General features: G+C 57.0%; 8 protein-coding genes and 1 pseudogene across 12 annotated transcripts in view; 1 reads left to right on the top strand and 8 right to left on the bottom strand.

Annotated features, from left to right (window-relative positions):
• LOC311163993 (cilia- and flagella-associated protein 45-like) overlaps positions 1 to 643 on the bottom strand; it is a 15,018-nt pseudogene extending 14,375 nt beyond the window's left edge. The window contains exons 1-2 of the transcript in view: positions 631 to 643; positions 236 to 422 (exon numbers count right to left, since the gene is read on the bottom strand). The product of the transcript in view is annotated as a cilia- and flagella-associated protein 45-like (transcript). The remainder of the gene's footprint in view (positions 1 to 235; positions 423 to 630) is intronic.
• Positions 644 to 11,833: 11,190 nt separating this feature from the next.
• On the top strand, positions 11,834 to 13,272 carry LOC311163871 (uncharacterized protein). Its single transcript, XM_084223019.1, has 4 exons — positions 11,834 to 12,417; positions 12,498 to 12,581; positions 13,026 to 13,105; positions 13,191 to 13,272. The coding sequence occupies exons 1-4, from the start codon at positions 12,246 to 12,248 to the stop codon at positions 13,227 to 13,229; spliced, it is 375 nt and encodes a 124-aa protein (XP_084079145.1). The 5' UTR covers positions 11,834 to 12,245; the 3' UTR covers positions 13,230 to 13,272.
• Positions 13,273 to 35,771: 22,499 nt separating this feature from the next.
• TAGLN2 (transgelin 2) lies at positions 35,772 to 38,778 on the bottom strand. Its single transcript, XM_084223204.1, has 5 exons — positions 38,670 to 38,778; positions 36,701 to 36,909; positions 36,450 to 36,624; positions 36,260 to 36,362; positions 35,772 to 36,178 (listed from the first exon to the last, which is right to left on the bottom strand). Exons 2-5 carry the CDS (start codon positions 36,890 to 36,892, stop codon positions 36,037 to 36,039), a joined length of 612 nt encoding a protein of 203 aa, XP_084079330.1. The 5' UTR covers positions 36,893 to 36,909; positions 38,670 to 38,778; the 3' UTR covers positions 35,772 to 36,036.
• A 3,081-nt stretch (positions 38,779 to 41,859) lies between these two features.
• Positions 41,860 to 54,694, bottom strand: IGSF9 (immunoglobulin superfamily member 9). 2 transcript variants are annotated; one of them, XM_084223310.1, is made up of 20 exons: positions 54,408 to 54,694; positions 53,844 to 54,035; positions 50,581 to 50,733; positions 50,321 to 50,472; positions 50,059 to 50,176; positions 49,791 to 49,932; positions 49,485 to 49,630; positions 49,237 to 49,379; positions 48,224 to 48,364; positions 48,026 to 48,142; positions 47,505 to 47,655; positions 47,299 to 47,422; positions 47,051 to 47,226; positions 46,727 to 46,977; positions 46,570 to 46,654; positions 45,086 to 45,256; positions 44,900 to 44,945; positions 43,075 to 44,277; positions 42,278 to 42,423; positions 41,860 to 42,176 (listed from the first exon to the last, which is right to left on the bottom strand). In XM_084223310.1, exons 1-20 carry the CDS (start codon positions 54,457 to 54,459, stop codon positions 41,983 to 41,985), a joined length of 3,903 nt encoding a protein of 1,300 aa, XP_084079436.1. In that variant the 5' UTR covers positions 54,460 to 54,694; the 3' UTR covers positions 41,860 to 41,982. The 2 variants fall into 2 exon arrangements, with proteins under 2 accessions (XP_084079436.1, XP_084079437.1); XM_084223311.1 differs by lacking the exon at positions 45,086 to 45,256.
• A 2,932-nt stretch (positions 54,695 to 57,626) lies between these two features.
• On the bottom strand, positions 57,627 to 60,386 carry DUSP23 (dual specificity phosphatase 23). 2 transcript variants are annotated; one of them, XM_084223315.1, is made up of 4 exons: positions 60,261 to 60,386; positions 58,708 to 58,980; positions 57,832 to 58,013; positions 57,627 to 57,738 (listed from the first exon to the last, which is right to left on the bottom strand). In XM_084223315.1, exons 2-4 carry the CDS (start codon positions 58,975 to 58,977, stop codon positions 57,720 to 57,722), a joined length of 471 nt encoding a protein of 156 aa, XP_084079441.1. In that variant the 5' UTR covers positions 58,978 to 58,980; positions 60,261 to 60,386; the 3' UTR covers positions 57,627 to 57,719. The 2 variants fall into 2 exon arrangements, with proteins under 2 accessions (XP_084079441.1, XP_084079442.1); XM_084223316.1 differs by lacking the exon at positions 60,261 to 60,386 and adding an exon at positions 60,079 to 60,215.
• Positions 60,387 to 61,147: 761 nt separating this feature from the next.
• Positions 61,148 to 63,375, bottom strand: LOC311164052 (mucosal pentraxin-like). The gene is made up of 2 exons (XM_084223314.1): positions 63,048 to 63,375; positions 61,148 to 62,714 (listed from the first exon to the last, which is right to left on the bottom strand). Exons 1-2 carry the CDS (start codon positions 63,109 to 63,111, stop codon positions 62,089 to 62,091), a joined length of 690 nt encoding a protein of 229 aa, XP_084079440.1. The 5' UTR covers positions 63,112 to 63,375; the 3' UTR covers positions 61,148 to 62,088.
• A 169-nt stretch (positions 63,376 to 63,544) lies between these two features.
• LOC311163987 (serum amyloid P-component-like) lies at positions 63,545 to 64,672 on the bottom strand. The gene has a single exon (XM_084223210.1). It carries the CDS (start codon positions 64,364 to 64,366, stop codon positions 63,578 to 63,580), a length of 789 nt encoding a protein of 262 aa, XP_084079336.1. The 5' UTR covers positions 64,367 to 64,672; the 3' UTR covers positions 63,545 to 63,577.
• Positions 64,673 to 66,032: 1,360 nt separating this feature from the next.
• ACKR1 (atypical chemokine receptor 1 (Duffy blood group)) lies at positions 66,033 to 67,075 on the bottom strand (the record flags this gene model as incomplete). The annotated part of the gene is made up of 1 exon (XM_084223215.1): positions 66,033 to 67,075. The coding sequence occupies one exon, from the start codon at positions 67,073 to 67,075 to the stop codon at positions 66,101 to 66,103; it is 975 nt and encodes a 324-aa protein (XP_084079341.1). The 3' UTR covers positions 66,033 to 66,100.
• A 2,391-nt stretch (positions 67,076 to 69,466) lies between these two features.
• On the bottom strand, positions 69,467 to 105,847 carry CADM3 (cell adhesion molecule 3). 2 transcript variants are annotated; one of them, XM_084223312.1, is made up of 10 exons: positions 105,704 to 105,847; positions 90,666 to 90,806; positions 88,647 to 88,799; positions 87,538 to 87,675; positions 84,742 to 84,912; positions 82,451 to 82,541; positions 78,941 to 79,110; positions 76,322 to 76,432; positions 75,514 to 75,639; positions 69,467 to 73,582 (listed from the first exon to the last, which is right to left on the bottom strand). In XM_084223312.1, the coding sequence occupies exons 1-10, from the start codon at positions 105,777 to 105,779 to the stop codon at positions 73,464 to 73,466; spliced, it is 1,296 nt and encodes a 431-aa protein (XP_084079438.1). In that variant the 5' UTR covers positions 105,780 to 105,847; the 3' UTR covers positions 69,467 to 73,463. The 2 variants fall into 2 exon arrangements, with proteins under 2 accessions (XP_084079438.1, XP_084079439.1); XM_084223313.1 differs by lacking the exon at positions 76,322 to 76,432.
• Positions 105,848 to 138,270: the final 32,423 nt, after the last annotated feature.

Raw genomic sequence — 138,270 nt, 5'->3', positions numbered from 1 at the left:
CTGAGAGTCAGGGGGGACACCTCGGTGAGTTCGGTGGGACCCTCCAGCACAGGCACCAGGGAGAGCTCAGGGAAGGAGAGGGGAGGTGAGGACTGTGACTCTGAGTCCACTGGGAAGGGGCCTTGGGGTTGTCAAGAGATTGGAGTTCCAGACATGGGGGTGCTCACCATGCACTGCCACTGTCACTGCTGCTGACTGTGACATAAAGGACCTCACCAAGCCCCCGCAGCTGTACCGGCCGCTGAGGTGCAGTTGCAGAGGGGACAGGGACAGCTCGGTCCCATCGAGGGACTCCCCCAGATCCTTCTCGTGCTGGTAAAACCGAACCTCATTGACCGGGCTGTTCCTCTGGCCTCGGCAGCGCAGCGTCAACATGTCGCCCTCCAGCAGCGCCCATGCTGACACCTGCAGCACCAGCCGGTCTGTGGGACAGGAGGGTCCCATCTCACTGAGGGTCTTGAGACAGGGCCCGCGTGGCACTGGGGACATCTGGGTTCACTGGGATTTACTGGGATGTCCCTGTGCGCAGGGGACAGGCTCTCACCATTTGAGAGCTGTGAGGTCACCCACAGAGTGGAGCCCACCCAGACCCATCAGGGGCCCCCCAGATCATTTAAGGTTCCCCCTCACCATCTGAGACCATTATGGGTGAGCTGCGCCTGGTACCAGGTCTGTCACACTCGTAGGTGCCACTGTTGGTGACAGCGACGTTGTTACATCCCTCCTGCCCCCATTGCCGCCCATCCTTGTACCAGGTGGTGTCACCAGCAGCCCCCGAGCCCTGGCAGGTCAGTTTCACACGGTCCCAAAGCACCGCTGGCCTCCAGGGGGGTTCCATGAGGAGCTGGGTGGTCTGGGCACCTGTGGGTGACAGGGGACACCAGCCTGCCAGGGCCAGCGTGGGGCTGGGGACAGTGGGGTGGGGCGATGGCATCCCCCGAGGACTCACCTGCGAGGACGAGGGTCTGGGCTGGAAGGGAGAAGGGACAGGGCTGGGTGGGGCTGGCACTGCAGGGACAGCACCAGACAGAGTGCAGGGTGTGGGGGCCGCCCCCAACTGTCCCCGTGGGGACAGCAATTCTTCTGGGAAAGTTCCTGGGAGTGATTCCTAAAAGATTTGGTGAGGCAGAGGGACAAGTCTGTGTCACAGCCACCCATGCACCACATCCCTGTGGCACAGACACCTTGGGAACAGGGACAATGAGGCCACCCTGGGCTGAGGTAGAACATGGGGACACCCCGGGCACCTCGGACACAGCCCATGCTGGCCCAGGTCACCCCCACCAACTCATGATCCCATCCCCATGATCCCATCCCCATGGCCACATCCTCACCATTCTTGTCCCCTTCTGTCCCTGCATCCCAGTTCACTTGTCCCTATGCCCAGACCTACCTGAGCCCAAAGGTGCCAGTCCCGACATTCCTGTCCCCACTGCCCCATCCCCAAATTCCTGCCCCTGTTCCTGTCCCCAAAGCCACCCTACATCCCCAGTCCCACCAGGGTCCACTGTGGATGACACAGACTGGCACTGCTGGCATTGGGGACCTCAGGGGACCCCGCAGCCCCCCTCTGCCCCCTCCCCATCCCCGGGGTGTCAGGCCCGTGCCCAGGGCACTCACCCCACAGGAGCAGCGCCACCTTCCCGGCCACCCCGGTGTCCCCAGCCATGTGGACTGGCTGTCACTGGCTGCTGTGGCCACCACTCCCCTGGCTGGCGGCTCTTTGGATGAAGGGGAAGGAAGCGAGGTCACATCCATCCCCATGTGTGGGTGGCCCTTGATGGGGGCAGGGTGGCCACAAGCTGGGGACAGGATGGGGACAAGGCTAGGTGGGACAAAGTGGTACATGGGGCTTTCTGGAGTGGGGGCTTCAGAGGTTTGGAGACCCAGGGATGGGTGACCAGGAGAATGGCGGGTCCCAGATGTGGGGTCCCTGGGGAATGGAGGTCCTGAAGAGGGGGAGTCACTGGGAGTGGGGGTACCATGGGATTGGGGGTCACAGGGATGGTGTCCATGGGAATGGGCGTCTCAAGGGTTTGGGGGACTCAGGGATGGGAGTCCCAGGGGAATGTGGACTCCAGGGATTTGGGGTCATGGGATGGCAATTGTCAGGAGTAGGGTGCTAAGGGAACTGGGGTTCCTGAGAGAACCAAGGTCATGGGGGAAGGAGGATTTCAGGGGATGGAATGAACAGGAGAGGGTTCCTTGGGAATGGGGTGCTGGGCCATGGAGATCCTGGGGAATGTCAGTATTGGGATGGGGGTCCCAGGGATGGGGGGACAGAAGCAATGGGGGTGCCATGGTTTGGTTCCCAGTGGAAGAGGCGTGCCTGGGGTGGGCAGTAGCTGGATGGGCACAGGGGACCCAGCTCCATCACTGGGTGACTCAGATTTCTGGGTGATCTACAGCCCAGCAAAGTCTCCCTGGGGTGCTCGTTTCCGAGACAGGCATCACATGGGGGTAGCTCTGCCTCTGTGCCCTTCGCTGACCTTGACTTTTTTGGGTCTTTATTTCTCTTTTTTCCTTATTTTCCTCACTTTTGTTCAATGTTCCCTCAGCCCCAGTTCCTGGCTCAGCAATCCCAGGCAGCACCTGAGCAGGGAAGGGGTTGGGGAGACCCAGGGGAAAATTGGGAGAAGGGGGGGCAGGGAAGGCTGGGGTGGCTGTGGGGGCTGGAGGCGTTGGGCTGTGCTCCCTCAACACTTTCACTTTCACTTTGCCAGAAAAGAAGGAAGAGGCCATTTCTGCTCAGTTTCAGATGGGAAAGGGGGGCACTTCTGTCCTGGGGGGCACATCCAGGTGGGTTCTGTCCTGAGGGGATCCTGTCCCAGGGGTGGCACATCCTGGGGACCCCTGTCAGTGCAAGGGTGGGGCCCAGCCATGGCCCAGCCCCACTACACAGGGATGGCCATTGCCCAGCCCTGCTCTGGCCAGCCCCAGGTGGCAGCCAGCACCTCAGGGTCCCCCCTGCCCCCTTGCCTTTGATTCTGGCCGCTTTAGAGCTGCTGCAGAGGTGAGAATTCTGTGGGGGGAAAGGCCTGCCTGTGGTTTGCTCAGCCCTGCAAGAAGCACAAACCCCAAAGCGAGCCCAAGCAGTGGCTCTGGGAGGGCCTTTGATGGTTTTCAGAGCAGGGCTGGATAAAAACCGCCCTGCAGGTGCCTCTGTGAGGGAACCAGTGTGGAAATGCAGGAATTGATCATTTTGTCCCTTTGCCCAAGGGATTTAGAAAACCACAAAACTGCTGCAAATCCCACAACAATCTGCTCAACAACCGGAACTGGACCCTCCTTCTTGAACAAAACCTGCAGCCCTTTGGAACATTCCAGAAAGAATGTTTGGAATCTAGATGCACACAGAAGAAGAGAGGGAAAAGTGTGGAAATATTGAGCACACGATGGGCTGCGGAACAGGGCTGTCACAGCATGAGCAGGGAGTGCCCAGGCAGGGGAATTCAGGGCAGGCTGGGGTGGATTTACCAGGGAATCAGACCCTGAGGCACACAAAGACATTCCCACAGATTCCTGTGCACTGTCCCAAGGATGGACAGAGCTTCTCCCTTTCCTCCATGGGAAGTCAATCAAGTTTCAGGGTGGGAATGAGAAAAATGGGAACAGTTCCTAAATGTGGCCAATAAAAGGTTTCGTTAGGGCTGGGTTGGTGCCCAGCAGGCAGGGAACAATCCCATGGAGCAGTTGGACACTCAGGGAGATTCCAAAGTCTGTGTTAGCCACAAGAAAACGCTGGGCATCCCCATTCCCATGGCCCCCCACTCCCCTAGCACTCCCCCTCTTCAGGACCCCCATTTCCCATGGACCCAATCCCTGGGACCACCCATTTCCCTGGACACCCATCCCGGGCTCCCCAAACCCATGAAGCCCCCCCGCCTGTGAACCCCACGTCCCACCGTGCCCCACCCAGCCTTGTCCCCATCCTGTTCCCAGCTTGTGACCACCCTGCCCCCACCAAGGGCCATCCACATGTGGGGACAAGACGTGACCTCGCTTCCTTCCCCTTCATCCGAAGAGCCGCCAGCCAGGGGAGCGGTGGCCACAGCAGCCAGTGACAGCCAGTCCACATGGCTGGGGACACCGGGATGGCCGGGAAGGTGGTGCTGCTCCTGTGGGGTGAGTGCCCTGGGCACGGGCCTGACAGCCCGGGGATGGTGATGGGAGGGGGCACAGGGGGGCTGCAGGGTCCCATGAGGTCCCCAAGGCCAGCAGTGCCCATCCCTGTTACCCACAGTGGACCTTGGTGAGGCTGGGGATGTAGGGTGGCTTTGGGGACAGGAACAGGGGGGAGGAGTTTGGGGATGGGGCTGTGGGGACAGGAATGTGGGGAGTGGCACCTTTGGGCTCAGGTAGCTCTGGGCATAGGGACAAGGGACCTAGGATGCAGGGACAGGAAGGGACAAGAACGGTGAGGATGTGGCCATGGGGATGGGATCATGGGGATGGCACCATGAGCTGGTGGGGGTGACCTGGGCCAGCCTGGGCTGTATCCGTGGTGTCCTCGTGCCCAGGGTGTCCACAGTGTCCCCATGTTCTGCCTCAGCCCAGGGTGGCCTCAGTGTCCCTGTTCCCAAGGTGTCTGTGCCCCAGGGATGTGGTGCACGGGTGGCTGTGACACAGACATGTCCCCTGCCTTGCCAAATCTTTTGGGGACTACCCAGAAACACTTTCCCAGAAGAACTATGTCCCCACGTGGACAGTTTGGGGACAGCCCCTGTGCTGCTGTCCCTGCAGTGCCACCCCCACCCAGCCCTGTCCCTTCTCCCTTCCAGCCCAGACCCTCGGCCTCGCTGGTGAGTCCTCGGGGGATGCCATGGCCCCACCCTGCTGTCCCCAGCCCTGCTCTGGCCCTGGCAGGCTGGTGTCCCCTGTCACCCGCAGGTGCCCAGACCACCCAGCTCCTCGTGGAGCCCCCCTGGAGGCCAGCAGTGCTGTGGGACCGGGTGACACTGACCTGCCAGGGCTCGGGGACCGCCGGTGCCACCACCTGGTACAAGGACGGGTGGCAGCAACGGGGGCCGCAGGGACGTGACCGCCTCACTGTCACCGAGAGTGGCACCTACGAGTGTAACAGACCCGGAACTGGGCGCAGCCCCCCCGTGACAGTCTCAAATGGTGAGGGGGGTTTGGGTGTCCCCAGCCTGGCACCCACGGGGACCCCGAGGGCTCTGGGTGGGCTCTGCTCCATGGGTCATCTCTTGTGTGACCAGAGCCTGTCCCCTACTCTGGGGACATCCCAGAGCTTCCCAGTGTTGGGGGACCCCCGTGTTGGAACTGGGGAACCCTGTTGCGCTGGGTGTGACCCAATGGGGGGTCCTGGTGCCATCGGGTGTGACAGGATCCCTCTGTCCCCCAGACTGGCTGGTGCTGCAGGTGCCGGCCCGGGCACTGCTGGAGGGGGACACGATGACACTGCGCTGCCGGGGCTACTGGAACCAAACGGTCACCTTGGTGTCCTTCTACCGAGACGGGAAGAAACTGGGGGGCGTCCACAGTGGGACCGAGCTGTCCCTGTCCCCTCTGCAGCTGAACCACAGTGGCAGCTACAGCTGCAAAGGCAGCATGAGGTCCTGGGGAAAGGAGGAGTCCGCACCGGTGACAGTGACAGTGCACGGTGAGCACCCCCACAGCTGGAACTCCAATCTCCTGACACCCCGAAAGCCCCTTCCCAGCACACTCAGAGTCACAGTCTTCACCTCCCCTCTCCTTCCCAGAGCTCTTCTCGGTGCCAGTGCTGGAGGGTCCCCTCGAGCCCACCGAGGGGTCCCCCCTGAATCTCAGCTGCCTCAGCACCCCCAGCCCCCTGCGGCCCCCAGCCCCCCTCCTGCACGTGTTCTACCGGGACGGGCAGGTGGTGGGGGGCCCACAGGGGTCCCCACAGCTGCTGGTGCCCGCCGTGGGGGTCTCTCACTCGGGGAATTACAGCTGCCAGGTGCGCTCCGAGGGCGGGAATGTGTGGAAGAGCAGCGCGCGGCTCAGCGTCACGGTGCGCAGTGAGTGCGGGGATGGGACCGGGGAGCCCCCAGAGACTCCTCGGGTCCCCTGGCTGGAGATCTCTCATGATCCCCAGACACCTTTCTTAGGTGCCCCCACTACTCCCCTTGTCCCTTCAGCCCTCTGTGATGTGACCCCACACCCCATCGCACCCATCCCCCCATTCCCCTGCACCAGCTGCCAGCCCCTCTCTGTGCCTTCAGCCCCGTCTGTGTCCCCACAGTGCCCGTGGCCAATGCCACCATCACCCCCGGTCCCCTGTCACACCCGGTGCGTGCCGGTGACAACGTGACCCTGCACTGCTCAGTGCAGGTGGGCTCAGCCCCTGTCACCTTCACCTGGCTGCACAACGGGACAGAGGTGGCCCGGGGTCCCCTCCTGGAGCTCGGGGACATCGATGTGGGACATTCGGGCACCTACCAGTGCGTGGCCACTAACCAGCTCGGACAGGACGGGCACCGCGTGTTCCGGGCACTCAGCCCTGAGCTGGCACTGACAGTGACACCTGGCTCACCCTGGGTCACAGGTGGGGTCACACGGGGTCACCGGGGAGTGGAGGGCCCCCTGGAGTTCAGGGTGACCCCAGTGTGTCCCCTCTGTCCCCAGCAGTGGCTGTGAATGTCGTCAGGACCCTCCTGTTCCTGCTCCTGCTCCTGGCTGTCATCGGGGGCTGTCACTGGTGGCACCGCCAGGGTGGGTGACAATGGGGGGGATGGGGGTCCTGGAGTGAGGGGCAGCCCCCAGAGTGGGAGCAGTGATCAGGGATCCAGTGGGAATCGGGGCTGCAGGGGGGATTTGGGATTCCGTGGGTGTTTGGAGCTGCCAAGGCCCCAGGAAGGTTCAGGGGTCCCAGAGTCCCCTCGGTGAACCCCTCCCCTTTTCCTTGCAGCCACCAGGAAGCCCCAGGACAAGTGAGTGGGGGGCTTGGGCTGGGACTCCCCTTTCCCCCTCCCCAGACACCCCCTGAGCCCCCCTTATCCCCACAGGACCCCCCGGATGTGGGGCCTGTGCTCAACACCCACCTCGTGGAGACCGAGTGTGCAGGGGGTGAGTGCAGTGGGTTACACTGGGCCATGTCACCCACAGGTGTCACCGCCCAGACAGGTCCCCACAACCAGTGTCACTCTCAGGGCCCCCACAGGTTTCCCCCAGCCCTGCCCCACCTCGGGATCCACCGTGGAACTGTCAGGACCCTACGAGAGACAGCGGGACCCCCGTGACTATGATGACGTGCTGTGACACTGGGGACACTGGGGGGCACTGGGGGGCATCGGTTCCCATCATGGATCTCTTCTTCCTCTCCCCAGCACCCCACGGGGCTCCTCTTTCCCCCTCCCAGTGCTGGGGGTTCACATGAGGTTTTTCTCTCTTATTGTACCCAAAAATCAGTTTTTTGATCAAACTCTGTGACAAACAAGGCCCCCTCTTTAAAATTTTTATGTGTTTAATAACAAATAAAAGAGTCAGTGAACAGCGGGCTGGGTGCTTGGCAGCTGCCAGAGGCACACGGTTAACTACAACAATTCTTCCTGCACATCTTTTCATTGTTTTGGTTAAAGACACACTCAGGAGGGTTATACATTGTCAAACATTCTTTCCAGTTTACATGTTCCAGGAATTCTTTTGCTTGGTTTGCTCCTAGATTCATTTTCATAAAGTACACATCATACTGCAGATTAAATTTCTGTATTTTATGTGCTCACAAGCCCCGCCCTGTTCTGTGGTTTGACAGTTCTTGATGACCGAAGGGTCAGTGGCAAATCCCACTTGGCACTCTCTCTTTTGCTGTTTATTTACTTGCTACTTTTCAATGTGTTCTTCTCATACAGGTGAGATCCTCCACCAGTACATTAAATCAACATTAGCTATTTCACACAATTATCTGAGTTATTCTCACCATTGCCACTTGGTTACACAAATAAAGGCATTAGCTATTTCTGCAACAGTTAATGATGTAATACACAACACATTGTTGCTATCTTGATATTTTGGGAGAGCCTAAACTCTAATATATTTATCACACTGAAATATATATTCTACACAGGGATTAGGGTAAAAAAGCTGACAAATTGTAGTATATCAAAAGCAGTTAAGAAGTGATTACAAACTGAATTATACCAAAATAATTTGCAAAACCCAGTATAATTGTGAAAGCCAATGGCTGCATAGTCATTCATAACAGGGGGAAGATGCATTGAAGGGTTTATTTCACTTCTCCTTACCCTGCTCTGATTTTGTCAGCAATAAATTCAATTCATATCTCTAAATCCGAGGCAGTTTTACCTGTGACAGGACTGGATGAGGGAACTCTCCTGGTCCGTGTCTCAACCCAGGAAACCTTTGCTCATTTTTCTCTCCACATCCAGGTGTGGAGGGCAGTGAGAGAGCAGCTGTGGTGGGTGAGGGGCATCCGGCCTCTGTCCATCCAGGGCAAGGCAGGGAGGAGGAGGAGGGTCCAGGTCAGGCTGTTGAGCAGATTGTTGTGGGATTTGCAGTAGCTCTGGGACTCTCTCAGTCCCTTGGGCAAAGGGACAAAATGATCAATTCCTGCATTTCCGCACTGGTTCCCTCACAGCTGCCCCTGCAGGGGCGTTTCCAGCCAGTCCTGCTCTGAAAACCATCAAAGGCCATTGCAGAGCCACTGCTTGGGCTCCCTTTGGGGTTTGTGCTTCTTGCAGGGCTGAGCAAACCACAGGCAGGCCTTTTCCCCCACAGAATTCTCACCTCTGCAGCAGCTCTAAAGCTGCAGAATCAAAGGCAAGGGGGCAGGGGGGACCCTGAGGTGCTGGCTGCCACCTGGGGCTGGCCAGAGCAGGGCTGGGCAATGGCCATCCCTGTGCAGTGGGGCTGGGCCATGGCTGGGCCCCACCCTTGCACTGACAGGGGTCCCCAGGATGTGCCACCCCTGGGACAGGATCCTCCAGGACAGGACAGCCCTGGATGTGCCCCCAAGGACAGAAGTGCCCCCCTTTCCCATCTGACTGTCAGCACAAATGGCCACTTCCTTCTTGTCCAGGAAAAAGAAAGTGAAAGTGTTGACAGGGCACAACCTCACACCTCCATCCCCCACAGCCTCCCCTCCCTTCCCTGCACCCCCACACCTCATTCTCCCCCTCCCCTGAGTCCCCCCAACCCATTCCATGCTCAGGTGCTCCCCGGGATTGCAGAGCCAGGAAACGGGGTGGAGGGGACCTGGCAGAAAAGTGAGGAAAATAAGGAAAAAAAATAAATAAAGAAAGGAAAAAGTCAAGGGCAGGCAAGGGCACAGAAGAAGAGGCCCCCAGGACCCCCATTTGATGCCTGCACAGCAAACGAGCGCCCCAGAGGAGGTGTGCTGGGGCATGGGTCACCCCAAAATCTGAGGCACCCCAGGAAGGAGCTGCTAGCCCACTGCCCACCCAGCCACTCCCCACCACTGGCACCCCCATTCCCCTGGCACCCCAACCATGGCACCCCCATTGCCTTGGCCTCTCCTCCCTTGGACCCCCATCCCAGGGCTGCCAGTGCCCAGCACCACCATTGCCTTGATCCCATCCCATGGGCTGCTTCTTCCCCCAGAACCCCGATTCCCGAGGGTCCCCTTTTTCCCCCTGCAGCCCCAACCCTGGCACCCACATGCCATGACACCAAATCCCTGGGGACCATCTTCCCACAGCACCCCCATCCCTGAATCCCCCCAGGCACAGAGACCACAATTCCCCTGGAACTCCATTCTCCTGGACACCCTTTCTTGGTTCCGCACATCCCCTGAGCCCCCCACTCTTGGTAACACCATCCCCCACCCTGTCCCCAGACCATCCGATCATTTCCCCAGCCTGTCCCCAGCTTGTGGCCACCCAGCCCCCACCAAGGGCCACCTACACATGGGGACAAGATGTGACCTCGCTTCCTTCCCCTTTATCCGAAGAGCCGCCAGCCAGGGGAGCGGTGGCCACAGCAGCCAGTGACAGCCAGTCCACATGGCTGGGGAAACCAGGATGGCCGGGAAGGTGGCAGTGCTCCTGTAGGGTGAGTGCCCTGGGCACGGGCCTGACACACCAGGGGTGGGAGGGGAGGGGGCACAGGGGGGCTGTGGGGTCTCCTGAGGTCCCCAAGGCCAGCAGTGCCAGTCCCTTTTACCCACAATGGACCTTGGTGGGACTGGGGATGTAGGGTGGCTTTGGGACAGGAACAGGGGGTAGGAATTTGGGGATGGGGCTGTGGGGACAGGAATGTGGGGACTGGCACCTTTGGGCTCAGGTAGCTCTGGGCATAGGGACAAGGGAACTGGGATGCAGGGACAGAAAGGGACAAGAACGGTGAGGATGTGGCCATGGGGATGGGATCATGGGGATGGCACCATGAACTGGTGTGGGTGACCTGGGCCAGCCTGGGCTGTGTCTGGGGTGTCCTCGTGCCCGGGCTGTCCACAGCGTTCCCATGTTCTGCCTCAGCCCAGGGTGGCCTGGGTGTCCCTGTTTCCAAGGTCCCTGTGCCCCAGGGATGTGGTGCACGGGTGGCTGTGACACAGACATGTCCCCCTGCCTTGACAAATCTTTTGGGGACCACCCAGAAACACTTTCTCTAAAGAACTGTGTTCCCACGTGGACAGTTTGGGGACAGCCTCCACACCCTGTGCCCTCCTACTGCTGTCCCCACGGTGCCACCCCCACCCAGCCCTGTCCCTTCTCCCTTCCAGCCCAGACCCTCAGCCTCGCTGGTGAGTCCTCAGGAGATGCCATGGCCCCACCCCGCTGTCCCCAGCCCTGCGCTGGCCCTGGCAGGCTGGTGTCCCCTGTCACCCACAGGTGCCCAGACCACCTAGCTCCTCGTGCAGCCCCCCTGGACGCCACCGGTGCTGTGGGACCGAGTGACACTGACCTGCCAGGGCTCAGGGACCGCCAGCGCCACCACCTGGTACAAGGACGGGCAGCCGTGGGGGCAGCAGGGACGTGACCACTTCACTGTCACCGAGAGTGGCACCTACATGTGTCACAGACCCAAGAGTGGGCTAAGCCCCCCCGTGAGAGTCTCAGATGGTGAGGGGGGATCTTAAATGATCTGGGTGGCCTCTGACAGGTCTGGGTGGGCTCCACTCCTTGAGTGGCCTCCCACCCCTGAAGTGGTGAGAGCATGTGCCCTGCACGCAGAGACATCCCAATGCATCCCAGAGAATCCCAGATGTCCCCGGTGCCATGGGCACCCACCTTGGAGCTTCCTCGAGCCCCTCAATGAGATGGGACCCTCCCGTCCCACAGATGATCTGGTGCTGCAGGTGCCAGCACGGGCGCTGCTGGAGGGGGACTGGGTGACACTGCGCTGCCGGGGCTGGCAGAACCGCACGGTCAAGGAGCTGCGATTTTACCAGGACAAGAACGATCTCGGGGGGTCCCTCAGGGGGACCGAGCTGTCCCTTTCCCCTCTGCTGCTGCACCACAGCAGCCGCTACAGCTGCGGGGGCATGGTGAGGTCCTTTATTTAACGGTCAGCAGCAGTGACAGTGACAGTGCACGGTGAGCACCCCCACGGATGGAACTCCAATCTCCTGACACCCCCAAAGCCCCTTCCCAGCACGCTCAGAGCCACTGTCCTCACCTCCCCTCTCCTTCCCTGAACTCTCCACGATGCCGGTGCTGGAGGGTCCCCCCGAGCCCACTGAGGGGTCCCCCCTGACTCTCAGCTGCCTCAGCACTCCCAGCCCCCTGCGGCCCCCAGCCCCCCTCCTGCACGTGTTCTACTGGGATGGGCAGGTGGTGGGGTCGCACAGGTGTCCCCGCAGCTGCTGGTGCCCACCGTGGGGGTCTACCACTCGGGGAATTACAGGTGCCAGGTGCGCTCCGAGGGTGGGGCTTTGTGGAAGAACAGCGCCCAGCTCCACATCACGGTGCGCAGTGAGTGCGGGGATGGGACCAGGGAGCACCCACAGCCTCCTCGGTTCCCCTGCCTGGGCACATCCACATCCCCCAGACACCTTACCTTTGACCTCCAGCCTCTGCCCTGTGTCCCCTAACCTGTCCCTGATGTGACCCCGTCCACAACATTCCCCATCACACCCATTCCCCCCATCCCTATCGCCCCCACACCGGCTGCCAGCCCCACCCTGTCCCCTCAGCCCTGTCTGTGTCCCCACAGTGCCCATGGCCAATGCCACCATCACCCCCGGTCCCCTGTAACACCTGGTGCACACAGGTGACAATGTGACCCTGCACTGCTCGGTGCAGGTGGGCTCAGCCCCTGTCACATTCACCTGGCTGCACAACAGGATGGAGGTGGCCCAGGGCCCCCTCCTGGAGCTCAGGGACATCAATGTGAGACATTCGGGCACCTACCAGTGCGTGGCCACCAACCAGCTGGGACAGGACGGGCACCGCTTGTTCCCGGCACTCAGCCCTGAGCTGGCACTGGAGGTGACACCTGGCTCACCCTGGGTCACAGGTGAGGGTCACACGGGGTCACCATGGAGTGAAGGACCCCCAGGGCGATGGGGGTGATGTGTCCCCCTCTGTTCCTTGCAGTGGCTGCAGGCGTCGGTGGGGCCCTTTTGTTCCTGCTCCTGCTCGTGGGTGTCATTGTGGCCTGGCACTGGTGGCACCGCCAGGGTGGGTGACAATGGGGGGACCGGGGTCCCAGGAAGCTGTAGAGACCCCCAGAACTGTGACCCTGCAGGGTGTAGGGAGACACTGGAGGGTCCTGCAGGGATGCTGGGAGTTCTTTCAGGAGGCCTGGCGTGTTTGAGGAGTCTCTGTCCCTGGTGGGCTTTGGGTTCTGGAGGCTGAGTTGGTTGGGCCACTGGTGAGGTTCCTGAATTCTAGGGGCTTCAGGAATGCTTGGGGGTCCTGTGGGAAATTGAGGGTCTCATAGTGGTTCATGAATCCTGAGAGGGGTCCGGGCCCAGGGACCCCACAGTCACCCCTCCAATCTTTCCTCTGTAGCTGCCAGGAAGAACCAGGAAAGGGGAGTGGGGGGCTCAAACCACACTCTCCCCTTTTACCCCAACCCCCAAGATTTCCCATTCCCTCCCCACATCCCCTTTATTCCCTCAGGGCCCCCCCGGAACCACCGGCCCCCCCAGAGGAGGGGGAGGTGCTGTACACCCACATTGTGGCCACCAAGAGGGCAGGGGGTGAGTACGGGGGGGACACACGCAGAGGGACACGTCACCCACGAGTGTCACCCCACCCAGATCCCACAGCCCATGTCTCTCGCAGTGTCCCCCCATGCCACCACCCTCCAGGATCCCCAGGTGACCTACGCAGAGCTGCGGGGACCCCAGGGAAGACCGCAGGAACCCGGTGACATCTACGGGAATGTGCTGTGACACTGGGGGGAACTGGGGGGCACTGGGGGTCCCCACCCATGGGCACCCACTCGTGTGTGTGCTGCCACTAAAAACTGCCCCTACCCGTTTGGGCACAAAGATCCCAAAGGGGTGAGAGAAGAACAATTTCCTGAAACAGCAATGAGAGAGAATAAAACCAACAGCAACAGCAACAGGGTTCAGAGTCCAAATTGTCACACAAGGAACAATTTCCTGGGAAAGTCACCAAAAATGAACAAACCTCAGACATTTCCCAAACCTCACAGAGCGACCTTCAGAAGGCTCTGGATTCTCTTGTCCCCTGTCCCAAACCCCTCCTCTGCCCTGTTCCCCACACCAGGATGTCACAAAGGCCCTGTGGGGGTTCCGGAGCCTCCCCCTTTGCCAGGGCAGCAAGGATCAGGCCATGGCACAGGGTGGGGTGTCAGAGACAGGAAAGGTTTGATGTCTGGAGACATTTTGGAAGAGCTGTGTGTGGCAGGGGTGGGTCAGGCCTTGCTTTTGGTGAGACAGGGCCCCGTCTGTCCATCAGTCTGTCAGCCATGGCACACTGGGGACAGTGTGACGCTCTGCCAAAGCCAGCTCCTGAGTGGCCATGTGACCTGAAGTGCCACTTGGGGTGAGGGCACTTGGTGGCCCAACTTAAAAGGCTTAAAAGGCAGAGCATGAGGTGGCCAAGTCCCTGACCCTGTCTGCACTTGGTGTGTCTGTCCCATCAACACTGGAACCCAGAAGTTGGCAAGTTGTTCAAAATAAGAAATATCTGCCAAGGAAAGTGGGAACATGGAAAGAAGACCAATGTCTTAAATTTTTTTTAATATTAAAGATGATGGGACTTTCTGGTCAAGTGTAGGAAAAGGAATAACAGCTCTTTATCAGGAGATTTATAAACCAGAACAGAACAAACAACACAAACCCAGAACTTTCCCTCCCGCTCAGCGCTGTTTTTGTGGCAGTGATAACCGTGGCCAGCAGGGGGCGCTGCAGGGAGCACTCCCGGCCAGCAGGGGGCGCTGCAGGGAGCACTCCCGGCCAGCAGGGGGCGCCCTGGTCGAGCTCCATCCCCTCAGGGGCCATGGCGGCCTCGGGCGGGAAGCAGGAGGGGAAATCGCTCCTTTTGCAAACTCACGGGCACCAATCGCTCCCGGCACCACCACCGGCAGCGGGCAGGAGCCGCCAAGGCAGCAGGTTGGATCCCAGTGCCCACTGGCAGCGTAGCAGTGTCCCGGAGCCAGGCACACACCCTGAGGACCACCCGTGACTGCTCTCCATGGTCCCCAATGGAAGGAAGGCAGCGCCTGAGCCCAGGCAGGTCTCGGGTCCACAGCAGCCCCTCTGGTGGCTTTACGCCACAATTCCTGCAAACCCTCAGCCTTTCACTCAGGTGAGGAGAGCAGGGATGGAGCAGCTCTGGGGACACCTGGAATACAGCCAGGGTCAATCCCCTCAGCCCCAACATGGCTGCCAGCCGACCCCCTGCTCAATATTTCCGCACTTTTCCCTCCTGTCTCATGACCACGGCCTGAACCCAAACATTCTTTCCATGAAGTTCTAGAAGGCTGCAGGTTTTGTTCAAGAAGAAGTGTCCTAGGCAGGATGTTGAGCAGATTGTTGTGGGATTTGCAGTAGTTTTGTAGTTCTCTCAGACCCTTAGCAAGACGACAAAATGATCAATTCCTGCATTTCCACACTGGTTCCCTCACAGCTGCCCCAGCAGGGACGGTTTCCAGCCAGCCCTGCTCTGAAAACTATCAAAGGCCCTCAAAGAGCCACTGCTTGGGCTCCCTTTGGGGTTTGTGCTCCTTGCAGAGCTGAGCAAACCACAGGCAGGCCTTTTTCCCCACAGAATTCTCACCTCTGCAGCAGCTCTAAAGCTGCCAGAATCAAAGGCAAGGGGGCAGGGGGGACCCTGAGGTGCTGGCTGCCACCTGGGGCTGGCCAGAGCAGGGCTGGGCAATGGCCATCCCTGTGCAGTGGGGCTGGGCCATGGCTGGGCCCCACCCTTGGGTGGCCACTGGCTTCAAGGAGCAGGAGTTTGGGAACTCCTTCCTGCTCAGGGCTCCATTCCCCTGCTGCTCTTGCCAGCTCACATCCTGCAGGAAACGAGCAAGAATGGAGAAGTCTGGACCCCCCTGGAGCTGCCATGGCCCAGGACAGGACCCCCTTGTCCAGCATGTGTCCCTCCTGGGACAGCATCCCCCCAGGACAGGAGCCCCCCAGATGTGCCCGCCCAGGACAGAACCTGCCCCCCTCGTGTTACCAAGGTGTCAAATGGCCTCTTCCTTCTCCTGCAGGAGAGGGAAAGTGTTGGGGAGGGAAAGTGGACATCCCCATCTCCCACAGCCTCCCCAGCCCTCCCTGCAGACCCCTCAGCCCTGCTTCCCTCAGCCTGGGCTTCCCCCAACCCCTTCCCTGCTCAGGTGCCCTCCAGGATCATCAAGGCATGAACTGGGGGGGTTGTGAAATTGAGGAGTGAAATGATGGAAATGGAAATAAAGAGAGAAAAAAAGTCACAGGGGGTGTGGGGACAGAGACCCAGAGACCCTCAGAATCTGTCTGGGGTGACCCCCAGGCCACCAGAACCTTATGGGGACTGTGCTGGCTCTGGGTCTCCCCAAAATCTGAGGCACCCAGGGAAGGAGCTGAGACCCACGGGCTCACCCAGCCACTGCCCATCCCGGGCACTCTCATTTCCCTGGGAACCAAAACATGGGACCCCCATTGCTTATGTCACTCCCTCTCTGTAACCCCCAACCCAGTACTGACATTCCCCAGGATCTCCATGGCCCAGCACTCTTCATTCCCAAGGAACCCTCTCCTGTTCATTCCATCCCCTGCAATCCTCCTTTCCCCAGAACCATGATTCTCCCAGGAACACCCATACCCCCTGCACCCCATCCTTAGCAGGATGACCACATCCCATGAGCCCAAATCCCTGGAGCCCACCTTCCCCTGGGACTCCCAAACCTCAGTCTCCCCAGCCCTGGGACCCCCCATTCCCATGGCCCCATCGCTGGTGACTCCCCCTCCTCAGCACCCCCATTCCCAGGGACCCCATCCCTGGGACCCCCCATTCCCCTGGAAACCCATCCCTGGCTCCCCAAACCCCTGAGCCCCCCACTCCTGGGAACCCGTATCACACCGTGTCCCACGCAGCCTTGTCCCCATCCTGTCCCCACCCAGCCCACAGCTTGTGGCCACCCTGCCCCCACCAAGTGCCAGCTACGCACGACGGGCGAGACCTGACCTTGCTCCCTTCCCCTTTGGCCAAAGATCCACCAGTGAGGGGACAGCAACCCCCTGCAGTGAGTGACAGCCAGTCCACATGGCTGGGGACACCGGGATGGCCAGGAGGGTGGCACTGCTGCTGTGGGGTGAGTGTCCTGGGCACGGGCCTGACAACCCGGAGATGGGGAGGGGGCACAGGGGGGCTTCGGGGTCCCCTGAGGTCCCCAATGCCAGCAGTGCCAGTCCCTGTTACCCACAGTGGACCTTGGTGGGACTGGGGATGTAGGGTGGCTTTGGGACAGGAACAGGGGGCAGGAATTTGGGGCTGGGGCTGTGGGGACAGGAATGTGGGGACTGGTACCTTTGGGCTCAGGTAGCTCTGGGCATAGGGACAAGGGGACTGGGATGCAGGGAGAGAAGGGGACAAGAATGGTGAGGATGTGGCCATGGGGATGGGATCATGGGGATGGCACCATGAGCTGGTGAGGGTGACCTGGGCCAGCCTGGGCTGTGTCCGTGGTGTCCTCATGCCCGGGGTGTCCACAATGTCCCCATGTTCTGCCTCAGCCCAGCGTGGCGTCAGTGTCCCTGTTCCCAAGGTGTCTGTGCCACAGGGATGTGGTTCACAGACGGCTGTGACACAGACATGTCCACTGGGAGTATAAATCTTTGGGGACCACCCAGACACACTTTCTCACAAGAACTGCTGTCCCCATAAGGGCAGTGTGGACACAGCCCCCACACCCCGTGCCCCCCTGCTGCTGTCCCCACAGTGCCACCCCCACCCAGCCCTGTCCCTTCTCCCTTCCAGCCCAGACCCTCGGCCTCGCTGGTGAGTCCTTGGGGGATGCCATGGCCCCACCCTGCTGTCCCCAGCCCTGCTCTGGCCCTGGCAGGCTGGTGTCCCCTGTCACCCACAGGTGCCCAGACCACCCAGCTCCTCGTGCAGCCCCCCTGGAGGCCGGCGGTGCTGTGGGACCTGGTGACACTGACCTGCCAGGGCTCGGGGACCACCGGTGCCACCACCTGGTTCAAGGACGGGCAGATCTGGGGGCAGCAGGGACGTGACAACATCACTGTCACCGAGAGTGGCACCTACGAGTGTGACAGACCTGACACTGGGCGCAGCCCCCCTGTGACTGTCTCAGATGGTGAGGGGGTTTGGGTGTCCCTAGCCTGGCACCTGCAGGGACCCCGAGGGCTCTGGGTGGGCTCCACTCCATGGGTCACCTCCAGGTGTGACCAGAGCCTGTCCCCTGCACTGGTGACATCTCAGAGCATCCCTGTGTGAGGAGACTTCTCTCTCACAATGGGTGGCCCCTGGTGCCTCCTGATGGCCCCTATCATGACCCTCCTGATGGCCCAGGTGTGACAGGACCCCTCTGTCCCTCAGACTGGCTGGTGCTGCAGGTGCCAGCACGGGCGCTGCTGGAGGGGGACACGGTGACACTGCGCTGCCGGCGCAGGGACAACAAACGGCTCAGAAATGTGTACTTCTACCATGAAGAGACTTATGTGAAGTGGAGTTATGATGGGACCGAGCTGTCCCTGACGCCACTGCGGCCGAGCCTCAGTGGCAACTACTACTGTGCGGGCTCGGTGAGCGATGTCGTGGCGGAGTGGAGCAAGTCGAAGCCGGTGACAGTGACAGTGCACAGTGAGTGCAGGGATGGGGACAGGGAACGAAAAACATCCTCCAAGGCTTTCCCCACCACTGCCTGAATCCTTCATCCCTCCCTTTACTCCTCCCTAGCTCACCCAGAATTGCCCAAGTCCCTCTTGGTTTCCCCCATGACTGCCCAGTTTCCCCTGCACATCCCTCATCCCTCTCTTTGTCCTCCCCAGCCCTCCCTGGATTCCCCACCCCTTCCAAGGTCCCTGCTCCACCCTCTGCTCTCCCTTCCATCCCTGGGTCCTCCCTGGGCCCATCTCTAAACCCCAAATCATTCCCTGAGTCTCCTCAGCCTCCCTCGTGGTTCCCCATCCCTGCCTGGGTCTCTCCCCCTTTCCACGGGCTCTCGCCATTGTCCCCAGGTCCCACCATGCCTCCCAGGATCTCCTTCTGCTCACTGGGATCCTCGCTGCCCTCCTCCAATCCCCCCTTTCCCCTCCAGTGTGCCCAACCCCTCCTGTGTCCCCAATCCCTCCTGTGTCCCCCCGCAGGGGTCCCACCCTCGGGGGTGTCCCTGTGAGCACAGCCCCGGGGGGACAGGTGGCACTCGGGAACAGCCTGGTGCTGAGCTGCACGGTGGCCACAGGGACAGGTCCCCTGTCCTTCTCCTGGCACCGGGAGGGCTCGGGGGCACTGCTGGGCACCGGCCCCCGCCTGGAACTACGACACGTTGGGGACAATGACAGCGGCCAGTACAGGTGCCGGGTCAGCAACGGGGACAGCGTAGCCGAGAGTGACATCCTGAATGTCACCGTGCTGGGTGAGCGGGACCCTAGGGCTGGGGGTGACCCCACCCATGGCACCCCCATTCCACCTCACCCAGTGCCAGCCCCGTCTGTGTCCCCACAGTGCCCGTGGCCAATGCCACCATCACCCCCGGTCCCCTGTCACACCCGGTGCGTGCAGGTGACCCCGTGACCCTGCACTGCTTGGTGCAGGTGGGCTCAGCCCCTGTCACCTTCACCTGGCTGCACAACGGGCAGGAGGTGGCCCAGGGTCCCCTCCTGGAGCTCAGGGACATCGATGTGGGACATTCGGGCACCTACCAGTGCGTGGCCACCAACCAGCTGGGACAGAACGGGCACCGCGTGTTCCGGGCACTCAGCCCACAGGTGATCCTGTTGGAGACCCCTGCCTCACCCTGGATCACAGGTGGGGTCACACAGGGTCACCAGGGAGTGCAGGACCCCTGGGAAGATTGGTGACCCTGATGTGTCCCCCTGTGTTCCTTGCAGTGGCCTCAGGGGTCGGTGGGGCCCTTTTGTTCCTGCTCCTGCTCGTGGCTGTCATTGTGGCCTGGCACTGGTGGCACTGCCAGGGTGGGTGACAATGGGGGCACGGGGTTCCCAGGGAGCTGTAGGGACCCCCAGAGTTGGGGAACAATTGGGCAGCACCCACAGACCAAGAATTGTGACCTTGGCTGTGGGTCTGGTAGCCTTTGGGGAGGTGCTGGAGGGTCCTGCAGGGATGTTGGGATTTCTTCCAGGGGGGTCTCTGTCCCTGGTGGGTTTTGGGTTCTGGAGGCTGAGTTGATCAGAGGCAATTGGAAGGTTCCTGAATTCTAAGGGGCTTCAGGGATTCTTGGGGGTCCTGTGAGTACCTGAGGGTCCCGTGAGGGTTCAGGAATCCTGAGAGGGGTCCGGGTCCTGGGGACCCCGTAGTCACCCCTCAAATCTTTCCTCTGCAGCCACCAGAAAGAACCAGGAAAGGTGAGTGGGGGGCTAAAACCACACTCTCCCCTTTTACCCCAACCCCCAACACCTCCCATTCCCTCCCCACATCCCCTTTATTCCCTCAGGGCCCCCCTGGATCCCCCAGCCCCCCCAGAGGAGGGGGAGGTGCTGTACACCCACGTCGTGGTCACCAAGAGGGCAGGGGGTGAGTACGGGGGGGACACACGCAGAGGGACACATCACCCACGAGTGTCACCCCACCCAGATCCCACAGCCCATGTCTCTCGCAGTGTCCCCCCATGCCACCACCCTCCAGGATCCCCAGGTGACCTACGTGGAGCTGCGGGGACCCCAGGGGCGACCGCGGGAACCCGGTGACATCTACGGGAATGTGCTGTGACACTGGGGGGAACTGGGGGGGCACTGGGGGTCCCCACCCATGGGCACCCACTCGTGTGTGTGCTGCCACCAAAACTGCCCCTCTTCGTCCCTGTTTGGGCACAAAGATCCCAAAGGGGTGAGAGAATAACAATTTCCTGAAACAGCAATGAGAGAGAATAAAACCAACAGCAACAGCAACAAGGTTCAGAGTCCAAATTTTCACACAAGGAACGATTTCCTGGGAAAGCCACAACAAGAACCAAACCCCAGACATTTCCCCCAGCTTGTTTCCTCCACCTGAGGAACCTGCCAGGGCCCTGGACCTTCCTTGCTCTGATGGCCAATGTGGCCTTCAGGAGGCTCTGGATTCTCTTGTCCCCTGTCCCAAACCCCTCCTCTGCCCTGTTCCCCACACCAGGATGTCACAAAGGCCCTGTGGGGGTTCCGGAGCCTCCCCCTTTGCCAGGGCAGTCGGGATCAGGCCATGGCACAGGGTGGGGTGTCGGAGACAGGAAAAGTTTGATGTCTGGAGACATTTTGGAAGAGCTGTGTGTGGCAGGGGTGGGTCAGGCCTTGCTTTTGGTGAGACAGGGCCCCGTCTGTCCATCAATCTGTCAGCCATGGCACACTGGGGACAGTGTGACACTCTGCCAAAACCAGCTCCTGAGTGGCTGGGTGAACTGAAGTGCCACGTGGAGAAAGGGCCCTTGGTGGCCCAACTGGCTTAAAAGGCAGAGCATGAGGTGGCCAAGTCCCAGACCCTGTCTGCACTTGGTGTGTCTGTCCTATCCATGCTGGAACCCAGGAGTTGGCAACTCATTTAAATGAGAAATATCTGCCAAGGAGAATGGAAATATTCCTGGAATGGGAAAAAGACCAATGTCCTAAAATTTTTTTTAATTTTAAAGATGGGGCTTACAGACCAAAGTGTAGGAAAAGGAATAACAGCTCTTTATCAGGAGATTTATAAACCAGAACAGAACAAACAGCACAAACCCAGAACTTTCCCTCCCACTCAGCGCTGTTGGTGTTTGTGGCAGTGATAACCGCGGCCAGCAGGGGGCGCTGCAGGGAGCACTCCCGGCCAGCAGGGGGCGCCCCGGTCCAGCTCCATCCCCTCAGGGGCCATGGCGGCCTCGGACAGGAGGCAGGAGGGGAAATCGCTCCTTTTACAAACTCACAGGCACCAATCGCTCCCGGCACCACCACCGGCAGCAGGCAGGAGCCACCAAGGCAGCAGGTTGGATCCCAGTGCCCACTGGCAGCGTAGCAGTGTCCCGGGGCCAGGCACACACCCTGATCAACACCCGCGACCACTCTCCATGGTCCCGGATGAAAGGAAGGCAGCGCCTGAGCCCAGGCAGGTCTCGGGTCCACAGCAGCTCCTCTGGTGGCTTTACACCACAATTCCTGCAAACCTCAGCCTTTCACTCAGGTGAGGAGAGCAGGGATGGAGCAGCTCTGGGGACACCTGGAACCCAGACAGGGTCACTCCCCCTCAGCCCCAACATGGCTGCCAGCCGACCCCCTGCTCAATATTTCCGCACTTTTCCCTCCTGTCTCGTGACCACAGCCTGAACCCAAACATTCTTTCCTTGAAGTTCTAGAAGGCTGCAGGTTTTGTTCCATAAGAAGAGTACTAGGCAGGTTGTTGAGCAGATTGTTGTGGGATTTGCAGTAGTTTTGTGGTTCTCTCAGACCCGTACCAAGAGGAGCAAATGATCAATTGCTGCATTTCCGCACTGGTTCCCTCACAGCTGCCCCTGCAGGGATGGTTTCCAGCCAGCCCTGCTCTGAAAACCATCAAAGGCTCTCCCAGAGCCACTGCTTGGGCTCCCTTTGGGGTTTGTGCTTCTTGCAGGGCTGAGCAAACCACAGGCAGGGCCTTTTCCCCCACAGAATTCTCACCTCTGCAGCAGCTCTAAAGCTGCCAGAATCAAAGCCAAGGGGTCAGGGGGGACCCTGAGGTGCTGGCTGCCACCTGGGGCTGGCCAGAGCAGGGCTGGGCAATGGCCATCCCTGTGCAGTGGGGCTGGGCCATGGCTGGGCCCCACCCTTGGATGGGCCCTGGCTTCAAGGAGCAGGAGTTTGGGAGCTCCTTCCTGCTCAGGGCTCCATTCCCCTGCTGCTCTTGCCAGCTCAGATCCTGCAGGGAACGAGCAAGAATGGAGAAGTCTGGACCCCCCTGGAGCTGCCATGGCCCAGGACAGGACCCCCTTGTCCAGCATGTGTCCCCCCCTGGGACAGCATCCCCCCAGGACAGGAGCCCCCCAGATGTGCCCGCCCAGGACAGAACCTGCCCCCCTCGTGTGACCAAGGTGTCAAACAGCCTCTTCCTTCTTCTGCAGGAGAGAGAAAGTGAAAGTGTTGGGGAGGGAAAGTGGACATCCCCATCCCCCACAGCCTCCCCAGCCCTCCCTGCAGACCCCTCAGTCTTGCTACCCCCACCCTTGGCTTCCCTCAACCCCTTCCCTGCTCAGGTGCCCCCCAGGATCATTAAGGCATGAACTGGGGGGTTGTGAAATTGAGGAGTGAAATGATGGAAATGGAAATAAAGAGAGAAAAAAAGTCACAGGGGGTGTGGGGACAGAGACCCAGAGACCCTCAGAATCTGTCTGGGGTGACCCCCAGGCCACCGGCACCTTATGGAGGCTGTGCTGGCTCTGGGTCTCCCCAAAATCTGAGGCAGCCAGGGAAGGAGCTGAGACCCACGGGCTCACCCAGCCACTGCCCATCCCGGGCACTCTCATTTCACTGGGAACCAAAACATGGGACCCCCATTGCTTATGTCACTCCCTCTCTGTAACCCCCAACCCAGTACTGACAATCCCCAGGATCTCCATGGCCCAGCACCCCATTCCCAAGGAACCCTCTCCTGTTCATTCCATCCCCTGCAATCCTCCTTTCCCCAGAACCTTGGTTCTCCCAGGAACACCCATACCCCCTGCACCCCATCCTTAGCAGGATGACCACATCCCATGAGCCCAAATCCCTGGAGCCCACCTTCCCCTGGGACTCCCAACTCTCAGTCCCCTCAGCATTGGGACCCCCATTCCCATGGCCCCATCGCTGGTGACTCCCCCTCCTCAGCACCCCCACTCCCAGGGACCCCATCCCTGGGACCCCCCATTCCCCTGGACACCCATCCCAGGCTCCCCAAACCCCTGAGCCCCCCACTCCTGGGAACCCGTATCACACCATGTCCCACCCAGCCTTGTCCCCATCCTGTCCCCACCCAGCCCACAGCCTGTGGCCACCCTGCCCCCACCAAGTGCCAGCTACGCACGACGGGCGAGACCTGACCTTGCTTCCTTCCCCTTTGGCCAAAGATCCACCAGTGAGGGGACAGCAACCCCCTGCAGCCAGTGACAGCCAGTCCACATGGCTGGGGACACCGGGATGGCCGGGAAGGTGGTGCTGCTCCTGTGGGGTGAGTGGCCCGGGCACAGGCCTGAAACTCCAGGGATGGGGAGGGGGCACAGGGGGGCTGCGGGGTCCCCTGAGGTCCCCAGTGCCAGCAGTGCCAGTCCCTGTTACCCACAGTGGACCTTGGTGGGACTGGGGATGTAGGGTGGCTTTGGGGACAGGAACAGGGGGCAGGAATTTGGGGATGGGGCTGTGGGGACAGGAATGTGGGGACTGGCACCTTTGGGCTCAGGTAGCTCTGGGCACAGGGACAAGGGAACTGGGATGCAGGGACAGAAGGGGACAAGAACGGTGAGGATGTGGCCATGGGGATGGGATCATGGGGATGGCACCATGAGCTGGTGGGGGTGACCTGGGCCAGCCTGGGCTGTGTCCGTGGTGTCCTCGTGCCTTGGGTGTCCACAGTGTCCCCATGTTCTGCCTCAGCCCAGCGTGGCCTCAGTGTCCGTGTTCCCAAGGTGTCTGTGCCACAGGGATGTGGTGCACGGGTGGATGTGACACAGACTTGTCCCCCTGCCTCGACAAATCTTTTGGGAATCACCCAGAAACACTTTCTCTCAATAACTGCTGTCCCCACGGGGACAGTTTGGGAACAGCCCCTGTGCTGCTGTCCCTGCAGTGCCACCCCCACCCAGCCCTGTCCCTTCTCCCTTCCAGCCCAGACCCTCGGCCTCGCTGGTGAGTCCTCGGGGGATACCATGGCCCCATCCTGCTGTCCCCAGCCCTGCTCTGGCCCTGGCAGGCTGGTGTCCCCTGTCACCCACAGGTGCCCAGACCACCCAGCTCCTCGTGGAGCCCCCCTGGAGGCCGGCGGTGCTGTGGGACCCGGTGACACTGACCTGCCAGGGCTCGGGGACTGCCGGTGACACCACCTGGTACAAGGACGGGCGGCGCTGGTGGCCGCAGAAGCGCAACAACGTCACTGTCACCGTGAGTGGAGCCTACACATGTGACAGACCCGGCACTTTGCACAGCCCCACCTTGACAGTCTCAGACGGTGAGGGGGGTTTGGGTGTCCTCAGCCTGGCACCTGCAGGGGCCCCGAGGGCTCTGGGTGGGATCCTCTCCATGGGTCACCTCCATTGTGACCAGAGCCTGTCCCCTGCTCTGGGGACATCCCAGAGCATCCCAGTGTGGGGGAACTTGTGCTGGAACTGGGAACCCCTGGTGCACTGGGTGTGACCCAGTGGGTGTCCCAGTCCCATCGGGTGTGACAGGACACCACTGTCCCCCAGATTATCTGGTGCTACAGGTGCCAGCTCGGGAGCTGCTGGAGGGGGACACGGTGACACTGCGCTGCCGTGGCTACTGGAACAGCACGGTCACCCAGGTGTCCTTCTACCGTGAGGGGAAGGAACTGGAGGGACTCTACGGTGGCACTGAGCTGTCCCTGTCCCCTCTTAAGCTGCACCACAGTGGCCGCTACAGCTGCAAGGGCTGGGTGAGGTCCCAGGGGTTGCAGGAGTCAGCACTGGTGACAGTGACAGTGCACGGTGAGCACCCCCACGGATGGAACTCCAATCTCCTGACACCCCCAAAGCCCCTTCCCAGCACACTCAGAGTCACAGTCCTCACCTCCCCTCTCCTTCCCGGAGCTCTTCTCGGTGCCGGTGCTGGAGGGTCCCCCTGAGCCCATCGAGGGGTCCCCCCTGACTCTCAGCTGCCTCAGCACCCCCAGCACCCTGCGGCCCCCAGCCCCCCTCCTGCACGTGTTCTACCGGGACGGGCAGGTGCTGGGGGGCCCGCAGGGGTCCCCGCAGCTGCAGGTCCCTAACATGGGGGTCTCCCACTCGAGGAATTACAGCTGCCAGGTGCGCTCCGAGGGCGGGACCATGTGGAAGAGCAGCGCCCGGCTCCGCGTCACGGTGCGCATTGACTGCGGGGATGGCATGGGGAGCCCCCACATCCCCCTCGGGTCCCCTGCCTGGGCACCTCCACAACCCCCAGACATCTTTCTAATGTCTTTCCACCACTGCCCTGTTTCCCCTCACCCCTCCATGGTGTGACTCCATCCCCGACATCCCCCACCACAACCATCCCCCCCGTCCCTATCCCCCCACACCGGTTGCCAGCCCCTCCCTGTGCCTTCAGCCCCGTCTGTGTCCCCACAGTGCCCGTGGCCAATGCCACCATCACCCCCGGTCCCCTGTCACACCCGGTGCGTGCAGGTGACCCCGTGACCCTGCGCTGCTCGGTGCAGGTGGGCTCAGCCCCTGTCACTTTCACCTGGCTGCACAACGGGCAGGAGGTGGCCCAGGGTCCCCTCCTGGAGCTCGGGGACATCGATGTGGGACATTCAGGCACCTACCAGTGCGTGGCCAGCAACCAGCTGGGACAGGACGGGCACCGTGTGTTCCGGGCACTCAGCCCTGAGCTGGCCCTGGAGGTGACACCTGGCTCGCCCTGGGTCACAGGTGGGGTCACACAGCGTCACCGGGGTGTTCAGGGCCCCCGGGGTTCAGGGTGACCCCAGTGTGTCCCCTCTGTCCCCAGCAGTGGCTGTGAATGTCAGCAGGACCCTGCTGTTCCTGCTCCTGCTCCTGGCTGTCATCGGGGGCTGTCACTGGTGGCACCGCCGGGGTGGGTGACAATGGCAGTGGATGGGGGTCCTGGAGTAAGGAAAAGCCCCCAGAGTGGGGGCAGAGATCAGGGATCCAGTGGAAATTGGGGCTACAGGGGGGATTTTGGGGTCCATGGGTGGTTGGAGCTGTCGAGGCCCCAGGAAGCTTCAGGGGTCCCAGCGTCCCCTCGGTCACCCCCTCCCCTTTTCCTTGCAGCTGTAAGGAAGCCCCAGGACAGGTGAGTGGGGGGCTCGGGCTGGGACTCCCCTTTCCCCCTCCCCAGATACCCCCAGAGCCCCCCTTATCCCCACAGGACCCCCTGGAGGAGGGGGCTGTGCTCAACACCCACCTCGTGGAGACCAAGTGTGCAGGGGGTGAGTGCAGTGGGTTACACTGGGCCATGTCACCTACAGGTGTCACCGCCCAGCCAGGTCCCCACAACCAGTGTCACTCTCAGGGCCCCCACAGGTGTCCCCCAGCCCTGCCCCACCTCGGGATCCACAGGTGACCAACGTGGAGCTTTTGGGACCCTACGAGGGACAGCGGGACCCCCGTGACTACGATGACGTGCTGTGACACTGGGGGCACTGGGGACACTCGGGGGGCATTGGTTCCCATCATGGATCTCTTCTTCCTCTTCCCAGCACCCCACGGGGCTCCTCATTCCCCCTCCCAATGCTGGGGGGTTCACATGAGGTTTTTCTCTCTTATTGTACCCAAAATTCAGTTTTTTGGTCAAATTCTGTGACAAACAAGGCCCCCTCTTTAAAATTTTTAAGTGTTTAATAACAAATAAAAGGGTCATTAAAGAGTGGGCTGGGTGCTTGGCAGCTGCCAGAAGCACACAGTTGGCTACAACAATTCTTCCTACACATCTTTTCATTGTATTGGTTAAATACACACTCAGGAGGGTTATGCATATTCAAACATTCTTTCCTGTCTAAATTTTCTGGGAATTCCTTTGCTGTATTTGACCCTTGATTCATTTTCATAAAGTGCACACCATCCTGCAGATTAAATGTATATATTTTATGTGTTCACAAGCCCTGCCCTGTTCTGTGGTTTGACAGCTCTTGATAACCAAAGGGTCAGTGGCAAATCCCACTTTTCAGTATTTCTTTTGCTGTTTATTTACTTGCTACGTTTCAATGTGTTCTTCTCATACAGGTGAGATCCTCCACCAGTACATTAAATCAACATTAGCTATTTCACACAATTATCTGAGTTATTCTCACCATTGTCCCTTAGTTTCACAAGTAAAGGCATTAGATACTTCTGCAATGGTTAATGTTGTAATACACAGCACATTGTCTCTATCTTGATATTTTGGGAGAGCCTAAAATATAATTTATTTAGCACACTTAAATATATATGTAGAATCCCTGTGTAAACAGGGATTAGGGTAAAAAGGCTGGCAATTTGTAGTGTATCAAAAGCAGTTAAGAAGTGATTACAAACTGTATTACACCAAAATAATTTGCAAAACCCAGTATAATAGTGAAAGCCAAAAGCTGCATAGTCATTCATAACAGGGGGAAGGTGTATTGAAGGGTTTATTTGACTTCTCCTTACCCTGCTCTGATTTTGTCAGCAATAAATTCAATTCATATCTCTAAATCCCAGGCAGTTTTACCCGTGACAGGATTTGATGAGGGATCTCTCCTGCTCCTTGTCTCAACCCAGGAACCCTTTGCTCAATTTCCTCTCCCCATCCAGGTGTGGAGGGCAGTGAGAGAGTGACTGTGGTGGGTGAGGGGCATCCGGCCACTGTCCATCCAGGGCAAGGCAGGGAGGAGGAGGAGGAGGGTCCAGGTCAGGCTGTTGAGCAGATGGTTGTGGGATTTGCAGTAGCTCTGGGGCTCTCTCAGTCCCTTGGGCAAAGGGACAAAATTATCAATTCCTGCATTTCCGGACTGGTTCCCTCACAGCTGCCCCTGCAGGGGAATTTCCAGCCAGCCCTGCTCTGAAAACCATCAAAGGCCCTTGCAGAGCCACTGTGTCGGCTCCCTTTGGGGTTTGTGCTTCTTGCAGAGCTGAGCAAACCACAGGCAGGCCTTTTCCCCCACAGAATTCTCACCTCTGCAGCAGCTCTAAAGCTGCCAGAATCAAAGGCAAGGGGGCAGGGGGGACCCTGAGGTGCTGGCTGCCACCTGGGGCTGGCCAGAGCAGGGCTGGGCAATGGCCATCCCTGTGCAGTGGGGCTGGGCCATGGCTGGGCCCCACCCTTGCACTGACAGGGGTCCCCAGGATGTGCCACCGCTGGGACAGGATCCCCTCAGGACAGGACAGCCCTGGATGTGCCCCCCAGGACAGGACCCCCCCCTTTCCCATCTGACTCTCAGCACCAATGGCCTCTTCCTTCTTGTCCAGGAAAAAGAAAGTGTTGAGGGGGCACAGCCCCACACCTCCATCCCCTACAGCCACCCCTCCCTTCCCTGCACCCCCACACCCCATTCTCCCCCACCCCTGAGTCCCCCCAACCAATTCCCTGCTCAGGTGCTTCCCAGGATTGCTGTAGGAACAGAGGGAGAGGGGACATGGCAGAAAAGTGAGGAAAATAAGGAAAAAAGAGAAATAAAGAGAGGAAAACGTCAAGGGCAGGCAAGGGCACAGAAGGTGAGCCACCGAGGACCCCCATGTGATGCCTGCACAGCAAACGAGCGCCCCAGAGGAGGTGTGCTGGGCCCTGGGTCACTCCAAAATCTGAGGCACCCCAGGAAGGAGCTGCTAGCCCACTGCCCACCCAGCCACTCCCCACCACTGGCACCCCCATTCCCCTGGCACCCCAACCATGGCACCCCCATGGCCTTGGTCTCTCCTCCCTTGGACCCCCATCCCAGGGCTGCCATTGCCCAGCACCACCATTGCCTTGATCCCATCCCATCGGCTGCTTCTTCCCCCAGAACCCCAATTCCCGAGGGTCCCCTTTTTCCCCCTGCACTCCCAATCCTGGCACCCACATGCCATGACATCAAATCCCTGGGGACCATCTTCCCACAGCACCCCCATCCCTGAATCTCCCCAGGCATGGAGACCCCAATTCCCCTGGACACCCCATTCTCCTGGACACCCTTTCTTGGTTCCGCACATCCGCTGAGCCCCCCACTCTTGGTAACACCATCCCCCACCACGTCCCCTTCCTGTGCCCAGCTTGTGGCCACCCTGCCCCCACCAAGGGCCACCTACACTTGAGGACGGATGTGAACTCGCTTCCTTCCCCTTCATCCGAAGAGCCGCCAGCCAGGGGAGCGGTGGCCACAGCAGCCAGTGACAGCCAGTCCACATGGCTGGGGACACCGGGATGGCCGGGAAGGTGGCGCTGCTCCTGTGGGGTGAGTGCCCTAGGCACGGGCCTGACACCCTGGGGATGGGGAGGGGACACAGGGGAACTGCAGGGTCCCCTGAGGTCCCCAATGCCAGCAGTGCCAGTCCCTGTTACCCACAGTGCTGGGACTGGGGATATGGGGTGGCCTTGGGGACAGGAACAGGGGGCAGGAATTTGGGGATGGAGCTGTGGGGACAGGAATGTGGGGACTGGCACCTTTGGGCTCAGGTAGCTCTGGGCATAGGGACAAGGGAACTGGGATGCAGGGACAGAAGGGGACAAGAACGGTGAGGATGTGGCCATGGGGATGGGATCATGGGGATGGCACCATGAGCTGGTGGGGGTGACCTGGGCCAGCATGGGCCGGGTCCGTGGTGTACTTGTGCCTGCGGTGTCCACAGTGTCCCCATGTTCTGCCTCAGCCCAGGGTGGCCTTGGTGTCCCTGTTCCCAAGGTGTCTGTGCCACAGGGATGTGGTGCATGGGTGGCTGTGACACAGACATGTCCCCCTGCCTCAGCAAATCTTTTGGGGACCACCCTGAAACACTTTCTCTAAAGAACTGCTGTCCCCACGGGGACAGTTAGGGACAGTCCCCACACGGTGTGCCCCCATGCTGCTGTCCCTGCAGTGCCACCCCCACCCAGCCCTGTCCCTTCTCCCTTCCAGCCCAGACCCTCGTCCTCGCTGGTGAGTCCTCGGGGGATGCCATGGCCCCACCCTGCTGTCCCCAGCCCCGCGCTGGCCCTGGCAGGCTGGTGTCCCCTGTCACCCGCAGGTGCCCAGACCACCCAGCTCCTCGTGCAGCCGCCCTGGAGGCCGGCGGTGCTGTGGGACCGGGTGACACTGACCTGCCAGGGCTCGGGGACCGCTGCTGCCACCACCTGGTACAAGGACGGGCGGCGCTGGTGGCAGCAGGGACGCGACCACTTCACTGTCACCGAGAGTGGCACCTACGAGTGTGACAGACACGGAACTGGGCGCAGCCCCCCTGTGACTGTCTCAGATGGTGAGGGAGGATCTTAAATGATCTGGGTGGCCCCTGACAGGTCTCGGTGTGCTGCACTCCATGGGTGGCCTCACAGCTCTCAAGTGGCGAGAGCCTGTGCCCTGCACACAGAGACATCCCAGTGCATCCCAGTGCACGCAATTGTCCCCAGCACCATGGGCACCCACCTCAAAGCTGTCTCGAGCCCTTCAGTGAGATGGGACCCTCCTGTCCCACAGACCAGCTGGTGCTGCAGGTGCCAGCACGGGCGCTGCTGGAGGGGGACACGCTGACACTGCGCTGCCGGGGCCGGCAGGACCAGCCGGTCACCAGGGTGCGATTCTACCAGGACAGGAAGGATCTGGGGTGGTTCCTCAGGGGGACCGAGCTGTCCCTGTCCCCTCTGCAGCTGCACCACAGCGGCCGCTACAGCTGCGTGGGCTTGGTGGGGTCCTTAATGCCACGGTCAGCACCAGTGACAGTGACAGTGCATGGTGAGCACCCCCACGGATGGAACTCCAATCTCCTGACACCCCCAAAGCCCCTTCCCAGCACACTCAGAGTCACAGTCCTCACCTCCCCTCTCCTTCCCAGAGCTCTTCTCGGTGCCTGTGCTGGAGGGTCCCACCGAGCCCACCGAGGGGTCCCCCATGAATCTCAGCTGCCTCAGCACCCCCAGCCCCCTGCGGCCCCCAGCCCCCCTCCTGTATGTGTTCTACCGGGACAGGCAGGTGGTGGGGGGCCCGCAGGTGTCCCCGCAGCTGCAGGTGCCCGCCGTGGGGGTCTCCCACTCGGGCAATTACAGGTGCCAGGTGCGCTCTGAGGGCGGGACTGTGTGGAAGAGCAGTGCCCGGCTCCACGTCATGGTGCGCAGTGAGTGCGGGGATGGGACCGGGGAGCTCCCAGAGACCCCTTGGGTCTCCCAGCTCTGACTGGGGATCCCAAGTCCTTCCTGACACCAGCTCTGGGGCCCCCAACCTTTCCTGGATCCCTCCCTGGCTCCCACCCGCTCCTTTCTCAGGTCATTCACTGAATCCCCCAGCCCTACATGGGAACCCCCATCCTTCCCTGACACCTTTTCTGTGTCCTGCCATCCCTGCCCCAGGCCCCATCTTAGGTCCCCTATACCTGGCCTGTGTCCCTTATCCCTCACTGTGTCTTCTCACCCCTCTCCGCGTCCCCCCGCCCCTCTCTGAGCTCCCTGCACGTTCCCCAGGTCCCACCATCCCCTCCCTGGGTTCCTGGGTCCCCTTCCTTCTGTCAGCCCCCTCCCTCTCCAGGTGTCCCCTCCCTGAACTCCCCATCATCCCTCGGCTTTCCAAGCCCCCCCAATCTCTGCACCCCCTCTCTCTCTCTGGTGTCTCCCTGCCCCTCCCCGAGCTTCCAGGTCCCTCACTGTCGCCTGATGTCGCCCCCTCCCACAGGGGTCCCACTCTCGGGGGTGTCCCTGTCAGCACAGCCCCCCGCGGGACAGGTGGCACTCGGGGACAGCCTGGTGCTGAGCTGCACGGTGGCCACGGGGACAGGTCCCCTGTCCTTCTCCTGGCACCGGGAGGGCTCAGGGGCCCTGCTGGGCACCGGCCCCCGCCTGGAACTGCACCACGTTGGGGACAATGACAGCGGCCAGTACCGGTGCCGGGTCCGCGACGGGGACAGCGTGGCCGAGAGTGACGCCCTGAATGTCACCGTCCTGGGTGAGCGGGACCCTCGGGCTGGGGGTGACCCCACCTACGGCAGCCCCAACCCACCACACCCGGTGCCAGCCCTATCTGTGTCCCGGCAGTGCCGGTGGCCAATGCCACCATCACCCCCTGGCCCCTGTCACACCCGGTGCGTGCAGGTGACAACGTGACCCTGCGCTGCTCGGTGCACGTGGGCTCAGCCCCTGTCACCTTCACCTGGCTGCACAACGGGCAGGAGGTGGCCCAGGGTCCCCTCCTGGAGCTCAGGGACATCGATGTGGGACATTCGGGCACCTACCAGTGCGTGGCCACCAACCAGCTGGGACAGGACGGGCACCGCGTATTCCAGGCACTCAGCCCTGAGCTGACCCTGTTGGAGACCCCTGGCTCACCCTCGGTCACAGGTGGGGGTCACACGGGGTCACCAGGGTGTTCAGGGCCCCCAGGGTTCAGTGTGACCCCAGTGTGTCCCCTCTGTCCCCAGCAGTGGCTGTGAATGTCAGCAGGACCCTCCTGTTCCTGTTCCTGCTCCTGGCTGTCATCGGGGGCTGTCACTGGTGGCACCGCCGGGGTGGGTGACAATGGCGGGGGACCAGGTCCTACAGGAAGTGGGGGGTAGCCCCACAGCCTGGGGGGGCCATTGGGGCATCACCCAAAGTCCCTGACCTGGAGGATCTGAGCCCCCAGTGCCCTTTGCTTGGGGTGCTCTCAGGTTTGGGGGCATTCTGGGTGGTCCTGGGCTTTCCTAGGAGGGGCCTTGAGGAATATTGGGGTGTCACTGGGATCCCCTGGAGGCTTTCAGGGAGGTGTTGGAGAGTTGTGCAGGGATGTTGAGAGCTCTTCAGGGATCCTGGAGCAGTTTGGAGCCTTCCCTGCATTCCAGTCTTGGGGTTCTTGGGGGCTTGAGGGGTGCTCAGGGGCCATGTGAAGAATCAGGGCCCCGAGGCAGTTCGGGGGTCCTGGGGAGGGGGTTGGAGTACCTGGGTGGTTCAGGTGTTCTGGGGCTCCTCAGGGGTGATTTGGGGTGCAGGGGCCTGGGAGTCCAGTAGAAATCAGGGTCTGGTGGGAGCTCAGGGGTGCAGTGAGGATTTAAAGGTCTCAGGTGGGGCGGGGGCCCACGGCACCCCATGATCACCCCATCCTCTTTTTCTTGCAGCTGCCAGGAGATCCCAGGACAGGTGAGTGGGGAGCTCCAGCCACGACTCTCCTTGACCCCCTCCCCAGACACCCCTCAGACCCCCCCTTATCCCCACAGGGCCCCCAGAACCCCCTCATCCCCTGGAGGAGGGGGAGGGGCAGGACACAGAGCGGGCAGGGGGTGAGTGTGGGGGATGGCTGGGCACACGGACACGTCACCCATGGGTGTCACCCCAAGCCAGGTGTCCCCCCCAAGGACCTCAGGTGACCCACGCAGAGCTGCCAGGACCACGTGGGCGACTGCAGGACACCAGTGACATCCATGGGGACGTGCTGTGACACTGGGGGACACTGGGAGTCCCCATCCCATGGCTCCCGTGGCTTTTGCATTTATCTATTTGCTTTTGAATGTTGTTTTTGATAATAACTATTTAGATATAGTACCTATTAAAAATTCTTTTTAGTTATAAAATACTATAATATAACATAATATTATATGCAGTATAATATATAATATCTAATATATAATGTATTAAATATAATATATAATACATAATATATAATATATAATATATAATATATAATATATAATATGTTATATATTATATATTATTTTGACATATATATCTCACATATATAATATATAATGTATTCTGTATTATAAATTATATATGATATGTTATACATTATAATAAAATGTAATATGTTATTATATTATATATTATATATATAATATATAATATTATGTATTATGTATTATGTATTATGTATTATGTATTGTATATGGTATATTATATATTATATATGGTACATTATATATCATATATCATATATGATGTATTATGTATATTGCATATTGTATATTGTATAATATAATATATAGTGTATAATATAAAAATATATCACGTAATGTCTATTATATATAATATATATAATATAATGCATAATATATATTATAAATAATATTACAATATATATTACACAGAACATAAGATGTGAAAAGGCTTTTGTGGAACTAAAAAATACAATTTAAAGCCATCCACTGATGGCATGTAATTCCAGCAATATTACTCTATATAGAGAAAATTATTTTAACCTTTTTGGTTGCTCTTTGGCTGTTCCTCAAAAGCCCCCCAGCACTGGAAATTTTGTCGTTTTTTCCTCCTTTTATTAAACTTTAAAAAATTCTAAGGAGTGAGCTCCGTTTTTCAGAGTCACTCAGAATTTCTTGGATTTTTTTTTTAATCCTTTATGTTTTCTGTGGAGTAGCATTGCCACCTGCTGTTCGATATTCTGAACTACAGTGCTCATTTTGGGTGGTTTACCTCGATTTTACATGGTTCCATCGTCATCATCACGTCCTTTGGCATTTTTTGGGCTTAAATTTAGGCTAACCCCCTATTTTCATCATCTTAAGTTTCAAAGTGAGTGCGAAACCCTGTTGCCTTCCCTTATTAAGGGTTTAAATTGAGAAAACCTCCTTTTCCCCATCATTTGAGAGATTTAAATTAAGGGAAATTCCTCTTTCCCCCATATTTTAGGAGATTAAATTGGTTAGGAGATCCCATTTATTTGTCATTTTACTGGTTTGAGGTCAACACCCAAACTCTGCTCCATGCCTTGGCCAAACCTTCACCCTGGCAGGTTTGATCTCCTCCTGTGCTGACTTTTTCCATTCCTTGTCCTGCCACTGGAGGCAACACCCAGGAATTTTCCATCTTTTGTATTTTTTTGGTGTTCTGAAGGTTTTAGACCATTTTAATCAAGCCACAGCTGGCGAGTTTTGCTCATTTTCCCTGCCCTTCATAATCAATAACAAACATCCAAGGATTGCTCCCAGACAAAATACCTTTGGATTCCCGGGGTCCACTTCTCAGTTGCCCCCAAGAAATGGGGGTGGAATTCTTTCCTTCCTGTGCATCTTGGTTTGAAACACAAATGTCTGCCAAGGAGGGCAGGAATGGGAAAGAAGCCTCCTCCTTCCAAGTTATCACAACTTAAAAAATATGGAGCTTTCAGGGAAAAACGTAGAAAAGGGAATAACATCTCTCTAGAGGAAAATAAACAGAACAGAACAAACAACACAAAACCAGAACTTTCCCCCAAGTTCAGGGGGAAAAAAATCTGATTTTTCATGTTTGGTGCAGTTATAACCATGGCCAGAAGAGGGCGCTGCAAGGAGCAGTCCCGGCCAGCAGGGGGCGCTGCCACACACCAACAGCTCAGCCCCGCCCACTCTGCTATTGCCCCGCCCATCCCCTTCTGACCCCGCCCTCTCGATTGTGGCCCTGCCCCTCCACGTGGCTTTGGGGTCCCTGTCCCCCCCATATTGGGGTCCCCCCTTGTAACCCAGCAGGAGCCCCCTGCCCTCCCCCAGCCCCAAATCACGACCATCCAGGCCTGGAAAGAAGAGGATCCGTTTATTGGGGCGCAGGGGTTGCTCCCCAACACGCTGGGGGGGCCCTCCAGCAGCCCCCAAGGCACTGTGGGGCAGCGGGGTGGGCGCAGCAGCACCGCCCCCACCCTGCTAAATAATAATAATAAAAAAAATCACTTTGGTCCTGACTGAACTGGGGCCGGGGGGCACCCGGCTGGTCCACGGCGGGGGTTAAGGCAGTTTGGGGTTGCTCTCTGGCAGGCAGAGGCCTGGGGGGTCTGGAGGGGCTCAGAGGATCTGGCGGGGCATCCCGTAGCCCGTCATGCCAGCCTGCGAGGCGCCCCGGTTGGTGCCCATCTGCAGCCCGATGACGCTCTGCCCCTCCTTCAGCTTGTCCTCGGAGAAGACGCGCCGGTTCTCCTGTGACTTCCTGCGGGCACAGCGGGCGTCAGCGTCCCCAAGGGACCCCCACAGCCTGGCCTCCTCCCCCTCCAGCACCCCCAGCACCTACTTGGGGAACCAGTTGGGGTCTCCCACGAAGAGCCCGTCACCCTTGGCCACGGCCAGGCTGCCCAGGTTCATCAGGGTCCTCTGCACGCACGCCATGTTCTTCCCTGGAGGACCCACAGCAGGCTCAGCTCTGTCGCCACCCTGTCCCTGTCCCTGTCCCCATCCCACCCCACGGCCTCCAGGTCACTCACCCTCCCAGAGATCCACGGTCTGGAAGATGTCGGTGGCGGCGATGCCGTAGCGCTCGGCCGCCTGCAGGAACTGCGAGATCTGCTCCATCTGCTTGAAGGCCATGGCCGACGCCTGGATTTTGGCCACGGGCGCCTGTCCCCGCGGGTGGAGGCTGTTGATGAGCCGGCACAGCACCTGCAGACAGGGACAGGGTTAGCCTCAGGTGAGTGGCATGGTCACCCCCTGCCCGGCTGGCCCCAGGGCTACTCACTGTGCCATCCTTCAGCCACTGCTGGAAGCCGTCCCTGCCGGGCGCCGGCTGTGCCACCGCGCTGCCGCCGTCGCCGCCGCACTGCGCCAGGATCCAGCGCACCAGCACCTGCTCCAGCTCGGGGTCGTACTGCCGGTCGATCTTCTGCTGCACCTCCCGGCTCAGCCCGTACGAGGGGCCCCGGTTCGCCATGCTGACGGCAGGGGGGTCTGCAGGGATGGCACCCGTCAGTGGTGGCACCGGAGCACCCACCCCGTGAGCCCCATCCTGCCTGGACGTCCGGCGTGCAGCCTTATCACCCACACCAGGCGCTGCCCAGGCTCTGCCCTCTTCCTGCCCAGCTGGCCGGGAGCAGGCGCTGGCTCCGTGCCCACCCGAGGGGCAGCAGGGTGGGCAGCACCGTGACCCCTCCGTGCCACCCTGAGCATCCCCATCCCACGGCCCGGCCCCGCGCGGGCTCGGCAGCCACCGGGGGCCGGTCGGAGCTTGTTTGCGGATCTCGCCCGTTTGCTCGGGCCCGGAGCCAGATCCGGGACTGGCGCGGGAGCGTGGGGCCAGAGCTGATGGCGGCGGTGTCCCCACCCTGGCGGGGCAGCCAGGCCCCACCCCTGGCCAGGTGCTGTGCCAAGGTGCCGCTGGAGCGGTGCCACCCATGCTGGAGATAATGCCCACGGGGGATATGAGCAGACTGTCCCTGCCCGTACAGCCAGGGTGCCCCGAGCCTCCAGGGTCTCTCTGTGCCCTCTGCCCACCCATGTGTGGTGGGCACATGAGGCTGCCCACCCGTTCATTGCCCCCACGCCCTGTCCTGCCCCGCTGGCATTTGGGGGCACCAAGAAGGCAGAACCCGTACAGGCAGCCCTGCCGTGCCCCCGTGTCCCTGTTCCAGCCGGGCACATGTGGCAGCTGCTGCCCACGGGGTGCCAGGCTGAGCTCGGGGCAGAGTTCACCCCTGTCACACACCCAGCTCGGGGGTCCTGTCACCAGGAGCAGCCCCAGGAAAACCCGAGCCCAGCCGGGTGTGCCCCCAAAGCCAAAGCCTTGGGACACCGCGGGGGTCTCCAGGGGCGGGCCTGGGGCATGGGGACCCCGCGGGGAGTGGCGTGGGGAGCGGCCGGCCGGGGGCCAAGGAGTTGGGAAACAAAGAGGAGCTGGAACTGGGATCATTTCCCGACCCAGCCGGAGCTTGCCCAGGCGGGATGGGGACACACCCGGACCCAGCCCCGCTGCCCCGGCGACCTCCGGACTCCGCGGGGGGGGCGGCTGCGCCCAGCCCGGCTGGGCTGGGGACCCTCCGGCCATCGTGGGGGCAGCGAAAGTCCCAGTTATGGGGCAGCCCCCCGGAGGTCTCCAGGGACAGCCTGGACACCCCCGAGCTCTCTCCAAGGACTGGCAGGGAAAGCGCTGGGACCGGCCCCGCTGGGACCCAGCCACCCTGGGGACCCCCGAGACCCCCAGTGCCAACGGGGAGGGGACCCCAACCCGCACGAAGTCCCCTTGGGGACCCCGAGACACCCCGGGGACTGCAGGGAGAGGCTGTACCCAGGGCTCGACCACCCTGGGGTGCCCAGAGCCCCCCGGGAACAGCGGGGAGGGGACACCGGGGAGACGCGGCCACCCCGTTGGCGGCGGGGAGGGGACCGGAGCCAGCCCCGCGGGCGCGCCCCGGGGCTCCCCGCACGGCGGGGCCGGAAGCCGCACCCCGGTCCCGTTTCCCGGGCGCGGCCGCGTGTCCCGGAGGCTCCACGGGCGCGGTCCGGCCGCAACCGCTACCGGGGTGGGGGGGGACACCCCGGGGGACACCGGACGCGCCCCGGGGACTGGTGGCCGGTCCCGAGCCGGTCCCCATCTCCGCCCCTGTCGCCGTCCCGGTCCGCATCTCCTTCCCGGTGCCCGCGCCGCTCCCGGTGCCATCCCCATCCATCACGTGCCCACCTGCGCCCGGTGCCCGGTGCCAGCCCCTCCCTACCTGCGGCGCCGGTCCCGCGCTCCCGGGGCGGCAGTGCCGGATGCCGCCGCCCGCGCCCTTTTCACGGCTGATGTCACCGGCACCGCCCGGCACCGCCCGCCCCCGGGGCGGGATCCGCCGGGGCCGCGGCCAGGGCTGGGACCGAGCGGCACCGCGCCCCGGGCGGCCCCGCCCCGGCATGGGGACACGGGGGGCGCGGGGACAGGGTGGCCGTGGCGGGGACAGGGTGAGCATGGTGGGGACAGAGTGGCTGTGGTGGGGACAGGGTGAGCATGGTGGGGACAAAGTGGCTGTGGTGGGGACAGGGTGACCGTAATGGGGACAGAGTGGCCGTGGTGGCGACAGGGTGGTCGTGGTGGGGACAGTGTGGCTGTGGTGGCCGAGGTGAAGATGGGGTGGTCGTGGTGGGGAGGGGACAGAGTGGCCCTGGTGGCCAACGTGAGGATGTGGCTGTGGCGGGGACAGTGGCTGTGGTGGGGACAGGGTGACAGAGATTGTGCCAAGGACAGAGTGGCTGTGGTGGCAGGGGGACATGGGGGCTGTATGGGGACTGGGTGGCTGTGGTGGCAGGGGGACACGGGGGGACAGGGTGGCTGTGGTGGCTGAAGTCAGGATGGGGGTAACCACGGTGCTCAGTGTCACACACGGTGGCTGAGGTGAGGACAGTGTGGCTGTGGTGACAGTGCCACACAGGGTGGCTCGCTGTAGTGGTTGAGGTGACAATGTGGTGGCTGTTGTAGCGACACAGCGGTGACAGTGGCTGTGTGGGGACAGCGTGGCTTGTGGTGGCTGACATGACGATGGGGTGGAGCCTGAATGTCTGCAGTGGGGACAGGGGGGACACAGGGGACACAGGGACAGAGTGACCATGATGGGGACAGGCTGGGCGTAACCCCCTGAGGATTTTGGTGGGGACTGTGGTGACAAAACCTCTCGTGGTGGCTGTGATGGGGACAATGCCCACAGTGGCACTTGGTGGGTGCCAGGACCCTGCTGTGATGATGATGATGATGGTGATGATGATGGGGACAAGCAGGGCCTGGCTCTGGTGGCAGGGGGACAGCTGAGGCTGGGGGGGAGGACGTGGCCTCCTCAGCACCCGCAGTGTCCCTGGTGGCGCCGGCGCAGACGGTGGCGTTGGCACGGGTCCCGTCTCCATGGAAACCGCCACCAAAACAACAAACAAAACCCGGGCTCAAGGCCACCGGCCGCCTCCGGAACCGGTGACAGGGCCACTGCTACTGTCCCCGTCACCCCACCCACCCTCAGCACCCAGCTCGGCACCCACCGTGCCCAGCTCAGCTGGCTGCCACCACTGGGATGGCACTGCCACACTCTGGGTGTCACCAGAGCTCGGCTGGGATGGCACTGTCCCACTCTGATGTCACCAGAGCTCAGCTGGGATGGCACTGTCACGCTTTGGGCCAGCCCAGAAGTGTCCCCTTGCCCTCCCTGGGTCACTCCCGCACCCTTGGGTGCCACAGGGTGGGGTGGCTTTAACCCTCTAAGGGCTGTGGGTGTCCCCTGGGGACTTTGGGTGGTGTTTCCTGTGGCTTTGGGGACATGGGTGGGGGACACATGGAGGAGGAGAGCAGGGCAGGGAGTGACACATGGGTGACCCATGGGACAGCAATGACATGGGGGAACAAGGTAGGGGGTGACAGGGGTGGGGTTAGGGGTGACACAGGGGCAGGACCTAGGGGTGACAAAGCAGATTTAGGGGTGACACAGGGGACAGGACCCACCGGGGGTGGCCCAGGGGCAGGAAGGTCCCAAGGGACTTGGGTGACAGGAACAGTGACACTGGGGCACAGCCAGGGGACACAGGGGGCAATTTGGGGACAGGACTCCCAAAGGGCACGGGGGGGGGGGGGTTGAGGGGGAGGGGACCTTGGGGACAAACTGAGGGACAGAGGGCAGGATGAGGGGCACGGTGTGACAATGGGCAGCAGGCAGGGGGACACGGGGTGGACATGGCAGGGGGACACCGAGGGACAGGGGTGGATGTGACAGGGGGGGGACATGATGGGAATACGGGGGGACATGAAGTGGGCGGGGCCAGGGGACACGGGAGGAACTAATAGGGGACATGGGGGGGACATGGGGGCTGTGGCAAGGGGACATGGGGTGGGTGTGGCAGGGGGACAAAAGGCGACATGGGGGGTGTGTAGCAGGGGGACACAAGGGGACATGGGGAGCATGGCAGGGGGACACACGGGGACATGGAGTGGGTGAGGCAGGGGGGACACAAGGGGACATGGGGGGACATGGGGAGCATGGCAGGGGGACACAAGGGGACATGGGGTGGGTGTGGCAGGGGGGACACAAAGGGACATGGGGTGGGTGTGGCAGGGGGGGTGACACAAGGGGACACAAGGGGCCATGGAGTGGGTGTGGCAGGGGGGGGTGACACAAGGGGGACGCGATGTGGGGAAGGGGTGGGGGGGGGGTGACCAACGTCCGCGACCCGACGCGACCCACGCCGGAGCCCACGCGCGACCCCCCGGTGACGTCATCGCCTGTCCCCGCCCCCCGGTGACGCGATCCCGCGCCGTGGCCATATAAGGGCATGAGCGCGCAGGCCACGCCCCTCCCGCCAGCGGGGCCGCCGCCAGGCCCCGCCCCCCTCCCGGGGGAGGGGGAGAACCGAGGGAGGGACACCGGAACGGGGAGGGGGAGGGGGTTGAGGGGGGGGCTGAGGGAAGCGGGAGGGGATGGGGACATTGGAGAGGGGACAGGGATGGCGGCCACCCGGATAGGATGGGGAAAGGACAGCGAGGAGATGGCGGGAAAATCCCATGGGGGGGGGGACACGGAGAAAATGGGGAGGGGGAGCGAGAAGATGGGGGGGACACCCCAAGGGAGGAAGATGAGGGGAGGAAAATGGGGCTGTGAGAGAAACGGGGGGACAGAGAAATTCGTGGGGGGATAAGAGAAGATTGGGGGGGGGGGGTTACCAGGAAATGGGGGGGTACCAGGAGGATTGGGGGGTGGGATTGATAGGGGGAAGCCGGGAAGATGCGGGTAGGGAAGGTGCAACTGTGGCCAGAGGATGAGGAAGATGAGGACACAGGAGAATGGGGGAGCCTGCACAAGGCACGGAGAGCGGGACGAGGAGAGAGGGGGACACCGAGAAGATGGAGTGGGGGTAGGATGGAGTGGAAGACATGGGACAGAGGGGGTTTAGAAGGAGGGGGAACGTGGCAGAACCCGGGATGCCTCGGGGATCCCCCCGCCGACAGGAGCCAGAGCTGCTCTCACGCCTCTTTATTCCCCCCCGCCCATCCTTTCACCCAGGGGGTCCCGGGGGTCCCTAGAGCAGCGTGGCCACCTCGAAGCGCTCGGAGCAGCACCCGCGGGCGCCCACCCTCTGCCGCCGCTGCTGGGCCCCCTCCCTGCGGCGCCGCGCCCCCAACCCCTCGGGGCGGGGGGTCTGGCCGCGCTCCGGGGGACCCCCCGTCCCCAACGCCTCCGCCGACACCGAGCTCACCGGGGCCGAGCCGGGCTCTGCGGGGAGATAAGCAGCGTCCGGCCCCGCCGCGGCACCCGCCGGGGCGGCCACGGGGCCCGGGGCACGGGGGTGGGGGGCGCGGGGGGGCCGCACTCACGGTGCCGCTGCAGGTCCCGCAGCGCGATGGAGGAACCGGGCCGGGCCGGGGCCGCGCCCCGGTAAAGCTGCAGCGCCTCCAGGAGCTCCGATTCCAGCGCGAACTCCGCGTCCCACTCGTAGTTCTCGTCCACCGAGGTGTTTCTCCTGCGGGGAGGGGGCGAGGGGCACGGCCTGAGGGTGTGAGACCCCGGGGGTGGGCTCCAGGGGAGACCCCAAAAAGTGAAAGCGCGGGGGATGGGTAGGAGAAGCCAGGGATGGAGCTCAGGGCAGACCATGAGGGGTCGGATGCCAGGGCAGACCCTGGGGTGTCGGATGGCAGGGATGGGCATGAGACCCCAAAGATGAAAGCCAGGAGAGACCCTAAAAAGTGAAACTGCGGGGGATGGGTATGAAAGCCTGGGGATGGGTAGGAGAGGCCAGGGATGGAGCTCAGCGCAGACCACGAGGGGTCAGATGCCAGGGATGGGCATGAGACCCCAAGATGAATGCCAGGAGAGACCCCCAAGCTTTGGTGCCCCGGGATGGGTGTCAGGAGCAGATGCCAAGGCCAGATCCCAGGGATGAGCGTCAGGGACACCGCCCCGAGGGATGTGGGGACACGGCAGGGATGCTGGGGGAGAACTGGAGTGGTCTCTCGGGACACGGACACAGGGGGGTGTCCCCAGGGCACTGCAGGGCTGCGAGGCAGCCAGGTGGCTCCGTGCCAGCCCACCCCATGCCAGCCGGGGTGGGACAGGCCCGGAGCTGCCCCGGCACGCTGCAGGAGCTCATCCCAGCGCCCTGCCCACGGCTCACCTCTTCCCGGCGCCAGCGTCCGTCCTGCCCCGTCCCTCCTCCGCTGCCGAGCCCCCACTGTGCCAGCTGCCCCCGTCCCCGACGGGGGTGCCCAGGAAGGTGCCCCCCAGGGACGGTGCCAGCGAGGGGGGCCGCAGGAAGGAGCCGCTGCCGCGGCCGCTGCTCTGGCTGGTCAGGCTGCCCCGCGGGAGCTTCTCCGGGGCTGCGGCGTCCGGCGGCCGCCCCGGGGCCTCAGTCCGGAGATGTGGGGCCGGCTGGGGGGGCGGCCCGGGGCTGGGGGAGCGGGGCCAGGAGGGGGAACCGGGCAGCGAGGCCTTGGCGGGGCCCACGGGCAGCCGGGGGGGCTGAAGGAACGCGGCGGTGGCGGGGGGGGAGGTGGCGTTGGCACTTGTGTCGATGCAGTCCGGGCACAGCGTCCGCCCCGAGCGCGGGGGGCTGGCGGGGGACTCCGGCCGGGCACTGGGGGGCTCCCCCGGCTCCTCCGGGGGGGGCCAGTCGCCGTCCACACACATCTCCTTGAAGAAGGGCAGGCTGAGGTACTGCAGGATGCCGCTGATGGCCGGGGGGGCGGGGGTCACCGGGGGGCCGCTGGCCGGCCGGGGGGAGCCCTGGCGGGGCGGTGAGTCCCGGGGGGGGCCGTGGCGGGGCCGGGGGGGCTCCGGGACGGCGCTGTAAGGCAGGGTGGCGGTGGCAGAGGCCACGGGGCTGACGTCGGTGATGCTCAACGCCACGGCCTCGTCCACGGGGCTGCTGCTGCCGTAGCCGAAGTAGCGGCCGTGGCGGTGCCCGGAGGCCCGGGCGCCCCGGCGGGGCTGCCCCGCGGGCTGGGGGCGCAGCGAGACCCCCCTGTGCCACACGGGCTCGTCGTCTTCCTCTTCTTCCTCCTCGTCCTCGTCCTCATCCTCCTCCTCCTCGGCGGGCAGCTGGCGGTAGGGCTGCAGGGGATCCCGCGGAGGCTCCGGCTCCGGCCGCGGGTCGCTCTCCAGCACGAAGCGGCCGTCGGGGCCGCGGCAGATGCGCTCCAGCGGGACGTGCTCCCGGCCGTGGCTCTCGTAGGCGGGGTAGGGGGAGCCGGCGATGCTCAGCCCCAGGCTGGTGCCGGCCTTTTCACCCCACAGCAGGCTCCGGTGCAGGCTCCGGCACGGCGACGGCTGCAGCTTCAGCTTCACCGTGCTGGCGGGGCTAGCAGGGCCACGAGCATTGCTGCAGGGAGAGGCGGCAGCTGCAGCACCCCCAGCCGTGCTGCCGGGCCCTGCTCCTGCATTTCCTGAGCTTTTCTCCAGCCAAAATTGCCCGGAGGGAGCACTCCAGGAGAGCACCCCGCTCCTAACGCCCTTGGGCAGGGTGTGGCTGTCCCCAAGCTGTCCCTGTGCCCCCAGCTGGTGGCAGAGGGATGATGAGGAGCGCAGTGGGATGGGACAGGGAGAGGGACAGGGATGGGAAGGTGGCATGGCCAGGAGTGGGACAGGGAGGGAGAGGGATGGAGGGGAGCATGACATGAAAAGGGAGAGGGAGGAGAGTGTGGCATGGCCAGGAGTGGGATGAGAGGCAGCAGGATTTGGGGGAGTGGAAGGCAGAGGTGTGACATGGCAGGAGTGGGATAGGGAGGGAAGGGGATGTGGAGGAGCATGGCATGGCAAGAGTGGGACAGGGAGGGAGTGTGGCGTGGCATGGCGTGGCAGGACAGGGAGGGGGTATGGCATGGTGGAAGTAGGACAGGGAGGGAGCGGGATGGAAGGAGCAGGACAGGAAGGGAGTGGGATGGAGGGACCAAGGCAGTGACACAGCAGGACAAGGCGGGGAGCGTGGCAATGGCGTGACTTACTGTGGAGGTGGAAGCTTCTTGCTGGGGGAGAAGACGAGTGGTGGATCTGGAAGGCCATGAGAACACAGGGGGATCACACGGCGAGCAACTCAAAACGTGATGAGGAGGAGGAGGAGCAGACGGCAGCACCCACTCTGTCCCCACCCAGGCTGGCCCGTCCCCTGTCCCCTGTCCCCACGGGGGTACCTTGGCGGCGCTTGCGGACGCGGGCGGCACGGCGCCGGTTCATGATGCAGGCGGCCATGGTGCTGAAGATGACGGCCACGCTGAGGAAGCAGATCCCCCCGATGACCCCCGCCAGCACCGGCTGCGGCAGCAGCTCCGGCAGCTGCGTGCGGGACGGGTACACCTCCATCCCTGCCACACACAGGGCACCCCATCAGGCTGGCACAGCCCCTTGGTGTCACCACATCATGGGGACACGGCAAAGCCTCAGCTCTTGCCCCACCAGGGCTGCCCTGAGCCCCCTGTCATACACAGAGCACCCCAACAGGCTGGCACAACGCTCCTGGTGTCACCACATCATGGGGACATGGCAAAGCCTCAGCTCTTGTCCCACCAGGGCTGCTCTGCCCTTGGGGGCCCCCTGCCACACACAGGGCACCCCACCGGGCTGGCACAACCCCCCTGGTGTCACCACATCATGGGGACACGGCAAAGACTCAGCACTTGCTCTACCAGGGCTGCCCTGAGCCCCCTGCCACACACAGAGCACCCCATCAGGCTGGCATGGTCCTCTGGTGTCACCACATCATGGGGACACAGCAAAGCCTCAGCTCTTGCCCCACCAGGGCTGCCCTGAGCCCCCTGTCATACACAGGGCACAACCCCCCTGGTGTCACCACATCATGGGGACACAGCAAAGACTCAGCTCTTGCCCCACCAGGGCTGCTCTGAGCCCCCTGTCATACACAGAGCACCCCAACAGGCTGGCACAACCCCCCTGGTGTCACCACATCATGGGGACACAGCAAAGCCTCAGCTCTTGCCCCACCAGGGCTGCTCTGCCCTTGGGGGCCCCCTGCCACACACAGGGCACCCCACCGGGCTGGCACAACCCCCCTGGTGTCACCACATCATGGGGACATGGCAAAGGCTCAGCTCTTGCCCCACCAGGGCTGCTCTGAGCCCCCTGTCACACACAGGGCGCCCCATCAGGCTGGCACAACCCCTCTGGTGTCACCACATCATGGGGACACAGCAAAGCCTCAGCTCTTGCCCCACCAGGGCTGCTCTGCCCTTGGGGGCCCCCTGCCACACACAGGGCCCCCCATCAGGCTGGCACAGCCCCTTGGTGTCACCACATCATGGGGACACGGCAAAGACTCAGCTCTTGCTCTACCAGGGCTGCCCTGAGCCCCCTGTCATACACAGAGCACAACCCCCCTGGTGTCACCACATCATGGGGACACGGCAAAGCCTCAGCTCTTGCCCCACCAGGGCTGCTCTGCCCCCTGCCATGGGCACCAGGAGAGGGGATGCTCTGCTCCCCGAGGCTGAAGCCACTCTGGCTGTTGCCCCAGCTTTAGCCTTGGGGGTCCTGCTCTGTTCATGCCCTCAGTGTAGCAGCAGGGACATGGGGGTGGGAGCAGCACGAAGGGGGTTCTCCTTTGGGAATCTGGATGTTCCCCACCTCTGTTCTCCGTCCCCACGTGGCAGCCCAGCCTCACCTGCCGTGGACACGTTCACCGTGTTGCTGGGGTCGCTGATGTAGCTGCCAGCAAAGGCCACCAGTCGGAACTCATAGAAGGCGTCCTGGGGAGGACACAGGGCCGTGAGCCACAGCTGCCACAGCGGCCACCGAGCCCTAACCCAGCCACACCTCACCTTGATGAGCCCTGGCACCAGCACCTGGGTGTCAGTGCCGGGGATGGAGCGCTCCAGCACCTCCCAGCCGCCCTTGTCCTGCCGCAGCTCCAGCGCGTACCCGCTCAGGGCCACCGAGGCACGGGCAGGGGGGTCCCAGCGCAGCAGGACCCCCCTCACGGTCTCGTTGGCAGTCAGAGCCCGGGGTGGGGACAGGAAGACGTGCACAGTCATGGCCGGCGGCTCCGGAGGCACTGTGGTCACTGGGAAGCCTTGGGGAGAAAGCAGAGGTTGGCGCCAGGCGGGAATGGGGCCACCGGGAGGGTTTTGGGGAGCTGCCCTTACCCCTGGGCACGGAGGTGACAATCTGACTGAAGGGGCCACTGCCCAGCTTGTTCTGGGCCAGGACGCTGAACTGGTAACTGGTGTCTGGCTGCAGGTTCTCCACCAGAAGGTGCTGAGCCCCCGCCGGCACCGACAGTGACACCCAGTCGTGGTGTGCCCGCGGCGGGTACCTCACCCTGGGGACAGTAGGGACCTGTGAGAGGGAGCTGAGGCCCCTGGGGGGGGACACAGCAGGGGTGGGCACTCACAGGGGGGTGTACCAGACGCTGAACCTCTGGAAGTAGCCTCCATCAAAGCCTGGCTCCCAGGAGATGTTGGCTGCCAGCAGCAGTGGGAGCACGGAGACGTTGGTGACAGCGTGGGGACTGGTACCTGGTGGGCAGCAGTGTCACACTGGGGGGCTTGGGCCACCCTTTCCAGCACCCCAGGATCATCCCAGTGACAGGCAGCTCACCCAGTACATGGACAGAGGTGGCAGTGGTGACACTGGCCACCTGGTTGGTGGCGGTGCATTCCCAGACTCCGTGCTGCTCCTTGATCAGGGGGTAGAGGACGAGGCTGCTGTTCCCATCCACCTGGGCACTGCTCTTCCCCATGCTGCCCACCTGTGGGGCACGGACACACTGACAGGGGGGGCCACCACCAACCCACTCCCGTGCAGGGCTGGGACTGTGACACTGCCACACCGGGGACAAGGGGACATGAAAAGGGGGGACATGGCCCACTGCCCTGGGGCTGGTTTGGAAGCCAAGGGCAGGGTTTTGCCAATTTTTTAGAGGACAGCCAAGCAAAGTGACCTCAGACCCTTCAGAAACCATGTGATGGGACCCCAGTTTGGGATGGGGGAGAGGGACACAGCCCCAGGAGTGATGTAGGGACAAGGACACTGCCCCAAAAATTATGCCCTGGAGGCCAAAAGCACTCTCTGTTCCTGGGTGGGGGGCTCAGCTGATCCCCCAAAGCAGCAGCCCCTACCTTCACCCAGGTGATGGTGGGCGGGGGATCCCCTTGAGCCACGCAGGGGATCACCAGCTCCCGGCCCACCTCCTGGAAATATTCCTCCTTGGGTCGCACCGTGAAGGCAGGAGGGTCCTGCAAGGCAGAGGGGCAGTTTGGGGGGGGGGCTTGGCAGGGGGTGCAGAGCCAGGATGGGGACCCCGAGGGGCTCCTCACCTTCAGCAGGACGCGCGTGGGCCGGGACTCGCCGGCGGTGCCGTAGCTGTTGTAGGGCGTGCAGCGGTACAGCCCCAGCGCGTCGTCGTTGCCCGTGGCGATGACGATGGATCCGTCGGGCCGAACGGACCAGCCGGGGAGCTGGGAGAGGAGGAGGAGGGATTTGGGAAGGTGGGAAGGACGGTGGGAGTGGGAGTGGCCGCACGGAGCAGCCGGGGAGCTGGGAGAGGGAAAGGGGTGAGCAGGAGGGATTTGGGAAGGAGCTGGGAGAGGGAAAGGGGTGAGCAGGAGGGGTTTGGGAAGGAGCTGGGAGAGGGAAAGGGGTGAGCAGGAGGGATTTGGGAAGGAGCTGGGAGAGGGGAATGGGTGAGCAGGAGGGATCTGGGAAGGAGCTGGGAGAGGGGAATGGATGAGCAGGAGGGATTTGGGAAGGAGCTGGGAGAAGGGAATGGGTGAGCAGGAGGGATCTGGGAAGGAGCTGGGAGAGGGGAATGAGTGAGCAGGAGGGATTTGGGAAGGTGGGAAGGATCTGGGAGAGTGGAATGGGTGAGCAGGAGGGGTTTGGGAAGGAGCTGGGAGAGGGAGTGGCTGTACCTTGGACCAGCCAGGGAACTGGGAGAGGGGAATGGGTGAGCAGGAGGGGTTTGGGAAGGAGCTGGGAGAGGGGAATGGATGAGCAGGAGGGATTTGGGAAGGAGCTGGGAGAAGGGAATGGGTGAGCAGGAGGGGTTTGGGAAGGAGCTGGGAGATAATGGGTGAGCAGGAGGGGTTTGGGAAGGAGCTGGGAGTGAGGAATGGGTGAGCAGGAGGGGTTTGGGAAGGAGCTGGGAGTGAGGAATGGGTGAGCAGGAGGGGTTTGGGAAGGAGCTGGGAGAGGGGAATGGGTGAAAAGGAGGGATTTGGGAAGGAGCTGGGAGAGAGGAATGGGTGAGCAGGAGGGATTTGGGAAGGAGCTGGGAGAGGGGAATGAGTGAGCAGGAGGGGTTTGGGGAGGATGGTGGGAGTGGCTCTACCTTGTCCAGCTCCAGCGGGCGCCCGTCCCTGGTCCAGGTGACTGAGAGCAGGGGCGGGTTGGCCCTGGAGGGGCAGCGGATCACGCCCCGCATGCCCTTGGGCAGGTGAGTCTCCGGGAGCATGGTGGTCACCTGCGCTGGGTCTGCGGGGACACACGGGGCTGGGGTCCCCACGAGGCACCCCTGTTCCCACCACAGCCCCCACAGCAGGGCCCCCTACAGCTTGGGGGTGCAGGAGGGGGTCTTACAGAGCACTGTGAGGAAGGCTGAGGCTGAAGGTGGCTTCCAGAGCCCGTTGCTGGGGGTGCAGGTGTATTTCCCAGCGTCGTCCGGGGTGGTTCGCTGCAGCAGGAGGCTCCCGTCCACCAGGACACGGACCCGAGCCTGCAGGTGGCTGGGAAGGGACGGCACAGCAGGGAGTGGCACAGCTGGGACCGTCCCTGCTGCCCTGGGGTGACGGATTTGCCGCCAGCACACACCCAGCCCGTCCCTGGCACTCGGGGGCAGGTTTGGGGGGCACAGCAGCGCTGGTGCCATCCCTGTTGGTGCCATACCTGAGGTGGAAGACGTTGCTGCTGCCCTGGAACCAGGTGTAGGTGAGGTTCCCTGGGTATGCCTCAGCCTGGCACGCCAGAAAGGCATCTTGGGAGATGTTGACAGTGACGTTCTGCGGTGGCACCACGATGATGGGTGGCCCTGGGGTGAGGGGCAGTGAGGGCTGGGCACAGGGGATGGCCCCAGCTGCTCCCAAAACCGACCATGCCAGGGCTCCCTGTGTGTGCCCAGCCCACGGGGCAGGGCTGGGGACCACGCTGTCCTTACCCTGCACGAGCACACGGGTGGTGTGGGTGACAGTGCCCTCCTTGCTGGAGGCGTGGCACGTGTAGGTGCCCGCGCTGGCACGTTCCACGGTGGCAATGCTCAGCGTCCCGTTGCTCACCTGCAATGGCACCAGCTGTGACACGGCCACCCAAGGGACAGCGACCTGCTCATGAACCGGATGGTGGCAGCAGGGAGGTGCCACCACACCGGGGATGGGCAGCAGAGCCTGGCCACACCCCACAGAGGGGTTTGTCACCCTCACCTGCACCGTGTCCCCGCTCTGGATGGGCAGGTCACTCCTCTTCCAGGTGACAACAGGCTGGGGGTTGCCGACAGCCCTGCAGGTGAGGCTCAGTGCAGCCTGGTCCCGCACCTCTACGAACGCAGGGGGGGTCTCCAGGAAGGTGGGGGGTGCTGGAAGGCAAATCCAGATCCAAACCCTCAGCCTCAGATCTGGCTCAACTCAAGGTGCCAGCCTTGGGAGACGCGGGCAGAGCAGCTGAGGGCGGGACGGGCCGGTACCGTTGACGGTGAGGTGGATCCAGGTGCCGTTCTGGAAGTCGGCGTCGGTGCTGTGCCGATCGAGGAAGAGCACCCGGCACTCGTACCAGCCCTGGTCCTCGGCACGCAGCAGGTCCAGGCGCAGCGAGGCACCTTCCTCCAGCCGCACACGACCTGTGCCACCGGCAGCGGCTCAGGGACAGCCACGTCCCCGGGCCACCCCCTCCCCGGGTCACGCCCTCACTGGGGCCACCCCTCTGCCGGGTCACCCCCTCCCCGGGGCCACCCCCCTCCCCGGGGCGCCCGCCCACGTTGGCACGGCGGGGGGCTGGGAACGGCGGTGCCAGCGACATTCAGCGCTACACACATGGGTGACAACGGACAGGAGGCGACAGTGGCTCTGTCACCCGCCCTCGCGCAGGGTGGCCTCGGCGGGGTCCCCCAGCACGGCGGGTCCAAGCACTTGGAGCATCGCTGGTCCCAGCACCCCTCCCACGACCCCCTTTCCCCCTTCCCGAGGACTCCCCCTCCCCCTGGGAGCCCCCCCGGCGCTCTCACCCTTAGGAGCCTTGCTAAGCCCCGGCACCCCCGCGGCACGGGGTGGGGGTCACGGTGAACCCCCGCAGCTTCCCGGGGGGACACGGTGACCGGAGCTCCCCCAGGCCGTGGGGTCCTCGCCAGCCCCACGCCCTGCGGCCTCTTTGATGAGGAGAGGGATAAGGGCCGAAGCGAGAGCGAGCGCAGCCCGTTAATCCCCCGGGCTATTATCAGAGCCATAATCGGCTCAGGGTGCAGTGGGCAATTGGCTCAGCCCAGACTGGGGTGCGCGGCCAGCGGCCCCAAATGAACGCACCGGCACCCCCTGTCTGGGGCACCCCATGTCCCGGGCACCCACCATCCCGGGCATCCCCGTTCTCCGAGCACCCACTGTCCAGAGCACCCCCTTCCGTGGGCATCCATCCTGGGCATCCATCCTTCCCTGCCGCCCCGGCACCCCCTGCCCCGGCACTGCCACCCCGGGCACCCCCCGGCCACGCCAGGTGACCTCGCTCCGGGACACCACGGTAGGGACACGGCACCGGCAGCACCGGAGCGGCCCACGATGCTCCATCGGCACCCCAGGACCTGCAGCTTCCCGAGGGGCTCCCGACACGGGAAGTTTTGGGGAGCCCCGCTGGCAGCCCCGCCCGGTGTCACAGACGGTCCCCACGCAGTGCCCGAGGCGCCGGAGCCCCGGCTGGCAGCGGGATTGGGATTCCGTGTCCCGCCGGATTCCGTGTCCCGCCAGACGAGCCCGGCAAGGATGAGGAGGAGGAGGAGGAGGAGTGGCAGGAGCCGGGCAGGCGGGTTTGGGCACCGAGATCCGCCCTGAGCCGTGCGAACCCCGCACACAAACACGTGCAAACCTTTCCCGCAGCGCCCAGAGCTGTCTCCCACCCCTCTGCCTTCACCCCACAGCTGTGGGATGAGGGGTCCGCCAGCCCTGGCTCCCACGCCGGGTTCTGGGAATTGGGGCAGCTCTGGGAAGCTTTGGGAAGCTTTGGGAAGCTCTGGGAAGCCCCAGCAGCTGCCAGCCCCCAGCCCCAGGCGCGGCGGGAGCAGCCGGTTACCGAACAAAGGTCCCTTTGGAAGGGATCAGAGCGGCCTGGGGACGCCCCTCATCCTCCCCCTAATCCCCCTGTGCCGGCCCCAGCCCCCTCCTCCTCCTCCACCGCCCTGCAAAAACAAAACCCTGTGGCCCAGCATCCCCCCGCGCCTGGCAACCGACATTCAGCGGGACACAAAGGGGGCTGCAGCCCCCGCCACGCGGCCAGAGCCGGGGAGGGGGGGCCCGAGCCAGCCCAGAGACCACCGACCCTCTTCTAGGGAAGGGGACAGTGGCCCGTGTCACCGTGGGTGGCGGTGGCACCCAGGGGAGAGCCGACCCCATCCCACCAAGCGCTGTCACAGAGGCAGCGCAGCCCACCCTGTCCCCTGGACCACCCCCCCGATCTCCCCAGGAGCGACACTGGTGACAGCAGCGGTGACACCTGATCTGATCCACCTGGGAAGCGGCGGATAGAGGGGGCTGGCATCGCCCTGCACCCACCTCCCCTGCCCTTTTTCCCAGCACCCATCCCTTCCCGGCCGATGGAAAACAAGAACAAGCCGCCCCGCTGGCGACGGCCGCCAGCCCCCCTGCCCACCCAGCTCGCCCTCATTCCAGCCACCAGCCCCTTCCCCCAGCGCTGATCCCAATCTGCTCCCGCGGCCGCCGGGGACGAGGGGACACGGCGGAGGGGGGCTGCGGGCAGCCCGGGCAGGGCACTGCCAGCCCCTTCCCGGGTAACCGGAGCCGCGGCAGCCCCGGGGCCCCTCGGCGCTCAGGTAACAGGAGCCCGGCCCTGGCCTCCCGGCAGAGCAGGTGCCTTGTCCTGCCCGGGGCGTTCCTTGTCACCGCTGGTCCCCAAGAGCCAAGGCGGAGCTGTGAAAGCATCCCCCAAAATCTGCACCCTCGTGGGAAGGGGCAGCAGGAGAGTTGGGTGTCCCAGCCGAGGTGATTTTTAGGCAGGGGGCAATTTTAGCAGCAGGGTTTGGCTCGTGATCCGGGCGTGATCGGCTCCCCCGAGGAAGGGTCGGAGCACGGATTTTGGCACAGACCGTCGGGGTTTGGGCTCAGCCCAAATCACCAGCCCTCCCCATGCCCGGGGGACACTCTTGTGGCTTCCCCCTCGTGCTCTCAGGGATCCTCTCGCTGGGATTCCTCTGGCTCTGCCACCGCTCACTTTAAATACCCGCTAAAGCAGCGAATATCCCCCTCCCACGCCCAGCCCGTCCCCGGCCCAGCTTTGCTCCAATTAGCAGCTCCCCCGAAATCCCCTCCCCAGCCTCAACCTTCAGGCGACCCGCACGGGCCGAGGCAGCGCCGGCAGCCCCCGGGCACGGGACACCCGGTGGCACCGGCAGGGCTCGGCCGTTCCACCCTGCGGGAGATGCTCCAGCAGCCCCCGGGGGTGGGCTGGGGGGGCTTCTCCCAGATTTCACCCTCTGGGGATCCCTCCCCTCTGCCAGCTGGGCACCCCCGTCCCTCCTGCCATCCCTGGGGACGGGGATTGACACTCACCTGCTGCAGGGACCTCCCTGGCCCCCCGAGACCCCCGGAAGAGCCCCCCACTTCCCCAGGTGTGGGTTTAAGGTGGTCCAACAGCAGCAGCACCCGGTTTGACCGAACCACAGCGAGTGGAGACACGGGACAGCCCACGGGGGTCCCGGGAACCCCCGCCCGCCCCGTCCCCGCCACTCACCCGCGTACTCGGGGTCCACGCGCGGCGAGTAGAGCCCGAACTTGATGAAGATGGGGAGGACGAAGCCGAAGCGAACCCACTCGATCACGTAGAGCGGCGGGCGCGCCTCGTGTGCGCCCAGGAGCCCGCAGCCCAGCACCGCGCTGCCCCCGACGCGCCCCACCACGGCCCGGGGCTCGCTCCGGCCGCTGCCTGCGGGACCGGCACCGGGCCGCGGGTGAGACGGGACACACCGGGATGAACCGGCACGGGGGCGGGACACAGCGGGACACAGCAGGACTCTTCCCCTGCCCACGGAATCCCCCGCCCCCGCCTCTCCGGGCCAAATCGATCCCACCGGGACACACCGGGACACACCGGGACCTTCCTCCCGCCCCCGGAGCCCCCCGCCCCCGCTGTCCCCAACCTCCTCCCGATTCCCTGGCACCCGGCACTGGGCGGACCGGTCCCGCCGGGACACACCGGAACACACCGGGACCCTTTCCCCGCCCCCGAGCCCCACGGCCCGGCACCGGCCAGACCGGCCCCGCCGCCCCCCCCCCGCCCCCCGGAACGGCCCCTCACCCCCGGCTCCGGCGAGCAGGCTGAGGACGGCGGCGCGCAGCCACCACCGCATAGCCCAGGCCCCCCCTGCGGCGGCTCCCGCGGCGTCACCGGGGCCCGCGGACCGGCGGGCTCGGCCGGGCAGCCCCGGGGGCACCGGCCCCGGGCGGGGGGCGCGGGGGGCTCCGCGTCCCGCCGCTCCTCATGCCCGGCCGGCCGCGCTCGGCTGCGCTCGGCTCTTCCCGGCTGCTTTCGGCTCTTTCCGGCTCGGTTCGGGTCCGTCCGGGTCCGCTCGGCTCCGGCCGCCGCCGCCGGGCGGCCGCAAACAAACCCGCGACGGCGGGAGGGGCCGCCCCGGCCACGCCCCCCGCCGCCCGTTGCCGCGGCGACAGCCAATCAGAAGACGTCGCTGAGCGCTTCTGAAGGCGACCAATGGCAGAGCGCGGCAGCGGGGAGCGGGGGATGCTGGGAAATGTAGTACCCGGGAGGGGCACGGGGACTGGGGGGCGCGTGGGGTGACACGGAGGGGGATATGGGGGGGAAAGCGAGGGGAACATGGGGGGACACATCGGGGATCACGCGTGAGACCGGGGGAAGCTCGGGGGGCTACAGGAGGGGCACCTAGAGGGAGGACACGAGTGGGACACATGGGGGGGACACACGTGGGACATAGGGTGGTACACGGGGGGGACACGAGGGGTCATGAATAGGACACAGACGTGCCACATGGGTGGGACACACGAGTGGGACACACAGGTGGGACCATGGAGGGGACACAGATGGGACACGAGTGGGACACATGGGCAGGGAAAACACTCCTGGGACCAGGGGACACAGGGGTGGGACCGTGGTCAAAGAGGGGACACAGGGGTGGGACATGGATGGGACACATGGATGGGACATGGACAGGACACGTGGGTGGGGTTTGGGTGTGTGACCACCCCATGGGACACAGGGACAGGTGGGTGGCACTGGGGGCAGTTCAGCCCTATATCCCCTCCGTCCCCTCTGCGTTCCCCTGTGCCAGAACTCCCCGCTCGCGCTCTCTAATCCCATCCTAAATGTGTCCCCACACGGGGACAGCCACCAGTGCCATGTCCCCATCCTGCGCGCTGAGCCGGAGCTGGGCCACTCGCCAGCCTGGGGGGGACAGGAGGGGACACAGAGGGGACATCCTGGATGCGTCCCCGGCTCAGAGCCGGGATCGAGTGACGATCAAACCCCGCACGTGTGACACCGGCCCGGCCACACGGGCGCCCCGGGAGCGGCGCTGGGGCGATGCCCCCCCAGCCCAGCCCTCTTTGGAGGGGGTGGGGGGTCCGTGGAGCCCCCCCGGCCCAGCCTGGCCCCCTGAGCCCGGGGGACTCTGAGGACAGCGTGGAGTCAGCGGGGTTAAGGGCAATAATTCTGCCGTAAGCAGCTTTGGGCCGCTCCGGCCCATGTGAGCTTAGGCTGGACACCGCTGTCCGGCACTGCCACCGCGGCCACGGCGTCCCCACCGTGGCCACATCGTCCCCACAGTGTCCCCATTGTCCCCGTGCTGGCCCCCACGCTGGGCTGGGCACCCCAAAGTGGCTGTGCCCCAGGTATGTGTCCCCCACACGGCTCCGTGCGCTGGTGTGGCCTCGCTGTGGCATCACCTGGGGGACACGGGTGTCCCCAAAACCCCACCCTCACGGGCCACCGGGGCCAGCTGGGTGGCCCCAGAGTTTTGGAGTGACCCCACAGCCTGTGGTGAGCCCCCCTTCCCAATTCTGGGCACATCTGGGCAAGGCACAGCTGGATTGCCAGCTGGATTGTCACCATACCAGTGCCACCACACCGTGTCACCACCCTGGTGCCTTGTCCCCAGAGGAGGATGGTGACATTGTGGCATTCCAAAGGAACTTTTTGGGGACTGTGGAGGTGCTGGTTGAGGCGCTGGCCCCAGCAGCTGTGCCCGGGGCGCTCCCAGCCATGTGCCACCCGCCCGGAAACGGGGACGGTGACACTGCTTCCAACCAGGATTTAAATGCCACCAAGGTTAGGAGCAGCTGAGCAGAGATTTCCAGGATTGGATTTTTGGATGGAGATGCCTCAATTCCGGCTAAGCTACACTTTAAGCATCAACGTCCCGGGTCGGCCCCCGGGCGCTGACACAGTTGTCACCTTCCACGTGGCATCGGGACACTGGCGGGTGACAGCTCTGGGGGGGCTGCTCATGGTCACTGAAGGACCCCAGAGCCAGAACCACCCCAGAGCTGGGATCCCATGGGACCCCAAAAACAGCACCCTGAGGTACCCCAGAGCCAGGACCCAGATTTGGGACCCCAAAGCCAAGGCCCCAAAGCCAGGACCCAGAGCCAGGACCCCAAAGCCAAGGCCCCAAAGCCAGGACCCAGAGCCAGGACCCCAAAGCCAAGGCCCCAAAGCCAGGACCCAGAGCCAGGACCCCAAAACCAAGGCCCCAAAACCAGGACCCAGAGCCAGAACCCCAAAACCAAGGCCCCAAAGCCAGGACTCCAAAGCCAGAACCCAGAGCCAGGACCCCAAAACCAAGGCCCCAAAACCAGGACCCAGAGCCAGAACCCCCAAAACCAAGGCCCTAAAGTGAGGACTCCAAAGCCAGAACCCAGAGCCAGGACACAGAGCTGGGACCCCAGATGACCCCAGATGACCCCAGATGACCCCAGAACCAGGACCCTGAAACACCCCAGAATGAGTACCCCAAAGGATCCCAGATCCAGAGTTGGCACCCCAAAGCCAGAACCCTGAGACACCCCAGAGCTGGGACACCAAGGGACCCCAGAACCACAAACTTGAGAGCCCCAGACTCAAGATCCTGGGACCAGGACTCTGAGGAACCCCTGAGTCAGGATGCAGAGCTGGGACCCCAAAGCCAGGATCCAGAGCCAGGACCCCAGAGCCAGGATCCAGAGCCAGGACCCCAGAGCCATCACCCCAAGGGACCCCAGAGCCAGGATCCAGAGCCAGGACCCCAGAGCCATCACCCCAAGGGACCCCAGAGCCAGGATCCCAACCAACCCCAGAACTGGGACCCTGAATGACCCCAAAACCAGGGCCCTGAGGGAGCTCAAAGCCAGGATCCAGAACCCTGAGGAACCCCAAACCCAGACCCCAGAGCCAGGACCCCAAACCCCAGGATGCAGCTGCCAACCAAGCCGAGTCTGGGGGTGCCCAGCAGAGCCATGACCAGGCATCCCCCCAAGGTGTACCCCAAAACCAGACCTGGAGAGAAGCCACAGGCCAGTCCTTTAATACAGGAGGGGACAGATGGGGCTGGGTACACCTGGCACTTCGGGGTGCCCAATTCCGTGGATGCCATCCATGTCCTCAGCTCTCCTTGCCAGTGCTGTGGAGGGGAAAATGCCACCAATGAGCGAGGCCTGGGGACATTTGGGAGCCACATCTGGGGAGGGGACACCCTGGGGAGGGTGGCACCTACCCCAGGCACTGGCAGAAGCGGAGCACGGCCTGCTCCTGCTCTGTGGTCTCGATGGAGCCGGGCCGGAGGCGCCGGATCTCACGGATGGCATCCCCAGCTGCCAGGTGCTGCTCCTTGCACAGGTAACAGGCCAGCAGCGTGCCCGTCCGGCCATGGCCCAGCATGCAGTGCACTGCCACAGCCTGGCACGGGGACACAGCAGTGGGTGGCACTGCTGGATGCCCCTCTGAGTGACAGGTGATGCCCATTTTGGAGCTGCCTCCATGGAATTTCTGCCTGGTGTCACCTTCTGTCACCGCCTCCCCTCACCTTCCTAGGTGTCCCTTCTTGGAAGTGACAACTCCCTGAGATGTCACTTCCACCAGGTGTCACAGCCCTACCACAGGTGTGTGTTCTCCTCCAGGTGTCACCCTCCCAAGGTGGTGTCCATCCCCCACTAAGGTGCCATTCCCCCGAGATGTCATCTGCCCCCACCCCCAAGGCGTCCCCCACCACGGCCAAGATGTCACCCCCTCCAAAGTGTCCCCCACCACCAAGGTGCCATCTTTCCAAACGTCCCTCCTGGTGTGGTCTCCCCCCAACCCTGAGACACCACCTCCTCAAGGTGTCCCCTAAGTGTTCCCCCAGATGTCTTCCCTAGTGTCCCCTCCCCTGGTGTCTCCCCCTCCCTAGATCTCCCCTCTCCAGTGTCACCACCCCAGTTGTCCCCTCCCCTGGTGCCTCTCCTGGTGTCTCCCCCTCCCTAGATCTCCCCCCTCCAGTGTCACCACCCCAGTTGTCCCCTCCAGTCTCCCCCAGTTGCCCCCCAGTGTCTTGCAGCAGTTGTCCCCCGGGTGTCCCCCTGCTGTCCCCTCCCCCAGGTGTCCCCGGCCGTACCTCCCCGCGGCCATTGGCCTCCTCCACGATCTGCAGGAAGCTCTGGATCTGCTCGGGGCTGGGCGGGGTGAAGTCGGCCACGCGGAGCCGGTGGAGCTGGATTTGGGGACAGCAGCCGTGATGGGGCGGGGCCCGCTCGGTCAGGGACACCAGGTGTCGCACGCCGTGCTCCCGCAGGTACCGGTAGTGCCCCGGCTCCCGCGGCATCGCCAGCCCCGCCAGCCGCCCCTCGACCACCCACGAGAAATTGGGGGGCTCCGATGCACCCATCGCCTGTGGGGACAGGGGACGCTGCTGCTCTGGGGACCCCGGGGCGGATCCCCTCGGATTCCTCAGGAGCCCCAAGTTAGAACCCCAGAACCCCCATTTCAGATGCTGGGACCCCAGGAAAGAATCCCTGGCCAGCCCTCCCCATGTCAGGACCTCCAGGACCCCCAATATCACCCTCAGGAGAACATGGCCAGCCCCACAAAGACCCCCAGGAACCCCTGGCCAGGCCCCCAGGACCCCCAACACCCCCTCCCCAGTAAATGTGGCCAAGCCTCCAGGATGTCAGGACCCCCAATACAACTCCCTCCCCCCCAGAACATGGCCAGGCCCCCTGGGACCCCCAGTTTAGTTCCCCAGGACCTCCTGACAGACCCACAAAGTCAGACTCCCTGGGACCCCCATCTCATGACCCCAAACCCCGTTACCACCTCCCCAGGACCCCTGAGACCCCCAAATTAATGCCCCCCAACACCATCCCCCTGATGAACCCTCCACGCCTCCAGAAGCCCCAGTACCACCCCCAAACCCCCCTGGCCAGGACCCTTGAGACCCCTAAGTAAAGCCCCCAGACCCCCAGCTCAGACCCTGCCCATCAGGACCCCTGGTTCCCCAAAATCAACCCCCTGGAGAACCTGGCCAGATCCCCAGGACCCCCAGGTCAAAACCCCCAGACTCCCCAGTTCAGACCCCCCATGTCAGGACCCCCAAAACCACACCCTGCAGAACGCGGCCAGGGTACCCCAAAGTCCCCTGAACCCCCTTGCCAGGACTCCTGGGACCACCAAATAAAGCCCCCAGACCCCTCAACTGAGACACCCCATGTCAGGACCCTCGGGACCTCCAAGCCCCCCAAAACCACACCCTAGAGGACGTGGCCAGGGTACCCCAAAGTCCCCTGCACCCCTTGCCAGGACTCCCAAATAAAGCCCCCAGACCCCAAATTCAGACCCCTCAACTGACACCCCCCATGTCCAGACCCCCGGGCCCCCCAAAACCACACCCTGGAGAACATGACCAGGGTACCCCAAAGTCCCCTGCACCCCAAACCCCAAATTCAGACCCCTCAATTAACACCCCTGATGTCAGGACCCTCGCACCCACCCCCTCAGCAGAGTTTAACCGCGTGCCCCAATTCAGCCCCCCCGGGACCCTCGTTCAGCGCCCCGGGCCCAGCTCGGGGCCCTCCCGTCCCCACAGGCCGCAGCTCCGAGCCCCGCTGGGCCCCGCTGGGCCCCGGCCTCGTTCCGTCCCCTCCGCCCCGCTGTCCCCCGGCCCCGCCGTACCGGGGAGGCCGCGCGGGGCGGAGCGAGACCGGGCCGGGCCCGGGCTGAGGCGGAGCTGAGGCGGAGCGGGGACAGAGCTGGGTCCGAGCTGAGGCGGAGCTGGGCCGGAGCTGAGGCGGAGCGGGGACAGAGTTGGGCCGGAGCTGAGGCGGAGCTGGGCCGGAGCTGGGTCCGAGCTGAGGCGGAACTGGGCCGGGTTTGGGCCCGGGCTGAGGCGGAGCTGGGTCCGAGCTGAGGCGGAGCTGGGCCGGGTTTGGGCCCGGGCTGAGGCGGAGCTGAGGCGGAGCGGGGCCAGAGCTGGGTCCGAGCTGAGGCGGAGCGGGGCCAGAGCTGGGTCCGAGCTGAGGCGGAGCTGGGTCCGAGCTGAGGCGGAGCTGGGCCGGGTTTGGGCCCGGGCTGAGGCGGAGCTGGGTCCGAGCTGAGGCGGAGCTGGGCCGGAGCTGGGTCCGAGCTGAGGCGGAGCTGGGTCCGAGCTGAGGCGGAGCTGGGTCCGAGCTGAGGCGGAACTGGGCCGGGTTTGGGCCCGGGCTGAGGCGGAGCTGGATCGGAGCTGAGGGGGAGCTGGATCGGAGCTGATGGGAGCTGGGCCGGAGCGGGCCGGGAGAGGCCGCAGCGAGCGACGGAGGTGACACAGGGGAAAATGGGGGCACGAGGGAGGTCGGGTGGGTGTCGGGGGGACAAGGGGAGAACCCGCGGCTGTGGGACACGGAGCTGAACCTCCGGGACAGCGAGCTGGAACCCTCCGGGACAGGGGGCTGCAGGACTGGGGGGTTGAATCCCCCAGAACAAGGGGACTGAATCTCTCAGGACAGGGGGCTGCAGGAATGGGGGGTTGAATCCCCCAGGACAGGGGGCTGAGCCCCCCGGGGCTCTGGGACTGAGGCCCCCGGGACACGGGATTGCCACCCTGGGGCTCTGGGACTGACCCTCAGGAGCTCCAGGACTGAACACCTCGGGACTCCAGGGCTGCACCAGTGGGACTCAAAGCTGGACCCTCCGGATCAGTGTGGGACATGGGGCTGGAGGGCTGAATCCCAAAGATACAGAGCTGGACCCCTGGAACTCCAGGGCTGAACCCCCCGAGGGCTCCAGAACTGCATCCCCAGGGCTCTGGGTCTGAATCCCCCAGGACATGGGGCTGTGCCTGCCTGGACATGGGGCTGAACCCCCAGGGACACGAGGCCGAACCCCCCAAGAGCTCCAGAACTGCACCCCAGAGCTCTGGGTCTGAATCCCCCAGGACATGGGGCTGTGCCTGCCTGGACATGGGGCTGAACCCCCCAGGAGCTCCAGAACTGCATCCCCAGGGCTCTGGGTCTGAATTCCCCAGGACATGGGGCTGTGCCTGCCTGGACATGGGGCTGAACCCCCAGGGACATGAGGCTGAACCCCTAAGAGCTCCAGAACTGCACCTCCAGGGCTCTGGGTTGTGGCACTGAACCGCCCCAAGCTTGGGGACACTGGGCTGTCCCAGGGCTGCCCCTCGACAGTCTTTGCCCCCAGGTTCTGCCCCAAGCCCAGCCCCACCATGCCAGGGGTGCACACACCCCCCAGGACTACCCTGTCTCCCCAGCTCAGCCCCATGTCCCCAAACCAGAGCAAGGCTCTGGGCTGGGAGTTTTTTCCCCCATTCCCTCCTCACCCTAGAGAGCCTGATCCACCTTCTGAGCCTGGATCCATCACCTGAGGCCTGCCTTGCCTTGCCTCAACCCACTCCCCCACCCCTAAAGACCACCAGAACCCTAAAAACATTTCTCCATTTATGCGATGTTGGGTGGCTTTGGGGGAGGGGGTTACACAGCAGGGATTGGGGACACCCCCCACAACCTCAGGACTTCAGGTACACCTCACCCACGATCTTGTAGGGGAAATTCTTCCAGCCAAAAATGGTGGTTTCGCCGGGTGTGTCGTACATGGCCGCCACCACCTCCGTGGTGGAGATCACCGTGTCCCACATGTACACGGATGAAATCTCCCCCACGAAGGACTGCTGGGCATCAAAACTACCCCCAAAGCTGTCCTGGTCCTGCCCCAGCAGGATGGATGCTGGCACTCCCACCGTGTAGCCCTTCTGCAGCCCCTTCCTGGGCCAGGGCTTGCCGTTGAACCAGAAGCTCACGATGCCCGTGCAGGATTCCCAGCTGACGCAGACGTGCTCGGCCTCCCCGAGAACTTCAGGCACCTTGAAGGACAAGAACTGGTTCCCCACGTTGAAGTCATACTGGCCTGGTTTGGGCTTGAAGAGGAGGATGTCGTTGTCATGGGCTTTGGTGGCATAGGAGAAGAGGCTGTAGGGCCGGGTGAGGTCGGTGTAGGACTTGAGGCACAGGCTGAAGCTGCTCAGGGGCTGCTCCAGCTTCGTCGTCACCTGCACGTGGGCGCTCTGGGACTCTCGGGGGAACACGAGCACCGAGCTGCCCAGGTCTGGGAGAGGTGACCCACACGTGTCTGCTCCTGCCATCGACAGAGGTGACCTCCAGCATCAGCCCCCGGGGTGGGTGCCACCACCACCAGCTGCTGAGTGTCGAGTCCCTGCCGCCCCCCACTGCTGTCCCCCCATTTCGGTCCTCAGGATGCCCCTTTGTCATCGGGTCCCCTCCTGCCACCCTTGCCAATACCCCTGTGCCCTGCACAGCCCCCCTTGCAGAGCTCAGGGTGCCCCTTGTGGGTTCCCCCATACCTGCTTTGCGCCCACCCCGCACCCTTTGGGAGCGCTCAGGGTGCCCCATAACCCCCCCTGCATGTCCCCATGCCCCCCAGGGAGTCCCGGTGTCCCCCTGCCACTACCTTGTGGGGCCGTGGGACCAAAGAGCGCAGTGAGGATGAGGAGGCAGAGCCACAGCGGCCCCATGGCACCGTCGAACCCGGCCGCTGTCACCACCGTGGGAAAGGGGGGACCTCAGAGCCACTCCGAGGACACCCAAGAGTGACAGCGACTTTGTGGTGACATTGACCTTCGTCCCCAAGCCCCAGGACTGTTGGGAAATGGCGTGTGAGCGCGGGGGGGACTGGCTTTGGGGACAGTCCCCCTGTCCCCAAGGGAGGGGCCTTCCCATTCCTGACTCCACGTGGGGCTGGGCAGTGCCGGAGCCGCTGGATCCGTGTCCTGCCCGTGCAGGGACGGCCGTGGGGCAGCTCGGGGGGGGTGGGAAGGGTGACACTCAGGGGGACCCTGTCCCTAGCTGGGGAACCTTCCTGGTGGTGGCTGGGTTGTAGAGGTGATGGGGTGCTGGCTGCTGGGGAGGTGGGTGTGACTGACGGGGGTGAAGAGGGGACAGCGGGGACCGAGGCCACCGCCGCCCCACAGCCCAGAGCCCTCAGGCCCCCAGCACCTCCCGGAGCCGGGGTTTCACCACCACATCTCCCTTGACCTCGTAGCTGAGGCTGTTCCAGGCCAGCAGCGCGGGCGGCAGGCGCAGGGACAGGAACGCCGAGCGCATCTTATCCGGCGACAGCCCCGTGTCCCACAGGTAGACGTCGGTCAGCTCCCCCGAGAAGGAGTTGTAGAGGTCAAAGCCACCCCCGAAGCTGTCCTGCTCCTGCCCCAGCAGGATGGCAGCCGTGGCCCCCACCGTGTAGCCCCTCTGCAGCCCCTTCCTCGGCCAGGGCTTGCCGTTGAACCAGAACTCGGCGATGCCCGTGGCGGATTCCCAGCTGGCGCAGACGTGCTCCCAGTCCCTGCGGCCCTCGGGGACACGGAAGGTGACAAACTTTCCCCCCACGTAGAAGCGGTACTCCTCAGGTTTGGGCTTGAAGAGCAGGATCTCGTTGTCCTGGGCTTTGGTGGCGTAGGAGAAGAGGCTGTGGGGCCGGCTGAGGTCGGTGTAGGAGCGCAGGCACACGGTGAAGTTGCGCAGGGGCTGCTCCAGCTGCGCCTGCAGCACCACGAAGGCGTCGCTGGGATTCTTCCGGAACACGAACACCTTTCGGTACAGGTCTGGGGACAACACAGGGGACCTGCTGGGAGGCTGGCGTGTCCCACAGCCCCCCTGGGACCCTGCCCCGTGCTGGCTCCTGTCTCCCCACCCGGCATCCCCCCTACCTTCCTGGGCCACGATCCCTGCGAGCCCAGCCAGGACGGGCAGCCAGAGCTGCAGGTAGCCCATGGTGGGTGCTGGAGCCGGGCGGGCGCGGCGCTGCCGCCGGGTTTATGTGCCCGAGGAGGGGAGGGGACTGCCGGGGGGATGTCCCCAGTCTAATCCTCAGCAGCCTGGCGTGCCCGGGACGGGCGATTTCATGCCCAGGGTGGGTGATTTCATGCCATCACGCGGCCGTGCCACAAGATCTGGGGTCACCCGCCCGCACGGGGCTCCCCTTGGGGCTGGGCTCTGGGCGTGTGTCCCCCCCTCCGGGGGACAGGGACATCCCAGACATGTGTCCACCCAGGTGACAGGGACACCCCGGACACTCCTTCCCCAGGTGTGCCTGCTGTGGGCAAACCCCCATTGGGGGGACGTGGTTTGATTTGGGGTCATCCGAGGGGTGCAGGGAAAGGTTCCCCTGTCCCCCCTGCCCAGGGCCACACCCCGGGCTCTGCTCTGCCTGTCCTGCCTGAGGGGACAGAGATGGAGCCATGGACACCAGGTGGCCGAGTGTCCTGGGGTGACCATGGTGACCCAAGGGGACAGGCAGATGGGAAGGGGGAAGGTTTTGCCTGCCCCAAATGATGGTGCCGGGCTGGGGGTGTAGAGTTCCTGCAGGGGTTTGATGGATCCCCAATTTTGGGGACGATGTGGGCTCATTCCCCACTGATCAGGCCCCCAGTTTAGCAGGGATGAGCCCTCAGCTCCTCCAGGGCTTGGCTCAGGCAGAGCAGCCCCATTGTCCCCACTCCTGTGCCCGTGTCACACCCGTGACTGCACGCGCCCTGCCCTCGTGGGCTCTGGCCAGAAATGCCCCCACTCACCCCTGGCAGGCTCCACAGCTTCCTTAGAAACTTCTCCTGCCAATTTGGAGGCACGAGGAGCACACACCCCCCACTCCCCATCTCCCCCATCACCGCCCAGTCCCATCCAGCTCGTTAACGGGATTGGACGAGTGCCTCTGGCAGTTCTGTTTATTTTGTTTAATTTTCACTGCATCCTCTTGGCTTGTCAGGAGAGATGGAAAAAATCCCATCACTTCCGAAATCTCCCCCTGGAGCTTGGGGGAAGGGCCGGGGCTGAGCCTCGGGGATCCCCCAGGAGTCTGGGGTGACCCCCCCGAGCAGCCTGAGGCACCCCAGGGCTTTCTGTGCAGGGCAGTTGGGGGGTCCGGCCCCAAAGAGGGGGCTGAGACCCCAAGGGAGGGGACAGAGGGCACAGAACGGGGGGTGCTGGGGGAGTGCTGGGTGTGGGACAGAGGCTGTGGGGCTGGGGGGGCACTGTGGGGCCAGGGGTCAGTGCCCAGAGGGTGCCAAGGTGCTTTCCAGGTGGCCAGGGGTCAGTGCTGGGTGCCCCAGGATCCAGGGTGCCAAGTCTGCTGCCCGGGATCCAAGTCTGGCGCCGGGGGACCAGGGCTCAGTGCTGGGGGTCCAGTCCGGTGCCGTGGGTCCGTTTGGCTCCGTGGGGCAGCCCCCGGAGCTCGGCAGCCCCGGGAGCTCGGCAGTCCCGGAGCTCGGCAGTCCCGGAGCTCGGCATTCCCGGAGCTCGGCAGTCCCGGAGCTCGGCAGCCCCCGGATGATGGCAGTCCCGGAGCTCGGCATTCCCGGAGCTCGGCAGTCCCGGAGCTCGGCAGCCCCGGGAGCTCGGCAGCCCCGGGAGCTCAGCAGTCCCGGAGCTCGGCATTCCTGGGAGCTCGGCAGTCCCGGAGCTCGGCATTCCTGGGAGCTCGGCAGTCCCGGAGCTCAGCAGCTCCTGAGCTCAGCATCCCCCGGCAGCGCCGGCATCGCGGGGGCAGCTCCGGGCGAGCAGCAGCGCCAGGGGCCCGAGGGCGCAGTGCAGCACCCCCAGCCCCTCGCTCAGCCCCAGCGCGATGTCGAAGTGCTCGAAGGAGCCGCAGCTGGACTCCAGCAGCCTGGCCTGCAGCAGGAACTCCCCGGCCAGCCCCGCTCCGTAGGGCCCCCAGAGCCCCAGGAAGAGCCAGGTGAGCCCGGCTCCGCTCTTCCAGCTCTCCCTGAAGCGCGGCACGGCCAGCGCGGCCAGCAGCATCCCCGCGGGCAGCAGCAGCAGCAGGCACAGGCACAGGGCCAGGTGCAGCAGGTAGAGCGGTGCCAGGATGCCCACGCTGCGCCGGACGCAGGCGGTGCCCGCCGCCACGCCGCTGACCAGCGCGGCCGGAGCGGCCAAGAGCAGCGCCGCTGCCCACAGGGCCACGGCCAGGCGGCGGCTCCGGGGATCCCAGCGAGCCCAGGCGGTGCCGCAGGAGCCGCTGGCCACCAGCAGCGCCTGGGCGAAGACGCTCCAGTGCCACAGGAGGTGCGTGAGGCGACACAGCCCCGTGCCCAGGTGCCAGCCCCGCGCCACGCCCGCCGCCAGCGCCGGCAGCAGCGCCGCGAACAGCGCCGCGAACAGCGCCAGCTGTGCCACCAAGGCGCGGCTCTGCGGCCACCGCCACGCTCGGGGACGCTTGGCCAGGGCCACCAGCAAGGCGCCGGTGGCCAGCGCGGCCGCGACGCAGGTGGTGGCGAGGAAAGGGGGAGCGACGCGCTGGAAGAGGGGACAGAAGTGGTTGTGGCAGGGCGCGGCGTCGTAGTCCAGGAGGGTGTCGTTGATGTAAGTGTCGTTGTCGTCGTAGGAGAAGTTGCCCATGATTTCCTCCAGGTCCAGGGAGCTCGGGGTCTCCAGGATGCTGGGGTTCTGCGGGTGAGGGGGGTGGGCGTCGGGCAGGGGCCACATGGCCCTGGGCCCGGCCGTGGGGCTGCCCCTGGTGTGGGGATGGCGGGCAGGGCTGGGCAGGGCGGGTTATCAGGGAGGGACACACGGGAGACACGGCTGGGGACAGCCGGGTGCGGGGGGGGGCCGGGATGGAGCCGTTTTCTCCCAGGAGGGACACGGGGAGGATGCAGAGCCCGGAGGGTGGACACAGCCCCTGTGGGGAGACGGACCCCCATGATCCTGCTCAGAACCGGGGACTCCCTGTGACCCCTCTTAAGGTCCCCAGGGATTCCCTAAACCCCACTCAGCTCCCCTCTATCCATCCCACTGGGGATTCCCAGGATCATGTCCAGAACTGGGGACCCTCACAGCTCTGCTCAGTCCTGGGGACTCCTAAAGCCCTAAAATCCCCTAAACCCCACTGAGCACTGGGGATTCTCGTGGTCCTGCTCAGCACCAGGGACCCCCTAAACCCCACTCAACACCCCCAAATCCCACTGGGGAACCCCATGATCCTGCTCAGAACTGGGGACCCCCACGATCCTGCTCAGAACTGGGGACCCTCACAACTCTACTTAGTTCTGGGGACTTGTAAACCCCCCCAAAAAACCCCTAAACCTCACTGAGCCCTGGTCCTGCTCAGAACTGGGGACCCTCAGGGCTCTGCTCAGAACTGGGGACTCCCTGTGACCCCTCTTAGGATCCCCAGGGACCCCCTAAACCCCACTCAACACCCCTAAATCCCACTGGGGAATCCCATGATCCTGCTCAGAACTCACAGCTCTACTCAGAACTGGGGACTTATAAACCCCCCAAAAAAACCCCTAAATCTCACTGAACCCTGGTCCTGCTCAGAACTGGGGACCCCTCCATGATCCTGCTCAGAACTGGGGACCCCCACGATCCTGCTCAGAACTGGGGACCCTCAGGGCTCTGCTCAGAACTGGGGACTCCCTGTGACCCCTCTTAGGGTCCCCTAAACCCCCACTAGAGATTCCCACGATCCCCCTCCACACTGGGGGACCCCCACATTCCTCCTCACCCCCCCGCGCCCCCCCTCCGCGGGGATGTGACACCACGAGGGACAGGAATTTGGGGGGTCACTCACCACGGGGACACAGTTGCCCATGATGCTCCTCCGAGTCCGGGTGGCACCGGGGGTGGCACCGGGGGTGGCCACTCGGACAGGGCACCCACGTGCCAGGAGGTGTCCGGGGGTGACTCCCCCGCTCCAAAAGGAGCCGAGGGCTGCGGGCAGGAGATAAGAGGTGCCCCGGTGCCGCCCTGCCCTCTCCTCCCGCCCTGGCAGCCGGCGGAAAACGGGGAACGGCGCTGCCGGGAAAACCGCGGAGCCGCCACCGCTTCTCGAGCAGGAAACCATCAGTTCTTGGCAGGACAAGTGACATTAATTAGGGGTTAATTGTCTTCCCGAGCGCGGTGGGGTGTGCCAGCTCCGGGGAGGGGTTTGGGGTGCAGGATGGGGTGGGCATTGAGGGGACCCCCCCTCCCCCCCGCTGGAATTTCCCGGTTTTTCCTCGGGAGGAAGGAAGGGCTCCAAAGGGGTCATCCTGTGGCATTGGAGCAGCTTGGTGACAGCGCTGGTGGCTTTGGTGGCCTTCAGGGACATCCCTGGAGAGGAGCAGGGCTGGGGGGGTTGGGAATTGGGGTCCTGGGAGTAATTTGGGAGGATATTTGGGGGTGAAAGTGCTGGGAAGTGACAGTTTGGGAGGGGCTGTGGAGGAAATTTAGGGGTGAAAGGCCTGGGGAGCTCCAGGGGTTGGGAATTGGGGGTCACTGCCATTTGGGGAGGGTTGGGGGCCAGGATTTGGGGGTGTCTGAGGGGCAGATTTGGGGGTGAAAGTGCTGGGAGCCTCCAGGAATTGGGGGTTCACTGTTCTTTGGGGGGAACTGGGAATTTGGGAGAGGCTGAGGGTCAGGGCTGGGAGGGCATTTGGAAATCAAAAAGGTTGGGGGGAGTCTGGGAATTGACAGTTTGGGGGGGTTGAGAGGGAAAGGGCTGAGGAAGAATCTGGGAATTGACAATGTGGGGAGGGGGCTGAGGAGAAATTTGGGAATTGGCAATTTCGGGGGGGGGGGTGAGAGGGAATGTGGGAATTTACAATTTGGGAGGGGCTGAGGGGCAGATTTGGGAGTGAAAAGGCTGAGGAGGAGGCTGGGAATTGGCAATTTGGGGGGGATTGAGGGGCAGATTTTGGGGTGAAAGGCCTGGGGATCCCCAGGGCTTGGGATTGGGGTTGCTGCTCTTTGGGAGGAGGTGCTGAGGGTGAGGATCAGGGGGATTCTGGTGGGTCTGGGTGGGAGGTTTGGGGGCTGATCTCTGTCCCCTTGTCCCACCACCCCTCCCATCCCCAAATGCAGAGAGGCAAGGCAGGTTAAGGTGTGTAATCCAGATATATTTATAGGATTATTTTTCCGAGATTAGCACAGGATATTAGAAAGGTTATAAAGTCACATCGACGGTCGTTGGCTCCCTTTTATGTACAGACAAAAAAACACAGCACAACAACACAGCCCAGCCTCTGCCCCCCACCCTGGCCTCTCCAGAGCTCCCCAAAATATGGCTTTCGTGTCTATTGAGAGTTCAGTGCCGGCCAGGAAGCCTCCAAGGGGGTCCCCAAATCCTCCTCGTGCCCCAACCCCGTCACTGGGTGGATGTGGGGCCACCAACGGGACCCCCTGAGGACGGGGTGGTGGCCTGGGCTCTCCCAGACACGGTGACACCGACCCTGCCACCTCCCCTCTGTGTGCAGTGTCACGCCTCTCGGTGTCACCAGCCCCCGAGGGGACAAGGACACGCCACACCCTGTCACCCCCCAGGCCCTGTCAGCCCCAAGGACTCCACACAGTGACCCCAAAAGGGTCAGGGACTGACCTGGGTGACCTGGAGTGGCTCTGTCACAGCTTCCACCTGGAGTCCTCCCAGTTCTGGAGGGTCCCTGTCACCCCAGGGCCACGCTGGTGTCGCTGTCACCCCCCAGGTGTGGCACAAATCTCTTCCACTGCTGCCATCCCCGCCAAGCCCTTTGTCCTCCCGCTGCCAGAAGTGGCCTCAGATGGAATCTCTGACCCCTCCCAGCCCCTCAGCAGCTCCCTCCAGGTGACACCGGGCCAGGTGACACCTCCACAGGTCCCTGCCTGCTCCCCGGGCTGCCCTGCCACACCCCACAGCAGGTGGAACCTCGAAAAACACCTCAAAACCACCAGAACCACCTCAAAACCGTGTCAAAACCAAGTCAAAACCACTTCAAAACAACCAAAACCACTTCAAAGCCACCAGAACCACCTCAAAACCACCAAAACCAAGTCAAAACCACCTCAAAACAACCAAAACCACCTCAAAACAACCAAAACCAGTTAAAAACCACCAGAATCACCTCAAAACCACCTCAAATCCAGGCTGTTCTCCTTTGGAGCAGCTCTGGAGCAGCAGAACCAGCGAGGAACTGAATTCCAAGAGGGAAAATCCTCCCTGTCCCTGGCAGCTCCCACCCCGCTCCCATCCCTGCTCCTGGCTCTGCCTGGGACCCCTCCACCCCTCCAGGAGATGGAATTCTGCTGGAGAACATCTGGGTGGTTTTTATTTGCAGGAATGACTCAGTCCTGGGGACCTGGGGTGTTGGCAACCCCAGGATTCATCCCCCAGAGGCTGGAAAGGAGGAAAAACACCCCAAAACCGCCTCAAAACCGCCTCAAAACCACCTCAAAAACTCCGTGTCCTGCTCCTTCCCAGTGCCAACGCTGCTCCTGACACGTTGGTCACCTCTGCAGTGTCCCCAGTGTCACATCCCTCTGCCTCACCTGAGCCCCACTCGTGCCCCCAGAGGTGACACAGGTGACACAGGTGGCACAGGTGCTGGCAGGGTTTGTGGGGGATGACACTTCCAGCCCTGTGGAAGAGGTGGTGAAATCCTTCCTGCACCTCCCAGGCGACGCTTCCCACTCCACCTCCTTCCTGAAGGGCCCCCTCATCCTCCAGATGACCCCAAAATCCACGGGGTGACCTCCCAGGTGAGGTTACCCCTCCCAAAATCCATGGGGTGACCTCCCAGGTGAGGTTACCCCCTCTCCAAAGGTCGCCTCCTCCTCCAGATGACCCCAAATCCTTGGGGTGATCTCCCAGGTGAGAGATTCATCCCAAAGGGTTCCTTCTCCTCCAGACACCCCAAAATCCACAGGGTGACCTTCCAGGTGAAGTTTCCCCCTCCCAAAATCCATGGGGAGATCTCCCAGGTGAGAGATCCATCCCAAAGGGTTTCCCTTCTCCAGATGACCCCAAATCCACGAGGTGACCTCCCAGGTGAGGTTACCCATTTCTTGAAGGGTTCCTTCTCCTCCAGATGACCCCAAATCCTTGGGGTGACCTCCCAGGTGAGGTTACCCATTTCTTAAAGGTCCCCTCCTCCTCCAGATAACCCCAAATCTTTGGGGTGACCTCTCAGGTGAAGTTACCCCTCCCAAAATCCATGGGGTGATCTCCCAGGTGAGAGATCCATCTCAAAGGGTTCCTTCTCCTCCAGACACCCCCAAATCCACGAGGCAACCTCCCAGGTGAGATTACCCATTTCTCAAAGGGTTCCTTCTCCTCCAGATGAACCCAAATCCTCCCAGGTGAGGTTACCCCCTCTCCAAAGGTCCCTTCCTCCTCCAGAGGACCCGAAATCCATGGGGTGACCTCCCAGGTGAGGTTACCCATTTCTTGAAGGGTTCCTTCTCCTCCAGACACCCCTAAATCCACGAGGTGACCTCCCAGGTGAAGTTGCCCCCATGCCAAAGGGCTCCTCTCCTCCAGATGACCCCCAAATCCATGGGGTGATCTCCCAGGTGAGGTTACCCAGTTCTTAAAGGGTTCCTTCTCCTCCAGATGACCCCAAAATCCACGGGGTGACCTCCCAGGTGAGGTTACCCCCTCTCCAAAGTGCTCCTCTCCTCCAGACACCCCCAAATCCTTGGGGTGACCTCCCAGGTGAGGTTACCCCTCCCAAAATCCACGGGGTGACCTCCCAGGTGAGGTTACCCCCATCCCAAAGGGTTCCTTCTCTTCCAGACACCCCCAAATCCAGGGGGTGCCCAGCCCAAGGGCACCTCCTGCCACCCCTCGTGCCCAGGCTGGGATGTGGATCCCAGAGCACCTCATGCCAAGGCTGGGGGTGCCCTAAGGATGCCAGGGGGGGCAGCCCCATCCTGGGGGTGCCCAGTTTGGGGGGGCTGAGCTGGGGCTGTGCTGGAGAGGTGGGGAAAGGTGTTTGGTTTTGTCTTGGAAGTGAAGGTGAAAGAGGCAGGAGGGAGGGCAAGGAGGAAGGGTGAACCCCCCTGCAAGCCTCTGTGGTGACCCCAAACTCCCCAGACCCCAAATCCAGGTGTTTTGGTTGGGGTTCTCAGAGCCAAGAAGAAAATCAGCCCTTTCCAAGCTCATCCCTGCCCTGGGAAGGGGCTGGGGAGGGAAGGGGGGCAGAGAGACCCCAGCCCTGCTCTGGGGGTCCCAGGGAAGCAGCCCCAGCCCCGGGGGTGCTGCTTCCTGCACTGAACATCTCAATAGATGGTTAAAATTGGCATTTCCAATCAGAGAATTTAAGAAAAATAAAATAAATTTAAAAAAAAATCGGGGGCTTTTCCTCTAGATTTGCCCCCACTCGAAATAAACCTCAGCCCTCCCCCCTCCCGCCGGGGTGGGACCAGGGAGCTGTGGGGGCTCCTGGCGTCTCTGGGGGTCCCACCCTGGCCTTTCACCCCCTCTCACACACTGACTGCACGAGGACAGCTCTGCTCCTGCATGGACACTGCTCCACAAGAACCACCAAGGATAAAATCGGGGCAGGGGCTCGCTCTGCTCCCACCTGGAGTCACCCCCCACCACCACCACGGGGAGGGGACGACGGGGACACCCAGGATCCCAACCTCACCCCGGGAACCCGGGGCTGATTTTATCCTTGGACATCAAAGAAACCAAAAGGGAGAGAAACAAAGGGAAGAGCTACATCGACCCCAGCCCAACACCCCAACCAAGGGCCCGAAGCAAAGAGCAGCCACGAAACCAAAGCCAAAAAATTAAAAAAGGTCCGAAAGGAAGAAGGAAGGAGTCGCTCACTCACGGGTTGGGTCTGTGGGGTCGGGGCGTGGGGATGGAGGTGCAAGCAAGCAAACGGGGCCGGGGCTCTCACTGTTGGAGTGAAGGATTTGTACAAGTTCAAGAAGCGTCAGCAGCGCCTCGAGGCCGGTGGCTCTCCCTGCTCTCTGTCCCGCCATCCCTCTGTCCGTCCGTCCGTCCGCCCGTGCCGGGCGCCAGAGAAAATCTGTTGGGTTTTGTGGGGTTTGTGGTCTGGTTGCCGTTGCCATCGGGGTTCTCTTGGCTCCATTTCTCTCTCTCTCTCTCTCTCTCTCTCTGACCCTTTTAGATGAAATATTCCTTCTTGTCGTCGCCGCCGGCCTGGCCGCCCTCGGCGTTGATGATGGCGGTGTCGGCGTCCGGAGCGTCGTCCGAGCCTTTGGCCTCGTGGGTCAGGTACGTCCCTGGGGGGGACAGGGACAGGGACAGGGGTCACGGGGGGCCCTGCCAGCGCCCCCTCCCACACAGCCAGAGCGCTCCGCTGGGCTTGGCCGCAGTGGGAAAGTGACGGGGATGGGATGGGATGGGATGGGATGGGATGGGATGGGATGGGATGGGATGGGATGGGATCAGTGGGATCAATGGGATCCATGGGATGGGATGGGATCAATGGGATGGGATGGGATGGGATGGGATCGATGGGATGGGATGGGATGGGATGGGATGGGATGGGATGGGATGGGATCAATGGGATGGGATGGGATGGGATGGGATGGGATGGGATGGGATGGGATGGGATGGGATGGGATGGGATGGGATCAATGGGATGGGATGGGATGGGATCAATGGGATGGGATCAATGGGATGGGATCAATGGGATGGGATCAATGGGATGGGATCAATGGGATCCATGGGATGGGATGGGATCAATGGGATGGGATCAGTAGGATCCATGGGATCAATGGGATGGGATCAATGGGATGGGATGGGATGGGATGGGATGGGATGGGATGGGATGGGATGGGATGGGATGGGATGGGATGGGATCAATGGGATGGGATGGGATGGGATCAATGGGATGGGATCAATGGGATGGGATCAATGGGATGGGATCAATGGGATGGGATCAATGGGATCCATGGGATGGGATGGGATCAATGGGATGGGATCAGTAGGATCCATGGGATCAATGGGATGGGATCAATGGGATGGGATCAATGGGATGGGATCAATGGGATGGGATCAATGGGATGGGATCAATGGGATGGGATCAATGGGATCCATGGGATGGGATGGGATCAATGGGATGGGATCAGTAGGATCCATGGGATCAATGGGATGGGATCAATGGGATCCATGGAATAAATGGGATCAATGGGATGGGATCAGTGGGATCCATGGGATGGGATTGGATCAATGGAATGGGATGGCATCAATGGGATCCATGGGACTGGATCAGTGGGATCCATGGGATGGCATCAATGGGATCAATGGGATGGGATGGGATGGCATCAGTGGGATCAATGGGATCCATGGGATGGAATGGGATCAATGGGATCCATGGGATAAATGGGATCCATGGGATGGGATCAGTGGGATCCATGGGATGGGATGTGATCAATGGGATGGGATGGGATCAATGGGATCCATGGGATGGGATCAATGGGATGGGATGGGATCAATGGGATCCATGGAATTCATAGGATGGGATGGGATCAATGGGATTGGATCAATGGAATGGGATGGCATCAATGGGATCCATGGGATGGGATCAGTGGGATCCATGGGATGGGATGGGATCAATGGGATAAATGGGATTCATGGGATAGGATGGGATGGGATCAATGGGATGGGATCAATGGGATGGGATCAGTGGGATCAATGGGATCGATGGGATGGGACCCATGGGATGGGATCAGGGGGATGGGATCAGGGGGATAGGATGGGATGGGATAGGATGGGATGGGATCCATGGGATCAACGGGATGGGATGCAGACTCACTGGGGTGCTCCAGGTTTTTGGGCAGTGTCCACTTGTGGAGTGGCCAGAGCCAGTCAGGCCCCAGACCCCCTCCAACCCCTCCTGGAAAAGCAGGGGGTCCTGGCTGCCCCCCAGAGCAGGGCGGGGGGCTCTACTCACACATCACCACAGGGGTGGCTGATGGTGGGCTGTCACCGTGTCCCCAGGGCTTGGGCACGAGAAGGGCAGGTGGAGGGAAAGGAGGAGCTGAGGGGGACACGGGGACAGGGACAATCCAGGACAGAGATGGAGAACAGGGCTGGGAGCTGCCTCCCCCTGGGACATTCCTGACATTCCCACGCTGGGCTGGACCAGGAGCTGCCCTGAGACCCCCGAGGGCTCCTGCAGCCCCCCCTGCAGCCCCCCAGGCCGTACCTTTGTGCCTGATCAGGTAATGTCCCAGCACGATGAGGAGGCTGAGCAGGAGGAAGACGATGACAGCCACCACCCCGCCGATCATCGCGTGGTAGGTGCTGGAGGTCGAGGGCACCGGGCTGGCATCTGCCCAGGCAGGGGGAGGAAAACAGAGACAAGAGGGAGCTGAGACCCTGCAGGGCAGCAGAAGCTGCTGCTCCCCCCTGCAGGAGCTCCATCCTGTGCCTGCTGCGGGTCCTGGCAGCGAGAACGGGGGGAGCAAAGGGCAAATCTCATCCTCCACAAAAATGAAAAAATAAAGAAATAAAATCAAAAAGCAAAATGGAAATCTCATCCTCCACACTGGGGTTTTGGCCCCAGAAAGGGAGGATGAGCAGGTTTGGGTGGGAGGGGACATGCAGGCTGGCACGGCCACCTGAGAGGTGATGGCAGGACCCCAAGGGTGGTCCCGAGTCAGCCACATCCTGTCCTGGATGTGGAATCCAGTGAAAAGACACTCCATCCCCTGCTGGAGGGCACGGTGACAAATCCTCCTCCATCAGCTCCGGGTGGGGACAGAGCCACAGGTGGGAAGGACAAGGTGAAGGATGGACACACAGGGGCGGCAGCAGGACAGAGGGACAACACGGCACACGGACACACAGGACAAGGGACAGCGCGGGGAGCTGCTGCTCCTGGAAAACGCCAAAATCCACACCCACCACGGGACTGGAGCCACCTGGCAGGGCTGTCCCCAGGCCAGGGCAGGGCCACCGTCCTCCTGTGGAGCTTCTCCGGGCCAAAGAGACAGAAAAGGAGCTTACGGTACCTTGGATGGGAGCTGGAGTGAAGGATGGAGCCGAGGCCATGGAAGCATGACAGATGGGCTGGGAAGGGCCCGGGGTGGAGTGAACGTGTGGGGTGGGGAGCTGGGGAAGATCTGGGGAGGACAACAAAAACACAGGACATGAATCAATGCCACGAAGGGCCAGCCAGGTGACAGAGCCCTGAGGGGACCCTCAGCGGGTCCATGTGACCCCTCTGCGTCTGCCACCAGCCTTTGGGACACTGTGACCATCTTTTCCCATCTCCTGGACACCCCCTGAGGGACTCTCATGGTGTCACCCACGATGAGGTGTCACCTGTGCATGTCCTTGGGGACAATAGGGGGGGTGGCATCAAGGTGGGCGAGGCTGGAGGTGGCTTTAGGGACCCCACGGGCCCTTCTGCTTCTGCCTTTGGGACATTGTGACCATCTGCCACCATCTCCTGGTCACCCCCTGAGGGACTCTCGTGGTGTCACCCATGATGAGGTGTCACCTGTGCATGTCCTTGGGGACAATAGGGGGGTGGCATCAAGGTGGGCGAGGCTGGAGGTGGCTCCAGTGGCTGAGACACGAGTGGCTTTAGGGACCCCACGGGCCCTTCTACTTCTGCCACCAACCTTTGGGACACTGTGACAATCTCCTGGTTACCCCCTGAGGGACTCTCATGGTGTCACCCACGATGAGGTGTCACCTTTGCATGTCCTTGGGGACCACAGGGGGGTGGCATCAAGGTGGGCGAGGCGGGGGGTGGCTCCCACGAGTGGCTTTAGGGACCCCACGGGTCCTTCTGCTTCTGCCACCAACCTTTGGGACACTGTGACAATCTCCTGGTTACCCCCTGAGGGACTCTGGTGGTGTCACCCACGATGAGGTGTCACCTGTGCATGTCCTTAGGGACAACAGGGGGATGGCATCAAGGTGGGGAAGGCTGGAGGTGGCTCCAGTGGCTGAGACACGAGTGGCTTTAGGGACAAAAGTGGGAATTCCACCAAGGCTGGATACGGAGCTCTGTGTCTGCTGTGACAGGGGCGGTGCCACCAGGTAGGCAAGGGACAGCAGGTGCCACCAGGTGGGCAAGGGACAGCGGGTGCCACCTCTCAAGGACAGCACAAGGTGCCCCAGGGTGAGCTCCTGGATGGTGCAGAGAGCTCTGGGTGCTCACACAGGGGACACAGGGGACACACAAGGGGTGACACAGGAGTGGCTGCACAGGGTTGGGCATTTGGGGGCTCGTTCTGGGCAGGCTGAGCGAGGGGACACGGGGGACAAAGTGCCACTGAGGTGCCACCACGCTGCAGGGGAAGGAGCCAGGGAAGGGAAGAGCTGGAGCAGGGACTGGGAGAGACAGATGGGGGGGAGGAGAGCAGGAACCTTCGGATTTCCTTTGGATTGCCCAAATCCAAGGAAAAACGGCAGGGAAAGGGGTGGGCACGGGGAGCTGGGGTGGCAGCAGCACACATGGCCCTGAACCACGTGTGACATGGCATGGGGACATGGGGACACACACACAGAGAGCCCTGAACCACGTGTGACATGGCATGGGGACATGGGGACACACAGAGAGCTCTTCCCCTGTGTGACACTGCATGGGGACACACCCAGAGCCCTGAACCACGTGTGACATGGCATGGGGACACACCCAGAGCCCTGAACCACGTGTGACATGGCATGGGGACACACCCAGAGCCCTGAACCACGTGTGACATGGCATGGGGACACACACAGAGCCCTGAACCACGTGTGACACTGCCACTGCATGGGGACATGGGGACACACACACAGAGAGCCCTGAACCATGGCATGGGGACATGGGGACACACACACAGCCCTGTCCCACGTGTGACACGTGGCACTGGGACACAAGGACAAGCAGAGCACAGTCAGGGGACAGCACCACATGGGGAGCAGCAGGAGCTGCCCCTTCCCACCCCAGGACAAGTGACATGGTGACACTCTTTGGGCACACAGGGGGCAGTGCCCTCACCCACAGGTGACAGGGATGACACAGTGACACTCTTTGGGCACACAGGAGGCAGTGCCCCTGTGCACAGGTGACAGGGATGACACAGTGACACTCTTTGGGCACACAGGATGCAATGCCCTCACCCACAGGTGACACAGTGACACTCTTTGGGCACATGGGGGACAGTGCCCTCACCCACAGGTGACAGGGGGACACTTTTTGGACACCCAGGAGGCTGTGCCCCCAGTGCACAGGTGACAGGGATGACACAGTGACACTCTTTGGGCACACAGGGGGCAGTGCCCTCACCCACAGGTGACAGGGATGACACAGTGACACTCTTTGGACACCCAGGAGGCAGTGCCCCCTGTGCACAGATGACACAGTGACACTTTTTGGGCACACAGGGGGCAGTGCCCCCTGTGCACAGGTGACAGGGATGATACAGTGACACTTTTTGGGCACCCAGCATGCAGTGCCCCCTGTGCACAGGTGACAGGGTGACATTTTTGGGCACACAGGGGCAGTGCCCTCACCCACAGGTGACAGGGATGACACAGTGACACTCTTTGGGCACACAGGGGGCAGTGCCCTCACCCACAGGTGACACAGTGACACTCTGGGCACCCAGGGGACAGCGCCCCGGTGCCACACTCACCGCTGACGTCCAGGTTGTACTTGGCCACCACGCTGCCCATGGAGCTGGTGGCCGTGCACACGTAGGTGCCACTGTCACTCTTGTTGAGGAAGGGGAAGATGAGGACGCTGTCGGAGCTGAGCTGCAGGGGAGCGTCGCTGCCCTCCTTCTCCCAGAGGAATTCCTGCGGGCTGGGCACAAAACCAGGCCTTGGGCTGGGGCTGCTCTGAGCTAATGGGATCTTCTGTGGGGTGGGGTGAGAAAATCCTACAGGGATGGGAGGGGGTAAACTGATTCCTTGGGGTTTTTCTGTTTAGATTTTTATTCATGTCGTTGGGATCTTTTTTATAGGATTGGGAAGATAAAATCCTACAGGAGCAGGATGGGGATCAACTGATTCCTTGAGGGTTTTCTGTTCTGATTCCTTGAGGGATTTCTGTTCTGATTCCTTGGGGTTTTTCTGTTTAGCGTTTTATTCATGTCGTTGGGATCTTTTATGGGGTGGGGAAGATAAAATCCTACAGGGATGGGGTGGGGTAAACTGATTCCTTGGGGTTTTTCTGTTCAGTTTTATATTAATGTCACAGGATTTTTCACAAACGGGGGAAGAGAAAATCCTATAGGAATGGGATGGGGTAAACTGATTCCTTGGGGTTTTTCTGTTTAGCTTTATATTAATGGTACTGGGATCTTTTTATAGGGTGGGGAAGAGAAAATTCTACAGGGATGGGATGGGGTAAACTGATTCCTTGGGGGTTTTCTGTTTAGCTTTTTATTCATGTCGTTGGGATCGCTTTTATAAGATGGGGAAGAAAAAATCCTACAGGAGCAGGATGGGGATCAACTGATTCCTTGGGGGTTTTCTGTTTAGCTTTATATTAATGTCGTTGGGATCTTTTTAATAGGATTGGGAAGATAAAATCCTACAGCAGCAGGATGGGGATCAACTGAATCCTTGGGGTTTTTCTGTTCTGATACCTTGGGATTTTTCTGTTGTGTTTTTCTGTTTAGCTTTTTATTACTGTCATTGGGATCTTTTTTGTAGGGTGGGTAAGAAAAAATCCTATAGGAACAGGATGGGGTAAACTGATTCCTTGGGGTTTTTCTGTTTAGCTTTTTATTCATGTCGTTGGGATCTTTTTTATAGGATGGGGAAGATAAAATCCTACAGGAGCAGGATGGGGATCAACTGAATCCTTGGGGGTTTTCTGTTCTGATACCTTGGGGTATTTCTGTTCTGATTCCTTGGGGTTTTTCTGTTCTGGTTTTCTGTTCAGTTTTATATTAGTGTCACTGGGATCTTTTATGGGGTGGGGAAGATAAAATCCTACAGGGATGGGATGGGGTAAACTGATACCCTGGGGTTTTTCTGTTTAGGTTTATATTAATGTTATGGGATCTTTTTATAGGGTGGGGAGATAAAATCCTATAGGAATGGGATGGGGTAAACTGATTCCTTAGGGTTTTTCTGTTCAGCTTTACATTAATGTTACTGGGATCTTTTTATAGGGTGGGGAAGATAAAATCCTACAGGAGCAGGATGGGGATCAACTGATCCCTTGGGGTTTTTCTGTTCAGTTTTATATTAATGTCACAGGATTTTTCACAGGGTGGGGAAGAGAAAATCCTACAGGGATGGGATGGGGTAAACTGATTCCTTGGGGTTTTTCTGTTGTGTTTTTCTGTTTAGCTTTTTATTAGTGTCACTGGGATCTTTTTTATAGGGTGGGTAAGAAAAAATCCTATAGGAACAAGATGGGGTAAACTGATTCCTTAGGGTTTTTTTGTTCAGCTTTATACTAATGTCACTGGGATCATTTTATAGGGTGGGGAAGATAAAATCCTATAGGAGCAGCATGGGGATCAACTGATTCCTTGGGGTTTTTCTGTTCTGGTTTTCTGTTCAGTTTTATATTAGTGTCACTGGGATCTTTTATGAGGTGGGGAAGATAAAATCCTACAGGGATGGGATGGGGTAAACTGATTCCTTGGGGTTTTTCTGTTCAGCTTTACATTAATGTTACTGGGATCTTTATATTTTATAGAGTGGGGAAGATAAAATCCTACAGCAGCAGGATGGGGATCAACTGATTCCTTGGGGTTTTTCTGTTCAGCTTTATATTAATGTCACAGGAATTTTCACAAACTGGGGAAGAGAAAATTCTATAGGAATGGGATGGGGTAAACTGATTCCTTGGGCTTTTTCTGTTGTGTTTTTCTGTTTAGCTTTTTATTCATGTTGTTGGGATCTTTTTTATAGGGTGGGGAAGAAAAAATCCTATAGAAAAAGGATGGGGTAAACTGATTCCTTAGGGTTTTTCTGTTCAGCTTTATACTAATGTCACTGGGATCATTTTATAGGGCGGGGAAGATAAAATCCTATCGGAGAAGGATGGGGATCAACTGATTCCTTGGGGCTTTTCTGTTCTGATGCCATGGGGGTTTTCTGTTCTGATACCATGGGGTATTTCTGTTTTTCTGTTTAGTTTTATATTAATGTTACTAGGATTTTTCACAGGGTGGGGAAGATAAAATCCTACAGGGATGGGAGAGGGTAAACTGATTCCTTGGGGTTTTTCTGTTTAGCTTTATATTACTGTTACTGGGATCTTTTTATAGGGTGGGGAAGAAAAAATCCTACAGGAATGGGATGGGGTAAACTGACTCCTTGGGGTTTTTCTGCTGTGTTTTTCTGTTTAGCTTTTTTATTCATGTCATTGGGATCTTTTTTTATAGGGTAGGGAAGAAAAAATCCTACAGGGATGGGATGGGGTAAACTGATTCCTTAGGGTTTTTCTGTTCAGCTTTATATTAATGTTATGGGATCTTTTTATAGGGTGGGGAAAATAAAATCCCACAGGAATGGGATGGGGATCAACTGACACCTTGAAGTTTAAGTTTTTCTATTTTTCTGTTTAGCTTTATATGAATGGTACTGGGATCTTTTCACAGAACAATCCTATTCCAGCTGGAGACTCAAGGCCAATCTCCTCAAACTTCAGGCTCAAATCAAAAACAACATGAAAAGAGACAAGCAAGGAGGATGAAACATCATCATTTGAGGCTATTAATTAGACAGTTAACTCCTATATGCAAATAAACCAAAATAAAAATTAAAATTCTAAACTAGACAAAAACTTATAAACTTAGACTAAAACTTCTAAACCAGACTAAAACTTCTAAACCAGACTAAAACTTCTAAACCAGACTAAAACTTATTAAAATGTGAGATCTCATGACCAAGCCCTCTTTCACTTCCATCCTGGCACAGCCAGGCTGTGGCTTTTTGATGGCATTTCAATAAAAATTCACTTTATTCCTCTCAAATCCACCCAGATCCAGCTCCCTGAGGATGTCCCAGGACACAAAGAGGGAAATGTTGAATTTAGGGACGAGCCAGGATGGATCTGGCTGCTCCTGGAGGGGACAGGGACACCCCAAACGCAGCCAGCACCTCCTGGGGTGGGATGTGGGACCTGGCAGAGGGAGGGGAGGCGCTGAGGAGGAGGAGGGAGGTGAGGAAGGCCTTACATGGGGTTGCCCTGCCCGTCACATTGCAGCTGCAGCTTCTCCCCCTCCCGCGGGTACTGCGGGTGCGGCTCGATCTTGGCCGTGGGTTTGTCTGGAAAAGGGGGAGAGGAACAGTGTGGGGTGAGGGTCTGCCACCCCAAATCCTGCACCTGGAACCCCAAAAACCTTCCCCTAGCACCACAAATCCGGCCCTGGAACCCCAAAAAACTTTCCCCGGAACCCCAAATCCGGCCCTGGAACCCCAAATCCTGCCCCTGGCACCACAAATCTGGCCCTGGAACCCCAAATCCGGCCCTGGAACCCCAAATCCGGCCCTGGAACCCCCAATCCTGCACCTGGGATCCCAAATACTCCCCCTGGAACCCCAAATCCTGTACCTGGAACCCCAAATCCTGCACCTGGCACCCCAAATCCTGCACCTGGCACCCCAAATCCTGCACCTGGAACCCCAAAAACCTTCCCCTGGAACCACAAATCTGGCCCTGGAACCCCAAATCCTGCCCTGGAACCCCATATTCTGCTCTAGCACCCCAAATCCTGCACCTGGAACCCCAAACCTGACCTGGCACCCCAAATCCTGCACCTGGGATCCCAAATACTCCCCCGGGAACCCCAAATCCTGCACCTAGAACCCCAAATCCTGCTCCTGGCACCCCAAATCTCACACCTGGGACCCCAAATCCTGCACCTGGAACCCCAAATCCTGCACCTGGATTCCCAAAAACCTTCCCCTGGCACCCCAGATCCTGCCCTGGGATCCCAAATCCTGCTCCTGGAACCTCAAATCCTGCACCTGGCATCCCAAATCCTGCACCTGGTACCCCAAATCTCACACCTGGCATCCCAAATCCTCCAACTGACACCCAAATCCTGCCCTGGGATCGCAAATCCTGCTCCTGGAACCTCAAATCTCACACCTGGCACCCCAAATCGGCCCCTGGCAACCCAAATCCCACACCTGGCACCCCAAATCTTACACCTGGCATCCCAAATCCTGCACCCAGAACCCCAAATCCTGCACCCAGAACCCCAAATCCGGCATCTGGAACCCTAGATTCTGCCCTGGCACCCCAAATCCTCCACCTGGACCGCAAATCTCACACCTGGCACCCCAAATCCTGCACCCAGAACCCCAGATCCTGCACCTGGATTCCCAAAAACCTCCCCCTGGCACCCCAGATCCTGCCCTGGGATCCCAAATCCTGCCCCTGGCACCCCAAACCCTGCACCCGGTACCCCAAATCCCATACCAGGCACCCCAAATCTCACACCAGGCACCCCAAATCCTGCACCTGGCACCCCAAATCCTGCACCTGGCACCCCAAATCCTGCACCTGGATACCTCAAATCTCACACCTGGCACCCCAAATCTCACTCCTGGATACCCCAGATTCTGCCCTGGCACCCCAAATCCGGCCCCTGGCACCCCAAATCCTGCTCCTGACACCCCCAATCCTGCACCTGGGATACCAAATCCTTCCCCTGGGATCCCAAATCCTGCACCTGGGATCCTAAATCCTGCCTCTGGCACCCCAAATCCAGCCCCTGGCAACCCAAATGCCACACCTGGCACCCCAAATCTCACACCTGGCATCCCAAATCCTGCACCCAGAACCCCAAATTCTGCACCTGGAACCCCCAAAACCTCCCCCTGGCACCCCAAATCCTGCCCTGGGATCCCAAATCCTGCACCTGGAACCTCAAATCCTGCACCTGGCACCCCAAATCCCACACCTGGCACCCCAAATCCTCCACCTGGCACCCCAAATCCTGCACCTGGATACCCCAGATTCTGCCCTGGCACCCCAAATCCTGCACCTGGGATACCAAATCCTTCCTCTGGGATCCCAAATCCTGCACCTGGAAGCCCAAATCCTGCACCTGGAACCTCAAATCCTGCCCCTGGCACCCCAAATCCCACACCTGGCACCCCAAATCTCACACCTGGCATCCCAAATCCTGCACCCAGAACCCCAAATCCTGCACCTGGAACCCCAAAAACCTTCCCCTGGCACCCCAAATCCTGTCCTGGAACCTGAAATCCCATACCTGGCACCCCAAATCCTGCACCTGGCACCCCAAATCCCACACCTGGCACCCCAAATCTCACACCTGAAAACCCAAATCTGGCCCCTGGCACCCCAAACCCACACCTGGCACCCCAAATCCCACACCTGACACCCCAAATCCCATACCTGGCACCCCAAATCCCACCCCGTGGGCCAGCTCTGGGTGTGCAGGGCTGCCACCAGGCCCCCTGCGTGGTGTCCCCCCAGCGTCCCCCCACGTACAGTGGACCTGCAGCTTCTGCGTGGTGGACCGCTCCGAGTTCTGCAGGGACTCGTGGTCCACGGTGCAGGTGACCTCCACCTCGTTGTCCTCCTTGGTGACACGGAACTCCACCCTGCTGGTCACCGTGAAGGTCTTGCCGTTGGGGTCCTCCACCACCTCGGTGCCCGAGTCTGTGGGGACAGGGACAGGGGGCACTGAGCAGGGGACAGGGACAGGGGGCACTCCGAGGAGGGGACAGGGACAGGTAGCACTGAGCAGGGGACAGCGACAGGTGGCACTCCGAGCAGGGGACAGTGACAGGGGGCACTGAGCAGGGGACAGTGACAGGTGGCACTCCGAGCAGGGGACAGGGACAGGTGGCACTGAGCAGGGGACAGGGACAGGTGGCACTCTGAGCAGGGAACAGTGACAGGTAGCACTGAGCAGGGGACAGGGACAGGGGGCACTCCGAGCAGGGGACAGTGACAGGTGGCACTCCGAGCAGGGGACAGGGACAGGGGGCACTGAGCAGGGGACAGGGACAGGTGGCACTGAGGAAGGGACCGTGACAGGTGGCACTCCGAGCAGGGGACAGTGACAGGTGGCACTGAGCAGGGGACAGTGACAGGGGGCACTCCGAGCAGGGGACAGGGACAGGTGGCCCTGAGCAGGGAGACAGTGACAGGTGGCACTGAGCAGGGGGACAGTGACAGGTGGCCCTGAGCGGGGGACAGGGACAGGTGGCATGCTGACCAGGGGACAGGGACAGGTGGCACTGAGGAAGGGACAGGTGGCCCTGAGCAGGGACAGTGAGAGGTGGCCCTGAGCAGGGACAGTGAGAGGTGGCACTGAGCAGGGGACACTGACAGGTGGCCCTGAGCAGGGGACAGTGACAGGTGGCCCTGACCAGGGGACAGTGACAGGTGGCACTGGGCAGGGGACAGTGACAGGTGGCACTCCGAGCAGGCGACAGGGACAGGTGGCCCTGAGCAGGGACAGTGAGAGGTGGCACTGAGCAGGGGACAGTGACAGGTGGCCCTGAGCAGGGACAGTGAGAGGTGGCACTCCGAGCAGGGGACAGTGACAGGTGGCCCTGAGCAGGGACAGTGAGAGGTGGCACTGAGCAGGGGACAGCCCTGCCTGGGGGAAGGGGAATACGGAAAGTTCCAGGGAAGGGTTTGAGCTGCAGCCACAGGAGGAGGCTGGATTGATGTAAATGTTGTAAAAATGTTATTGTGGGTGCATTATAATTGCATTAGACCTGAATTATAACTGTATTATAATTATAAATAAATTATAATTGTATTATAAATGTATTATAAATGTATTAAAACAGTATTAGAATGGCATTAAAACTGAATTACAACTGTATTATAATTGCATTATAAATGTATTACAACAGTATTATAATGGCATTATAACTGTATTATAAATGTATTAAAATTGCATTATAACTGTATTTGAATTGTATTATAACTATATTACAATATTATAATGTATTATAATATACATTATAACTGCATTATAATTGCATTATAACTAACTGCATTACAACTATATATTACATATTATGTATTATAACTGTATTATAACTGCATTATAACTGTATTATAAATGTATTATAACTGTATTATAAATGTATTATAACTAACTGTATTACAACTATATTACATATTAATTACGTATTATAATATACTACATTATAACTGCATTATACTTGCATTATAACTAACTGTATGATAACTATACATTATATATTAATTATGTATTATAACTGTATTATAATTGCATTACAACTGCATTATAATTGCATTATAACTGCATAATAATTGCATTATAACTAACTGTACGACAACTATATATTATATATTAATTATGTATTATAACTATTATAATTGCATTATAACAGCATAATAATTGCATCATAACTAACTGTATATATTAATTATGTATTATAAATGTATCATAACTGTATGATAACTATATTATATATTTTATATTAAATATGTATTGCAATATACTGCATTATAACTGCATTACAACTGCATTATAATAATATATAATATACAATGTAATACATAATATATATTGGATAATATATAATATATATTATATACAATAATACATAGTATATATTGTATAATGTATAATAATATATATTTTATACTATAATATATAGTATATCTTTTATAATATAAAATAATATATATTATATACTATAATATAGAGTATATCTTTTATAATATATAATGAGATATATTATATACTATAATATATAGTATATCTTTTATAATATATAAGAATATATATTATATACAATAATACATAGTATATATTGATAATATATCATAATATATATTATATACACTAATACATAGTATATATTGTATAATATATAATAATATACATTATATACTATAATATATAGTATATCTTTTATAATATATAAGAATATATATTACATACTATAATATATTTATATATATATTAGATATACTATATAATTTTTTATAATATATAATTATATATGTTATATACTATAATATATAGTAGATCTTTCATAATATATAATAATATATATTATATATAATAATATATATTGGACAATATATAATAATATATATATTATATCTATAATACACCCACCCTCCATCACAGCCATTCATCCCACAAATCCCCCTCCCACCGACGCCAGCCCCACCCCGGTGTCCCCCGCGGTGTCCCCAGCTGTCCCCACGCACCCTTGATGTCCCTGCTGCCCTTCCTCCAGCCCCACCCTGGTGTCCCCCCCGGTGTCCCCAGCTGTCCCCACGCACCCTTGATGTCCCTGTTGCCCTTCCTCCAGCGCAGCTGCGCCGCGGGCTTGCTGCCGGACGAGCGGCAGATGAGCCGCGCCACCTTCTCCTCGTCGATGGGCTGCTCGTGCCCGAAGATCTGCGGCTTCTGGGGGATGCCTGCAGGAGGAGGGGACAAAAAACCCCAAATCTGAGCTGGCAGTGCCACCGCACGGTGTGACACGCGCGCAGGTGATGGGATCTGCGAGCTGCTGATGGGGGTGGTGGAATCCTTTCCTTAGGGAAATCCTGCCCCGGTGCCCTAAATCCTGCACCTGGTACTCCAAAAACTTCCCCTGCCACCCCAAATCCTGCCCTGGCATCCCAAATCCTGCACCTGGTACTCCAAAAACTTCCCCTGGCATCCCAAATCCTGCACCTGGAACCCTAAATCCTTCCCCTGGTATCCCAAATCCTGCACCTGGAACTCCAAATCCTACCCTGGTACCCCAAATCCTGCACCTGGAAGCCCAAATCCTACCCTGGTACCCAAAATCCTGCACCTAGTATCCCAAATCCTGCACCTGGTATCCCAAATCCTGCTCCTGGTACCCAAATTTCTTCCCCTGGCATCCCAAATCTTGCCCCTGGTACCCAAAATTCTGCCCCTGACAGCCCAAATCCTGCCCCTGGCACTGGGAAATCCTTTAGCCAGGGTGGCACAGCCTGGACTTCAGGGACAGAGGGAAATCTTAGCCAGAGTGGCACAGGCTGGATTTTAGGCACAGCCTGGACTTTAGGCACAGTTCTGGACTTAAGTAAAAGAGGGAAATCTTTTAACAAAGATGGCACAGCCTGGACTTTAGGGACAGAGGGAAATCTTATAGCCAGGGGGCACAGCCTGGACTTTAGGGTGGCACAGCCTGGTCTTTAGGAAAAAAGGGAAATGTTTCAGCAAAGGTGGCACAGCCTGGACTTTAGGGACAGTCTGGACTTTAGGAGAAAAGGGAAATGTTTCAGCAAAGGTGGCACAGCCTGGACTTCAGGCACAGTGAGAAATCTTTCAGCCAGGCTGGCACAGCCTGGATTTTAGGCACAGTGGGCAATCTTCCAGCAAGGGTGGCACATTCAGGGCTGTCCCCATGTCCTACCCAGCACGGTGACCAGGGCCTTGGCTGTCCTCACAGGCATGGTGAAGATGGAGCAGGTGTACTCGCCCTCGTCGGCCAGCACCACGTCGCTGATGCTGATGGTCAGCTCGTTGGGGGTGGACCTCTCCAGCTGGATCCTGTTATCCCGCAGGGCTGGGGACAGAAGGGACACTGGGATCAGTGCCACCACCCCAGCTCAGTGCCACCACCCCAGCTGAGTGCCCAAGCTCAGTGCCACCACCCCAGCTCAGTGCCAGAACCCCAGCTCACTGCGCTCCCCCCTACCCCCAGCCACCACCCCAGCCCAGTGCCACCACCCCAGCCCAGTGCCACCACCCCAGCCACCATCCCAGCCCAGTGCCACCATCCCAGCCACCATCCCATGCCAGTGCCACCACCCCAGCCACCATCCCAGCCCAGTGCCACCATCCCAGCCCAGTGCCACCACCCCAGCCACCATCCCAGCCCAGTGCCACCATCCCAGCCCAGTGCCACCATCCCAGCCCAGTGCCACCACCCCAGCCACCATCCCAGCCCAGTGCCACCACCCCAGCCACCACCCCAGCTCAGTGCCAGCACCCCAGCCCAGTGCCACCACCCCAGCCACCACCCCAGCTCAGTGCCCAATCTCAGTGCCACCACCCCAGCTGAATGCCACCACTCCAACCCAGTGCCACAACCCCAACGCAGTGCCACCTCCCCAGCTGAATGCCACCACCCCAGCCAGCAGCAGCTCCCAGGGTGGCAGCATTGGGTTTTACCTCCTTTTTCCCAACTGTGGGGTTTTATTTAATTTTTCCCAACTGTGGGGTTTTACCTCCAGTTGGGATTTCACCCCATTTTCCCCCAACTGTGGGGTTCTACCTCATTTTTCCCCAACTTTGAGGTTTTACCCCCTTTTTCCCCAACTCTGGGGCTTTACCTGGAGTTAGGGTTTTACCCCATTTTCCCCAAACTGTGGGATTTTACCTCATTTTCTCCCAACTGTGGGGTTTTACCTCCAGCTGGGTTTTTACCTCATTTCTCCCCAACTTTGAGGTTTTACCTCCTTTTTCCCCAACTCTGGGGTTTTACCTCCAGTTGGAGTTTTACCCCATTTTCCCCAATCTCTGGGATTTTACCCCATTTTCCCCCAACTTTGGGGTTTTACCTCCTTTTTCCCCAGCTCAGGAGTTTTATTTCATTTTCTCCCAACTGTGGGGTTTTACCTCCAGTTGGGGTTTTACCTCATTTTTCCCCAACTTTGAGGTTTGACCTCCTATTCCCCCAACTGTGGGGTTTTACCTGGAGTTGGGATTTTACCTCATTTTCCCCAATTTTGGGGTTTTACTCCTTTTTCCCCAGCTCTGGGGCTTTACCTGGAGTTAGGGTTTTACCCCATTTTCCCCAAACTGTGGGATTTTACCTCATTTTCTCCCAACTGTGGGGTTTTAACTCCAGCTGGGTTTTTACCTCATTTCTCCCCAACTTTGAGGTTTTACCTCCTTTTTCCCCAACTCTGGGGCTTTACCTGGAGTTAGGGTTTTACCCCATTTTCCCCACCTGTGGAATTTTACCTCATTTTCCCCAATTTTGGGGTTTCACTCCTTTTTCCCCAGCTCAGGAGTTTTACCTCATTTTCTCCCAACTGTGGGGTTTTAACTCCAGCTGGGGTTTTACCTCCTTTTTCCCCAACTTTGAAGTTTTACCTGGAGTTGGGGTTTTACGTCATTTTCCCCAATTTTGGGGTTTTACTCCTTTTTCCCCAACTCTGAGGTTTTACCTCCTTTTCCCCCAACTCTAGGGCTTTACCTGCAGTTAGGGTTTTACCCCATTTTCCCCAAACTGTGGGATTTTACCTCATTTTCTCCCAACTGTGGGGTTTTACCTCCAGCTGGGGTTTTACCTCATTTCTCCCCACCTTTGAGGTTTTACCTCCTTTTTCCCCAGCTCCGCGTTTTTACCTCCAGTTGGAGTTTTACCCCATTTTCCCCAAACTGTGAGATTTTACCCCATTTTCCCCCAACTTTGGGGTTTTACCTCGTTTCTCCCCAAAGTACAGGGTCTGCTGGGCAGGGTTGGACCACTGCAGCGAGGAATCATCGGGATCCTCCACCTGGCACTTGAGCACCACCGTGCCCCCGGCCACCACGGTCTCGTCCGACGTCGTGGGCTGGCTCTCTGCACAAGGAAAAGGACAATTAATGGTGTCACCTCCCCCTCCAGAGCACCCCAGGGGACAGCAGTGTCCCCAAGAGCCACCTGAGCACAGCTCTGTGTTCCCCTACCTTGAGGGTCTACCTCCTTTTCCCCCAACTCTGGGGTTTTATCTAATTTTTCCCCTACTTTGAGGGTTTACCTCCTTTTCCCCCAACTCTGGGGTTTTATTTAATTTTTCCCCAACTTTGAGGTTTCACCTGATTTTTCCCCAACTCTGGGGTTTTATTTCATTTTTTCCCAACTTTGAGGGTTTACCTCCTTTTCCCCCAACTCTGGGGTTTTGTTTAATTTTTCCCCCACTTTGAGGTTTCACCTGATTTTCCCCCAACTCTGGGGTTTTATCTAATTTTTCCCCAACTTTGAGGTTTTACCTCCTTTTTCCCCAGCTCCAGGGTTTTACCTCCAGTCGGAGTTTTACCTCCTTTTTCCCCAACTCTGGGGTTTTATTTCATTTTTCCCCTACTTTGAGGGTTTACCTCCTTTTCCCCCAACTCTGGGGTTTTATTTAATTTTTCCTTTACTTTGAGGGTTTACCTCCTTTTCCCCCAGCTCTGAGGTTTTGTTTAATTTTTCCCCAACTTTGAGGTTTCACCTGATTTTTCCCCAGCTTTGGGGTTTTACCTCCTTTTTCCTCAGCTCCAGGGTTTTACCTCCTTTTTCCCCAACTCTGGGGTTTTATTTCATTTTTCCCCTACTTTGAGGTTTTACCTCACTTTTCCCCAACTCTGGGGTTTTATTTAATTTTTTCCCAACTTTGAGGTTTTACCTCCTTTTTCCCCAGCTCCAGGGTTTTACCTCCAGTCGGAGTTTTACCTCCTTTTTCCCCAACTTTGAGGTTTCACCTCCTTTTCCCCCAACTCTGGGGTTTTATTTAATTTTTCCCCAACTTTGAGGTTTCACCTGATTTTCCCCCAACTCTGGGGTTTTATTTAATTTTTCCCCAACTTTGAGGTTTTACCTCCTTTTTCCCCAGCTCCAGGGTTTTACCTCCAGTCGGAGTTTTACCTCCTTTTTCCCCAACTTTGAGGTTTCACCTCCTTTTCCCCCAACTCTGGGGTTTTATTTCATTTTTCCCCTACTTTGAGGGTTTACCTCCTTTTCCCCCAACTCTGGGGTTTTGTTTAATTTTTCCCCTACTTTGAGGTTTCACCTCCTTTTTCCCCAACTCCAGGGTTTTACCTCCAGTCAGAGTTTTACCTCCTTTTCCCCCCACTTTGAGGTTTTACCTCATTTTTCCCCAACTTTGGGGTTTTATTTATTTTTTCCCCAACTCTGAGGTGCACCCCCAGCCCATAAAGTGCCACCTGTGGGTGTCCCTGTCCCCCTCCCAGTGCCACCCCTAAGGGCAAGTGTCACATTCATATTTTCTGAAAAATCCCCTTTGCCAGGATTTCTCTCCTGGGAAGCTGAGAAGCCTCAGAGAAAAAGGAAAACAATATTTATCTCATTTCTTCTCCTGTGTTTTGCTGCTTTGGAATGTGTTTGGAAATTGTTTATCCAGCAGGTGAATTGTTTAATTGTTTTCATGTGAATTGTTTTGATTTATTGGCCAATCAGGGCCAAGCTGTGTCGGGACTCTGGAAGGAGTCACGAGTTCTCATTATTAATTTTTTAGCATTCTGTAAATATCCTTTCTGTATTCTTGAGTACAGTTTAGTTTAGTATTCTAAACTATAATATACACATATAATATATATATAATATATATTATATAATATATATTATATAATATATGTATATTATATATTATATATATTATATAATATATATTATATAATCGATGTATAATATAATATAATATAATATAATATAATATAATATAATATAATATAATATAATATAATATAATATAATATAATATAATATAATATAATATAATATAATATAATATAATATAATATAATATAATATAATATAATATAATATAATATAATATAATATAATATAAATAGTATAGTATAATGTGTAAATGTGGTCTAAGTGTGGTGTAAGTAAGAATGGTGTAAGAATGGTGTAAGAATGGTGTAAGAATGGTGTAAGAATGGTGTAAGGTCTAAGTAAGGTCTAAGTAAGGTCTAAGTATGGTCTAAGTATGGTCTAGTAATATATGATATAGTATTATATTATATATTATATATAATTATATATTATATTCTAGATTATACCATATATAATACTATTATATAGTATATGTAGTATAGTACATAATTTATAGTGCATGGTGTATATAATAGTATCATACTAGTAAAATACCAGTCTATAGTACTATCTATAACACTATTATATAGTACAATAAAACAATAAATTATCCTTCTGAGACACGGAGCCAGGTCCATCACTCCTCCCTGCCAGGGGCAAATCCAACAGGCAGGGCTGTGCTCCTGTCCCTCTCCTCCTCCTCCTCCTGCTGTCCTTCCTCCCCTGGAGCAGCTCCAGGCCAGGTCACCCCCAGCCCAAGGACAGCTATTTTTGGGACGCTGCCGTGCCAGGGACGAGGGGGACGTGGCACAATCCCCAGCCCAGCGAATGGAAACACCTGAATTTCCTCACTTTCCACAGCCAAGGTGAAAAGAAATTTATCCTCCTGCTGCCAGCACAAACTCCTCGAACGACTGACTTAACTATGTGTATATATATGTGAATATATATTAAAAAAAAATCTAATTACAAAATAAATTTAATAATATAAATTAAAATAATAACAATAATTTCATAAATAATATACAGAACAAAATATAATATATCATCATTATAATGAATAAATAAAATTTAAAAATTAATAATTGAAATAATTTAATAGATAAAGTTATTCTAGAAATAATATATAAAATATCGTTATAACAAATAAATAAAAATTTTAAATTAATAATGGAAATAATTTCATAAATAAAATTATTCTAGAACTAACAACATATAAAATATCATTATGACAAATACAAATTTGAAATTAAAATAATTTCAACAAATAATTTCATAAATAAAAATATAAACATCTAACTATAAAATATAATCAATTTCCAATAAATAAATAAATAATAATAATTAATAAATCTAAGTAAACCAATCAGTCCAAGCCAGCAGCAGCAGCCTGAGGCCAGCCCAGGGCTCTCGGAGCAGGGACTGTCCCCTGGTGCCACCCCTGGCACCTCGAGCTGTGCCAGGTGCTGCCCACTCCGGGAGCATCCGCCCTGCCCGTGCTGTGCCACCTGCCAGGGCTGGCACTGTCCCCTGGCCTGCTCCTGCCAGGGACCCCTCAGGACACCCTCCAGCCCCTGCTCAGGGAGAGGGAAGAGTCAGTGAGTGTCCCCATCCTGCTGTGACTGTCCCCATCCAGCCATGAGCGTCCCCACCCAGCAGGGAGCGTCCCCATGCAGAAATTACTGTCCCCATCCCACAGCGACTGTCCCCATCCAGCCATGAGTGTCCACAACCAGAAATTACTGTCCCCAAGCAGCAAGGACTGTCCCCATCCAAAAATTACTGTCCCCACCCAGCAGGGACTGTCCCCATGCAGAAATGAGTGTCCCCATCCCACAGTGACTGTCCCCATCCAGCCATGAGTTGTGTGTCCCCATCCAGAAATTACTGTCCCCATCCAAAAATGAGTGTCCCAATCCAGAAATTACTGTCCCCATCCAGCAGGGACTGTCCCCATCCAAAAATGAGTGTCCCAATCCAGAAATGACTGTCCCCATCACACAGGAACTGTCCCCATCCAGCAAGGACTGTCCCCATCCAGCCAAGAGTGTCCCCATCAAAAAATGAGTGTCCCCAATCCAGAAATTACTGTCCCTATCCAGCAAAATGTCCCCATCCAGTGGTGACTGTCCCCATCCAGAAATTACTGTCCCCATCCAGCAAGGACTGTCCCCATCAAAAAATTAGTGTCCCAATCCAGAAATTACTGTCCCCATCCAGCAAAATGTCCCCATCCAGTGGTGACTGTCCCCATCCAACAGGGACTGTCCCCATCCAGAAATTACTGTCCCCATCCAGCAGAGAATGTCCCCATCAAAAAATGAGTGTCCCAATCCAGAAATGACTGTCCCCATCCAACAGGAACTGTCCCCATCCAAAAATTCCTGTCCCCACCCAGCAGGGACTGTCCCCATCAAAAAATGAGTGTCCCCATCCAGAAATTACTGTCCCCATCCAGCAGAGTGTTCCCATCCAGTGGTGACTGTCCCCATCCAACAGGGACTGTCCCCATCCAGAAATTACTGTTCCCATCCAGCAGAGAATGTCCCCATCAAAAAATGAGTGTCCCCATCCAGAAATGACTGTCCCCATCCAGAAATGACTATCCCCATCCAGTGGTGACTGTCTCCATCCAGTGGTGACTGTCCCCATCCAGAAGAGTGTTCCCACCCAGCAGGGACTGTCCCCATCCAGCAAAGACTGTCCCCATCCAGCAAGGACTGTCCCCATCAAAAAATGAGTGTCCCAATCCAGAAATGACTGTCCCCATCCAGCAGGGACTGTCCCCACCCAGCAGGGACTGTCCCCCTATCTCTGCAGCTCTGGGCCTCCAGCCCCACCATGCTCCCAGCCAGGAAAAATTGATTTTCTGCATCCCAGGAATTCTGCACCACATCCACGGCGCCGCCTGCCTGGAGCAGCCTCACTGCCAGAGATCAATCCTGAAATGTTGGATTTCACCTGGAGCAGCCTCAGGAAGCAGGGAGAGAGGCTGGGAAGAGCCCAGCAGATGTGGGGGATGAGAACTGGAGCTGCAGGAGCCTCTCCAAGAAATGTCCTCCCCATCCCAGCTTTTTTCCAGGCTGGGAAAGCATCTCTGGAGCAGAAATAACCCCAGGGAAAACCACCCACGGCTCCGAGCCCTCCAACGCCTCTGGTTCACAGCCATGGCCCAAAAATGTTTCTCATTTCCCTCCTTCATTCTCAAAAAAATACATTTCTTATTTCCCTCCTTCTTTCCCAAAATTTCCCTCCTCCTTTTTCAAAAAATTCCTTCTCATTCCCCTCCTTCCTTCTCAAAAAATATTTCTCATTTCCCTCCTTCTTTCCCAGAATTTCTCTTTCTTTCCCAAAAAACTCCTCCTCATTTCCCTCCTTCTTTCCCAAAAAACATTTCTCATGTCCCTAGTTCTCTCCCAGATAAACATTTCTCGTTTCCCTCCTCATTTCATGGCCCAAAAATGTTGGTTCACAGTCATGGCCCAAAAATGTTTCTCATTTCCCTCCTTCATCCTCAAAAAAATACATTTCTTATTTCCCTCCATCTTTCCCAAAATTTCCCTCCTTCTTTTTCAAAAAATTCCTTCTCTTTTTCCCTCCTTCCTTCCCAAAAAATTTCTCATTTCCCTCCTTCTTTCCCAAAAAACTCCTCCTCATTTCCCTCCTTCTTTCCCAGAATTTCTCTTTCTTTCCCAAAAAACTCCTCCTCATTTCCCTCCTTCTTTCCCAAAAAACATTTCTAATGACCCCAGTTCTTTCCCAGAAAAACATTTCTCAATCTCCTCCTTCTTTCCCAGAATTTCCCTCCTTCATTCCCAAAAATCCCCTCCTCATTTCCCTCCTTCTTTCCCATTTACTCTGTGCTCATCATCACAAAGATCCAATTCATCCCCTTGGGCACAGATGTTTTCCAAGGCTCCTTTTTCTCCTCTCCAAGGACTTTATGTTCCAGGAATTCCCTTCACAGCTCCATCCCCACTTCTCCTGCGTGGATCCATGAAGGAATCAGCCCTGGCAGGGAGGGAATTTTGAACTCGCACAGATCCATGAAGGAATCAGCCCTGGCAGGGAGGGAATTTTAAACCTCTCTGGATCCATGAAGGAATCAGCCCTGGCAGGGAGGGAATTTTGAATTCTCATGGATCCATGAAGGAATCAGCCCTGGCAAGGTGGGAATTTTGAATTCTCATGGATCCATGAAGGAATCAGCCCTGGCAAGGTGGGAATTTTGAATTCTCATGGATCCATGAAGGAATCAGCTCTGGCAGGGTGGGAATTTTGAACTCACACAGATCCATGAAGGAATCAACCCTGGCAAGGTGGGAATTTTGAATTCTCATGGATCCATGAAGGAATCAGCTCTGGCAGGGTGGGAATTTTGAATTCTCATGGATCCATGAAGGAATCAGCTCTGGCAGGGTGGAAATTTTAAACCTCTCTGGATCCATGAAGGAATCAGCCCTGGCAGGGAGGGAATTTTAAACTCACATGGATCCATGAAGGAATCAGCTCTGGCAGGGTGGGAATTCTGAATTCTCATGGATCCTTGCAGGAATCAGCCCTGGCAGGGAGGGAATTTTGAATTCTTGTGGATCCATGAAGGAATCAGCCCTGGCAGGGTGGGAATTTTGAATTCTCGTGGATCCATGAAGGAATCAGCCCTGGCAGGGAGGGAATTCTGAATTCTCGTGGATCCATGAAGGAATCAGACCTGGCAGGGTGGGAATTTTAAACTCACATGGATCCATGAAGGAATCAGCCCTGGCAGGGAGGGAATTTTGAATTCCTCTGGATCCATGAAGGAATCAGCCCTGGCAAGGTGGGAATTTTGAATTCTCGTGGATCCATGAAAGAATCAACCCTGGCAGGAAAGGAATTTTGAACTCTGGATCCTTTCACGAATCAGCTCTGGCAGGGAGGGAATTTTGAACTCACACAGATCCATGAAGGAATCAGCCCTGGCAAGGAGGGAATTTTGAATTCTCATGGATCCATGAAAGAATCAACCCTGGCAGGAAAGAAATTTTGAACTCTGGATCCTTTCACGAATCAGCCCTGGCAAGGTGGGAATTTTGAATTCCTCTGGATCCATGAAGGAATCAGCCCTGGCAGGGAGGAAATTTTGAACTCACAGCTCAGCAAACCTCAGACATCTGCTGTGCACATCCCTCTGCAGGCTGATTTTTGCAGGGTGTGAATCCACAGTCTGGAATATCCAGAGCACAAATTCCAGGCAGCTGAGCAGCTCCAGATTTCCCAGGAGAGGGAAACCTGCTCCTGTTTGGGTGCATCTGCTCTTGCATCTCCAGGGCTGGTTCCTTCCCCAATCCAGTGGCATCCAGATGTTCCTTGGGATCCACCCAGGCTGTCCCCAAAATGCAGATCCAGGCAGGGAGAAGATGCTGGAACGGGCTCAGAGCCAAAGGTGAAGGTTGGAGGGATCCAGGCAGATCCAGGACAGGGCTCCACGTGGGGTTGGGTAAAATGCAGCGCTCTTTTTGGGGTCAGAAAGTTGAAATTCTCAGCATTTAGGACTCCAACAGACATCCCTGTATGGTGTCAGCTGGCTCTGGGTGCAGGATTCAGGGTGTTCCTGTTCTCCTCACAGGAATAAATCCATCCAGAAACTCCACTGGTGCCTCAAGTTCCTTCTGGCAGCTCCCACCTTTGCACCTCCAGCCCCCACAGGGTGAAGGGATTGATGCCAGGGACTGTCACAGGGATGAAAATATTCCCTAAAAATGGAAAACACAGCCCTGGGTGTGCTCCCAGCTCAGCTCTGCCATGGACAGGGGTGCTGGGACCTGTGAGATCCAGAGCTTCGGGGGGGGATCCTGAAAATATTCCCTAAAAGTGGGATCCCACTCCTTGTGACCTTAGGGCCTTCACACCTTCCCACATGAAACCCCCAAATTCCAGAGGATTTCACCATAAATGAGCATTCCCTGACTCCAGGGGCTTCACACCTTCCCACATGAAACCCCTAAACACCAATTTCCAGAGGATTTCTCTGAAAATGAGCATTCCTGGGAAGGGGAACAGCAAGAGGATGCAGCCTCTCATATGAAACCCCAAAATCCCAAATTCCAGAGGATTTCACCATAAATGAGCATTCCCTGACTCCAGAGGCTTCACATTTTCCCACATGAAACCCCAAAATCCCAAATTCCAGAGGATTTCCCCATAAATGAACATTCCTGGGAAGGTGAACAGCAGGAGAATGCTTCTCACATGAAACATCCTCACTCCAAACCCCAAATTCCAGGGGATTTCCACATAAATGAGCATTCCCTGACTCCAGGGGCTTCACACCTTCCCACATGAAACCCCTAAACACCAAATTCGAGAGGATTTCCCCATAAATGAGCATTCCTGGGAAGTGGAACAGCAGGAGAATGCTTCTCACAAAACATCCTCATCCCAAACCCCAAATTCCAGAGGATTTCCCTGAAAATGAGCATTCCCTGACTCCAGAGGCTTCACATTTCCCCACATGTAACCCCCAAAATGCCAAATTCCAGAGGATTTCCCTGAAAATGAGCATTCCTGGGAAGGGGAACAGCAAGAGGATGCTTCTCACAAAACATCCTCACCCCAAACCCCAAATTCCAGAGGATTTCCCTGTAAATTAGCATTCCCTGACTCCAGGGGCTTCACATTTCCCCACGTGAAACCCCCAAAATCCCAAATTCCAGAGGATTTCCCCATAAATGAACATTCCTGGGAAGGGGAACAGCAAGAAAATGCTTCCCACATTAAATATCCTCACCCCAAACCCCAAATTCCAGGGGATTTCACCATAAATGAGCATTCCTGGGAAAGGGAACAACCCTCTGTGACCAAAGGGACACTGTCACCTCCTGCCACACCTGCCCAGGGGACAGCCAAGAGCCAGATGGTCACAGCCTGAGTGCTGAGAGGGGCAGAGCAGAGGGAAAACCCCCAGTTCTGTGCCACCACAATTCCCCCAAACACCCCGACAGCATTTCCTGCTATCACAGCTCCCTAAAAAAACCCAAAATGAGAGAATTCCCCCAAAACTTCGGGGCACAGGGCAGGGTGAGCCCTGTGCCAGCTGAGAGGGGCAGAGCAGAGGGAACACCCCGGTTCTGTGCCACCACAAATCCCCCAAACACCCTGACAGCCTTTCCCAGTGTCACAGCTCCCTGAAAAGCCCCAAAAGGAGAGAATCCCCCCAAAACCTCGGGGCACAGGGCAGGGTGACCCCTGTGCCAGCACCCTCCCCCAGTGTGACAGCCCAGAGCTGAGAACTCCTATTTTTGAGTGGGTTTTTAGCTCCTACCCTAAGGCCAATCTCCAACATGACTGTTGCCAAGGGAACCAGCTCGGTGCTTTGACAGTTCTGTTTTAAGGATCTCCCTGCCCAACGAGGTGTCTCAGCCCAGTTGGGTGCCCTGGCACGAGGTTTGGTGGCCCTGAAGCCACCTCCGTGCCAGTGGCCTGAGAAATTGTCACCCCAAGTGCCCCAGGGTTAAACACACAATTGAGTGTAAGAGGAGATTTGGTTTTAATACCCTTCTATTTTATGTTCTATTTTAATATTCTAATATTTTAAAGAATTGAATTATTTTAATAACAGAACTGAGGGGTGGGGAGGCTCTGCTCCTCTCCTGGGGGACAGCACAGCCAACACCTCCTCCTGACCTTCCAGAAATTGAATCAACACAAAAAACCCACAGACACCCCAAAAATCCCAGCCTGTGCCTGGGAACGTTGTCCAAACTCTCCTGGAGCTCCTTGGGAATGTGGAGCTCAGTGCTCCAGCACCCTCTGGGAGAAGATGTTCCTGATATCCAACCTAAACCTGCCCTAAGACATCTCCAGCTATTCCAGGAGGTCCTGGAGACTCCCCACATCCCAAAGGATGGCCAGGAATGTGCTGTGGCCCAGCAGGTCACCTCTGCTGCTGCTACAGAACGTTCTGTCCCTTTTGGAGTGCCCAGAATCGCAGGGAGATCAAAAAAAAAAAAAAACAAAAAACCAAACCAGAATTCAAAGTTGGAGAGGCAAAATGGAGCCCCCAGGAGTGCCATGAGGTGTTCAGGGGTTGGAGCACCTCAGGATCCATCTCCTCACGGCTTCAGACCGTGATCCTGATGGCAGCAGGAGGGAGAACATCTGGAACATCTCCCCAGGGTTTGGGGGGTCCCAGCAAGTCCTGTCTTGGCCACACAGCCCAGCAGTGTCAGAACTCATTTCCCTGGAAATCCCAGCCCGAAAGCAACAGCCTGGAAAAGCTGAGCTTGCCAACAAACACCGTTTGAGGCGTTGGAGGCTGAGGAAAAACATCTGCAGCTCAAGCACCGCCTGGAGCATCACCCGAGGACGGGGCAGCTCCCGGGGTGCTGCAGGGACACAACTCTGCTGCTTCCTGTTGGAATATTTACCCAGATAACCAGACAGGACCTGAGCTTGTGTGAACCAAATAGTGGCAGCTGTGGTGTTTCACCCCAGAGACACTTTGGGCTGGCTGGATGTCACACGTGGGGACAAGTCCAGGTGTGCAGGAGCTCTGGTGGCTGCGGGATGGAGCTTCCCCCATAACAGGGTCTGCTCCTCGGGTTTCCCTCTGTGGAGAAGCTTTAAGGTGATGGTGAAGGAAAGGAGTCGGTTCTGATGGGGGGTTTGGATCCAGAGCTTTATTCTGAACCCACAACAGCTCCAGCAGAACTCCTGACCCCGTGGGTGCTGCTCCTTTAACCCCGGGGAGAGGGGCAGGGAAGGGGAAGGGGCTGGGGAAGGGGAAGGGGCTGGGGAAGGGGGCAGGGGAAGGGGCTGGGAGCCACCAGCCAGGGACAGGAGGGGAGGTCTCAAGGGACAAAGGACACCTGGATGGCCCAGTGCCCCCGGGGGTAGAGGGCACCCTTTAAATCTGCCCTTCTGGAATTCCAGGACTGACAGACAGCGCTGGGAGGGGAAAGGAGAGGTGACTGACAGGGAATTATCAGGGCAGGGACCCGAGGTTCTGGGGTAAACCCTGAAATCACAACGCAACAGTTTCCCAGCCAAACTCCTGCGAAATGCTGTTCCTGCCAGCCCTGCCAACCCCCTCGACACCGCAGCATCCAAACCCTGCCCGCGGTCCCTGCGCCCTCCTCGGCCGCATCCCGGCGCAGGCGGAGCGTGGCCGGGTGAGTGACTGGAATGGTTAAACACATCCCTGCCCCTTCCTCCTCTCAGTCTCGGCTTCCCCGCCTCCCCTCCGCTGGCACCGGCTGCCTTTGGGTTGTCTGGCTCGGTGCTGTTGGCACCGGGGCTGCCCAAAATAAAGCACGGAGAGTTCCTGCCTCGGCTCCTCATCCTCCCCCAGGGACGGCCCCGGGGGGAAGAGGAGCTCTCGGGGAGGAGGATGGAGAATCTCAGCCTCTCGCAGGTGGGTGGAGGAGCTGGGGCAGCACAGGGGTCGCTCCCACCCCTCCATCACCACCCGATGAAGGCTCTGCTGGTCTCAGCTGATGATGCCCGGCCAAGAGCAGAGGGGCCAGAACTGGACCAGATGGTTCAAGCTGAGCTGACCCAGTAACTGGGAGGAGGAGGAGGAGCAGATCCATCTGACTGTGGGGGTGTCACAGAGCTGGCAGCACCTTCCAGGGCCCGCTGAAGAGCCAAAGCAACGAGGGCTCCACTCAATCTGTGCACAACCAGCACTGGGGAACCTGCACAGGGCTGGAAAAGCAGCTTAGGTGGAGACCAGGCTGGGCAGGGGGTGCCAGGCACAGCAGAACAAACCCAACAGCCCAAGCAGAGCCCACCAAGCTCCCAGCTGGCACCGCCACCAAAACCACCTCGGACACACATCCAGAACCTGCCCCGCTCCCTCCCTCCCACTGCTCCTCTCCTGCAGGGACCCAGATGGGCACGAGACACCCTGGATTGGCACAAAACGAGGTTAGGAACCAAGGCAGGGAAAACAAACAGGAACAGCTCTGCTGCAGCTCCCTCCATCTGCCTGCACGGCCGCCGTGCCAGCGCCGGGGTGACTCCCCAGATGCAGCCGCCCCCGGTTCCTCCGGCGGCTCCAACACCCCTGGAGAGGTGAGAACGTCAGGCACAGGGAGAAGAGGCAGCATCCTGCAGGGAGGAGACCTCCCAGGCAGGGAATCCTGGGCAAACAGGGCGCTTTTCCCTCCAGAGGACGATGGGTACCCACACCTCGCGTTCTGGCAGCATCCTTTGGGATTTCTCCTCCCAGCAAACAGCACAAGCAGAGGTTTGGCCGTGCCAAACTCCATGGCATTGTCAGGCCAGAGGCAGAATTCCTGTCCTGGCAGCGGTGCCAGCACATCCCTCACCGTCTGGGCACCTCCACAGAGCCTGATCCCAGGCTTTGTCCTAAAATCCAGCCTTGCCTGTTGAGCCTAACGCGTCGTGCCAGACAGCTGAGTGGTGGATTCCGCTCTCCAGCCTGCACAGGGATGCTCTGCTCCCTCCCCTGGGGCTGAGCGCTGATCCCAGCCCTGGAACAGCTCCTTTCCCCCAGGCAGCTGATCCAAGTCATCAGAAATCAGGCCAAGCAGGTAGTGAGTGATGCAGAGAGGTCGCCCTCCCTCCTTTTCATGCCTCACCAGGGCTGTCACTGCTTCCTCAGCTCTGGAGCCAAGGGCTGCTGCTGGCACGGGCACAGGGAGCATATGGAGAGCCCTAATGGCACTGGGAACGGGGCTCTCCACACATTCCTTGGGGAAAAGCACCCTGGAAAGCAGCAAGAAAAGAATTCCACTGCTCCAGACAGTGCTGGGCTCCCAGCACCTCACCTGGGCTCTCCCACGTCCCAGCAGATGTCACCTGCTCAGAGGGTGGGGATGGCAAAAACCCTGTGGGACCCCATCCCACACAGGCAGGGCAGGCTGGGAGGCTGCAGGGCATCATCCCAGGATAGAGGGAACTTCTGGTGGCGTGGCCAAGCTGAGAGCTCCACAGAGACAAAAACACCCTGCAGGACAGGGACAGTGCCCTGAACCTGCCTCATGTCACCAGGCTGAGGACACCACCCCATGCCCTCCAGTGCCCCAGGGGAAAAAACAGCCCCAAAATCATCTGGTTTTGGCCCCGTGGTGGCCTCCCAGGGCTTTGTCCAAACAAAAGGGTTTGGGACCTGCAGATGTCACCTGCTCAGAGGGTGGGGATGGCAAAAGCCCCGTGGGACCCCATCCCACACAGGCAGGGCAGGCTGGGAGGCTGCAGGGCATCTCCCCAGGATAGAGGGAACTTCTCTGGGTGGCCTGGCCAAGCTGAGAGCTCCAGGAGCTCCAGTGAGACAAAACCTACAGGACAGGGACAGTGGCCTGAACCTGCCTCTCTGCAAACCTCCCCATGTCCTCCAGTGCCTCAGGGGAAAAAAAACAGGCCCAAAATCATCTGGTTTTGGCCCCGTGGTGGCCTCCCAGGGCACTGTCCAAACAAAAGGGTTACACAACTCCTGAGTGGAATAACCCTGCAGAGAGAGAATGATCCTCACACAAGGACAACCACGCACCAGCCCAAACACACCCGAATGTGCCGACAGCAGCACAACGGCAGCCAAGAGCTCAGACAGGGCCCTCTTGTGCAGGAGCAGGGCCTGGGTGGCTTCCAGGGGTTCCTCCACACCCTGCCGTGGTTGTGGCAGCAGAGCCATCCACAGCCCTGGAGGAATGTTCTCCAAGGAGGAGGCTCTATCCCTCCCCAGGACAGGTGCCAAGGAGGGGACGTCACGCTGGGATGGCTCAGGATGAGGCACCGACCATGAAAACACAACAACTTCTTTCCAAGCGTCTCCCACCTCCTCTGCTCCTGAAGGATTTTTTTGGGGGTCTGTTTGTCCAGCTGTGCTAGATCCTGGCTCTGGTGGCCAGGGCTGGGCCACAGCAGAGGCCAGCCCAGGAGGAAATCTTGCAGTGTCACCATCCGAGCTGTGTCCTGTCCCAGGACAGCTCCGGGTCACGGCCACCTCCCCTCGCTGGGCCATCCCCAGCCCCACAGGCTGAGCATCCCCACGCTGGGGCTGCCAGGATGTCCCCACACCCTGGGGCTGAGCATCACCCACACCCGAGTGACTCTTTCGGGTGCCCGTGGGAGGACCGTGGCCAAAACCAGAACAAATCCCGGGATTCGTGGATGGGAACGCAGCCACCAGCCCCCAGAGGCTGTGACAGCAACAGAGATGGGTGCGGGGGAGCCGTGGGGGCTGCGGGCTCAGCCCTTGTCCCCACCGTGTCACCTCCCACCCGCACAGCCCTCGGGACCCTCGGTGCTGCTCCAGAGCCCCCTCCCCGCTCCGATGGAGCCCGGACCCAGCCCCAGCACCCCCGGACCACAACACGGCGGGTCCAGCCCAGCCCCCGGCCGGCGGCTGCGCCTCCCCACCCAAACACACGCAGCAGCATCGCTTCTGTCACGACAGACGACTCCCGACACGGCAAAACGGAGCCGCCAGCAGCCAGACAGGGACGGCGGGTCCGAGCCACCGGGGCCACCCCGCAGGGACCCGCAGCGACGGGGGACGCGGCGCTGCCACCGGCGAGCCCCGACAGAAATCACACCCGCTCCGCGCCTGTCGCGACAGTCGCCGCCGGTGAACCCCTCTTTGTCTGGCGAGCCCCGCTCATCCCGGCGGGACGGGGAGCGGCCGCCGCCGCCGAGCCCCCCGCCCATCCCGGGGAGGCGGCTCCCACCGGAGGCACCGGGGAGCCGCCCCAGCCGCGGCGCGGATGGCACCGGGCTCCCCCGGGAGCTCCATCCGCCCCTCCGTGTGTCACCGCCGAGCCCCGGCACCCTCACGGCGGGGCGGCTCCGCCGCACCGGGGACTCTCCATCCGCCCCCCCCCCTCTCCGCGGGCAGCGCCGGGAGGGGCCGAGCGCCGCCGCCGCCCGCCGGGGCCTGTCTGGAACCTTCCGCCGCGGCCGTGGGGGGACACGACGGGCAGCACCGGCGCCGCCGTGACCTTGAGCCCCGCCGGCCGCCCGGGGAGCCGCACCCGCAGGCGGCGGCGGGGCGGGCCCCGAGGGCCGGGCGGGGCGGGGCGGGCGGAACCTGCCTGACCCACATAACGGCGCCGCCGCCGCCGCTCCCCGCACCTGTCGCTCGCTTCCCCGCGTCCCCCGCCATAAGCGGCGGGGATGGGGAGGGAGCTTCGCCCGCTCGCGGCGCCGCCACTCACCGTCGCGGGAGAGGTTTCCCCGGGCGCTGCCGAAGCAGGCGATGAGCAGGAGGATGCTGAGGGCGGGGGGCTGCATGCTGGCGGCGGCGGGAGCCCGCGGGGCCGGCGCGACCGAGCCGCAGCGCGGGCAGCGGGCGCTGCTCTCTCCGCTGCTCCCTCAGCTCTGGAGCCGGCGGTGCGGCAGCGGCGGCGATTAAATAGAGCGCGAGGAAGAGACCATTCGTGCCGGGGGGGGGGAGCGGGGGGGGCCGCGCCGATGCCGCCCCCCTCGGCCCCCGTGTAAACACGCCCGCTCCGGCCGCCGGCCCCCCCCGCGGGCTGGGGCGCGGTGGTGCGCGCCGCATGCGCGGCTCCCCGCGGGAGGCAGGTGCGCGCGGGGCGGCGGCGGCGGCGGGGGGGGACGGCGGGAACGGAATGGCGGGAACGGAATGGCGGGAACGGGGGTGCGCCCGGTGCCCGTGATCCCCCTGGTGCCCGTGATCCCCCTGGTGCCCGTGATCCCTGTGATCCCCGTGACCCCTCGGTGCCCGTGAGCCCCGTGATCCCCTCGGTGCCCGTGAGCCCCTCGGTGCCTGTGATCCCCGTGATCCCCTCGGTGCCCGTGATCCCCGTGAACCCCGTGAGCCCCTCGGTGCCTGTGATCCCCGTGATCCCCTCGGTGCCCGTGATCCCCGTGAACCCCGTGAGCCCCCCGGTGCCCGTGAGCCCCTCGGTGCCCGTGATCCCTGTGATCCCCGTGATCCTCTCGGTGCCCGTGATCCCCGTGATCCCCGTGATCCTCTCGATGCCGGTGATCCCCGTGACCCCCTCGGTGGCCGTGATCCCCTCTGCCCCCTCCATCCTCTCGGTGCCCGTGATCCCCATGATCCCCTCCATGCCCTCGGTGCCCGTGATCCCTGTGATCCCCGTGATCCCCGTGACCCCCTCGGTGCCCGTGATCCCCTTGATCCCCGTGACCCCCTCGGTGCCCGTGATCCCCTCCGTCCCCTCGGTGCCCGTGATCCCCGTGATCCCCTCAGTGCCCGTGATCCCCGTGACCCCCTCGGTGCCCGTGATCCCCGTGACCCCCTCGGTGTCCGTGATCCCCGTGACCCCCTCGGTGCCCGTGATCCCCGTGACCCCCTCGGTGCCCGTGATCCCCGTGACCCCCTCGGTGTCCGTGATCCCCGTGAGCCCCTCGGTGCCCGTGATCCCCGTGAGCCCCGTGAGCCCCTCGGTGCCCGTGAGCCCCGTGATCCCCTCGGTGCCCGTGATCCCCGTGATCCTCTCGGTGCCCGTGATCCCTGTGATCCCCGTGATCCTCTCGGTGCCCGTGATCCCCGTGATCCTCTCGGTGCCCGTGATTCCCGTGATCCCCTCGGTCCCCTCCATCCCCTCGGTGTCCGTGATCCCTGTGATCCCGGCGATCCCCTCGGTCCCCGTGATCCCCTCGGTCCCCTCGGTCCCCATGATCCCCTCGGTCCCTGCGGTCCCCGTGGTCCCCATCCCGCGCCCGATGCCTCAAGGTGTTGTCCCCACGGATCCCCGCCACGGAACTGGGTCCCGCCGGTGTGGCGGAGGAAACGGGGCCGGTCCCACCGCAGGGCGCCGCCGGGTTGGGTCCCCTCGCGGCTCGCGGTGTCGCCGCGGTGGGCCCTGTCACTGTCACTGTCACCCGGCTGGGTGGATGGGGCACGGTCCCTTTGGCAGGGAGAGGGGCTGGAGCAGAGATGGGGGCTGTCACCTGTGCTGGGCTGCCACCTGTGCTGGGCTGTCACCTGCGCTGGGGTGTCACCTGTGCTGGGGTGTCACTCTCACTGGGGTGTCACCTGCGCTGGGGTGTCACCTGTGCTGGGGTGTCACTCTCACTGGGGTGTCACCTGCGCTGGGGTGTCACTCTCACTGGGATGTCACTCTCACTGGGGTGTCACCTGCGCTGGGGTGTCACTCTCACTGGGGTGTCACCTGCACTGGGATGTCACCTGTGCTGGGGTGTCACTCTCACTGGGATGTCACCTGCACTGGGATGTCACCTGTGCTGGGATGTCACCTGTGCTGGGGTGTCACTCTCACTGGGGTGTCACCTGTGCTAGGGTGTCACTCTCACTGGGGTGTCACTCTTACTGGGGTGTCACCTGCGCTGGGGTGTCACTCTCACTGGGATGTCACCTGTGCTGGGGTGTCACTCTCACTGGGATGTCACCTGTGCTAGGGTGTCACTCTCACTGGGGTGTCACTCTCACTGGGGTGTCACCTGTGCTGGGGTGTCACTCGTAGTGGGGTGTTGATCTCAGTGGGGAGTCACCTGTGCTGGGATGTCACCCCTGTTAGGATGTCACCCTCACTGGGATTTCACCTATGCTGGGGTGACACTCGTGCTGGGATGTCACCCGTGCTAGGATGTCACCTATGTTGGGGTGACACCTGTGCCAGGGTGTGACTCTCACTGGGATGTCACCCATGTTAGGATGTCACCCTTGCTAGGGTGTCACATGTGCTGGGATGTCACCTGTGCTGTCACTCCCCCTGGGACGTCACCCTTGCTGGGATGTCTCCTGTGCTGGGGTGTCACTTGTGCTGGGATGTCACCCATGTTAGGATGTCACCCTTGCTAGGGTGTCACTCTCACTGCGATGTCACCCATGTTGGGATGTCACCCTTGCTAGGGTGTCACTCTCACTGTGATGTCACCCATGTTGGGATGTCACCCTTGCTAGGGTGTCACTCTCACTGCGATGTCACCCTTGCTAGGATGTCACTCTCACTGCGATGTCACCTGTTCTGGTGTGTCACCCATGCTGGGCTGTCACCTGTGTGTCCCAGCCCATCCCTGTCCCCTGTCACACCCCTGTCCTTGCAGGGGCCCGTTCGGGGTGGCGCCCGCTCTGTGCCTGTCCCCAAAGGTCGCTGCCCAGCCCTGGCTGTCCCCTGGCATCTCCCTGGCAACTCCTTTATCCCCCCTCACCCAGCCGTGTCTCAGCCATCCCCCGAGCTCCGGCTCTTGCCAGCCCAGCCATTTCCAGCTCTGGAGGATTTCAGGGCTCGTTTCCCGAGGAGAATTAACCCTTGATGGGAGCGTTCCCTCCCCAGCTCGTCACCTGTGCCACAAAACCCTTTTCTGACCCGGACACGGCGTTTTAAAAACCTAAAAACTCCCCACAAATCCATTTCCCACAGGCTCCAACCCCTCACGGGCTCTTCTGAGGAGCTGCTCCGAGGCTCCTGCAGCGGAGCTGTGCCAGGGATGGCTCCGTTAGTCACAATCCCCGTGGGAAGCGCCCGTGGGAGGATCCGACAGCTTGGGCACGGTCCCTGCCCATCCCCGCGCTGCCTCCCTCCCTCCTCCCGGACGTGGCCCTGGAGGTGACTAAAACTGCAAATTTGGGGGCAAATTTGGGGTCAGATGAGGCCGCAGGAGGCTTTTCCCAGGTTTTCACTCCTTGTCCTCTTGGAGAAGGGCTCAGGAATCTCCCGTGGGAGGAAGGAGCAGCTTGGGCACGGTCCCTGCCCATCCCCGCGCTGCCTCCCTCCTCCCGGGCGAGGAGGTGACTAAAATTGCAAATTTGGGGGCAAATTTAGGGTCAGGAGGCTTCTTCCAGGTTTTCACTCCTTGTCGGGTTGGAGAAGGGCTCAGGAATCTCCCGTGGGAGGAAGGAGCAGCTTGGGCACGGTCCCTGCCCATCCCCGTTCTGCCTCCGGCTCCATCCCCCCTCCTCCCAAACGCGGCCCTGGAGGTGACTAAAATGCAAATTTGGGGGCAAATTTGGGGTCAGGAGGCTTTTTCCAGGTTTTCACTCCTTGTCCTCTTGGAGAAGGGCTCGGGAATCTCCCGTGGGAGGAAGGAGCAGCTCGGTGCCGGTCCCTGCCCATCCCCGTGCTGCCTCCCTCCTCCCGGGCGAGGAGGTGACTAAAAATGCGAATTTGGGGGCAAATTTGGGGTCAGATTTGGGGTCACACGAGGCCACGGGAGGCTTTTCCCAGGTTTTCACTCCTTGTCCTCTTGGAAAAGGGCTCGGGAATCCCGGGATGTGGGAGCAGCAGAGGGGACCCAAGCTCCTGAAGCAGGAAGAGGGTCCCGTGGGATGGGGGCGAGCTGGGGGGGTCTGGGGGGGTCTGGGGGGCTCCTGGCACCTCACTCAGCACTGGGGGAGGGGCGTTTTATCTGGAAAAGGGGGGTTTGGGGTGGCACTGCCTCTCCTGGGGTTTTTTTGGGGGGATCCCCGAGCATCCCTGGATGTGCCACAGCTCCGAGCCCCTCCCAGACCCCCCCCCCGACTGTCCCTTGTCGCTGTCACATCCCCCACCCCCCCAGGTGCTCCAGGCACGGCTTTTAACCCTTTCCCCGCCTCCTGCTTTCCCCGACCCGCGTGGGTGCAGCGCCCACTCGGCATCACCCGGGCAGAGCAGAGGAGGGAGGAAGAGGAGGGAGAGGAGGTGTGCAGCGTGCAGCAGGTGCCGAGGCGACGCTCGCCACAACAAATCGCTGTGATTCAGCCCCGGAGCATCTGAGAACGAGCCGGGGGAGCCGCAGCAGCTCTGCCGAGGCGTCCCGGAGCCCCCGGTAACGGGAGCTGCCCGGTAACGGGAGCCGGGGAGGACGGAGCTTCCTCGGCTCCCGTTTGCCGAGCTGCTCTCAGCGTCTCTGCTTCTGTCACAGGAGTCCAAGCTTTGTCACCTCCTCGCTGTCAGGGAGATGTCCCAGCCCTCCAGAGCCTCCCAGGTGTCTGGGGCATCCCTCAGCCAGGTGGGAAGGGCTGTGCCAGGTGTGGGTGGCACCCCCGGGCGGGGACAGCCGGTCTCAGTGGCACCTGTGACACCATCCCAGCCCCTCAGGGGAAGGACTGAGCACCCCGAGGTTCATTTTCCACCCAGGCCCAGCTGGGATGGGGAGCTGAAACATTTCCCCAAATCCCTGGGCAGTGCCAGGTGTGATCTTCCCCCTCTGCTCCCCCAGGATCTCAGAAATCTGTTCTGTTTGACCATTCTTTCCTCACAGTCCTGGAGAATTTCCTCTCTGAGCATCTGAATTTAATGATCTGTTGGCTTGCCACCCATCTCCTGATTTTTAGGATCAGGCCAGGTGTGATCTTCCCCCTCTGCTTCCCCAGGATCTCAACAATCTGTTCTGTTTGACCATTCTTTCCTCACAGCCCTGGAGAATTTCCTCTCTGAGCATCTGAATTTAATGATCTGTTGGCTTGCCACCCATCTCCTGATTTTTAGGATCAGGCCAGGTGTGATCTTCCCCCCCTGCTCCCCCAGGATCTCAAAAATCTGTTCTGTTTGACCATTCTTTCCTCAGAGCTCCAGAGAATTTCCTCTCTGAGCATCTGAATTTAATGATCTGTTGGCTTGCCACCCATCTCCTGACTTTTAGGATCAGGCCAGAAGCTCCTGCCTGCCCTTTGCAGTCCCTGCAGGGCCTGCTGTCTCTGGGATTGGGGCTGAAAGATGGAACAAATCCTTCCAAATCATCAAGCAGGCTCCATTAACCCATTTCCCATTCAACAACCACGTTTGCTGCCACCCCAGGCACGGATGGCATCTCCCTGGAGCCTCTGCAAAGGCACAAAAATCTCCAGGGAAGCCCTGGGAGATGCTTCCAGCCTCCCTGTGAGGTGCTCAGTGCCCAGAATCGTTTCCTTTCCCCTCTGTCCCACTCCCGGGGCCTCGTGTGTCCCTGCTGCCTCTGTGACACGCTCAGCCCTGTTTGTTTTTATACCTTGGGCTGATTTTTGCTCTTCAGAAAGCCCTTCATTAGCCCCACGCTGGGCTGGAGTGTTTGCTCCTGTCTGGTGCCGCTCCTCAGTCCTGGATTCCCTGCTCCAGCGCCGAGCCCAGCCGGGGCTGCTCTCCGGCAGCATCCAGCCGCTCCAAATTCCCAAATTCCGCCCAAAACCCAGCCGGGAGGAGCCTCCCTGCTCCTCCCCGTGCTGCCAGGGGTGTGTGGGACAGCCCTGTCCCTCCCGGGTGGCCCGGGGGCGGCTCCTGTCCCTAATTGCCGTCCTTGTCACCTCGCTGCTGCTGCTGGCGTTTGATCCCTCTCACCTGGGCAGGGAGGCAGGAGTTCCCTGGGGGCAGGGAGTGGGATTCCATCTGGGAATGGCAGTTCCATCTGGGAATGACAATTCCATCCAGGAATGACAGTTCCATCCAGGAATGACAGTTCCATCCGAGAAAGTTCCATCCAGGAATGAGAATTCCATCCGGGAATGTCAGTTCCATCTGGGAATGGCAGTTCCATCTGGGAATGACAGTTCCATCCAGGAATGACAGTTCCATCTGGGAATGACAGTTCCATCCGAGAAAGTTCCATCCAGGAATGAGAATTCCATCCGGGAATGTCAGTTCCATCTGGGAATGGCAGTTCCATCTGGGAATGACAGTTCCATCCAGGAATGACAGTTCCATCCGAGAAAGTTCCATCCAGAAATGAGAATTCCATCTGGGAATGACAATTCCTTCCAGGAATCACAATTCCATCCGGGAATGGCAATTCCATCTGGGAATGACAATTCCATCCAGGAATGGCAATTCCATCCAGGAATGACAGTTCCATCTGGGAATGACAATTCCATCCAAGAATCACAATTCCATCTGGGAATGGCAGTTCCATCCGGGAATGACAGTTCTATCCAGGAATGACAATTCCATCCGACAAATTTCCATCCAGGAATGAGAATTCCATCCAGGAATGACAATTCCATCTGGGAATCATAATTCCATCCAGGAATGGCAATTCCATCTGGGAATCACAATTCCCATCCAAGAATCACAATTCCATTCAGGAGTGGCAATTCCATCTGGGAATGGCAGTTCCATCTGGGAATGACAGTTCCATCCAGGAATCACAATTCCATCCAAGAAAGTTCCATCCAGGAATGAGAATTCCATCCAGGAATGAGAATTCCATCTGGAAATGACAATTCCTTCCAGGAATCACAATTCCATCTGGGAATAGCAATTCCATCTGGGAATGACAATTCCATCCAGGAATCACAATTCCATCCAAGAATCACAATTCCATCCAGGAATGGCAATTCCATCTGGGAATGACAGTTCCATCTGAGAAAGTTCCATTCAGGAATGACAATTCCATCCAGAAATGAGAATTCCATCTGGGAATGAGAATTCCATCCAGGAATCACAATTCCATCCAGGAATGACAATTCCATCCAGGAATCACAATTCCATCTGGGAATCACAATTCCATCCGGAAATGGCAATTCCATTCAGGAATGGCAATTCCATCCAGGAATGACAGTTGTATCTGGGAATGACAGTTCCATCCAAGAATCACAATTCCATCCAGGAATGGCAATTCCATCTGGGAATGACAGTTCCATCCGAGAAAGTTCCATTCAGGAATGACAATTCCATCCAGAAATGAGAATTCCATCTGGGAATGAGAATTCCATCCAGGAATCACAATTCCATCCAGGAATGACAATTCCACCCAGGAATCACAATTCCATCTGGGAATGACAATTCCATCTGGCTTTTTGGCTGCTCACTGGAGCTGCCAGCCACGTTTTGGTGTTTACTCCACCCTTGCTCCTCCTTTCCTCTCCAGCCCACCTTGCGCCGTGCCAGGCTGGTTTTGGTTCCTGACCAGTGCAGTTCTTATGGAACTCCTGAACTCAGCTGAGCTGAATTTACTGATATTTTACTCCACTTTTGCTCCTCTTTTCCTGTCCAGCCCACCTTGCACCATGCCAGGCTGGTTTTGGTTCCTGACCACTGCAGGCTCTCATGGAACTCCTGAACTCAGCTGAGCTGATTTTACTGAATTTTACTCCACTTTTGCTCCTCCTTTCCTGTCCAGCCCACCTTGCACTGTGCCAGGCTGGTTCTGGTTCCTGACCACTGCAGGCTCTTATGGAATGCCTGAACTCTCAGCTGAGCTGAATTTACTGATGTTTTACTCCACTTCTGTTCTTCTTTTCCTCTCCAGCCCACCTTGCACTGTGCCAGGTTGGTTCTGGAGCTGGTTCCTGGCCAGTGCAGGTTTTTATTGAAACTCTGAACTCTCAGCTGAGCTGATTTGACTGAATTTTACTCTGTCCTTGTACCTCTTTTTCTATCAAACCCACCTTGCACCGTGCCTGGCTGGTTTTGGTTCCTGACCAGTGCAGGCTCTCATGGAACTCCTGAACTCTCAGCTGAGCTGAATTTACTGATATTTTACTCCACTTTTGCTCCTCTTTTCCTGTCCAACCCACCTTGCACCACGCCAGGCTGGTTTTGGAGCTGCTTCCTGACCACTGCAGGTTTTATGGAACTCCTGAACTCTCGGCTGAGCTGATTTTACTGAATTTTCCAGCACAGAAATATCTGTCTTGTCCTTGGTTTGCTCCTGCTGAGGTTTGGTTGCTCCTCCTGAGTCACATTGCTGTGAGTCAGGAGGCAGAACCTGATGCTTGTGCATATTGTATATCAAATATAAAATATCATATATCAAATATCATATACCATATATCACACATCAAATATCATATATCTAATATCAAATATCAAATATCATATATCAAATATCATATACCATATATCACACATCAAATATCATATATCAAATATCAAATATCATATATCAAATATCATATACCATATATCACACATCAAATATCATATATCAAATGTCTTATGTCACACATCATATATCATATATCATTGTGTATTGTATATTGTATTTATTGTATATAATACTATACATTATAAGATATATAATATATAATTCTACCATATAATACAATATCTGTAATATTATATAATATATATTATTATATAATTATTTAATTATGTTTTATTATATATCTATATCTATATCTATTTATATTATATTATATTATATTATATTACATATCATTATCATTATTATATTATTAGTTTTATATGTTATTTATTATTATATAATATATATAATGTATTATAATGTAATTGATATATTATATAGTATGGTTTAATATATATTATATATTATATATTATATATTATATATTATATATTATATATTATACATTATATATTATTATATTTTATTATAGTAGAATTATTAGCGTTCTAGATATGATATATGATATTATTCTATATTATATTATATTATATTATATTATATTATATTATATTATATTATATATTATATTATTTTATAATAGATGTAATATATTAAGATGTTATATGATATTATATAGTGTATATTATATATATTATATATTATGTTGATATTATATTATATTATATTATATTATATTATATTATATTATATTATATTATATTATATTATATTATATCATATCATATCATATCATATCATATCATATCATATCATATCATATCATATTGTTAGAGTTCCACACTAAAAAATTGCAAGATTACAAATAGATGAAAATGATCAAATCTAAAATCCCAAGGCCCCATTCCATCACCAATTGCCTGAATCAAATCCTTGCAGACAATTCTTCTCAGATTGCAGGGCAGAATCCCACTCTGGAGCCTGGATGAGCAAAATTCAGTGGCAGAGAACCCAAATTAATATTAGATGCATTTAATTAATATAACAATATTAATACTGATCAATATTAATATTGTATTTTGATTAGTATTGTTTGATTGCTAATAATTAATATTCTGTATATTTAACATTATATGTGTGTTTTATATCAGCACATCTGATGTCAAAAGAGACCTACAAACAAACAGATAAATAAAAACCCCAAAATAAAATGGGTTTTGAGAAGCTGGCAGGAAAATTAACAGAAAAAAAGAAAAATAATAAATCTATATAATATCTATTTTATATATAATAAACTTTCTCCTCGGTAACTCTCACACAATTCAGAACCTTGTTTGGAGGAGCTCCTGTTCCTCCCTGAGTGTGTCCCGAGTGAAATTCTGCTTTAATCCATGAAACATTGACATTTCATAGATCCAGCTTTGCCCTCCTCTGCTCTGAAAATGAGATTTTTCCTTATTCTGGGGAAAATGCCTTGGACAGCTGGGTGAAATTTGAGCTTTGAAATGAGTTTTAAACACCGAAAATGACAACGGGGTGAGGCAGCCAGGAGAAATCCTCGCAGGGAGAAGGAACTTTTGATTTATCCCAGGTAATAAACAGGATCAATATTTCACATCAAGGTGTTGTTTTTTTATTAATATATCTATTTATACACTGAATTCTGCGGGATTTTAGGGGACGGGCAGCCCTGCTCCACCCCCTCAAACCTCAGCCGTGTTCCCACCTCATTTTCCAGCCGGAATTTTGGGATTTTTTGGGGTTTTTTGACTTTGCCGGGCACGGGCAGGGGGAATTTTCCACGTGAAGGAGCAGATCCGACACTTTGGAGGCATAAATTAGGAAAAAAGCAAATTATTCCCGGGCTGGCAGCTGGGGTGGGACCAGCCCGGGGATTTGCGGGTCTTAAACCCGGCTTAAGAGTCCGCGCTTAAGAGGGTGGGGTTTGCTCGTTTTTAAACTCGGTTTCACGGCCCAAATTCCTGAGGGAAAAAATAAATAAATAAAAATAAAAGGTTTGGGTTGGGATTTCACGGGAATTATCCGGAGGTGGAGCTGAGTCCGGGGGAAATGGGAGTGGGGAAGGGGAGGAGGAGGAAGGGTAGAGAGGAGAGAGGAGGATGAAGGGTGTGAGAGGAGGATGAAGGGTGAAAGAAAAGAGAGGAGGATGAAGGGTGAAAGAGGATGAAGAGTGTGAGAGGAGGATGAAGGGAGAGAGAGGAGGATGAGAAAAAAGAGGAGGATGAAGGGTGTGCGAGGAGGATGAAGGGTGAGAGAGGGTGAAGGGTGTGAGAGGATGAAGGATGAGAGAGGAGGATGAAGGGTGAGAGAGGAGGATGAAGGGTGAGAGAGGAGGATGAAGGGTGAAAGAAAAGAGAGGAGGATGAAGGGTGAGAGAGGAGGATGAAGGGTGAGAGAGGAGGATGAAGGATAGAGAGGAGGATGAAGAGTGAGAGAGGAGGATGAAGGGTGAGAGAGAAGGATGAGAGAAAAGAGGGGAGGATGAAGGGTGTGAGAGGAGGATAAAGGGTGAGAGAGGAGGATGAAGAGTGAGAGAGGATGAAGGGTGAAAGAAAAGAGAGGAGGATGAAGGGTGAAAGAGGATGAAGGGTGTGAGAGGAGGATGAAGGATGAGAGAGGAGGATGAAGGGTGTGAGAGGAGGATGAAGGATAAGAGAGAAGAGAGGAGGAGGAAGGTTGAGAGAGGAGGATGAGAAAAAATAGAGGAGGATGAAGGGTGTGCGAGGAGGATGAAGAGTGAGAGAGGAGGATGAAGGATAGAGAGAGGAGGATGAAGGGTGAGAGGAGGATGAAGAGTGAGAGAGGATAAAGGGTGTGAGAGGATGATGAAGGGTGAGAGAGGAGGATGAAGGGTGGAAGAGGATGAAGGATAGAGAGAGAATGAAGAGCGAGAGAGGATGAAGGGTGAGAGAGGATGAAGAGTGTGAGAGGAGGATGAGAAAAGAGGGGAGGATGAAGGATGAGAGAGGAGGATGAAGGGTGTGAGAGAGGATGAAGGGTGTGAGAGGAGGGAGGAGAGGGGAGAAGGAAAAGAAAAGGGGAAGGGAAAGGAAAATGGAAATGGGAAAGGAAAAGGAAAACGAAAAGGAAAAGGAAAAGAAAAAGGAGGGAAAGGGGAAGGAAAAGGAAAAGAGGGAAAGGGGAAGGAAAAGAGGCTCCCAGACAAATCCCAACCCCCCCCCCGGGATAGAAATCCCCTGCTACCCCCAGCCCTGGGGTTTTGTAAAAATCAAACGCCTCCAATGGCTCTTCCCAGGCAATTCCTGGTGCCCCTGCTGCAGCAACGCCCATTTTCGCCCTCTTTAATTCTCATTAATGTCTCCTGCACCTCTGCTCTTGAGATCCTCCTTTTTCTCCTTGCCTGCCCTTCCCTCACAATATCCAGTGGGATATTAATATTCCAGACAGAAGTGATCCCAACCAGCCTGTTCTGCCAATTAAATCAGAATTTTGCTTTGTGGGGAGAACTGGAGCTCCTCCTGTTTGCTCTGTTTTTAATGTCTGTACACACGGATTTCTGGCCATCAAAGCCTCGTGCACTCCTGTCCTTGTCCTCCCACGAACCAGGAACGGTGCAAATCCATCCTGGAATGGTGCAAATCCATCCTGGAATGGTGCAAATACATCCTGGGATGGTGCAAATCCATCCGGGAACGGTGCAAATCCATCCTGGAATGGTGCAAATCCATCCAGGAACGGTGCAAATCCATCCTGGGATGGTGCAAATCCATCCAGGAACAGTGCAAATCCATCCTGGAACGGTGCAAATCCATCCTGGAATGGTGAAATCCATCCTGGAATTGTGCAAACCCATCCTGGAATGGGGCAAATCCATCCTGGAATGGTGCAAATCCATCCTGGAATGGTGCAAATCCATCCTGGGATGGTGCAAATCCATCCTGGAATGGTGCAAATCCGTCCTGGAATGGTGAAATCCATCCTGGAATGGTGCAAATCCATCCTGGAATGGTGCAAATCCGTCCAGGAACGGTGCAAATCCATCCTGGGACAGGGCAAATCCATCCTGGAATGGTGCAAATCCATCCTGGAACGGTGCAAATCCACCCAGGAATGGGGCAAATCCATCCTGGAATGGTGCAAATCCATCCTGGAATGCGGCAAATCCATCCTGGGATGGTGCAAATCCATCCAGGAATGGTGCAAATCCATCCTGGGATGGTGCAAATCCATCCTGGAACGGTGCAAATCCATCCTGGAATGGTGCAAATCCATCCTGGAATGGTGCAAATCCATCCTGGAATGTTGCAAACCCACCCTGGAATTGTGCAAATCCATCCTGGAATGGTGCAAATCCACCCTGGAATGGTGCAAATCCATCCTGGGTTGGTGCAAATCCATCCTGGAATGGTGCAAACCCACCCTGGAATGGTGCAAATCCATCCTGGAACGGTGCAAACCCATCCTGGAACGGTGCAAATCCATCCTGGAATGGTGAAATCCACCCTGGAATGGTGCAAATCCATCCTGGAATGGTGCAAATCCATCCTGGAATGGTGCAAATCCATCCTGGGATGGTGCAAATCCATCCTGGAATGGTGCAAATCCATACTGGGATGGTGCAAATCCATCCTGGAATGGTGCAAACCCATCCTGGAATGGTGCAAATCCGTCCTGGAATGGTGCAAATCCGTCCTGGAATGGTGCAAATCCATCCAGGAACAGTGCAAATCCATCCTGGAATGGGGCAAATCCATCCTGGAATGGTGCAAATCCATCCTGGGATGGTGCAAATCCACCCTGGAATGGTGCAAATCCATCCTAGGATGGTGCAAATCCATCCTGGAATGGTGCAAATCCACCCTGGAATGGTGCAAATCCATCCAGGAACGGTGCAAATCCACCCTGGAATGGTGAAATCCATCCTGGAATGATGCAAATCCATCCTGGAATGGTGCAAATCCATCCAGGAATGGTGCAAATCCATCCTGGAATGGTGCAAATCCACCCTGGAATGGTGAAATCCATCCTGGAATGGTGCAAATCCATCCTGGAATGGTGCAAATCCACCCTGGAATGGTGCAAATCCATCCTGGAATGGTGCAAATCCATCCAGGAACGGTGCAAATCCATCCAGGAATGGTGCAAATCCATCCTGGAATGGTGCAAATCCACCCTGGAATGGTGCAAATCCATCCTGGAATGGTGCAAATCCATCCAGGAATGGTGCAAATCCATCCTGGAATGGTGAAACCCACCCTGGAATGGGAGTCACCAAACTCGGACATTGGGAATGTGGGGAGCAGGAGCTCCAGGATTTGGGATCATTTTGGGATTGGTGGGACAGGGGACACTGCTGGACCCCAAACTGGAGCAGGAATTCCAGGATTTGGGATTGGTGGGACAGGGGACACTGCTGGACCCAAAATTCCTGGAGCAGGAATTCCAGGATTTGGGATTGTTTTGGGATTGGTGGGACAGGGGACACTGCTGGACCCCAAACTGGAGCAGGAATTCCAGGATTTGGGATCATTTTGGGATTGGTGGGACAGGGGACACCGCCCTGCTCCAGGATTTGGGATTGTTTTGGGATTGGTGGGACAGGGGACACTGCAGGACCCCACCCTGGGTATCCTGCTCCAAACTGGGCTGGGAAGAGAGTCCAGGGACTGGGAATGGCCTGAGGCAGGGAGAACACGGAAGGAGTTAAATCAGAGCGGGATCCCGAGCCAAGAGGAAGTGAAGCGCCTCAAAAACATCCAGTTGAGCAATTTTGGGGATGAATCACGGAATTGCACAATCCCAGAACGGTTTGGGGCTGGGAGGACCTCAAGGATCAGCCCTGGGGACTGTTATAAATGATCAAACCCACAGCCTAATTAAAAAAAATTGAAAAATATTTATTAATTACAAATTGAAAAAAAACAAAGACAGCGTCAACTCCGGGATTTGGCGCTGGGTGAACCTGGATCGATCCTCTCGCACTTTCTGCTTTTATCCCAAATATTTTCCCCCAGGCCTGAACAACACAGGATGTCCCTTGTGTTTGTCATTAATAAATATTTGTTAATTTTTTTTTTAATTTGGCTGCCGAGTCAATCATTTATAACAACATGACCTCCCGTGTGTTTGTTCATATGTAGAGTTAGAACACAGGGATGCAAAAGTCAGTCCTGGTGCTTCTACAACCATCCAGGTCCTTCCTGAATGTTCTTTTCTCATGGAAAACCGAGTCCATACCTGCAAAAGGCGTGCCTTGATGTCTGTATGGCTTTCTTTCACATGATTTAATCCTCTCCTGGCGTTGTTCTATTGAATAGTCGAGGACGTTCATGGCCAGGGAAGGCTTCATTCTTAGGCTAAATACTTGATATTTAAGCTAAATACTTGATATCATCTTCATTCTTAGGCTAAATACTTGATATTTAAGCTAAAAAGTTGATATTATCTTCATTCTTAGGCTAAATACTTGATATTTAAGCTAAAAACTTGATATTATCTTTAGGGTGTTCCGGGAACTGATTGAATAGAAATGGGACCGTGCTCCCGAGAAATGGTCAAGGGCACGTGGTGGATTCATGTGATATTTTATACACACACATATTTATTTATAGGATGAATTAACCATACACCTCTAACAGGGACGCCTTCCATGAGCCCAGCTGGCCCATCCAGCCCGGTCCTGGTCACCCAGGAGCAGCCACAGCTTCTCTGGGCGCCCTCCCCGAGGTGCCCGAGCAGGGACGGAGCTTTGCTGCCCCGAGTTTGGGGAGCGAGGAGGAGGAGGAAGGAGCCGCCTCGGCAGCTCGGGGGTCAGCTGAGGACAGCCGGGCTGGGAGGAGGCCAAAAAAGCAGCAGGGGCCGTTAAACCTGCGAGGTTCCATTGGGAATCCCCCGAGACACGGGGCAGGGATGGCGGCTACAGCCCCAAAAAAAGGGAATTTTGTTGGGAAAAAAAGGGAATTATTAAAGGAATTGTGCGGTTCTGTTCTCTCGGCCCTGCTGGCGCCTTCCTCCCGCCCGCCTGGAGAGCTGGAGCGGCAGATGGGCTTCCTCAGCGAGGAGGAGGAGGAGGAGGATTCCTCCTGGAGCGGCCGATGCTCCATCGGGGCGATGATGGAGGAGGAGGAGGAGGATTCCTCCTGGAGCGGCCGATGCTCCATCAGCGATGATGGAGGAGGAGGAGGAGGAGGATTCCTCCTGGAGCAGCTGATGCTCCATTGGGTGATGATGGAGGAGGAGGAGGATTCCTCGTGGAGCGGCCGATGCTCCATCGGCGATGATGGAGGAGGAGGAGGAGGATTCCTCCTGGAGCAGCCAATGCTCCATTGGGGTGATAACGGAGGAGGAGGAGGAGGAGGAGGATTCCTCCTGGAGCGGCCGATGCTCCATCGGGGTGATAACGGAGGAGGAGGAGGAGGATTCCTCCTGGAGCGGATGATGCTCCATCAGTGATGATGGAGGAAGAGGAGGATTCCTCCTGGAGTGGATGATGCTCCATTGGGGGTGATGGAGGAGGAGGAGGAGGATTCCTCCTGGAGCAGCCGATGCTCCATCGGGGCGATGATGGAGGAGGAGGAGGGGGATTCCTCCTGGAGCAGGTGATGCTCCATCAGGGCGATAACGCAGCGTTCTCTCGTTCTCTCGTTCTCTCGTTCTCTCGTTCTCTCGTTCTCTCGTTCTCTCGTTCTCTCGTTCTCTCGCTGAATTGCCAACGGGGCCGGGAGCTGCTCCGGGAACTCCCCGCAGGAATTGCCTCAGCGGGGAGGGGAGCCTGGGGAATTCAACTTTTTATTTTTGACTTGGGTCATTTTTGGGGTAATTGAGAGGGGCTTTAAAATTTTATTCTATTTTTCGTCTTATGAGAAGGCGGAGACAATACAGATTCATGTTATTATAATTAGAATGAACTATTTTAAAATTTTTTTATTTTATTTTATTTATCTATACACTATACACTAGATGTTATAATTATACTATATATATGCTAGATTATATATATATATAGATAGATAGATGGATAGATACTATATATATACTATATAATATATAATTATATATATAATTCATAATTATATATAATTATATATTAATATATATTAATATATTATATATAATATAATATATATAATATATTATATATATTATATAATTATATATATAATAATATAATATAATATAATATAATATAATATAATATAATATAATATAATATAATATAATATAATATAATATAATATAATATAATATATACGATATATAATATACACTATATATTATAAATTATACTATAGATGTTATAATTTACACTATTATAATTAGAAGTTACCTATTTTTAAATTTATTTACTTATTTTTATTTATTTATACACTATACACTAAATGTTACAATTGTACTATATATATACTATATATTAGATACTATATATTTACTATATATACTATACCATAGATATTATATATATTATATATTATATATTATATATTATATATTATATATTATATATTATATAATTATACTATAGATGTTATCATTTATGTTATTATAATTAGAAGTTAACGGTTTTAAAATTTATTTAATTTTATACACTATACACTAAATATTATCATTATACTGTATACATACAATATATATACTATATAATAGATATTATACAATATATACTATATATGTACTATAATACTATACTGTATACTATATAATTATACTATGTTTATATATATTTATTATAAATGTTATAATTTGCATTATTATAATTAGAAGTTAACGATTTTAAATTTTATTTATTTTTTATTTTATTTTATTTATTTCTACACTATACACTAGGTGGTAAAATTATACTATATATATACACTATATATACTATATAATAGATACTATATGCTATATATATATACTATATATATATATACTATAATACTATACTATATACTATATAATTATCCCATAGATGTTATAATTTACATTATTATAATTAGAAGTTATCTATTTTAAATTTTTATTTTATTTTCTTCTACACTATAGACTAGATGATATAATTATACTATATACACACTATATAATAGAAACTATATATATACTATACACACTATACTATATACTATATAATTATACTATTGATGTTACAATTTACATTATTATAATTAGAAGTTAACTATTTTAAATTTTGTTTATTTATTTTTTTTTTATTTATTTATTCATTCATTAATTATAACACTGTAATATTTCTTTATCACTGTATGGCAAACGCTTTACAGGGTGGAAGTCAGCAGCTCTGGCTCGTCAGGGATGGGAGATTGTGGGATTTAACTTTTTTTTGGTTTTGACTTAAAGATAAAATTTTATTCTATTTTTCGTTTTATGATGAGGGGGGGACAATACAGATTTTACAATTTACATTGTTATGCCATCCTCAATGTCCCCACACTGGAATTTCACACATTGACCCTGCCCTGGTGGGGTTTTCCTCTTGTGAAGGATGAACTCCTGCTCTGCTGGATGTCCCAGCCTCATCCAGCTGGAATTGCAATCCAAGGAGGATTTTCCCTCTCAGATCCAGCAGGATGGAGCCTGAGCCCAGCTCCTCTTCCTCCTCTCATCCTCAGTGTCCCCAAACTGGAATTTCCCACATTAACCCTGCCCTGGTGAGGTTTTTCCTCATCCAGATTGGGAATTGCATCCAGCTGCAATCCAAGGAGGGTTTTTTCCCTCTCAGATCCAACAGGATGGAGCCTGAGCCCAGCTCCTCTTCCTCCTCTCATCCTCAGTGTCCTCTCACTGGAATTTCCCACATTAACCCTTCCCTGGTGAGGTTTTTCCACGAGCTCCTGCTCTGCTGGATGTCCCAACCTCACCTGGGAATTGCATCCAGCTGCAATCCAAGGATCCAATCCTTTTCCCTCTCAGATCCAGCAGGACGGAGCCTGAGCTCAGCTCCTCTTCCTCCTCTCATCCTCAGTGTCCCCACACTGGAATTTCACACATTAACCCTGCCCTGGTGGGGTTTTCCTCTTATGAAGGATGAGCTCCTGCTCTGCTGGACGTCCCATCCTCATCCATCTGGAATTGCAATCCAAGGAGGGTTTTTTTCCCTCTCAGACCCAGCAGGATGGAGCCTGAGCCCAGCTCCTCATCCTCAGTGTCCCCACACTGGAATTTCCCACATTAACCCTTCCCTGGTGAGGTTTTTCCACGAGCTCCTGCTCTGCTGGACGTCCCATCCTCATCCAGTTGGAATTGCAATCCAAGGATCCAATCCTTTTCCCTCTCAGATCCAGCAGGATGGAGCCTGAACCCAGCTCCTCCTCCTCTCATCCTCAGTGTCCCCACACTGGAATTTCACACATTAACCCTTCCCTGGTGAGGTTTTTCCTCATCCAGATTGGGAATTGCATCCAGTTGGAATCCAAGGAGGATTTTCCCTCTCAGATCCAGCAGGATGGAGCCTGAGCCCAGCTCCTCTTCCTCCACTCATCCTCAGTGTCCCCACACTGGAATTTCACACATTAACCCTGCCCTGGTGGGGTTTTCCTCTTGTGAACGATGAGATCCTGCTCTGCTGGATGTCCCATTCTCATCCATCTGGAATTGCAATCCAAGGAAGTTTTTTTCCCCTCTCAGATCCAGCAGGATGGAGCCTGAGCCCAGCTCCTCATCCTCAGTGTCCCCAAACTGGAATTTCCCACATTAACCCTGCCCTGGTGAGGTTTTTCCACGAGCTCCTGCTCTGCTGGACGTCCCAGCCTCACCTGGGAATTGCATCCAGCTGCAATCCAAGGATCCAATCCTTTTCCCTCTCAGATCCAGCAGGATGGAGCCTGAGCCCAGCTCCTCTTCCTCCACTCATCCTCAGTGTCCCCACACTGGAATTTCCCACATTAACCCTTCCCTGGTGGGGTTTTCCTCTTATGAAGGATGAGCTCCTGCTCTGCTGGATGTCCCAGCCTCATCCAACTGGAATTGCATCCAATTGCAATCCAAGGAGGATTTTCCCTCTCAGATCCAGCAGGATGGAGCCTGAGCCCAGCTCCTCATCCTCAGTGTCCTGTCACTGGAATTTCCCACACTGATCCTGCCCTGGTGGGGTTTTTCCTCATCCAGTTGGAATTGCATCCAGCTGCAATCCAAGGAGGATTTTCCCTCTCAGATCCAGCAGGATGGAGCCTGAGCCCAGCTCCTCTCGTCCTCAGTGTCCCCAAACTGGAATTTCCCACATTAACCCTTCCCTGGTGAGGTTTTTCTACAAGCTCCTGCTCTGCTGGATATCCCATCCTCATCTGGGAATCGCATCCAGCTGCAATCCAAGGAGGGTGTTTTTCCCTCTCAGATCCAGGAGGATGGAGCCTGAGCCCAGCTCCTCCTTCTCCTCTCATCCTGTGTCCTCTCACTGGAATTTCCCACATTAACCCTGCCCTGGTGGGGTTTTCCTCTTATGAAGGATGAGCTCCTGCTCTGCTGGACGTCCCATCCTCATCCATCTGGAATTGCAATCCAAGGAGGGTTTTTTTCCCTCTCAGACCCAGCAGGATGGAGGCTGAGCCCAGCTCCTCATCCTCAGTGTCCCCAAACTGGAATTTCCCACATTAACCCTTCCCTGGTGAGGTTTTTCCACGAGCTCCTGCTCTGCTGGATGTCCCATCCTCACCCAGGGGCACCAAATCAGCCTCATCCCCAAAAAAACCGAGCTTTGTTCTTCACCTTCCCCCCGGAGCTGCTCGTTAACAAACAAGGCAAGGAGTGAAAATCGGGCAGAATTCTCCTCTGCATCACAGACTCTTAACCAGCCTTTAACTCCATCTCCTGCTCTGAGCTGAGCATTAAATGGCTCCAAATGGAGCTGGTGGGAAAACACGACCTCATTAAGTCTGTGCCCCATCCATCAGAGGCTGGAGGCAAACAAACCACGCAGGGAAAGGGCTGGGAGCAGGGAGAAGAGGCAGACACAGCACAGGTTGTCATCCCCCATCAGGTATTCCCCACGTGGGGTTCCCTGGGAAACAACAAAACTGAAGGTATTAAAAAAAAAAAAAAAAAGGAAAAAAGGCCCAGACTAAAAGTGTTGAATTTTTTTTATTCCAGAGGCAGTGAGATTAAACATCTCCTAAATTATACATCCATAGGGCTCATTACAGACACATCAGGGAGCTGCTGGCTGCCTGGAAAAGCCTGACAGGGGGAGCTGCTCCAGCTGGTGCGCAGTAAAAAACCACCGAGGGGATAAAAACCCAGCAAAGCTGATGTGAAACCCCTCGGGGTGGAACTCTGCTCCTCCTGGCCAGGCTGAGGGCTGCTGTCAACCTGGGCAGGCAGACTGGGAGCTGGAATCCAGGAGGCTTTGCTGATACAGCAGTGAGACATCCCTGGGCAGGGATGAATTCCTGTGTCTGGGAGCTTGATTCAGGTTTGGATCCTTGATTCAAGGTTGGATCCTCGCTTGGTGTTTGGTCCTTGATTTTTGTTTGGTCCTTGATTCATGGCTGGGTCCTTGGTTGGTGTTTGGATCCTCAATTCGTATTTGGATCCTTGATTGGTGTTTGGATCCTCGATTTTTGTTTGGATCCTTCTTGGTGTTTGGATCCTTGATTTTTGTTTGGATCTTTTTTATGTTTGGATCCTCAATTTGTGGGATCCTTGTTTGGTGTTTGGATCCTTGATTTTTGTTCGGATCCTCGATTCATGTCAGGGTCCTTGGTTGGTGTTTGGATCCTCAATTCATGTTTGGATCCTCGATTTTTGTTTGGATCCTTGATTTTTGTTTGGATCCTTGATTTTTGTTTGGATCCTTCTTGGTGTTTGGATCCTTGGTTCATGTTTGGATCCTTGATTTGTGCTTGAATCCTCAATTCATGTTTGGATCCTTGTTTGGTGTTTGGATCCTTGATTCTTGTTTGGATCCTCAATTTGTGTTTGGATCCTCAGTTCATGTTTGGATCCTCAATTTGTGTTTGCATCCTCGATTTTTGTTTGGATCCTCAATTTGTGTTTGGATCCTTGGTTGGTGCTCAGGTCCTTAATTCATGTTTAGATCCTTGATTTGTGTTTGGATCCTCAATTCATGTTTGGATCCTCAATTCATGTTTGGATCCTCAATTTTTGTTTGCATTCTTCTTTGTGTTTGGATCCCTGTTTGTGTTTGGATCCTTGTTTGGTGTTTGGATCCTCAGTTTGTGTTTGGATCCTCGATTTGTGTTTGGATCTTCAATTCATATTTAGATCCTTGATTTTTGTTTGAATCCTTATTTGTGTTTGGATCCTTGTTTGGTGTTGGGATCCTTGATTGTCTTTGGATCCTCAATTTGTGTTTGGATTCTTTTTTGTGTTTGGATCCTTGTTTGGTGTTTAGATTATTTCTTGCGTTTTGATCCCTGTTTGTGTTTAGAACCTTGTTTGATGTTTGGACCCTCAATTCATGTTTGGATCCTTGTTTGATGTTTGGATCCTCGATTTGTGTTTGGACCCTCAATTTGTGTTTGGATCCTTGTTTGGTGTTTGGATTCTTTTTTGTGTTTGGACCCTCAATTTGTGTTTGGATCCTCAATTAATGTTTGGATCCCTGTTTGTCTTTGGATCGTTGTTTGATGTTTGGACCCTCAGTTCATGTTTTGACCCTCGATTTCTCTTCGGATCCTCATTTCACCCTCCCCTCCCTCAGCTCAGGCCGGCTCCAGCAGAGCCTCACCCAGGGACTCTCCCCAGCCTGCCCAAAGGTCCCTCCCAGCCCCTCTGGCTCCAGCCCTGCCTCCCTGGCCCTCCTCAGTGCCACCAGCCCCTGGGGTCACCTTCCTGTCCCCAATCCTGGCAGAGCCAGCCCAAATCCCGGCTGGGAGGTGACAGCGCCGCCGATGGCACCGGGCCACCCCCCTGAGGTGACAGCAGGGGCTCCCCCTGCCCCCAGCCCCCCCCACTCCTCCTCCTGGGTGGTGGCACTGCTCCAGGAGCCCAGATGGAGCTCGGGGCGGTCGCTGCCATCAGCTGTCACCCGCTGTCACCCGCTGTCACCAGCTGCCAGGGACGGCCGCGATTCCCGTCTGGACGAGGCAGAAAATGGGATTTGGGATTTGGGATTTGGGATCATCAGGGCTCCTTTGGCTCCTGCTGCACCTTGGTGGCTCTGCTGGGTTCCCCTGGAGGGGAACCACCTTCCCTCTGCAGCCACCCCAGCAGTTCCAGGGGGCTGGAGAAGCTCCCTGAGCCCCTTTGGAGTCACCTTCCCCTCCTGAGGGATCCAGGGATGCTCTTGGGGTGTTCCCAAAATCATCCCCAGGGTGCAGCTGCCCCCCAAAGCTGCTCCAACGCTTTCCCCTCACCTGGACAGAGGAGGGGAAATACAAAAAAAGCTCCTGAGCTCAGGCCAAGGCAGGGAGGGTTCACTCAGCAGCTCCCACCACGGGCAAAACCGGCTCGGGTTGGGAAATTAATTGAGTTAATTGAATTTATTACCAGTGAGAGCAGAGGCAGGTAATGAGAAGTAAACCCAAGTGTTAAAAACACTTTTCCCCCTCCTCTCCCTCCTTCCCAGCTGAACTTTGCTCCTGATTCTGCTCCTCACGCCTGCAGCCTCTTCTCTCCCTGCTCTGGCCACAACTGATTCTGCACAATTCCTTCTTCCCCCTCTCCAATCCTTCCTCCCAGAGGATAAAAATTCCCCAAACCCAGAATTTGCCTGCAGCTCCCCAAAGTTTTATCCCAGAGGATAAAGATTCCCCAAACCCAGAAGGTAAAAATTCCCCAAACCCAGAATTCACCCACAGTTCCCCAAATTTTTATCCCCAAACCCAGAAATCACCTGCAGCTCCCCCAAACCCAGGGGATAAAAATTCCCCAATCCCAGAATTCACCTGCAGCTCCCCAAAGTTTTATCCCAGAGGATAAAGATTCCCCAAATCCAGAAGATAAAAATTCCCCAAACCCAGAAGATAAAAATTCACCCAACCCAGAGGATAAAAATTCCCCAAGCCCAGAATTCACCTGCAGCTCCCCAAATTTTTATCCCAAAGGATAAAAATTCCCCAAGCCCAGAATTCACCTGCAGCTCCCCAAATTTTTATCCCAAAGGGTAAAAATTCCCCAAACCCAGAAAATAAAAATTCCCCAAACCCAGAAAATAAAGGTTCCCCAAACCCAGAAAATAAAAATTCCCCAAACCCAGAGAATAAAAATTCCCCAAACCCAGAGAATAAAAATTCCCCAAACCCAGAGAATAAAGATTCCCCAAACCCAGAAAATAAAAATTCCCCAAACCCAGAGAATAAAAATTCCCCAAGCCCAGAATTCCCGTGCAGCTCCCCAAATTTTTATCCCAAAGGGTAAAAATTCCCCAAACCCAGAGAACAAAAATTCCCCAAGCCCAGAATTCACCTGCAGCTCCCCAAACCCAGAGAATAAAAATTCCCCAAACCCAGAAGATAAAAATTCCCCAAAGTCAGAATTCACCTGCAGCTCCCCAAACCCAGGAGATAAAATTCCCCAAACCCAGGGGCTAAAATTCCCCAAACCCAGAGAATAAAGAGTCCCCAAACCCAAAGGACAAAAATTCCCCAAGCCCAGAATTCACCTGCAGCTCCCCAAACCCAGAGAATAAAAATTCCCCAAACCCAGAAAATAAAGATTCCCCAAACCCAGAGAATAAAAATTCCCCAAACCCAGAAGATAAAATTCACACAACCCAAAGGACAAAAATTCCCCAAGCCCAGAATTCACCTGCAGCTCCCCAAACCCAGAGAATAAAAATTCCCCAAACCCAGGGGATAAAATTCCCCAAACCCAGAGGATAAAAATTCCCCAAACCCAGAGAATAAAAATTCCCCAAGCCCAGAATTCACCTGCAGCTCCCCAAACCCAGAGAATAAAAATTCCCCAAACCCAGAGAATAAAGATTCCCCAAACCCAGGGGATAAAATTCCCCAAACCCAGGGAATAAAAATTCCCCAAACCCAGAGAATAAAAATTCCCCAAACCCAGAAAATAAAAATTCCCCAAACCCAGAGAATAAAAATTCCCCAAACCCAGAGAATAAAAATTCCCCAAACCCAGAAAATAAAAATTCCCCAAACCCAGGGGATAAAATTCACACAACCCAGAGGACAAAAATTCCCCAAGCCCAGAATTCCCCTGCAGCTCCCCAAATTTTTATCCCAAAGGGTAAAAATTCCCCAAACCCAGAGAATAAAGAGTCCCCAAATCCAGAGGATAAAATTCCCCAAACCCAGAATTCCCCTGCAGCTCCCCAAGCCCAGAAAATAAAAATTCCCCAAACCCAGGGGATAAAAATTCCCCAAGCCCAGAATTCACCTGCAGCTCCCCAAATTTCTATCCCAAATGGTAAAAATTCCCCAAACCCAGAGAATAAAAATTCCCCAATCCCAGGGGATAAAATTCCCCAAACCCAAAGAATAAAAATTCCCCAAACCCAGAGGACAAAAATTCCCCAAGCCCAGAATTCCCCTGCAGCTCCCCAAATTTTTATCCCAAAGGATAAAAATTCCCCAATCCCAGAATTGCCCTGCAGCTCCCCAAACCTGGAAGCTGAGCAGCTCCAGGAATTTCCTTTCCAGGTGAAATTCTCCTCTCCAGGTGGGAATTTCTTCTGCCTGGTTCAATTTTAGGGGCTGAGGAAGATCCTTCCCACCAGCACAGCTCAGGGGGGGCTGTGGCATTTTATAAAAAGTGTTTTTCTGAATCAAATGGTGCACTCATCAGAAAATGAGCCTTGCTGGTTGATGGATGTTTGGGAAGTGCCACGAAGGTTTATTGTGCTGGATAAATAAAATATAATAATGCTGAGGCTCAAGGACTCCCATGGAGTCATTCAGGAGAGAGGCAGAGGGCCAGGGAATGAATTTGGACAAGACTCAGGGAAGGAAAAAGAGATTTATTTATTGTTTAAACAGGAAAAAAAAAAAATTTAAAAAATAAAAAGAAGGGAAAAAAAGCTGCAGGAAGGGGTTCTGAGCAACAGAGCAGATCCTGGGCTTGAGGAATGGGATGAAAAGGGGATTTTATTGCCTAAAAATGTGTGGGTGAGAAATAACTCGAAAATGGGGGTTCCCCACCTGGATTTGGGAGAGGATGATCCAGGGGATGGCAGAAAAAAAAACAAAAAATGGGGGTTCCACACCTGGATTGGGGAGAGGATGATCCAGGGGAACAGCAGAAAAAAAAAACAAAAAATGGGGGTTCCACACCTGGATTTGGGACAGGATGATCCTGGAATAATCCCTGGATTGGGGGTTCCACACCTGGATTGGGGACAGGAAGATCCAGGAGTGAGAGTGGCAGAAATAACCCAAAAATGAGGGTTCCACACCTGGATTTGGGTCATGAAGGTCCAAGGGATGACAGAAATTACCCAAAAATGGGAGTTCCACACCTGGATTGGGGACAGGAAGATCCAGGGGATCACAGAAATAATCCCAAAATGGGGGTTCCACACCTGGATTGGGGTCAGGAAGATCCAGGGGATGGCAGAAATAACCCCAAAATGGGAGTTCCACACCTGGATTGGGGTCAGGAAGACCCAGGGGAGGGGAGTGGCAGAAATAACCCCAAAAATTGAGGGTTCCACACCTGGATTTGGGAGAGGAAGATCCAGGGGAGGGGATGGCAGAAATAACCCAAAAAATGGGGGTTCCACACCTGGATTGGGGTCAGGAAGACCCAGGAGCGAGAATGGCAGAAATAACCCCAAAACTGGGGTTCCACACCTGGATTGGGGTCATGAAGGTCCAAGGGATGACAGAAATTACCTAAAAATGGGGGTTCCACACCTGGATTTAGGAGAGGAAGATCCAGATGAGAGAATGGCAGAAAAAACCCAAAAAATGGGGGTTCCACACCGGGGTTGGGGTCAGGAAGACCCAGAGGAAGGGAGTGGCAGAAATAACCCCAAAATTGGGGGCTCCACACCTGGATTTGGGAGAGGAAAATCCAGCAGAGAGAATGGCAGAAATAACCCCAAAAAATGAGGGTTCCACACCTGGATTGGGGACAGGGAGACCCAGGGGATCACAGAAATAACCCCAAAATGGGGGTTCCACTCCTGGATTGGGGTCAGGAAGATCCAGAGGAGAGAATGGCAGAAATAACCCCAAAATGGGGATTCTACACCCGGATTTGGGTCAGGAAGATCCAGGGGGATCACAGAAATAACCCCAAAACGGGGTTTCCACACCTGGGTTGGGGTCAGGAAGACCCAGGGGAAGGGAGTGGCAGAAATAACCCAAAATGGGGGTTCCACAGATGGATTTGGGAGAGGAAAATCCAGAGGAGAGAATGGCAGAAATAACCCAAAATGGGGGGTTCCACACCTGGATTGGGGTCATGAAGATCCAGGGGATGGCAGAAATAATCCCAAAATGGGGGTTCCACACCTGGATTTGGGAGAGGAAAATCCATGAGAGAATGGCAGAAATTGCCTAAAAATGGGGGTTCCACTCCTGGATTGGGGACAGGATGATCCAGGGGATGGAAGAAATAACCCAAAAATTGGGGTTCCACAGCTGGATTGGGCTCAGGAAGATCCAGGGGAGGGGATGGCAGAAATGACCCCAAAATTGGGGACTCCACTCCTGGATTTGGGAGAGGAAGATCCAGGGGATGGCAGAAATAACCCAAAAAATGAGGGTTCCACACGTGGATTGGGGAGAGGATGATCCAGGGGAACAGCAGAAAAAAACCCAAAAAATGGGGGTTCCACACCTGGATTTGGGACAGGATGATCAAGGAATAATCCCTGGATTGGGGGTTCCACTCCTGGATTTGGGACAGGAAGATCCAGGAGTGAGAGTGGCAGAAATAACCCAAAAATGAGGGTTCCACACCTGGATTGGGGTCATGAAGATCCAGGGGATGGCAGAAATAACCCCAAAACGGGGGTTCTACACCTGGATTGGGGACAGGAAGATCCAGGAGCGAGAATGGCAGAAATAACCCAAAAATGGGGGTTCTACACCTGGATTGGGGTCAGGATGATCCAGGGGATCACAGAAATTACCCAAAAATGGGAGTTCCACACCTGGATTGGGGTCAGGAAGATCCAGGGGATCACAGAAATAACCCCAAAATGGGGGTTCCACACCTGGATTGGGGTCCGGAAGACCCAGAGGAAGGGAGTGGCAGAAACAACCCCAAAACGGGGGTTCCACCCCCGGATTTGGGAGCCGATTTGGGGCCAGCCCGACTCCCGACTCCCGCTGCCTGCCCGCACCTTCTCCTGGAGCCGCCAGCACAAAAGGATTCATCACTCTCGGGCTGTCTGCAGCCAACCCCGAGCGCTGTTTGACAGCCAGGAATAATCACCTTGCCAGCTTTGCTTTATCCACATCTCAAAAAAAAACCAAAATTCGGGGTGGGGTGGGGAGATAAATCCGCGCTCCCGGCGGAACCCATCCGGGCTGGGATCCCCCCCACCCCAGGAGGTGCTGAGGGGTGAGGGGCGTCTCCCCCTCCTCCCCTCTGTTCTCCTTTCATCCCGACCCTTCCTCACCCATTCCTTCCTCTCCTGATGGGTTTGGGGTGGCCCCATCCCAAAATTTCCCCCTCCACCTGGCACCGGCAATCCTGCCCCCTGAGCTCTGGGCCAAATTTTTATTTCGCTCATCCCGCACGTCTTTAATTAAATTAGCTGCGGCACAAAGGGTTGCCTGACCCGGATCGGGTTAAACGAGCCCGTCTCCATGGCAACCGGCTCCTCCGAAGGGCTGGCATCGCTCCTCCGAACCTTCCCGCATTCCTCAGCTCCCAGCCCTGGGCTTGAGAGGCACCGGGTCGGGTTTGGGAGGATTTGGGAGGGGTTTAAAGGCACCAGGTTGGGTTTGGGAGGGGTTTAAAGGCACCAAGTTGGGTTTGGGACAAGCCCTGTCTGAAATTTGGGGGTTTGAAAGGAACAAGTTGGGTTTGGGAGGAGCTGAGCCTGGATTTGGGGGTTTTAGAAGCATCAAGTTGGGTTTTGGATGAGTCCTGCCTGGATTTGGAGGGTTTAAAGGCACCAGGTTGGGTTTGGGACAAGCCCTGCCTGAAATTCGGGGGTTTGAAAGGCACCAAGTTGGGTTTTGAATGAGTCCTGCCTGGATTTGAGGGTTTGGGAGGAGCTGAACCTGAAATTTGGGGGGGTTTTAAAAGAACCAAGTTGGATTTGAGAGGAGCCCTGCCTGGATTTGGGGGGTTTTAAAGGCATCAGGTTGGATTTGGCCGGGTTTTGGTGGTTTTAAAGGCACCAAGTTGGGTTTGGGAGGAGCCCTGTCTGGATTTGGGGGTTTGGGAGGAGCTGAGCCTGGATTTGGGGGGGTTTGAGAGGGACCAAGTTGGGTTTGGGACAAGCCCTGCCTGGAATTTCGGGATTTTAAAAGAACCAAGTTGGGTTTTGAATGAGTCCTGCCCGGATTTGGGGGTTTGGGAGGAGCTGAACCTGGATTTGGGAGTTTTAGAAGCATCAAGTTGGGTTTTGGATGAGTCCTGCTTGGATTTGGAGGGTTTGAAAGGCACCAAGTTGGATTTGGGACAAGCCCTGCCTGGATTTGGGGATTTTGGAGGAGCTGAGCCTGGATTTGGGGGGAGTTTAAGGGCACCAAGTTGGGTTTGGGAGGAGCCCTGCCTGGAATTTGGGGGTTTTAAAAGCACTAAGTTGGGTTTTGAATGAGTTCTGCCTGGATTTGAGGGTTTGGGAGGAGCTGAGCCTGGATTTGGGGGGGTTTTAAAAGAACCAAGTTGGATTTGAGAGGAGCCCTGCCTGGATTTGGGGGGTTTTAAAGGCACCAAGTTGGGTTGGGAGGTTTGAAAGGCACCAGGTCGGGTTTTGGATGAGTCCTGCCTGGATTTGGAGGGTTTGAAAGGCACCAAGTTGGATTTGGGACAAGCCTTGCCTGGAATTCGGGGGTTTTAAAAGCACCAAGTTGGGTTTTGAACGAGTCCTGCCTGGATTTGGACAGTTTGAAAGGCACCAAGTTGGGTTTTGGATGAGTCCTGCCTGGAATTTGGAGAGTTTAAAGGCAGCAAGTTGGGTTTGGCAGGATTTGGTGGGGTTTGAAAGGCACCAAGTTGGATTTGGGAGGAGCCCTGCCTGGAATTTGGGGATTTTGGAGGAGCTGAGCCTGGATTTTGGGGGGGAGTTTAAGGGCACCAAGTTGGGTTTGGGAGGAGCCCTGCCTGGATTTGGGGGTTTTAAAAGCATCAAGTTGGGTTTTGGATGAGTCCTGTCTGGATCTGGAGGGTTTGGGAGGAGCTGAGCCTGGATTTGGGGGTTTTAAAAGCACCAAGTTGGGTTTGGGAGGAGCCCTGCCCGGATTTTGGGGGTTTTGGAGGAGCTGAGCCTGAAATTTGGGGGTTTGAAAGGCAGCAAGTTGGGTTTGGGACAAACCCTGCCTGGAATTTGAGGGTTTTAAAGGCACCAAGTTGGGTTTTACATGAGTCCTGCCTGGTTTTTGGGGGTTTTGAAGGCACCAAGTTGGGTTTTGAATGAGTCCTGCCTGGTTTTTGGGGCTTTTGAAGGCACCTGCACCCATTTTCATCCCCTGACAGCTCAGGGGCTTTGGTGGCTGCATTTGCAGCATCTCTAAACACTCAGCTCCATCCTTCCCTGGGGTGTCTCTAAAATAACTGCTGCAGATGAGCCGTGATAAAAATGTGTGATTTAAGAGGGATTTGGGAAACTTCTGCAGGCCTGGATTGTGGAGCCAGTCCCAGGACAGGGATGAAAACTGGTGGGGTTTAAAATGAGAAAATCAGGGGGAAAATGAAGTGTGAATGCTCCATCCTGGCATCACACTGAACATCATCCCCAGCTTCATCCTGGGGCTTAATTTGTAATTAAGTAATTAGGCTTCAGCAGGCCCATCCTGCTTTTTCTTCCCTCACAGGGCTTTGGAAGGTGGAGTTTTGGGGTTTGGGGTTGGGTTTGAGGAGCTGCTCACAAGGAATCCCAAGAAGAAAGGTGTGCTAAAAATTACCTGTACAATATTTACCACAACTTCCCAATGCCTATCACCCACGTTAGGCTGTCACTGACGTGTTTTATGAAAAATATCTTTTTTTTTAAAAGATTTTTCCTCCTGAGAGGCTGAGAGGCCTCAGAACAAAATGTAAACAGTGATTGTCTGCTGCTGTGGGATGCAGCAGGTGGAGCTGGGATTGGGCTCATGTGGTTGTTTCTAATTAATGGCCAATCCCAGTCCAGCTGTGTCAGACTGTCTCAGTCAGTCTGAGCCTTTGTTATCATTCTTTTTCTATTCTTAGCTGCCTTCTGATGAAATCCTTTCTTCTATTCTTTTAGTATAGTTTTTAATATAATTTATATAATAAAATAGTAAATTAAGCCTTCTGAACATGGAGTCCAGATTCTCCTCTCTTCCCTCATCCTGGGAACCCTGCAATCACCATCACAAACCACCCCAAAAAATCCCCCCCACCTTGTGTTGTGCTTTGTTATTCATTCTTTTTTTTATTCTTAGTCTTCTGATGAAATCCTTTCTATTCTTTTAGTACAGTTTTTAACATAATCTATATCATAAAATAATCTATCAGCCTTCTGAACATGGAGTCCAGATTCTCCTCTCTTCCCTCATCCTGTAATCACCATCACAAACCACCCCAAAAAAATCACCCCCACCTTGTGTTGTGCCTTGGTTACTCATTCTTTTTCTACTCTTAGGATTTCATCAGAAGGCTGGCTTTCTTCTATAATTTTAGTATAATTTTTAATATAATATAGATCATAATCAATCAGCCTTCTGAACATGGAGTCCAGATTCTCCTCTCTTCCTCATCCTGGGAACCCTGCGATCACCATCACAAACCACCCCAAAAAAAATCCCCCCCACCTTGTGTTGTGCCTTGGTTACTCATTCATTTTTTATTCTTAGCCAGCCTTCTGATGAAATCTTTTTTTCCTATTCTTTTAGCATAGTTTTTAATATAATATAGATCATAAAATAATCAATCAGCCTTCTGAACATGGAGTCAGGATTCTCCTCTCTTCCCTCACCCTGGCACCCCTGTGACCACCGTCACATCCAGTGAGCTTCTACTCCAAACCAACCCAAAAGTGCCAAAATCGCAGCAGAAGGTGGAGGCCAAGAAGAAGAAGGAGGAGAAAGGCAGGACATGCCCAGATCCCTCCATCTTCCCCCTTCTAAAAACCCCAAAAATCTCTTTTTTCACCCCGTGATAAATTCACTATCATTCTACTCAAACTGTTGTGGCTTGTAATCCTTCACATAAAGGTTGGGAATTGTTTTTTAATCAATTTTTTAAACCAAGGCACGGGGGTCTTGTGCTCTGTGAGCCCCCTGGGCAGGGGCTGGAGCCCTCCAGGGCATCCAGAGGAATTCTCTGGGCTCCACCTGCAGCTGCCTGGTTTCTCCTGGATGGATGGGGCCCAAAAATCTATAAATTCACTATCATTCTACTTAAACCTGTAGTGGCTTGCAATTCTTCACATAAAGGTTGGGAATTGTTTTTTAGTTCAATTTTTTAGACCAAGGCACGGGGGTCTTGGGCTCTGTGAGCCCCCTGGGCAGGGGCTGGAGCCCTCCAGGGCATCCCAGGGAAATTTCCTGGGCTCCACCTGCAGCTGCCTCATTTCTCCTGGATGGATGGAGTGCAAAATTCTCTTTTTTCACCCCGTGAAAAATTCACTATCATTCCACTTCAATTTTCATGGCTTGTAATTCTTCACATAAAGATTGGGAATTGGTTTTTAATCCAATTTTTCAGACCAAGGCAGAGGGGTCTTGGGCTCTGTGAGCCCCCTGGCAGGGGCTGGAGCCCTCCAGGGCATCCCAGGGAAATTTCCTGGGCTCCACCTGCAGCTGCCTGGTTTCTCCTGGATGGATGGGGCCCAAAAATCTATAAATTCACTATCATTCTACTTAAACCTGTAGTGGCTTGCAATCCTTCACATAAAGGTTGGGAATTGTTTTTCAATCCAATTTTTTAGACCAAGGCAGGGGGGTCTTGGGCTCTGTGTGCCCCCTGGGCAGGGGCTGGAGCCCTCCAGGGCATCCAGAGGAATTCTCTGGGCTCCACCTGCAGCTGCCTGGTTTCTCCTGGATGGATGGGGCCACTGGAGGAGGTTCAGGGCAGCAGAGGTCCCCGATAAATCCAG

The sequence above is a fragment of the Fringilla coelebs genome, assembly GCF_963513975.1.
Source record: "Fringilla coelebs genome assembly, chromosome: 29".
NCBI classification, from domain to species: Eukaryota; Metazoa; Chordata; class Aves; order Passeriformes; family Fringillidae; genus Fringilla; species Fringilla coelebs.
Note: the sequence above shows the minus strand (reverse complement) of the source record. Positions and strands in the feature narration are given on the sequence as shown.

What these genes read in the sequence shown, in the direction of transcription:
- IGSF9 (XM_084223310.1), bottom strand. Translation starts at nt 54,459, where the DNA reads ATGCGGTGGTGGCTGCGCGCCGCCGTCCTCAGCCTGCTCGCCGGAGCC. An exon ending in CGTGGACCCCGAGTACGCGG is followed by an intron (nt 50,734 to 53,843) that starts GTGAGTGGCGGG and finishes CCGGTGGCACAG; the next exon opens with GTCGTGTGCGGCTGGAGGAA. An exon ending in AGCGTCTGGTACACCCCCCT is followed by an intron (nt 47,227 to 47,298) that starts GTGAGTGCCCAC and finishes TACTGTCCCCAG; the next exon opens with GGTGAGGTACCCGCCGCGGG.
- CADM3 (XM_084223312.1), bottom strand. Translation starts at nt 105,779, where the DNA reads ATGCAGCCCCCCGCCCTCAGCATCCTCCTGCTCATCGCCTGCTTCGGC. An exon ending in GACGGGCAGGGCAACCCCAT is followed by an intron (nt 79,111 to 82,450) that starts GTAAGGCCTTCC and finishes TTTTGTGCCCAG; the next exon opens with CCCGCAGGAATTCCTCTGGG. An exon ending in CACTCCAGCTCCCATCCAAG is followed by an intron (nt 75,640 to 76,321) that starts GTACCGTAAGCT and finishes CTGCCTGGGCAG; the next exon opens with ATGCCAGCCCGGTGCCCTCG.
- LOC311164052 (XM_084223314.1), bottom strand. Translation starts at nt 63,111, where the DNA reads ATGGGGCCGCTGTGGCTCTGCCTCCTCATCCTCACTGCGCTCTTTGGT. An exon ending in TGGTCCCACGGCCCCACAAG is followed by an intron (nt 62,715 to 63,047) that starts GTAGTGGCAGGG and finishes TGTCGATGGCAG; the next exon opens with GAGCAGACACGTGTGGGTCA.
- DUSP23 (XM_084223315.1), bottom strand. Translation starts at nt 58,977, where the DNA reads ATGGGTGCATCGGAGCCCCCCAATTTCTCGTGGGTGGTCGAGGGGCGG. An exon ending in AGGCCAATGGCCGCGGGGAG is followed by an intron (nt 58,014 to 58,707) that starts GTACGGCCGGGG and finishes TCCCCGTGCCAG; the next exon opens with GCTGTGGCAGTGCACTGCAT.
- LOC311163871 (XM_084223019.1), top strand. Translation starts at nt 12,246, where the DNA reads ATGGAGGTGGCCCAGGGCCCCCTCCTGGAGCTCAGGGACATCAATGTG. An exon ending in TGGCTCACCCTGGGTCACAG is followed by an intron (nt 12,418 to 12,497) that starts GTGAGGGTCACA and finishes TGTTCCTTGCAG; the next exon opens with TGGCTGCAGGCGTCGGTGGG. An exon ending in GGCCACCAAGAGGGCAGGGG is followed by an intron (nt 13,106 to 13,190) that starts GTGAGTACGGGG and finishes TGTCTCTCGCAG; the next exon opens with TGTCCCCCCATGCCACCACC.
- LOC311163987 (XM_084223210.1), bottom strand. Translation starts at nt 64,366, where the DNA reads ATGGGCTACCTGCAGCTCTGGCTGCCCGTCCTGGCTGGGCTCGCAGGG.
- TAGLN2 (XM_084223204.1), bottom strand. Translation starts at nt 36,892, where the DNA reads ATGGCGAACCGGGGCCCCTCGTACGGGCTGAGCCGGGAGGTGCAGCAG. An exon ending in AGTGGCTGAAGGATGGCACA is followed by an intron (nt 36,625 to 36,700) that starts GTGAGTAGCCCT and finishes CCCTGTCTGCAG; the next exon opens with GTGCTGTGCCGGCTCATCAA. An exon ending in GACCGTGGATCTCTGGGAGG is followed by an intron (nt 36,363 to 36,449) that starts GTGAGTGACCTG and finishes TGGGTCCTCCAG; the next exon opens with GGAAGAACATGGCGTGCGTG.